The sequence below is a fragment of the Momordica charantia genome (genome assembly GCF_013281855.1).
Source record: "Momordica charantia cultivar OHB3-1 chromosome 4 unlocalized genomic scaffold, Mcharantia_2.0 BLBB01000004.1, whole genome shotgun sequence".
Taxonomy (NCBI): Eukaryota; Viridiplantae; Streptophyta; class Magnoliopsida; order Cucurbitales; family Cucurbitaceae; genus Momordica; species Momordica charantia.
In genome coordinates, this window is record NW_028275162.1 from 25,033,633 (window position 1) to 25,163,596 (window position 129,964).

Here is a 129,964-nt window from a genome sequence, read left to right on the forward strand (position 1 = left end):
AAATTAGTTTAAGAGAACCCAGTAAACCAGCAATCAACAAACCAATCACAAATGTAGAGACAGAGAGGAGATAGGTATTAGAACAATAAATGGAGAAAAAAATATTCATATAATTCTCATCTAAAACAAAAAAATACATATACAAGCCTTGAATAATAGTCATAACCAAATAAGAAACCGTTCTAACAAAAATAGATCCTCCTAATCAAATAACATTTAAACACAAATCTTCAGATAATACACAAATAGGAGCGGAACGAGGGAGGGATAGAGGGAGAGTGAGAGAGAGGTAGAAAGGGATGGTGCTGGGGAGAGAAAGTGAGGAAAAAAGAGAGGGATGGAGGCCGCCGAGAAAGAGAGAGACGAGATAGGGAAGAGGGAGGAACAAAACACATATATCAAAAACACTCAACTACAAAGAAGAAGCAGCAACAAGAAGCTAGAAGACTGTAGCTATATGAAGACCTTTCACACTCGCTATATAAGACCTTTCGCAACAAATGAAGAATAACAAAAACAAAATTTTCATTTACATAACAAAATTTTCTTAATAGGTATTTAAACTTTCATGTTTACTTGGGTTTTGTGATATAGATATTTCTAATAAATTCTGAATTTTTAAAAGCAAAATACTTAACTCCATTGAAGAACAGTCATATCCTCACAACAAGTTAAATGTTTGATAACTAAGAAAACTTATGTTATGTAAATGAATATATACTTAAATTAGTTCATCATTCGAAAAACTTTCCTTTATTCATTTACTATGTCTTCAAATTAACCGAGATTGATAAGCTAAAAATTCACCTCAGCCATCAATAGGATTATTTAGTCCCTATAATAATGTTGAAAGTAAAAGGGTTAATGACAAAAACCAAAAATATTTTTCTTCAAAATTCATGGCTGAAACTGAAACAAAAGTTTTGAAAGCTGGTTAGATTATAAAGAAATAAGCATGAATTTTTAATATTCAAAGTCGTATATGATTAAAAAAGTATATAAAAATACAATTTAACTTTCAAACTTCTTCTTCTTTTTTTTTAAATAATGCTTTTGAAAAGTATTTTCACTTTCAAACCTAAGGCAATATTCAAACAACAAACAACACGAAAGGGTAAGAGTAATAAAAATAAAATAACGAGAAGCGATAAATATTGACTCATTCTCTAACTATGTATTATATGGATGGTATTGGGCCCAATCCCTACAGGTACCCGACCTGATCAAATCGGAGGATCCCTAGTTTGACTGGGTATTGGTTCAAACCAGAGACTTTAATCAAAGATGGATCTCACGGCTTAAAATAGAGACACAATATCGACAAAGAGACCATAGAAACAGCCAGAACACGAGAGAAAGACAACAACAAACAAAACATGAACCCACAAACCTAAACAACGGAATTTTAACAAACATAACCACAAACATTCTCAAAAAAATTTCTCACTACAAGCTTCCACAGTTACTTTTACTAAGTGAGGGAGGGACAGGAAATGGAAACTAAGTGCTTCCTCCCCTCACACATTTTAACACAATAACATATTTTGCCAACAAAACAACGTCAAACTCCAACAATCTAGTTACCCTCCACATTAACAAAAACAGCTAGCAAGAACTAGGAAAATAAATGGAGGATAGTATTCTTTGTCCAAAACTAAAGAAGCTAACAACTAATATTATTTGCAAGGAGAGAGGAGAAAAAGGGAGGGAAAAGGGGGAGATATCCATGCTAAGGATAAAACAAAGATAAAAATGTCATGATAATATAATGACTATAAGCATTAAATCAAGTTTAGGCGTTTAGCCAAAAGTTGACGGGGAAAGAATTGATAATAATCTACAGATAAGTAACAATTTCATATAAATTAGCAATCAACAAAGAACCCACTAAAACAAGCCATCAACAAGCCACCCACAAATGTAGAGACAGAGAGGAGATAGGTATTTGAACAATAAATGGGGAGAAAAATATTCATATAATTCTCATCTAAAACAAAAAATACAAATACAAGCCTTGAATAATAATCATAACCAAATAAAAAACCATTCTAACAAAACAAATCCTCCTAAGCAAATAACATTGAAACACAAATTCTCAGATAATACACAAATGCTTCAATCCCTCAGATAATACACAAATTGGAGTGGAAGGAGAGAGGAAGAGGGAGAGAGTGAGACTGAGAGAAAAGCAGAAAGGGACAGTGCTGGGGAGAGAAAGTGAGGAAAAAAGAGAGGGATGGACAGCAACGAGAAAGAGAGAGATGAAATAGGGAAGAGGGAGGAACAAAAGACATAACAAAAACACTCAACTATAAAGAAGAAGCGGGAACAAAAAGCTAGAAGACCTTTCACACCTCACTATATGAAGACCTCTACATCGCAACAAATGAAGAATAACAAAAACAGTCAACGTCTGTAAAGAAGCAAGAAAAATAATTGTAGCTATGGACTACATGAAGACCTTTCACACTCACTCTGTAGACTAGAAGCTGCAACCTTCCCCCCATCCCCTCATCCCCCCAAAAAATAATAATTTAAAAGACGGGTAGACAAAAGGAGTGAGAGAAAGAGGAGATAAGGAAGGGAAGAGAAAGAGAAAGGGAGGAAAAGTGGACTCAATAGCTTGGTTGCTATTGGAAGAGATTTTGGCAGGACACCTCGACATAGAGAAACCACTAAACAAGCAATCAACAAACAAACCAACCACAATTAAAGATAGAGACCGAGAGAGGAGATAGGTATTAGAACAATAAATGGAAAGAAAAATATTCATATCATTCTCATCTAGTACCTAATATACGAGCCTTGAGTAATAACCATAACCAACAAAGGGACAATTCTAACCAAAAATCCTCCCAAATAACATTTAAACACAGTACTCCAATTAACACTCGAATAACAGGAATGGAAGGAGGAGAGGTAGAGTGAGAGGCAGAAAGAGAGGGAGAGGGAAATAAAGATGGGAGCAAGGGGGATAGAGAAAGGGAGGAAAAAACTGAGAGAGGGAGGACAAGGAGATAGGGAAGGAATGAGGAAGCTTACTGGTATTCCATGCATATATATAAATTATGTAAAATTTCCATGTTTACCAAATCAATTAGAAGTTTGAGAGCTCACCAAAGTCCGCAAAGGGGCCCCAATTAATCGTGAAAAACCACTGATCTGAGTAATTGAAGGAAATAGATCTTTGTGCCAAAGTATTATCACAGTCATAAGAACATAATCTTTCATGTTCCATGTTGTCCTTAGAAGTTGCATTCCTGAAAGAATAAGATGGAAATCATTAACATGCAGGAGTATGTGTTGCTTTAAAAATAATGGCTAGTTTGCTATGGATTTTCGTTGTCATTTATCTATTTTTGCCACTACGCTTTTGGGTTTCTTTATTAGTAAGAAACTGAGAAAACCCCTCCACAGTCAGTTCGTTAAACTCGATATACTCCAATTAGAAAAGAGAGTTTGATTAAATTGTGAAATAGTGATTATGCTCGAAAAAAAAATAATCATGTTTTGAAATAGGTAAGAAAAGATAATACTCAAAGCAAAAGTAATCATATAAACAATCATTATAAGAATTAAAAATCACAAATTACAATGCTTCAGAAGTAATATGGAATTGTATGGAAATAATTATACAAAAATATAAAACTAGTACAATGACTCTTTTAAGTTTATAAAAATTATTTTCCTTCTTGAATCGATGTTTGAAGAAATGGAACAAAAAAAAAGTGAAACATGCTTTCGACTCAGCAAATACTACTACTCCTAGAAAAGAAATGAAACATACTTTTCAAAAATGCATATGAGACTATTATAAAAGAGAGTTTGATTAAATTGTGTAATAGAAATCATACTCAAAACAAAACAAAAAATCATATTTTGAAATAGGAAAGAAAAAGATAACACTCAAAGCCAAAATAATCAGATAAGCAAACATTATAGGCAATTAAAAATAAAAAATACCATGCTTTCGAAGTAATATGAAATTGTATGGAAATAATATAGAAAAATAGAAAACTAATACAATGACGCTTTTAATTTCATAAAGTTATTTTTCCTTCTTTAATCAATGTTTTAAGAAATGAAAAAAAAGAAACATACTTTCAATACAGCTAATACTCCTATTCCTAGTGTCTCTGACAAGAAAGTTGGTTTCGAAAACGTAAATGCGATAAGAACAGTGTAATGCAAAAACTTTTTTTTCTTGGTAAAGGGCAAAAAAAAGTAACTTCAACACCTAAGTCAGTGCCAAACCTCTTGATAATATAATTGGAAAAGGCATCCAGGTAACATTTGCCAATCCTAGAAACAGTGGAGAAAGAAGAAGGAATGACATGATGGAATTCAAGGTAAAGTTGGTTCCCCAATCAAACAAAATTTAGAAAGAGAACTCATGGAAGGGTTGGATACTGATCCATATTTGCCTAATTGGCTCCTAGATATTTTGCAATTTTAATAAGATCTCGGCATGCCTTAAACACTAGGTTTTTTGTTCTTCCACCATCACATATCTGCCAGGAAAACAAAACTAATGATAAATTTTATGGCAAGAATTTAGAAATGTCATTAGTGGATGTGACTAGAAAAATAGCATACAAAGTGGATTTAAAAAATAAGCACAACGACTCTTTTAAATGACCGTTTTAAGTTTATAACATTATTAATCAATATTTGAAGAAAATAAAGCTAAGGATATACCATTCAACTCACTGCCAATACTCCTAGCATCTTTCATATCACTGTCATTGTCAAAGCAGTGCAGAATTCCCACGATAGCTGAGTTAGAAAAACATAAATGCAATAAGAACAGAGAGTATATCAAACTTTTTTTCTCTCGAGGTAGGAGCAAAAAGTAACTCCGATACCTGAGTTAGTGCCACACCACCTTATAATAAAGTTTGCAGGCAATGAAAACGATAAAAGAATACAGCAAACTAGGAAGAGTTGCATACTAATCCATATTTGCAATTCTAAGAAGCCCACAAACTACAACAGACCTTGAACAAAATATTCTTGTTCCCTGAACACGAAGCACCGGTAGGGTTGTTTATTCAACCATCATCCATCTGAAACACAATGTCAAACGCTGAGATGCATCATATAAAACTAAACTAATGGTAAATTTGAAAAAATAACCTCGTTCCCCGAACACAGTGCACCAGTAGGTTCATTTATTCAACCATCATCCATCTGAAACACAATGTTAAAAGCTAAGACGTATCATATAAAACTTACTAATGGTAAATTTGATTGCAAGAATGTATAAATCCCATTCTGTCGACATGGAAAATAAAAATTGAACTTTCAAAAAAAATTAGTGTAGGAAATAAAGTGAAAAAGGAAATTTTCTGGTCAATTAATTTTCCTAAACTCACCTCAAATCTACAACTCCAAAAACCATTTTAAAAATCACTGAGAAAAAATATTTGAAAGTACAATAAATTTAGAAAACAAGTTTTATTTTCAAAAATTGCTTTTCAAAAATCTTATAACAAAAAGGAGTAAGAGGAAAAATTCTTCAAAGGAACAGTTTAAGAAATGGACAAAATTTCAAAGGGAAAAAAGAGGCTGGAATGGCAAATTTAAGAGAGCGAAATAAAAATTTTGGAGAAAATATGTTTTGAGGGATGGAAAAAAATTCCAACGGCCACCGTCAATATCCCAACAACATGCAAAACAGAAAGCTCATAACATTATCTTTTTACCTCAGACGAAAATAATTAACCAAACGGAAGCAAATGCTACCTTGACTGGTTAGTAGCTTCGAAGCAAAAAATGAATACATAAATATCCCTTGTATTTATCCAATACAAATAAGACTCTAACCACACTTCCATTGGTAAATAAATTAGGAAGGAAGAAAAAAGTGCATCAGCTATTATTTCTTTTTATATCCGTGAGTGTCTGGGCCCAGCTTACACGCACCTCGACTAATCTCACGGGTCATCCACCTGACAGTGCATCTGCTATTATGAATATTGAGACATTGAAGAATATTGAAATCGAAACATATCTAATGGAAATATATCTTAGACACTATTTGAAGCATGAAAGAAAACACAAATTTGGGATAAGAAAAAAGTGTATTTGCTTATGCTATAAGAATACTAGGGAGATGATGAACATGGAAACTGAAACATACCAAAGAAAAATATACTTGTTGACGGGACAATGTAAGTAGGTTTTTACATGGATTCTGGTTTGCCTTTGAATGTTTCCAAAACATCTCTTATAGGCCTTAATACCAACCTAGTAGAGCAGTCTCCTTGGGCTAAAGAGGATCGGGTGTAAAGTGGAATCCTTCCTTTTAACTATTTGGAATTTCACCTCACTAGTAATAAAAGATTTCGGCCTCCTTCCCAAATGAGGAAGGTTAACCCTTGCGTAAGCAATTCTTAATTGTATTTCCCATCTAATTTTTCTCCCTGACAAAAGCCCCAGCTGAAGTGAAAGTGAACAAAATGATGCAAAATTTTATAACTAAGAAAAAGGTGAACAAACCCCGAAAATTAGGCAATAATTCATAATTCGATGACAAAACCGCGTCCAACCCAATGACACGAACTTCAAAAGGGTTTGAAGACAATGACCTCCAAATCTTTAAACCCTATAATAGATCCACTCTCTAGGAAATTCATACTATTTGGTTAAAGACAAATTTTCCATGGGTTAAATATTCCTAATGTAACCTATATGTGGATCTCAAATTGGGTGGATTTTTCTATGAATTGAAGATCATCTCCCGCTAATCTTCATACCCCACAAAAAATCCATCCAATAAGAGATCAACCTAGGGGTTACATTAGAAATCTTTAAGACAGAAATTTTAAGTCTCTCCAAAAAGTATAGATTTTGTAAAAAGAATTGAAGATTATCCCCCATTAACCTTCAAACTCTAGAAAGTCCACTCAATTAGTAGAAAGTTCACTCATTTAGTTGACAAACCCCTAAATATTAGGCGATAAATCATAAACGATGGCAAAACTACGTCCAACCCAATGACACGAACTTTCTAAGGAATTGAAAACTATAACCCACGGATCTTTAAACCCCATAAAAGATTCGCTCGCTAGGAAATTCAAACTATTTGGTTTAAGACAAATTTTCCATGGGTTGAAGATTCCTAATGTAACCTAGAGGTGGATCTCAAATTGGGTGGATTTTTTCTATGAATTGAAGATCATCTTCCGCTAATCTTCATACCCTACAAAAAATCCATTCAATATGAGATCAACCTAGGGGTTACGTTAGAAATCTTTAAGACACTAAAAATTTGACTCTCTCCAAAAAGTATGGATTCCATAAAGAGAATTGAAGATTATCTCCCACTCACCTTCAAACTCTAGAAAGTTCACTCATTTAGTTGACAAACCCCTAAATATTAGGCGATAAATCATAAACGATGGCAAAACTACGTCCAACCCAATGACACGAACTTCCTAAGGAATTGAAAACTATAACCCACGGATCTTTAAACCCCATAAAAGATCCGCTCGCTAGGAAATTCAAACTATTTGGTTTAAGACAAATTTTCCATGGGTTGAAGATTCCTAATGTAACCTAGAGGTGGATCTCAAATTGGGTGGATTTTTTCTATGAATTGAAGATCATCTTCCGCTAATCTTCATACCCTACAAAAAATCCATTCAATATGAGATCAACCTAGGGGTTACGTTAGAAATCTTTAAGACACTAAAAATTTGACTCTCTCCAAAAAGTATGGACTCCATAAAGAGAATTGAAGATTATCTCCCACTAACCTTCAAACTCTAGAAAGTTCACTGATGTAGTGTTTTAGTTGTTATTTTAAGGTTTTCCTTTAAGATCTAGCTTTCAAGCTTTGTTCTTTAGTTAGTTGTTAGTTACTACACAGTAACTAGTTTTTACCGTGTTATGAGTTGTTAGCCAAACTCTATAAATAGAGGCTGATCTCTTAATAAAAGATATCTTTCAATCTCTTCAAGAAACCATTGTGTTTGTGTACATCAAGTTGGTATCAGAGCACCCAAATTTCTGGGCACCAAATGGTAGGAAAGAAGTTGATCACCGGTGACTCTTCCCTCATCAACAAAGAAATTGAGCAGCCCTCCATTCTCTCGCCACGATCGTCAACCGAACGCTTGCTGTCGGTTGATTGAAGGGGAGGTGAAGGCCATTCAACAGGATGTTGGCGAGATTAAACACATCTTGGAGATTATACATGAGAAACTTGAAGCTTTAAGTGTGGAATGATCCCCGGTCCGACGCACCACAGGACAACAAGAAAGATTGGATCAAGAAGTACAGAGGGGGGATCGAAGAAATTTATTTCAGCAAGAACGGCAAGCAGATCCACTAAGAAGACCACAAACAATCCGTTTGGGTCCAAGAAACCTCCAAGAACCACGACATTTCAATCAAGAACTGAACCAGAATCCTTTGTTTCAGCGGCAGAATGAGTTCAATGCGGATTCTTCCAGCGAGGAGGAGGAAGAACTACTTGCCTTTGAAGGTGACAGGTTTGGTAGATATCCTAACCCACATAGAAACCAAGATAGTAATGAATACAAGATGAAAATTGATCTACCTACCTTTAATGGTAAAATGGATATTGAAGGGTTTCTTGATTGGGTAAAGAATGTCGAAAATTTTTTTGGTTACATGGGAACACTTGAACATAAGAAGGTAAGACTTGTAGCGTTAAAACTCAAAGGAGGAGCTTCGGCGTGGTGGGATCAGCTGGAAATCAATAGACATCGTTATGGTAAAAAACCCATTCGAAGTTGGGAACGCATGAAGAAATTCATGCGGGAACGCTTCCTTCCTGTTAATTTTGAACAAATTTTATATAATCAGTATCAAAATTGTAGACAGGGATCCCGATCTATTGCTGACTATTCTGAAGAATTTCACCGCTTGGGAGCTCGAACAAATCTATTGGAAGGACAACAACATCTTGTGGCAAGATTCATTGGGGGATTACGCTCGGATATTAAAGAACAGATCGCCCTCCAACCAATAGGTTATTTAAATGAGGTCATCTCTACGGCCACAACAATTGAGGAACAAGTTGGAAATCGATTCAAAAAACAGTACACCCGAAGGACCAATTGGGAACAAGGTGGAACCTCCAAGAAGCCTACTTCGACGAGTGACAACATTTCCTCTCCCAACCGTACCATTCCTACGACAAAAGGTAAAACTCTGGACACTGATTTAGTCAAATCTAACCACACTGATTTGGTGACAGGAAAGAAACAGGGCAATATATACCATCGCCCTACATTAGGGAAATGTTTTAGGTGTGGACAAACCGGTCATTTATCCAATGAATGTCCGCACCGTAAGATAATCAATATGGTCGAAGAGGATGTCCTACAAGAGGACAGCAGTGAGGAAATTGTTGATGATATTGATTATACGGTACCAGACGAAGGTGATATCGTTTCATGTGTTCTTCAACGAGTGCTGTTAACTCCTAAGTCCGATATTGCTTATCAACGACATGCTCTCTTTCGGACTAGGTGTACTATCAATGGCAAAATCTGTAATGTCATAATTGACAGTGGTAGCACTGAAAATATCATTGCTAGCAAGTTGGTTACCGCATTAAACTTGCCTCTATCACCTCACCCCGCTCCATATAAAGTTTCTTGGATTAAAAAAGGGGGCGAGGTACAAGTGACTCAAACGTGTGCGGTAGCTTTGTCCATTGGTGCTACCTATAAGGATCAAATTATATGTGATGTTCTCGACATAGATGTATGTCATGTGCTATTAGGACGTCCGTGGCAATATGATACTCAGGCTTTACATAAAGGGAGAGACAATACTTATGAATTTCAGTGGATGGGGAAAAAGGTGGTTCTCCTCCCTGTTAACACATCTAAATCTATCCCTCTAAAGGATAGTGATAAAGGAAAGGGGAGTTTATTCCTATTACATCAGCCAAGCAATTATTAATCTATCCTAAAGAACCTATCCTGGGATTGATAATAAAAGACTTCGCTACTCATACGTATGGTCCTATTTGTTCCTTTATAGTGCAGAAACTATTAAATGAGTTTCCCACTATTATGGAGCCACCACCCGGATTACCTCCCCTTCGGGACATTCAACATCATATCGATTTTTTCCCCGGAGCAACGCTCCCTAATTTAGCGCATTACCGCATGAGCCCATCGGAGTATAAGATACTACACGATCAAGTACACGAGTTGCTTAAAAAAGGGCATATAAAACCAAGCCTTAGCCCTTGTGCAGTCCCCGCCCTCCTTACCCCTAAAAAGGATGGTTCTTGGCGTATGTGCGTTGACAGTCGGGCAATAAACAAGATTACTATAAAATACCGGTTTCCTATTCCACGGATCAATGATCTATTGGACCAATTGGGTGGCGCTACAATTTTTTCTAAGATAGATCTTAAGAGTGGATACCACCAGATTCGCATTCGACCCGGGGATGAGTGGAAGACAGCTTTCAAAACAAACGAAGGTTTATTTGAATGGCTTGTGATGCCATTTGGATTATCAAATGCCCCAAGCACTTTCATGCGGCTCATGAACCAGGTATTACTCCCGTTCATTAACAAATTTATTGTTGTTTACTTTGATGACATCCTAGTGTATAGCCAAACTATGTCTCACCATATGGACCACCTTAGATCACTATTTTCTGCTCTTGCATCCAATAAATTGATCATAAACTTTAAAAAATGTCTTTTTGTAGCAAATGAAATTTCTTTCCTTGGCTTCATAATAGGACACAATCACGTAAAAATGGATCCCTCTAAAGTACAATCTATTTCCGAATGGGAGGAACCTAAAAACCGTGAAAGACGTACAGTGTTTTTTGGGACTTGCATCATTTTATACGAAATTTATTAGGAATTTTAGTTCTATTGTTTCCCCTCTGACAAATTGTTTAAAAAAGGGCAAATTCTCATGGGATACTCCACAAACTGAGAGCTTTCAACTTATAAAGAAAAAACTATGTCAAAGTCCAGTCCTTGCCCTCCCAAACTTTGACCTTCCTTTTGAAGTAGCTGTAGATGCCTCTGGGGTAGGAATAGGAACAGTGTTATCCCAAAATAACCATCCGCTAAAATACTTTAGTGAGAAACTTGGCCCGTCTCCCCAAAAATGGAACACATATGAACAAGAACTTTATGCTTTAGTTCGAGCATTGAAACAATGGGAGCATTACCTCTTAAGTAAGGAATTTGTTTTATTCACGGATCACTTCTCATTAAAATTTTTACACACTCAAAAAACCATTAGCCGCATGCATGCCCGTTGGTTGTCTTTTTTACAAAGGTTCGAGTTTGTTATCAAGCACAAGGCCGGACATACTAATAAGGCTGCTGATGCTCTAAGCCGGAAACATAGTCTTTTAACACTCCTTAAAGGAGAGATTATTGCATTTGATTACTTACCTGATCTCTATGAGAAAGACCAAGATTTCCAAGATATTTGGCATAAATGCATTAACCACTTGGCTATCGAAGATTTTCATATTGTGGAGGGATATCTCTTTAAAGGGAACACCTTTTGTGTCCCTCATACATCGCTTCGGGAAGCAATTCTACATGACGCTCATGCTGGAGGTCTCGCCAGACACCTAGGCCGTGATAAGACACTAGACATCATAACAACACGATTTTATTGGCCTCACATTCGAAAGGATGTGGCCAATTATGTTAAGAATTGCTTCACATGCCAATCATATAAGGGCACTACACAAAACACCGGTCTTTACACACCGTTACCTATACCAGAAAGTATCTGGGAAGATCTGTCAATGGATTTTATATTCGGACTTCCCCGAACACAACGAGGCTATGATTCGGTAATGGTGGTGGTGGACCGCTTTAGCAAAATGGCACACTTTGTGGCCTGCAAGAAAACATCAGATGCGGTAGCTATTGCTACCCTATTCTTTAAAGACATCGTACGGCTTCATGGTATTCCAAAATCAATAGTCTCGGATCGGGACGTTAAGTTTTTAAGCCACTTTTGGCGTACACTATGGAAAAAGTTTGATACATCCTTAAAATTCAGTACAACAAGCCATTCTCAGACAGATGGACAAACGGAAGTCACAAACCGGTCATTAGGCAACCTCATTCGGTGCATAAGTGGGGACCATCCTAAACAATGGGATATTTCTTTGGCTCAAGCCGAGTTCGCGTATAACCACATGAAGAATAGAACAACAGGGAAGTCCCCATTCGAGATTGTATATACTAAGCTTCCTAGGCTAACTTTAGATCTCACTAATCTGCCTACATCTGTTGATCTCAGTTTGGAGGCTGAAGAAACGGCTGACCGAATAATAGAGCTCCATCAGGAGGTTCGCAACCACATTGCCAGGACAACTGCCAAGTATAAAGAAGCAGCGGATAAAAAGAGGCGGCCAAAGGAATTTCAAGTCGGAGATTTGGTGATGATACACTTAAGGAAGAGTAGATTTCCTACGGGTACTTATGCTAAATTGAAGAAAAAAAAGCTCGGCCCTTTTCAAGTGCTTAAACGGTTCGGCCCTAATGCATACAAAATCCAGCTCCCAGCGACTTATAATGTCAGCCATGTTTTCAATGTGGATACCATCCGCCAGATTCTTTCGTCATCACATCTTAACTCGAGGACGAGTTCTTTTTGGGGTTGGGGAAAATTGATGTAGTGTTTTAGTTGTTATTTTAAGGTTTTCCTTTAAGATCTAGCTTTCAAGCTTTGTTCTTTAGTTAGTTGTTAGTTACTACACAGTAACTAGTTTTTACCGTGTTATGAGTTGTTAGCCAAACTCTATAAATAGAGGCTGAAGATATCTTTCAATCACTTCAAGAAACCATTGTGTTTGTGTACATCATTCACTCATTTAGATGACAAACCCCTAAAGATTAGGCGATAAATCATAATTCGATGGCAAAACCATGTCCAACCCAATGACACAAACTTCATAATGAATTGAGGACTATAACCCACGAATCTTTAAACCCCATAAAAGATCCACTCTCTAGGAATTTCAAACTATTTGGTTTAAGACAAATTTTCCATGGGTTGAAGATTCCTACTGTGACCAAGAGGTGGATCTTAAATTGGGTGGATTTTTTTCTATGAATTGAAGATCATCTCCTGCTAATCTTCATACCCTACAAAGAATCCATTCAATATGAGACCAAACTAGGGGTTACGTACAATGACTCTTCTAAAATACCATGCTGCAGAAGTAATATAAAATTGTATGGAAATAATTGTACAAAAATAGAAAACTAGTACAATTACTCTTCTAAGTTTATAAAATTACTTTCCTTCTTCAATCGACGTTTGAAGAAATGGAAAAAAATGAAGCATACTTTCAACTTAGCCAATACTACTACTCCTAGAAAAGAAATGAAACTTACTTTTCAACAATGCATATGAGACTATTATAAAAGAGAGTTTGATTAAATTGTATAATAGTAATTATATTCGAAACAAAACAAAAAAATCATATTTTGAAATACGAAAGAAAAAGATAATACTCAAAGCCAAAATAATCATATAAACAAACATTATAGGCAATTAAAAATAAAAAAAATACCATGCTTCAGAAGTAATATGAAATTGTATGGAAATTATTGTAGAAAAATAGAAAACTAGTATAATGACACTTTTAATTTCATAAAGTTATTTTCCTTCTTTAATCAATGTTTAAAGAAATGAAAAATACTCCTACTCCTAGTATCTCCCACCAGCAAGTTGGATTGGAAAACGTAGATGCGATGAGAATAGAGTAAATGCAAAAACTTTTTTAAAACGTCCCTTTTAAGTTTATAACATTCTTTAACAAATATTTGAAGAAAATAAAGCTAAGGATATACCCTTAAGCTCACTGCCAATATTCCTAGCATTTTTAGCTCACTTTCATTCTCAAAGCAGTGCAGAATTCCCCAGCAATCTGAGTTCAAACAACATAAATGCAATAAAAACAGAGAGTATAAAAACTTTTTTTCTCTGGAGGAAGGGGCAAAAAGTAACTTCGATACCTTATAATAAAATTCGCATGCAATGAAAACGATAAAATAATACAGCGAACTGGGAAGAGTTACATACTGATCCATTTGCCTAATTGACTCCCAATTATTTGCAATTTTAAGAAGCCCTCAAACTGCAACAGATCTCGAACATAATAATCTTGTTCCCCGAACATGAAGCACCAGTACGTTTGTTTATTCAACCATCATCCATCTGAAACACAATGTTAAAAGTTAAGACGTATCATATAAAACTAAACTAATGGTAAATTAGAAAAGAAATAACTTCGTTCCCCGAACATGAAGCACCGGCAAGTTCATTTATTCAACCATCATCCATCTGAAACACAACGTTAAAAGCTAAGACGTATCATATAAAACTAAACAAATAGTAAATCTGATTGCGAGAATGTAAAAATCTCATTTTGTCGACATGAAAAATAAAAATTAAAAAATAAAAAAGAATCTCCAAACACTCTTATATAAAACAAAAAGCTACTGGAAACAACCACTTCTAATTGCAGAAAAAGATCACAACCCAGTGCCACCAATGATAATGCTATAATAGAAAATACCCTTCTTCCTAAATATGTCCGTCTATGGGCTTTTGAACCTTCAATTGTAGAAATACTTGTAGGAGGTCAACAGAACTTTCTAGACCTGCACAAGAGAAGTTAATTCCTAATTAGGCTCATCCATGCCTATTCTACTAGATCGCCAACAACAATAATGCTCTGATGGAAAATATCTTTTCCTCCAAAATATGTTCATCCATGGGCTTTTGAACCCCCACAAGTTTTGGGAAAAAATAAGAGTGAAAAATTTTAGGGAAAGAGAGGTAAAAATGTTAATAGAGAGAAGAAAGGCTGAGACAGAGAAAAAAAAGTTAGAAAGATGGAGAGGATTAAAAAACAAAACTTTTGTAGAAAAATCATAGTTCTTAAAATATTTTTTAAATTGTAAGTATATTCATTAAAAAAAAGGAATTGGAAAGTTTGAGGAAATGAATTCAAAAAGAAAAGATGTTAGGAGATTGACAAATAAAGGAAAATTTTAACTTTCAAAAAAATTAACGTACGCAATAAGGTGAAATAGGAAAATTTCCGGTCAATTAATTTTCCTAAACTCACCTCACATCTACTATTCCAAAAATCATTTTGAAAATCGCTTTCAAATGTCAGAGATAAAAAATACTTGAAAGTACAATAAATTTAGAAATCAAGTATTATTTTCGAAAATTACTTTTCAAAATCTGAAGAGGAAAAATTCTTCAAGAGAACAGTTTAAGAAATGGACAAAATTTTAAAGGGAGAAAAGAGGCTGGAATGGTAAATTTAAGAGAGTGAAATAAAAATTTTGCAGAAAAAATGTTTTGAGGAATGGGCAAAAATTCCAACGGACACCATCAATATCCCAACAACCTGGAAAAGAGAAAATTGAAAACAGACGAAAAGATTTAACCAAATGAATAACATGCTACCTTGACTGAGTAACTTCGAAGTAGAAAATAAATATATAAATATCCCTCATATTTATCATATACAAATAAGACTGTAACTAAACTTCAATTGGTAAATAAATTTGGAAGGAAGAAAAAAAGTGCATCTGCTCATATGAATTTCAAGACATTGAAGAATATTGAAATGGACAAAATTTGAAACATAAGAGAGAACAGAGATTTGGGATAAGAAAAAAGTGCATTTGCTCATACGAATACAAGGGAGATGACGAACAAGGAAACTGAAACATACTAAAGGAAAGTATACTTGTTGACATGACAATGTAAGTAGGTTTTTGCATAGGTTCTGGTCTATTTTTGAATGTTTCCGAAACATCTCTTATAGAGGAGTCTTCTTGGGCTCAACAGGATCGGGTGTAAAGTGGAATCCTTCCATTTTAACTACTTGGGATTGCGCCTTGGTGGTAATAAAAAATTTAGGCCTCCTCCCCAAAGGAGGAAGGTTAACCCTCGTGCAAGCGATTCTTAATTGTATCTCTCATATATTTTTTCTCCCTAACGAAAGCCCCAGTTGAAGTAACTCAACAGGTCAACAAAATGATGAGGAATTTTATAACTAAGAAACAGGTGAACAAACCACTCTCTAGGAAATTCATACTATTTGATTAAAGACAAATTTTACATGGGTTAAAAAATTCCTAATGTAACCTATAGGTAGATCTCAAATTGGGTGAATTTTTTATATGAATGGAAGATCATCTTCCGCTAATCTTCATACTCTACAAAAAATCCATTCGATATGAGATCATCCTAGGGGTTACATTAGAAATCTTTAACACATGGAAAGTTTAACTCTAAAAAAAAAAATATATATATATATATATATGGATTCCATAAAGAGAATGGAATATTATCTCCCACTAACCTTCAAATTCTAAAAAGTTCACTCAATTAGATGACAAACTCCCGAAGAAGATTAGGCAATAAATCTTAAACTGATGGCAAAACTGTGTCCAACCCAATGACATGAACTTCATAATGAATTGAAGACTTCATAATGAATTTAAGACTATAACCAACAAATCTTTAAACCCTATAAAAGATCCACTCTCAAGAAAATTCATACTATTCGATTAAAGACAAATTTTCCACGGGTTAAAGATTCCTAATGTAACCTAAAGGTGGATCTCAAATTGGGTGGATTTTTTCTATGAATTGAAGATCATCTTCCGCTAATCTTCATACCCTACAAAAAATTCATTCAATATGAGATCAAACTAGGGGTTACGTTAGAAATCTTTAAGACACGGAAAATTTGACTCTCTCCAAAAAGTATGAATTCCATAAAGAGAATTGAAGATTATCTCTCACTAAACCTTCAAACTCTAGAAAGTTCACTCATTTAGATGACAAACCCTAGAAGATTAGGCAATAAATCCTAAACCGATGGCGCAAAACTACGTCCAATCCAATGACACGAACTTCATAAGGAATTGAAGACTATAACCCACGGATCCTTAAACCCCATAAAATATCCGCTCTCTAGGAAATTCATACTATTTGGTTTAAGACAAATTTTTCATGGGTTGAAGATTCCTACTGTAACCTAGAGGTGGATCTCAAATTGGGTGGATTTTTTCTATGAATTGAAGATCATCTTCCGCTAATCTTCATACCCTACAAAAAATCCATTCAATATGAGATCAACCTAGGGGTTACATTAGAAATCTTTAAGAACCCATTAAGATTAGGCAATAAATCATAATCCGATGGCAAAACTACGTCCAACCCAATGAGTCAAACTTCATAAGGAATTGAAGACTATAACCCACTGATCTTTAAACCCCATAAAATATCCGCTCTCTAGGAAATTCATACTATTTGGTTTAAGACAAATTTTTCATGGGTTGAAGATTCCTACTGTAACCTAGAGGTGAATCTCAAATTGGCTGGATTTTTTCTATGAATTGAAGATCATCTTCCGCTAATCTTCATATCCTACAAAAAATTCATTCAATATGAGATCAACCTAGGGGTTACAATAGAAATCTTTAAGAACCCATTAAGATTAGGCAATAAATCATAATCCGATGGCAAAACTACGTCCAACCCAATGACACAAACTTCATAAGGAATTGAAGACTATAACCCACTGATCTTTAAACCCCATAAAATATCCGCTCTCTAGAAAATTCATACTATTTGGTTTAAGACAAATTTTTCATGGGTTTAAAATTCCTACTGTAACCTAAAGGTGAATCTCAAATGGGCTGGATTTTTTCTATGAATTGAAGATCATCTTCCGCTAATCTTCATACCCTTCATACCCTACGAAAAAATTGACCCTCTCCAAAAAGTATGGATTCTATAAAGAGAATTGAAGATTATCTACCACTAACCTCCAAACTCTAGAAAGCTCGCTCATTTAGATGACAAACCCCTAAAGATTAGGCAATAAATCTTAAAGCAATGGCAAAACCGTGTCCAACCCAATAACATGAACTTCATAAGGAATTGAAGTTCTAAAATAATGATTATCCCATTTCAAAAGAACGAAAAATTTCAATGTTCTAATCTCCAATAATATTTAACTACCATCATATCTAATTGTGAACAGCATCTTTTCATCGGGATAGAGCTGCAAAAAATGTAAAATAATCACTAATAATAAGATAGCTAAAGATGGAAGCTTTCTACCAAGTTTATCAACAGAATATAGATGAAATCAGAACACGAAAAATTAAGGTAGCTCCATAAGAAAGTTATACTACAAAAAAATATCAATATCAATGATGTCTTATAAACAGTATTTGGATCACCATTCAATTTTAAAAATTGGACATGGATCATTCTGATTGTTGCCCAAAGAAATATTCAAACTATATTAAATATTACCGTAGAGCAAGCATATTTCTATAACTGTTACAGAGTTGTTAAAACTACAAATGGAAATATTGAGAAAAAAAATGCACTTAAAGAATACAAGATACAGTGAACGGCACAACAAAGAAACATTTCATAGCCTTTTCAGTTATCCAGATTTTGTCTAAAATCCTAAGAGGCGGACAAATGCATACCCAAATATCTTAGACAAACAAGAGACATGTTTCAAATACAGGAGGAAACAGTACAAAAAGATAATACCTTTGTGGTAGATACTTTCCCTGGCAACTTTTCACGTTCTTTGCTACAGATTGGAAAAGCACACATTCCATAAAATTTTCAAAAACCTGTAGTGGCGTAAACAATCAACAGAGAGAGAAAAAAAGCTACAAAAAAATCTTAAATTACATGTTTAAGGACACCATAAAGATCCCCCTTTCCAACCAACCGGCAACCAGTGATGTATCCGTTAAAAACATCATAATTCAAACAAACACTTCTACAGTTCTATATTAACTTTTTCATATAACGCAACCATTTAAATTATTCAACAAATTACTTGAGTTGCATATTCCATTTAATATTCAATATCACTGCAGTTCATGATTTAATATCCCTCGAGATAGAGAACTTATCTTTGTCAACGTGATAATTCCTCGTAATCAGAAAAAAAAATAATAATAAATAAAGTTAGCAATAGGAAAATTGTTAATGAAGTATCCAAAGTTAAACTATCATCTAAACAAGCATTACATGCAACCAAGAAAACAGGTTAACCAATGAAATATCTTCTATTTTCGTGATTCGTGAACCCAAAAATGATTTCTATAGTATGTTGAAAAAACAGGATTTTATTTGTCTAACTTCTCACTATATTTCAATGCAATTAGTAGAGTTAACTTGGATTCAAGATTACTGATCCCGAAAAGTTGGGGAAAACAAGAAAAACAAAAATAATTAAAACAGAACAAAAAGGAAGCTGAAATTGAAAACAAACCAGCACAGCAGCAGCAAGTCCGAAGCATATTTTCCGAGATCTCGAGGCAGGAAGGATCACTGTCCACAACCAGAACACGAAAAAACTATTTCATGTGGCTTCGATCCAATGTCCACTCACAAAACCCATCTGTGGCACCCAACAATAATCATAATGCGGTTGCCTCAGAGAAAATAAGAGAATAATCTAAGTGGAGCAACATACCGATTGAGAAATCCATAATCTTCGGTCTTTCTTAACTGGATTCGATTATGGGTCCTCTCTCTGAATAACTGGACTGTTAAAGTGTTTTGTCGTGCTAGGTCACTGATATATCCTTCATCTCAATCTACCAAAATAAATAATAATAATAATAAATAGAAAAGACATCGCCATGGACATGCAACCCTAAAATCAAACAATAATCTGAATCCTCTCAACTTGAAATCAAAGACAGAAACAAACCAAGAGAACGATCCCAAAATCTTAATCATTCGTCAGAAGCCGTCGAGGTAGGATCGAACACTTCCACTACGTCGACATCTCATCGTGGGTGATCGAGGGTCTGTCTCAATTGGATCTAACGAAGAGAACGATTTAGGGACTTGGTGGGATCTAACCAAGAGAACGATTTAAAGTTCCGGCAGGATCTGATCGAATTAGGGTCTGTCTCATCGGAAAGTGATCAAATGAACAATTTAGGGTTCCGGCAGGATCTGATCAACCGGAGGATTTAGGGCTTCGAAGACAGAGACGATGGAACTGGAAGGTGAACAGAGAAAAATAACCGATTATTTAATCAAGTACAAAGAGAAGAATGAAGAATTTCATCGGGACTAGATCAAAAGAACAAATTAGGGTTCCGGCGGAATACAACCTAGAGGACGACGATTTAGGGTTTGAAAATAAGAGAGAAAAATGGGAGCGTCGAAGAGGAAATTTTGGGAAAATGAGTTGAAACGTTGTTCATCATCGGAGAAAAGTTCCGAAGGAGCAACGGAAACAAAATAGCGGGAAGTTCAAATGAGAAGTTGCGTGCTCAAAACGATATCTATCTTTATTATTAATAATAAAAATATTAATAAAATAACTGTAGAAGCCTGAAGTGGCCCATTTCTTTATTTTGCAAAGGGCCGTGGCCCATTTCGCTGCATACAGGAGCTCAAGCCGACCGATTACGATTAAATTATTATTATAAAAAAAAAAAAAAAAGAATTCCATTGGGACGGAGGAAGTTACCGTTGGAAAGAGTATAGACAACTAATTTACAGCTAATTCGTTAAATCGTTTTATTTCTTCCCCAATTTTCGGGATTTTTTCAGTTCTACTAACCAACCTTAATTAAAATTTTAAAAACAGACCAAATAGGGTGCCGCGACTATTATATTTTTTCTGTGAGGATTATTTTCTCTCTCTTCTCGTTAAGATTGTAATAAGAGTGTATTATTAAAAAAGAAAAATAATAATAATAATAAATTATTTCATTCTACCCAACCAACTTGATGAAACTTAAAAATTCAACATTAAAATTTGATTTGATTTGAAATTTATGAGTCACACGTCGATTTTGTATATATCAATTTAACTTAATTTCCAGATATCTTCTATAACTACCGTTAATAAGACAGAACAATAATTTTTAAAAAAATAATAAATAAAAAAGGATGAGTTTTTCCCCCAAAAAATTAAGATTAAATTTTCTTTTGAAAGAAAGAAAAAAAAAAAGAAAAACATTATTTAAATTTAAGCATTCAATTAATTGAATTAAATCGAATTTTAAAATTAATTATTTAAGTTTATTATTCTTAAATTTATTTAATATCAAAACATAACTATTAACTACATATACATAATCGCTAAAAAGAAAAACTACATATACATAAAATTGAATTATAGTTCGTATAAATATATATTTTCAATAAAATAAAACTATAAATCTTCATGATTACAATTGAAACAATTATGTACATATCTATAAATTAAAAAATATATATATTCATATTATACGTTAGGAAACTTTAATATTCATAATCGAGAGAGGTGAAACTGAAGCAATTAATTTATTAAGAAATATTGAAGCAATTAAATCAGCATACAATATCAATGACATTAATCTTCTCAAAATCACCAATCACCAATACCTTTAAAATCATGCTCTGCTGTTGTTGTCTTTCTTTACTATCACAATTTGTGATAGTTCGACATTGAGCCTCACCGATCGAACTTTTAAAAAAATAAAAAGAAAATATTCAAATTCATACTGACCCTTTGCTTCGAACTTGAACCCACTTTTAATGTAGAGTAATAATGCTCGTATAATTCTAAGACCCAAAATGAAAAAAGAAATTGAAAATTTCCATAAACATCTTGTATTATGTCATAATCGCCTTCGAAAGAAGATATAAATCATCAAACAATTGGCTGAAACTTGTGATTTTTTTTCACTACATTAATTTGTTGTGATTTTTTTTCACTACATTAATTTGTTTACATTTACCAGTACTCACCGACGATGCATAACTCATGCATCATGCATTTACATCTATATTCAATTCAATATATTTTTTAATATTCGTGAGTATCCGGACCAACTTACGCGCATCTTTGACTAATCTCATGTTAGATAGATGTATGTAGAATTATCTTTGAGAAGGAAACTATTTAGCTCGAATTTTAGGATATGATTTTTTATGAAGAGAAAAATTGGAATTAGAGAACCCGTGAGTGGATTGAATTTCTCAATACAAGATTATTTTCAACGTTTTAAATAAGAGCTATTTCTTACATAACTCATGGCCAATCTATTTTTCGACATTTAAAATCACATCTCCCATACTCCCACAAGGTGACCTTGGTGGTAACGGTCTAGAGTCTCTTGGTCATACCAGGTCTCAAGTTCAAACATTCGAATAAGCTTAATATCAAAATCATCAATGTCTTCCACGTGACCAAGCTTTGACTCTCGATTATTAAAAAATAAAAAATAAATAAATAAATAAATCCCCCATCTATGCTACTCCCAAAATCACTTTTAGGCTGTTACCAAACATCCCGATGTGCCAATGCCTCATGACTTCCAACGTGACATTGAATGGGAAGAGGGTTCGGGACATAGTCTGATAGAAAAGGAGGGAGAGCTGTGTCTCTCAGAAAAACGCAGTCTTAGTCGAATGCCTCGATCAAAGAGACGTGTTTGAACAAACACAAAAATCTACCTTTTTCCCTAAATAATTTTGAAACTACCTATTTTCCTAGTTCTTTTAAAAAATAACTATACTTCTCCAAAAAAAGTCAAACGAGATACAAGAACATTTGTATAGGCTTCACAATAAGCAATTTTAATCGATAATCGAGATATAAGGGTCTCTTATCTCGCACAAAATTTTATTAGGAAAACGAAACAAAATAATAAAAGTGATTAATATCCATTTCCTACCAATTAAATACCCATAGCGATCTGGTACAACTATAAGAACTCAAAGAATTTTGAAGAAATGGTTAGTAGAATATTTGCGAAATAAAAACTTGCATTTCCAGCATCCATCAAGCATAATGGTAGGAGCTGTGAAGATATCAAAGCATTGAATCAGCTTACCTTCACATTATTTGACGAGTCATCCGAACGAGGCCAAAAGTTGACAAGGAAGGAGTCGATAATAATCTACCAAATAAGAATACTTTCATGTCAATTGAATTGGAAACGAAATTATGAGATACTTGAAGGGTTGAGTCTCTAAGAAACCTGGATTATATGTGCTGCAACGCAGGGAAGAACCAGCAAACCGGATTTGCCGAGTGCGCCACGAAGCTGTTCGACGACTGCCACCATTACAGGCAGAGTTTTCTGCAAAGTCTACACATGAGTGCCCAATTCAAAGTGTTTAACATATATCTAATAAGTCTCGGACTTGTATTTAATTAGTTGAACGAAGATAGTGTAATGTGTCCATTGTACTTTACAAGTCTTCGTCACATGTCCAACAAGTGTCCAAGTGTTATTGTATACAACGTGTTCATTGTCTATAACGTGTCGAACACGGGCACATTACCAAATCTAAAGTGTATGTGCTTTACAGAAAACCACAATCACACACACAAAAACGAACCTTTTTTTTCCCTTCTGTCCACACAGATATGTAAAAAGAATCAGGACTGATTTCTCATAACTTTGTCAGTAATGTGTTACATGATTACTCATTTTCAAAAGCACGATATAATGTACCTGACTTGCCACAAGCAAAACGGCACTGGCATTTCTTCTCCTTGAGAAAACAGATTGACTGCCACCAGAAACGGCTGCTAGGATTCGTATACCAAGAGCATTAAAGGCTAATAAGCTGAGATGCAAGAATCTGAAAAAATTAAAGCGTATCAGTTTTTTTACGTGGCATCAATCTGAAAACAAAAATATAGTGATTGACCAGTAAATTCAAGGCTTTTTGGTAACATACGTTCCCATTCCTATGGCTACGAGAAATGCTTCAGGCTTGACCATCAGAAGTAGTGACCTTGATTTGCTCACTTGCATCCATGGCACCTGATCTTAAAATGTTATAATCTGATTAACGGATTCCATCAAATAAAAAATTGAAGCTCTTCTATCGAACCACTTATCTAGTATAAGCTGAAAATTATTTATTAACAATATGTCTACCAGTATGTTGAGCAATTATTTTTACTTTCTGAAAAAGAATCAGAAATTACTATAGTGCACTTATATATACATATAGGCGAATATTATGGAGAAAACAATACTCCAGCAATCATGAAGTGGAGATGATGAAGACAATGAATTAGTGTCTCACAAGACTGAGAAGGATTGCATTAATCCTTGGAAAAAGCTTCCGATTTTCATCAACAAAGTCCGCCACTCCTAAGATCAAGATTAAAAAGAGAAATAGAAACAATGACTTGTAGGCACACAAAGGATAATTATCATAACAAAATTAAGAACAATCTACGGTTACGCACACTTCATGCAAGCTAGCCAAGAAGCAAACTTGAACTTAGGAAAGTGAATGATACCGACTATAAATCACCTTTGAATGATTCTCTCAAGATCTGTCCAAAAAAAAAGGACAAAATGGTAAATAAATAAATAAATTACTTGATAACAAAGGGAGAAAACCAGTGACACGGTCACATTTCAAAAACTAAGATACACGCAAGATCTATTTCATGGTATACCAAGAAATTTCTGCAACATGACAACTTAAAGTAAAGCATGCAGCAAAAAGAAACAAGAACCAGAGGGTAAGGAGAAAAGAAGAAACTGAGCTTTTTAATTTTCCTTTTCAGAATGCCTCTTTCACATTCAAAAGTAAATTGTAAATGACTCATCTAGTTTGCTGCAAACAATGCCCAAGTTGAGAAAACTAAAGTTTGTTTGTGTAATTGGAGGTTGAAGCCTCGTGCTATTACATTAGCCAAATATAAAAAGTTCCATGTCAGGAGGAATAAGCCACGGTAAATTATATATATATTCACCGTCAAAAAGCATGGTAAATTAGGTCAACTTTATCACAAGTTGCTACAGTACATGCATCCCTATCATACGTTTCTTAACAACAATAGCGTGGAACTGTAAAAAGTGAAATATAATAAGCTTTGAGATAAGTCTTTCATAATAGATTCTTCAAAGAAAAATCAGTTCACCTTCCCAAAAATGAGAGGAATTAGCAGCATAAGCACGAGACTTCTGAATAACTCCTTCGTTGGAACAGTGATACCAACTCCATCAGCTACAAATTTTGAGATGGAAAATGGAATCTAGAATGTCGAAACAATTAGCCAGTCAAAACTTTAACTTGATGATAACAATGCTACAATTAAGCAGATGAACAGATTATTTCAAGGAATGAAAGAGAAAGGCATGATAATTAGTAAATATGTGTCAACTCTAGCTGCTTCTGTGCCCCTTTCAAGAGTCGAGGCGAAGGACTGTACTGTGGATGGATGTCGTGAAAATAGCTTTAAGAAAATAATAAAAATAATAAGTAGCTGGAAAGTAATACTAGGCTTCACCGGGAAGGATTTTTTTTGGATGTTTGGGAGACTACCATCTTTCCTATCAGTACGTTTCTTATAAAATAATAATAAAAAGAATTGGCTCTTCTGATGGCTAGTGCCCTTAAAAGTTGGAGGGATTCAATGGATATTAAACATATGGCTAGTGATCTCTTTAAAAATGGTGATTTTGCTACCATCAACTACAAGGTCTATCTAATCTTGCCTCACCTTATAACCTCCCTGTGTGTACAGAAGCATGAGGAGCAATCTTCAAACATTCTAGAAAGGATTGTGAGAGACCTCAATTAGAGAAACAATACGATTTTAAACATCGTGTAAATGCATATTATACTTGAACCAAAAGATACCATATAGACAACCATTATTGGTGATTAAAGACCAAAAAGGACTGTGCTTGAGAATTAACGTGCAACTGTCTGGAAATGATTGAAGAAAAGTAGCATTGAAAGTGGTTTTATATATATATATATTTATTTATTTATTTATTTTTAATGAAAAGTCAAGGTTTCATTGTGAAGAATGAAAGAATAAAAAATCATATTTGGATAAACCTAAGGGTATATTTTCAACTCACAGCCAATATTCCCAGCATATTTGATATCACTGTCATTGCCAGAGCAAGTGCAGAATTCCCACCAGCAAGCTGGGTTTGAAAAACATAAATGCAATAAGAACAAAGTATTGAACATTTTTTTTTTCTAGGGAAGAGAGGAAAAGTAACTCTCATACCTGAGTCAGTGCCACACCACTTGATAATGTAGTAGGCATGCATGTAAATATTGCTAATCCTGTAAACAGTGGAGAAACAATGGGTTAGATGATGGATTCAAGGGAAAGTTAGTTCCTTATTCCAGATTTATGAAAATTGAGTTTCTTATCTAAACAAATATTTGCCTAATTGCCTCCTAGGTTTTTGCAATTTCGTGTCAGATCAAAGTCTGATTTCTTTAGAGTTCCACCACAAATAGGAGATATTAAACTTCTCACAGTACTCAAATCAGTTGAATTTGTAGTTTTGTACCTTGTTTTTCTTTGACCATTTTCCACTACAATAGCATCAACTTAAAGCAACATTTGACAGCATTACTGCCAGATAAAGGATAAGGTAGACACTCTCTAACCTAAGAGAAGATGACTTATCAACAACAGTGATTACAATGACTAAAAATAATTTGATTAAGAACAGCATTTTCAACGACAAAGAACAACTTTTTGAACGGTTTTTTGACACCATTGTTTTTTGGTTATATCTTGGTGTAAATGCTCTCCTCTCTTTCACAACTATAGCTTTTCAACTCTATTTTACAGTTGGAGAAGCACTCTATAGCCCTCACATGGGCCTCATTTGTAATCCCTCCTACGGGCCACTCTTGTAATTTCATACATCAATGAAATTGTTTCTTTTACAAACAAAAAAAATAATAATTTGATTAACAAACCTGTTACAAATTCTTGAGGATGGAGATGAATTTGTAATATCAGCCTGGAAAAGTATGGAGTAAGCAAAAGAATAGAAGCCTGACAATAAACGAGAGAGATAGAGAGAGAGAGAGAGAGAGTGAATACAAGCTTAACAAGTATACCCAAATTTACATAATAGAGCAAGTCAAACACATGAATTGAGTATACCATAGAACCTGTTACCCATTAACAAGCCAAGCACAAGGACCGTCAGGACTAAAAAAGCAATCATCAATCCTCACCCCCAACACAGATATTAAAAGAAGAAAAAAGAAAGTCCTCTGTAACTCTAACATCCAACGTCAGTGTAGAAAACCTCTTCAGACTAGTCTACTAAGTGCTCAAATTAAAAGTCTAGAATGATAAAAAGTGACATAATATGACTATTGGAATTGGTTCTGTATCAATGGAATCTCATCGTTCATATATAACGAATTGATGTGGTATATTGATTAATATCATAACATATGAACACTAAAAACTAGCATTCTTATTGAGACCGAACTAATAGAAATTATCACTGCACAGATGACAGAATGAATTTTAATGGGTCTGGGAAGTAACTTCACTAATAATAGAAAAGATGTACATGGCTTGGGCTTTCACGTACAAAAGTTAAACCACAGTTCTAACAAAAAACAAGAAAGGGAAAAAACATGATTATAAACTTACAAGCTAAAGCAAACATAATGGAAGATAATAAGTCAGGATCATACAAGCCCATAAACTGCAACAGGCCATGCCTCAACTGAAGCACTGATTTCTGCAGTACGCAATGTCAACCCTGCGTAGTCACCGCATAAATAAAATACCGAACTAGGGGACAAACTTCACAATTTATGTTGACAAGTGGTACAGTTCCTAACCTGAGACGACAAATATCCCAACTGTGCTAAACTTTGAGAGATAATACCTATCAGCAAGACAGCCAAGACTCGGATTTGCAAATCCTGCTGCTACAGCAGTGACAAGAGCTGCATATGGAATTGGGGTGAGGAGAGGAATACAAATATGACGAATGAATGTCATTTCAGTTCAAGTGAAATCATGAACAAAAAAATCTTACCTAGTGGAAGAAAGTTATCATCTACAAAATTCGACAAAGCCTTAAACCAAATAACCTCGTTTCCCGAACCCAAAACACCGGTAGGTTCGTTTATCCTTCCACCCTCGTCTTTCTGAAACACAATGATAAAATCTCTTCTCAAAAACCATGCAGTTTCGTGATCGATAAAACTTACGTTAAATTCAATCGAAAATGTACAAATTTCTTTTAATCGACATTAATTCCGGCGACTAGACCAAGCAAATGAAAAATTGCCAAATATCCGAACGGAGAGAAGAGAACGTAACCTTATCGGGCAATCCGCAGGCTCTGATGGGTCTGAAAATTTGGCGTTTATGATTCAAATCGATAGAACTGGTACGCAACAGTGAGCCATTGGAGGAGAGACGTGAAATTTGGAGCCGAAACGCCAATGGATTGCTCCGTGGAGAAGAGAAGAGGAAGCTGTGGAGGGATTGAGTTCCCGCCATCGCTATAGGATTGTGCAGGAGTGAGGTTTCTTCTTCAGTTATTGTATATCGCTTGTTTACAGTCAACGGTCAACCGTGGTAGAACGGATGGGAAAAATGTGGATAATTTTGCCCTAATTTTGACCTGTTGCCAGCTGTAAAACAGTTGTGTAATTGCAACTATGCTTGTATAGTTCCGAATATTGACGGCGGTAAATATGCTATAATTAATGGTTAAATTATTTGTTTTTCCTCTAAACTTTGTATAACTTTTAAGCCAAATATATGAAAGAGTGGTTTTTTTTATAGAAAATATATGAAAGGTGGTTAATTCAATATTTTGGTTTTCTTGAATTAATTAAATATTAAAATTAAGATAAGTTTTATATTTTTATTTTGTATTCTATTTTTAAATACCAAGTGGATTCGCAATTTATTCTTAGATTTTTAATTTTCTTTGAATGATGTTATTAAATTAATATTTTGTTGTTTTGTTAACATGCTACTTAAATAATAACCGACACATAAAACGTAAGCAACTTAAATAATAAATGACTCCTAAAACGCAGCTTGTCATCATCAAAATTAGACTGGTTCATAATAATTTCATATACATAATTTTTTAAATATCACAATGTTTCATCTTTTTCAAACGTGATATAAAGTTATTCATGTCTCATTTGAGTTTGAGTATTATTAATTAAATTATGATATCTTATAACATTAAAAGCTTATGGCATATTTGAAAATATGTATTTATTTTGTTTAATGATGTATTTATTATTTGTAATGCAATAAACCTTTTAAACAAATAATTTTGATAAATAATTTATCTTTTAAACAAATAAATAGATGAAAATAAAGTGTCGGACTTTTTTCCTTCAACTTTTTTCAAAAGGAAAATTAGTTTTTTAAGAGAAAATATAGTTTTATTAATTAAAATACACTTGAGGTACATATAAAGGGAAATATCCTTGAACAATGTTCGATAGCCACGAAGGAAGTTAATCTGATAAAAAAATAAAAATAACGTGGCAAATTAAGAAGCCTGTGTTGTGCAAACTAAGATGTGAGAATGAAATTGAAGAAAAATATAGGAAAAGGTTTTCCACTCCCGTCAACCAATCACCTAATGTTGATTTTGTCTCCTCTTGTAAGTTGAATTGTCGTGAGATATTAAGATTTCACTTTAAGACGAAGGTGATGCAAGAAAATATGTCATTGAGAGTCTTAAAGGAGAGGTCCATGCTAGCGAGATTATCGACAAATAACGTCCGCATTTAAGTTTATAGAGTCAAAGATGAGTATGATAATCCAGATTATGGCAAATATGGGGGAGTACGTATGAGAGTCAATTAGCTTTAAAACGTTATATGTCACTAAAAATTGTCAACGTGAAATCCAATCCAATCGCATTTGGAACCAGCTTTTGGGAGGTGATTACCATGGAAGGCATAATTTCGATCCGCCCAGATAGCCCATTTGTTAATTAATTTTATTATAATTTTATTGATAGGAGAAGGTGAACCCAGGTTGTAATAAATTATAGGTTTTGATTCGAGGGGAAAGGGGGCGAAAGAAATAGCGAAAGCCACGTTTTCCTTGCTCATTTACCAAAGAAAATTTAATGGGAGATTATTTACATATCGGTGTTACAACTATAGCAAAAAAGTGAGGCTTATAATCATCTTTTATGTGAGTTTGATGCCTCCCGCGCCTTTTTTTTTTTAGATTTTTTGTTGTGTCCCTCTCTTTAAAGGGCGATGGTGGCAGCCATTCAACCATTACAGCTGGCGTCGACCAACTTTGAGATACGAACGGACAGAAAACAGAATGCAGTGAAAATGTAAAAGAGAAGAGCAAATATTTTCAACCCAGAACAGGTTATCGACTAAACCACAAATATGTTGAATGAAGGTAGCTATGTAACCATTGATTGAATATGTTCATGAAGAACATATTTTTATTTTTTGATGGAACATAATTTTTAATAAATACAAAACTTATGCTTACATAAGCATAACTCAATTGGTTAAATATACCAATCTCGAGGTCGCGAGTTTGAATTTCTACCTCCCACTTGTTATATTAAAAAAATAAACCAAATACAAAACTTAGAATGATAAATCTATTAGTAGATTCGAGACCTGAATGAAAATAACGTTGTAGAAATTATTTTATTATTCTTATTTTATCTTGTATTTATTTGGAAAAGGTAGAACTTACTTTCTAATAATTCATCTTGAGTGAAGATACTTATTTGTTATTATTTTTTTAAAATAAACCGAGCTAAATTCCCGCAATTTATTGCCACTATTTATTAGTTGATTGATGACTTTTTTTGTTTTTACCATGACAGTTATTTATTAATAATTATTACAGTTTCCCAAACCGAACAAACCCTAGATCAAGTCGAACCGAAAAAACCATAGACCGGACAGGACCGAACAAGCCCTAGATCAAAACCGAACCGACGGTGCAACATATGCGTCACCACCACGCTTCCGCTAGGTATTTAAGAAGAAGAATTCTCCAACTTGCAAGAAAAGCGAGGGAAGAATGAGGGGCTTGGGAAGCTTAATTGTGCGAGTCCGAAGAATACCTAGAATGGATTCTCGCGGAGCTGGGAAGATCCGACGCATTTCCACCGCTACAACTTCTTCTCTATTTGGCGGTGAAGACGCTGCTTCGTGTTCTACGACGTCTAGGTCTTGCTCCAATTCTTACTTGCGCTCCTGGAAATGGAACCAATTCGGAGGTAAGTGGATTTTGATGAATGGAAAAGTTGCATATGTAGTGTATTTTTTGTATCATCTGTCGGGCGATCACCGATCGTGACTTATTTAGTTTATATTGCATTCAGGACAGAGGAGAACAATGTTTATCCAAACTCAATCGACACCCAATCCTTCGTCTCTCATGTTTCATCCTGGAAAGCCTGTTATGGAAGTCGGGAGTGCGGATTTTCCAAATGCGCGTTCTGCCATGAACTCCCCACTTGCAAAAGCCCTTTATGGTATTGATGGTACGTATTCTGGAATTATATTTCTTTTTGGATTCAATACAACGTTTTTCAATTTTATTTTTCACGGTATATTATAATTTCCGAGTGTGAATTCCTTTAATTACCATTTAATTTCCTAAATGTGATGACTGGGGTTCTGCAAACATGTTGATGTTCGCATATGATTATTTTCTAAACAGAAGTTTTTTTGTTTTTTTTTTTGTTGAGAAAGTCGAAAAAGAAGTTAGTAAGTCATTAACGTTGTCTTTTATCTGATTACATTGATTGATTTATGGACTTTGAATAAGTGAAACCAGCATTAAGTGTAAACATGGGTTACTGGTGTACTATGCTCGTGATGAATATTTATCATGTAGAAGGGTGGAGGGCTGGAGGCGTAGAGGCAGGACATTTTTTCTGATGGCTGTTCGAAGAGTGTAATTAGTTTCCCTATAGGTTCGATAATTTTGCTTTTCATTTTATAGTGCAGGAGATGAAAGTTAAACTGAGTCCTGGAACCATGCGAATAAGAATCTTTTGATCTAAGTGTTTGGAACTTGAATGGCTGCAGACACATTGCTGATTCACATTGATTTGATTTTTTTAGTCTTTACCTCTTTCAATTGAAAACTGAGCTTCGGAATATCTTTGCTTGTGAGTATAGATAAGCTGCGCAGTGTAATGAATAAGTGGTACTAATCCAGATATAGATCATGGATGGTTACCTTACCAAAAATAACCATGCAATTTTATCAACTCTAATGATAATTTTGTCACTTCTTGTTATCCCATATGTAACGTTGTTGAATGTTAGTTTCAATTTTAATTATTACAAGCTGTTGATTTAGTGATGGTTACAGGTATACTTACTAGTTGTATTGATGGTTGGTGTGGGGCTTACTTGATTGCTTCTGTAGGTGTTGTACGAGTCTTCTTTGGATCAGATTTTGTCACTGTAACAAAATCGGAAGATGCTACTTGGGATTTCCTAAAGCCCGAAATTTTTGCCGCAATCATGGACTTCTATTCTTCTGGGCAACCACTGTTTCTAGACTCTAAAACTGCTGCTGCCATGGACACAGCCATCAATGAGGTATGTCTTTTAACTGCAAATTAATGCACATTCCTGTTAGATTTTTACTCGCTAAGAAACAAATTCATTTTTTAGAGCACATGTTGTTCTATTTGCTCTGAACTAAAAGTTGATGTTCTTACATATTTTTTTTTTCCCTGGGGATGTTTATGATAGTTTTATATTAGATTGTGTTTTGATTGAAAATTATGAACTTCTGTTTTGTTCTCTTTCCTCACTTTATATACCCTATGCTAATGTAATAAAAGGTAGAATGAGAGTTCCTTGGTGCAACACCGCTAATGAAATACATAGATTTTTAACTGTGTCTTAAATATTTATATAGAAGTATGAACATTTAATGTCATCATACTTAAGATTAAAATTACCATAATGTGGTGCCTTGCAGTTCTTTCACGGTGATGTTACTTCTACTGAAGACTTGTGCACCATATTCTTATTGAACTTGCAATATTATAATCTTATTCTTTTTTGGATAAAACTTTGGCTAATTACTTGTTTTCTGATCCCCACATACATCTTTTTTATGAAATTCAATTTTTCTTAGTCAAATTAGTAAGCTTTTGTTTTACGTTTTTTTCCCCTTCCTTTTCTTTCTTGCCTTCCTTTCCAGCTTTTCCATTAATACAAAAGGAGGATGCATGCTATTGCGCCTCTTGGAGACCTAGAGAATTGAAAAGGATTTCGCATAAATTTACTTCAATTGTATTCTCTGTTTTCAATCAATGAAATTCTCTTGTTAGTTGTCATTACAATTAATATGTTTCTTCAATGAAGTAGAGTTACTTATCTAAAGAATGATTATGTCAATATCTTCTGTCTGATGTCAAAATTTCGTTTGTAATATTTAATTTTGAGGTTTAACTTTACGTCTGTTGTTTACATGCTGCAAATTTTGAAACTTTCCTAAAGAGGTATATTTGTCATGTTGGAATTGGAAACATCATATATTTTATTTTATTTTTTTAGTAGTTTTTTTTTTTTGGATACAGCTCAATTCTTAGTAGATCCGTTCACTTGTGCCTACTTTTTAGGATGATTCTGAAATTGTTGCAATGATCAAAGAGCTGCTTGAGACTCGTATTCGACCTGCAGTTCAAGATGATGGTGGAGATATTGAATACAGGGGATATAACGAGTAGGTTTAGCTGGATCCAGTTGAAGGTGTTTCTTAAAGCATTTGAGTTGTATGCATGATTGCTTATATCTATTGAAGTTTACGCTTCTGTCTTCTTCAGAGAAACTGGTATAGTCACACTGAGAATGCAAGGAGCATGCAGTGGCTGCCCAAGCTCATCTGTCACTCTAAAATCTGGCATTGAAAATATGTTGATGCATTATGTACCTGAGGTAAGATTGATATGATCTTGGTATTTTTGTAAGCTTATTTTTAATTAGAAGCATATCCAATTTGTCACTTGCACAATTAGGTGTGCCGTATGTCCTTGCAAGCATTTTTGGCATAGTTGCTCGCACATGTGGCTTTTGTTTCCTGATATTTTATATTAGCAGCATCTTTTATATGATACCTGAGGTGTCCTACAAGCATAGTTATTCTTCGCATTTGGTTGCATACTGGAAGTGGAAGTATTGAGTTTGACTACACAACAGCTGAAGTGGAAGGATTTTTTTTTCTAAGATAAAGAGGAGTTGAAGCCTGAAGGACATTGAATCTTATTGTTATGACTACGAACTGTTGGTTTTCAACTTTTTTATCCGTCCATGGTAGTCAACTTCGTATAGGGCACCTGATTAACAAAGGCTTGTTATATTCAAGATAATATGTTCATATTTTACCAAATATAATCTTATGGAATGCAACATGCTCTAGTTGGATAACAAGAATGCCGAGGGGCATGTCTGATAAGAAAAAAGGTATTGCATCCTAGAGAGCCAATCTAGAGAAATCACTTTAAATGTGAAATATAATGAATGATGTTTCAGGGTTGCGCAGCCCAATTCAAATATATAGATTTTTTCCTCATCTTTTGTTCTTATGCTTCTCTGAATTATATATTATATATTTTAAATTTATTATCTATGATTTGATAGTATATTCTCAATTTATAGGTGAAGGGCGTGGAACAAGAATTTGATGTTGAGGAAGAGGATGCAATATCGACCAGCTAGATGGAGTAAAAGATAGATAAGTTTGTCAATTCATTCTTTGTTAGGTTGAGCAACAACACTGATCTTGAGGAGGGTGACCAGGCGGGTGCTTGTTTTTACGCAGAAAATAAAAAGGCCGTTGAGGTTAAATTATTTCATGGTTTATAGAGTAAGAGTACCTTGTAATTTTATTGCTAGCTTAGCATTATTTTGTTGCATTTACTAAAATATTTTGGATATGAGGAACATATATGATAATGTAAGATAAATTTGATCGTTCGTCCAGTAATAATAATTTTTGTTCTAGTCTTGGGAATGGAATGTTCAGACGATTTCAAATTTCTTTAAGAAATGGAACTTCTGCTGCTGCTGGTAAAGATACCATCTAATAGGATTTGAAGTGTTAGTAGAAGCCATAGTTCTCTAAGGTTGAGATTTTAATTTTTGATTAAATTTAGTTGGAGCGACTGTATTAATGCAGAACTTTATTACCAAGTTGCTTAATCTTTTTGGCAATGCATGTCAAAAAGCATGGATGTTTCTATTTTATATCTGCGCATAATGATTTGTGATTATGACTTTGTAATGTTTAGATTTCCACATGACCTAATGATTCATGCTGAGTGTGAATATTTAAGGTAAAATTGGCATGCTGCAGCAACCAGCATGTTTCTACACGTTCCGGTGTGGCAATTCATGTGAGTGAGAGGCATAACGCAACAACTTCTAATGCCTTCAATTTGGTATAGGTTTTCTTTTCTGAATATTTAATGTTTAGGATAGATGTATAATGCATTGTACTTTGGATGATATGGACGACCTTGATTTGGGTTTTTTTTTTTTTTTGGTAATTTTGTCAATATCTTCTCTCTAAGATTTGTATATAATTTTTAGTTTGAATGTGGATTTGGTCATAATTTATTTTAACAAGTTTTCTATTTTGGTTTCTTTATTGCATATAGCGACGGGTGGCAAGGCCAATTCTTTGGATGCCCAGTAGGCACTTTAGTCACTTTCAAACCTCTCGTCGAAAGTTGCCGTGTTCAATTTTTCTTTTTTCAACACCTTTAACAAAGCAAGGTTACTTTTACGAGCACAAAACCCTCTTCAATATTGAACTAAGCTTATTTTTATTTGCATTTTCAGTTATTTTTAATCTTACTAAAACTCTTACCCATTATAATGTCCTACCAAATAGGCAATTAAAAAATAAAATTATTTTAAAACATTAATACCAACCACATTAATAGCAAATATGTGTTGTTACCTCTTTTGTAGGTCACTTGCGAATGGGGGAGTCGTGGATTTGGAAGCTTTCAACTTTCAAGTCTCTACCCAATAACAAAGACTATCAAAAGGAGGTAAAAACATGAGTTAAGTGAGAGTTATTTTATACAAGGTTTCTTCCAAATGAAACCAATTAGAGAGATGTCAGTTTAAACCTAGTTCGATAAAGATATATATATCATTGATCAAGTGGTAGAAAGTTATTTTATTTTCTGTTCAGATCAATGTCTTTTTTTAGTACAATATGTAGGGTGGGGGATCGAACTCACAATCTCATAGTTAAAGATATATGTCAATTATTGTGGAGCTATGCTCACTTTGGTATTAATGTACTAGGTAAAACAAAAAACTCTGTGATTAGGAAAATTTGGAATGAAAGTGGCCATCTACGCAATAAGAATAAAGGGATTTTTTATTTTTATTTATTATTATTATTATTTAAGAAATAAGAGAGGGAAATTTATTGTAGGGAACCTAAAAGAGCGAAGCCACAGGCCCCACAACACAAGGTAGAAGTAGAACTCAATCTTCCACGCGCACTTAAAGCAACGCCACAAGCCTTCCACGCGCCAACTCGTGCGCGCGCATGCCCCGCCCAGCCGCCACACAGCACATAACTTCCCTTTACGTCTCCAAAATCACATACACAACCTCTATTCAGTCTGATCACAGTTTTTAAATTCTTTTTTTTTCTCAATTCTTAATTTCAATTTTGTCTTTTACTAGAAAAAAAATCAATTTTGTTTAAATAATTTTAAAATTTTAATTATGTTCTTATGATCTAATAAAACTTCATAAATTGTTATTTATGTTACCGTATTTTAAATATATGATTCTTTTGACATCAAAATGAGATAATGTTTGTTATTTAGCTGATTATGGCTGGATAAAAAATATGAAAAAATAACCGAGTTTTTCAAGTAAGTAAAATATTGTTTATGATAGTTTGTGAGTTTAACCAATTTACAAAGATCAAATTGAAACTTTAAAAATTATGAGGACTAAATTGAACCAAGAAGAGACCCTAAAAGACTAAATTGAAAAGTGAAGTTACATTTTGTTCAAAATTTAATTACCAAATTTGTAATATCTCGTATTTCTTTGTGCAGCAGTATTCTTGTTCACAAATTACAGCGTGGAGACACGTGCCATCTTGAATTAAATTGAACCAATCAGCTTCCTCTATATCTCCCCCACCTTAAATTTAGCTGTGTCCTAAATTCAATCATAGAACCATTTGTCCATCTCTTTCCTCTTATCTGAAATCTTGGATTATCAGTTGGACTCATATCTCACAGACAACAGTGTCTTTGTCTACAAAAGCCCCAGAGGCCTCGTTTTGATTTGATTTGATTGTGTTCCAAAGACTGTGCTTGGGTTTGGGTGTGGAGATGCATTACTCGGCCTGGAAAAGTGGGATCGGAGAGCTGAGGCCTCTGGTTCACCTGCTGTTGCCACTATGTGTCCACTGGATTTCTGAAGAAATGACTGTCTCTGTTATTGTTGATGTGGTTTCTAATGCTCTTTGCCCTGCCAACCCCACTTGTCCTCAAGCCATTTACTTAAATGGGACTGAGCAAACGGTAAATTTTCCATCTCTTTTCATGCTCCCTCGCCTGTTTCTCTTTTTCTGCTGCTTCTGAATTTCACACACCATTTTCTGGATAGTAATGCTGCTGGGGGATCTTTGCTGTCCTTGATTCTTCAAGTTTGGATGGCAACTTGACTAAATTGTTCTTATAGATTATGCTACTCCCAGAATTTGAAAATTACAGTAATAATGGTTTCGATTTTAGTTTTCTGTTTCTGTACATTAGGCTTGTTTTCAGCTCCCAAGTCGGCAAAGACTTGAGTGCTCTTGATCATGTTGGTTCAGAGGTCTCAAGTTTGAAACTTCTGATTGCTTAATACCAAAAACATTCTCGATGTCTCCCAGGGGCCGAGCCTTGGATGAGCTCGGGTGCCCCTCGGTATAGAGGGGCAAAACACCGACTCCCAATTATATATAAAAAAAAATCTTGTTTCCTGTTGATTTCTTTGTATTGTTTTTTCACCTTTTTTTTTAAACACGTCTGAATTTTAAGAAACAAAATGGTTATCAATGTCTCTGTTTCTGCTACTCTGTTTATGTTTCTGATGTTTTTATTTTGTTTTCAGTGACCAATTTGCTACTATACAAATTTATGATCTTTTTTTTTTGGCAGCTAAACACACTATTTGCTTCCATTCTTACACAAATTTGTTTTCGGTGACCAATTTGCTACCATACAAATTTATGATCTTTTTCCCTCTTCTTCTTCTTTCTACTTTCTTTCTGAAAGGTAAGACTGCATGCATCTTTCCTTTCCTTAATTCTTCAAGTTGGGACTTCTCAGCTGCTGAGAACTTGACTAATTCCCCCAGAATTTTGAAATTTTCAACAGCCTTATCATTTCTATTTCCTTCCCAGAATTTATCATCACTCTTTATGGCTCGCCAAAGATTTCATACGATAAGAAGAACTTAACAAAATTTGTGGCGAATATATCTCCTCTTTCTTTAGTGGAAACTTTATCTGCATTGGCGGGGAATAAATCTACATTGGAAATAATATTCATTTGGAAACACTCTCAAATTCGTTAAATCTACATTCAACTGTTCACATTCTACATTTAGTGAATTTAACAATTTTTTGACAAGATTACCTTACTGATGCATGGAACTGGTAATGAGGGAAAATGATGAGGTTCTTGAGCTCTCTCTTTTGGGTTATAGGTCGTTGGAATTTTCAAGATGGTGGTTCTTCCACTGCTTGGTCAGCTTGCAGACGAGTATGGTCGAAAACCTTTACTACTTCTTACAATATCTACGAGCATATTTCCTTTTGGTATGTTTCCATTTCCATGTTCTTCATGTCCCAGTATTCATATTAACATATACTTTTTTTTATTTTTTTTATCAAATTCTACAGTCCTTTTTCTTATGTGCATTTTGGTTTCAGCCTTATTTGTGTGGGATCAATCCAAGGGTTATGTATATGCTTACTATGTGCTTCGTACAATATCAAAGATACTCAGTCAAGGCAGCATATTTTTCATTTCTGTTTCATACGCGGTAATGATTATGTTTTTAATTTTTTTAATTCTTTAGTTCTCCATTTAAGAAAAACAAGGTTAAATTACAAGTCTCCCTAAACTTTTGAGGTTACATTTAATAGGTTCGAAAAATTTCAATGTTGTGTCTAATAGGTATCCGAATTTCAAAAAATGTCTAGTAGGTTGCTCAACTTTCGTTGTGTCTAATAGATTCCTGACCCATTAGAGACATATTTTAAAATTTGGAGATTTAGATACAAGATTGAAAGTTCGAGAACCTATTCGACACAACTCTAAAAGTTTATGGGTATAATTTGTAATTTAACCAAAAAAACAAATTTGTTTTGTTTTGAAGGAAAAATTACGAATTAAGCAATCTATTTTGGCTTTTTATCATGTATTCATGTAGGCGGATATTGTACATGAAAGTAGGAGAGCTGCAGTATTTGGTTGGATCACTGGCCTTTGTTCTGCTTCCCATGTTGTAGGAAATTTGCTAGCACGGTTTCTTCCCGAAAAGTACATTTTTTCGGTATTAACTGCAGCCCTTTAGCCTCATGGATTCAAGTCTCATCATTTCATTTTCCATTTATCACATTGAGAATTTACTTCTTTGTTTCAGGTGTCCGTAGTTTTACTGATCTTTTGTCCGGTTTACATGTATTTCTTCCTGGTTGAGACCGTAGAACTAGTGCCAAAGGGTGATGGAGAACCCGGTTGCTTGTCGAAGACGATCAACGTTCTCAACAAACGATTCAGAACTATGAGAGATGCAGCATATATAGTCATCCACAGGTATTTTTTTATTAGCTTGTTTATTGTTTTTTCCTTTCATGGTGCAATGTTTCATCAAACTCTCTTCTGTTAAGAAGAAAGCCATCGTTGAATAGCTTTATTATGTTTTGCAGTCCAACGCTTAGGAGCATATCTTATGTTTCTTTCTTCCTAGAGTTGGGAATGTCTGGTATCACTAGTGTCTTAATGGTAAGTTTTGATGAATAAAATTTTATCATCCTTAGAAATATAAGATTCACTGAATTGCAAGAATAGAATGCTGAGCCAAAGTTCTTATATTAAGGGTTCCAAAAGTTCTTTGAGCCCATTAAGAGCACTTTTCAAAATTTTCATGATTTTGAAAGTCATAGAACACTCAAGAAACATTAAAATGCTATTGGAAGCTGTGTTTTTTTACTAAAAAGTATTTTTTTCCTATAGTCATCCCAAACTGATTGTAAAAGCATTCGATCAACGAAACCGTGACAAAGATAGGATCCAACAATGTACTCAAATAAGATTTTGATCTTTATCTATGAGACCATTAACTAATACTTTGAAGTTCTGCAGTTCTATTTGAAGGCAGCTTTTGGCTTTGATAAAAACCAAAACTCAGAAATCTTAATGCTGGTGGGAATAGGCTCAATTTTCAGTCAGGTATATTATTTTCCAACAAGATCCGGAAGGGAAGTCCTCTTCCACATAAAACTTTGTCATCATTACGAAAATCGTCACCCCCATATCAGTTAGATTAGGGAGTTCAATACTCAATGAAAGAAAATGTTTAAATTTGGTATCCATTTCACTCAATGTGTTGAGCTTGATAGCATGCTTCCAGATGTTGGTGCTTCCACTGATAAATCCACTGATCGGAGAGGAAGCTATATTATGTATGGCCATACTTGCATCGATAGCTTACGTAAGACATTTCGAATAGCATCCCTTTTATCTGTCAAATTTCTCCTCTTAGCTCCATACTCAAGACAATAGAGAAAAATAATACAGTCCTACGTAATAGTTTTTCCTTTTTTTTTTTGATGTACAGGCATTGTTCTATGGCTTCGCATGGGCAGCTTGGGTATGCTCCATATTTCTATTACATGAACTTTACAGCTCAAAACAAATTATTTTAAACCCTGTTTGATAACCATTAGTTTCAAGTGCTACTTACACTTCTGTTTCTAAGCTAAGTAGGTTTTGTTTTTAAATTAAGATACGGGATAAATTGTGGGAAAGTAGGCACAATTTTTTCAAAACAGAAAACTAAAAACAAAATCGTTGTCGAATGGGACCTTAAAATTTCGTTTTACTTGAGAAGTATGATACTTTCTAGTCTTTCAAATTGGTAATGGATGTCTGTCTCTGTACGCAGGTAGCATACTTGAGTGCCTCATTTAAAATAATTTATGTCCTAGCAAGACCTGCGGTAAGTATCAAGAGAAAATTCAAATATATGTATTCACATCATTAATCCATTCTTGATATTGATTCTGATTCATGATTAGGAGAATTTAATCTTTGCCATTTCATTATTGATTTAAATGATCATTTCCATTAATCTTTTGAATTCCAAACATACAGATTTATGCCATTGTCTCCAAAGCTTCGAGCTCAACCAATCAGGTTGGCAAAGTTCTTTCATTCTATTGTTTTTTTTCCCTTTTTTTATCTTTTACCGATAGGATACTGAGTAGTATATTGAGAGGGAAAAAAAAACTAATGAAAGACAGCTTTCCCATCTCGTATAAGAATCGTAAGACTGTAATTACAAAAAAAAAAAAAAACTTTGTGATTTAGCACTAAGCAGAGGCAGTAATTTGTATACAAGTACAAAAAGAATAGAAGGACCGCTGAATATGAAAAGAAAGAAAGAAGAAAATAGCGTGGAAGTTTCGAGCCCTCAAGGGGTAGCCCCATTGGCAAGGACTTGGGGTCTTGTGGTCATACTGGCTTAGACGTCTCAAGTTCGAATCTTCTAACGAGCTTAATATAAAAAATCCTTTATGTGATCTAGGTCCAGACTTTGGAGCGGGTAGGGAGGCCCGTGGGTATAGGGCAACAAAGCTCCGACTCCTAATTATAAAAAAAAAAAAAGTGTGGAGGTTTCGGGAATTGGGTTTATTCTGTTAACTGATACATTATTGATGGCAGGGAAAGGCCCGAGGATTTGTTGCTGGTGTGGAGTCAATAGCAAGTTTATTATCCCCACTTGTGATGAGTCCATTGACTTGTGAGTGGCTTTCCTCATTGCTTCTCCTTTCACTGGGCATTGCAACTAATTCAATTATATTTGCTTGCTGTTTTTTTTTTCTGGATATTTCAGCATGGTTCATTTCTGAGGATGCCCCTTTCAATTGCAAAGGCTTTAGCATTGTTTGTGCCTCACTATGCTTGGTAAAACACTACCCTCTCTCTATTCGGCACATTAAAATAACTCGATGAACCCAACCTAAATTGTGCACTATGTATAAATCAGGTTGAGTTCAGATTCGTTAATATTTTAAGAATTAGTGTGTCTAATAGGTATCTAACGTTAAAAAGTGTTTAGTAGACTTCTAAACTTTTAATAGGTCCTTGAGTTATAATTTTTTTACAATCCAGCGACCTAAAAGACCAAAAATTAAAGTCTGTGTAGATTTAGGAATTTATTAACCACGGTGAAAAGTGTAAGGACCTGTTAAACTCTTTTTATACTTTACAGACCTATTATTAGACAACTCTCAAAATTTATAGACTAAACTTGTAATTTAACCAAAAATTAGTTTGGATCGAGCTAAACTTACTTGAACTTATTTCAACAAGATAGTGGATAGGCTACAAGTTCGTTTTAATCATGTTGAGCTCAAATAAATCAATATTTAAAAGATTGGTTTACGAGTTTTTCTAAGATCTCTAAGATTAATATGAGTTGAACCAAATTAACCCAAACTTGTATAGCGGGAAGTGATATGGGTTTTATACTGCACAGGTGGTTTCTCTATGGCATGGCTGTTGCCTGGTGAAGGCCAGAGGCCATGGAAGCCATGGCAAGGAGGATGATGACCCGGAGACACCACTTTTGAGCAATGCATGAGATGGATAAAATAGCTTTGCGATAAATATTCAATATTAAATTTTGTCATATTTTTTTGAGTTGAACGATTTTATCCACATATATATATTATTTTTTTCCTCTCTTACTAGCCAGTTTTATTAATTTAATTATGCTCGGATTGACTGCTATGTGAACTTATTAGTGTGTAAATAATGTTAATATTCATAGCTTTTTTTTTAAATACGGATTTTGAATAATAATCGTTGATATCGGTTTAGGTCTTGAACGTAAAAAATTACTGGATGGTCTGTCTACTTTTGTTGAAGTAGTGATTTAGTTCTTCAACTTTAGATCGTAACGATTTTGTTTATTTTAAATTGGTAATAATTCAGTCATGGAAGTTTAATAGGTAACATTTAGTCTTTATAGTTTAATTAAGTTTCGATCCTTATTATTTAACAATTTAGTATTTGTATTTTGTAAGTATGTTAAATTTTATCATTCTAAGTCTATAAGAAACCATATCAAATCGTAATGATATATTTTTATAACAGAGATTAGATCGTTACACACCTTAAACAAAAGTAATATTTTTAACTAGTAGTAAAATTTCAAATTTGTTCCTAAGATCACATGGTATTAAATTTCTATCAATGTGTTGGTATTTCCACTAATATTTTTATATGTCTATGAGTTTAATATCAACATGAAGCATGAATGGATATTTTTATAGCATTACATAAAATTTTAATAAAATAAAAGCAAGCGTAATACTAATATTAATTATTTTAAACAATGTAAAATATTTGTTTGTTATTTTTTTAGAATTGAGGTGAAGAATCGAAGAGCTTTATTCCTTAAATTTATTATTAATATTTTTTTTTGTCAAAAGCTTTATTCGTTAATAACCATCATGGGATGGTTCAAGTGGTCAATGAAGGCCTTTGCAAATAGTAAAGGATTTAGAGGGAATGAGTTCATCGAGACGAATTAAAAAAAAAAAAAAGCTTTATTCGTTAATTTAAGCCTTGTTATGATTTTTTTTTAAATTTTTTTCCCGTAACTTTTAAAAAATATCAATCATGTATTTTTTAATTATCCCCTTCATTCTTCCAAGAATCCTGAATTCATTTGCAAGAAAATCGAGCGACACCACTGCAGAAGTAGAAGCCTGCTCGCAATTCCAGTTCCGATGGAGGTGCTCTCTCCATCAGCCACGGTTAGCACATCCCACCATTTCTCATTTCCGCCCCACAAACCCCACTTCAAATCCTCCGCCATAAACATCAAATTCCTTCCATCGCCAAGTAAGAACAACAAATTCTCACTTCCTTCTACTTCTCATCTATACTCCACTGCTTCGCCTCGCCGTTATGCTACAGTAAATTTAGCTTCGACATCCTCAACTTCTACTTCCACTGTCTGGTCTCCGGCCGCCGGCGAGAACCGCCATTGGATGGTGCTCATGGAGGCACCCCCGCGGGGGGTAACTTCAAAACCAGAAGTCGTTGATTACTACGTCAAAGCGTTGGAAAGAGTTTTGGGCAGGTGGGTGTTCCTCGTATTTTCCACTGTGATTGTTCTTCATCTTTTTTTTTTTTTTCTCTGAATGAATTTTGTTTCGACTTGACATTCTATGGCCAGCGAGAGGGATGCTCAGATGTGTATTTATGATGCTTCCTGGGATAGTGCCCAATTTGGGTTTTGCTGTTACATCGATGAGCAAACTTCCATTGAACTCGCCAGTGAGTTCTCCTTTCCAATTATGCGTCTTATTGCAGATTCTTTACTTATTTTACTTCTTTGATTGGTAAAAGTTGATTGTCTCCTAGACTTCCGCTCGTTTAAAGATTACGTGGCAGGTTGATTTTAGTCAATTTCTGGCATTTGGTGGCGAAGACGTTTAGTTTAGGGAACCTATTAGATAATTTTTTATACTGCGGGGACTAATTATACACAACACTGAAAGTTCATAGACTTATAATTTAACTTTGTTGTCGATGGGCTCTACTTTAGTTGATTCTTACTTGAGTGTGGTACAGGAGTTCCAGGGGTAATATCTATTAAGCCAGATCCAAATGTCAGCTCCATAGAGGATTATGGTTCTTCAACACCTCGGCCAAATCCGCAAAATGGCGGTAGGCTCTTGTTCCCTTCTGGGAGTACCAAGCATTGGCTTGTTAGAATAGACAAGCCAGGTATTGGGGTGGTCACCAAGGCACAAATGGTTGATTATTATGTTGAGATATTGACCAAAGTTCTGGGGAAGTAAGTGTAACATTGTCTGTAACAAAAGCAGTTGCTTCATTTTGTCTATGATATTTTCATTGTCCTCAAGAATGATGATGGCAACTACCTGCAGTGACAAGGATGCACAAATGTGTATATATCATGTTTCCTGGCAGTCTAGCCTTGGATTTTGTTGCGAATTGGATGAGGAATGTGCACGAGAACTAGCCGGTACTCTTCAGTTTCTTTCCTATGGCACTATTGTATATTCTTCTGCTCACGATTGTTCTATGGTGTTTGATGCTAATTCTTGGGAGCTGCAGGTATTCCTGGTGTTTTATCGGTTCAGCAAGACGAAAACTTTGAGGCAGAGAATAAGAAGTATGGAGGTTTAGTCTTCTGACCTTGAGTAAATCTTTCAATTCTAATGTTTAGTCGTGGTTATATTGATTGAGATGAACAATGGTTTTTCCCCTTTCTCTTCAACTTCAATGATTTGATTCCAGTCTCCATTGCTCCTACATTTCAAAATATATCCTTTTAGATATCTAGTGCTTGCTTCTTAGACAGATGGCTCGAAGTCGTCTGGTAAGATATGATTGTTGAGTAGGATAACGGTTAATCCTTGGTTGAATCGATTACCAAACTAATTTTTTTTTTTGGATATCTATAAGTGCCCGAGCTAGCTTACGCACTATTTGATTGATCTCATGAGACAACCACTAAAACTTACGATATTTAGTTGTCAAGAAACTAATCGAATTTATATATTTTAGAAAGTTTCCGCAACAAGGTTTGAATCTAATAGACAATATTATATCAAGAGATCATGCCATTGTTAAAAGGTTTGCCTGCACTAGCAAATGCTTTTTGGCGATCTCCATTCTCCCCCTTGTTATGGCTAATGGACTCTTTTGTAAAGACCTCTTTAGCTGTTATGGGGCAAGGCAATGAGGTGGATGCCTAAACACCATTTCCTTCTATTGCTGCCCGCTTTTTTCTTTAGAATGCAAGATTCAATCAAATTTCTTTTGAATGATCTTTTGTTTATCCCATGGTAGCCTGCTGCAGTTTCCTTACGAAACCTTCGGTCATTAGCTATCAAGTTATCTGAAATAACCATTACAATATTTGCTTTGTTGTTAAACATTATCGAGGACAGGTGACAGCATTTTTATACGAGCCCTTCTTATGCCAACAGTTTTTGTTACTTGGCAAGGATGAATGAAGGAATAAAAAAGGAAGTAGTTATGAAATTGGAGTGATATCAAGTTATTTAAACTGTACTGGACTTTGATTGTAATTGTAAATGGAAGTACAGGGACTGAGATGTTAAAATAACAACATACATTTACTAGAATTGTAATTTCTAATTTGATCTATTTGTTATTATTAAAATCTTTTTGAATCTTTGCATTAATAACTTGCATTTTTCAGGTGGTAATGCCAAGAATCCTTTGGATCTACCAGATTCTTCAGAAGATCAAAGAACTCCTGTGAAAACAAAGAAACTATTTATAACTGGTATTGTAAATTCAACATATGCTAAGATATTTTAGCTTTTGAATATGAAAATTTTCGTGAGCCAAATATCTTAGTTCTGTGTGATGTTCTTATAAAATGAATGTAATGGCTCTTTGGTAATTTCATCATGAAAAGGGGGTGGAAGTGGGATATCAGATAAGAGGATTACTCACTGTGAGCCAAATTACAACACAAGGATGTTTACCCTAAAAAATTCTTAAAATAAAATAGAAAATGTTGGATCAGTTTTGAAAAACATGCTTTTAAGTGATAACGCTTTCTCTGTTAGCACTTTTAGGAAAAGTGCCTAAAAACCCTGTAAGTATTTTTCTTTTTAATGTTTTTAGATTTCAAAATTCCTTTTGATTATCTATCCAAACATAAGAAAAATTTTGAAAAGCGATTTTAATCGCTAAATGTTTTCTATCATTCCAAAAATTGTCCCAAACTCACATTTTATCACTTAGTCATGTGTTGTGAAAATAATGTGGGTTGACATGGGACCAGATCGGGTCACCAACACTCGTCTTATTTAATAATGAATATTACTATTAATCACCTGGAGACAGGTCTTTCATTTTATACGTCGGAGAAAACTTTACGTGCAGCATTCGAAGGGTTTGGCGAGCTCGTGGAAGGTACGCTGCATTGAACCTGTCCTCTTAACATTCTAACTAGAATTTCTCATGAGGCAAAATAATGGTTACAGATTGCTTTTATGGACAGTTAAAATAATAATGGACAAGATTTCCAAAAGGTCCAAGGGATATGCCTTCATAGAGTATACAACAGTGGAGGCTGCTGGTGTTGCACTTAAAGAGATGAATGGCAAGGTGAATAAACATGAGCTCTCTCTCTCTCTCTCTCTCTCTCTCTCTCACTATCATCTAGTTCATTCTACATATATTTTCTGTTGTTGATGCAGATCATCAATGGTTGGATGATAGTTGTCGACGTTGCCAAGCCTAGCCCTCGGAGATACGGTGGGAACCATGCCAGATCATCGGTCTAGATCGAGCGCACGTTTGAATACTTTGACATAATTTTGAATGGTTAGTTATGGTTGAACCTAGAGGGCTAGTCAATCTGATGCATGAAAAATAGAAGTTGTCCTTTCTTAGTTCAACACGGCGGGTGAAGATTTGAATCTCTTTGAATCTCTGACCAATCAATGATGTATGAATTGAGTTATGCACAGGTTTAACATAAAATTTGTCCTAATAAACCAGCCACGAAAGAAGCACTTGTTCATTCTGGGCAACTGAAAACAGAAATTAAGCAACAGTTGAAGCCTCCCCACTGTTTGTGAAATGACAGTTTTGAATAACAACTCTCTCAGGAAGCTACAAAATTTATTATCCAATGTCCTTTTCTTGGATCATGTATTCATAATTCAACATAGTAGCTTCCATTGTTACAATTTGAGTAACCATAATTAGTAATTTATCTTTGTGGCCTTTACCTGTGGCATGCTTTCATGATTATAATTAGTAAATCAAAATGAGTGTTTTCTAACTTAGTTGAAAAATCTCACTAAACAATTTGAAAATACAACTTATGGCTGAGTTAAGATGAAGAAGAACTCGCTAATTCGAGATGACTTTTGAAAAAAGTCCTTTTCTTTTCCTAAAGAAAACTACCCTAAGAGTATTTATGGAATAATTACTAATTTAAAATGTGTTTACTATCCTATGTGATTTTAGATAACTAACTCCCTGTTCTTTATGAGGATTCTCAAATCATTTCTCTTTAGTTGGAATTAAATAAATAAAATTTGAAATCGTGTTTTTGGATAGAATTTTAATTGAAAGTTAATCACGTTACAATTTTATCCTTGCAATCAATTAAATGGAAGAAATCAAAGGAAGAAATAACAGAGAGAGAGATTTAGGAAAAGAAAATGTTTGAATTTTACGACTAATTTAAGCTTGAATTTAAATTTCTACAAGGACTATAAGAAAATGTCACGAATTTTTTATTTCCTCAACATTCAACAATATGCCGTGGAGTATGGATTATAAAATGTATCATAAATATGGGTTAAACCACGCTTTTTCTCATCTTCGACTTTATCAAAATATTTTGACTTCGGAAGGAATAAAATATTATTATTTTTTTAATCATATTCCAGCTGTCGTTCAACTACGTGGCCACGTCGGGACCTATTTTGGTAATTTCCTCCAAATTCGCGAACTCCAAAATATCAAACCCGCCCTTTATTTCCCACTCCTTGAAATTTGTAAAAAGAATTAAAAAAAAAAAGAAAAAAGAAAAAAGGAAAAGAAACCCTAGAAGCTGAAGCGGAAACGCCCCCTCCCTGTTTCTAAAATTTTCTCTTCGAACCTAGAAAGAATCTGACCGTCGATCTCTTTAACCAACGGCTCCCGTCAGTCGGCGACCGCTTTTTCCCCTTCTTTCCGCCCCCACTTTCAGTGGTTTTTATCATAAACCCTAGCCGTCTTCTCTCTCTCTTCTGCTCTGTCAGTTTGCATGAAACTCTCTCACTCGCAGCGATTCTCGATCATTCTTTCGGATCCAATCTCTGAAGTTTCTTTTTGGGTTCTCCATCGTTCTCTTTTTCTTACATCTTTTTTCGGGTTTTTCATGGCCTCCGTAAATGGATCTTTGAGGATTTTGTTTTTCCTTTTTTCTTGTGTTTTCGTCTAGATTATTGCGGCGAAAGTGTGCGATTCGCTGATGGTTTTTGTTTCTCTTACTGCTGCATGTCCCTGTTTGTTTCTGTTCTTTGATTTTAAGTTTTCCCCCTCGAATTCTTTGGCGCCAAGTTTCCGTTTCGAGTTCGGCTTAGATTGCGTTTGAAGATTCCGGGTCGTCGTGTAGACAGACACTGGTTTCTCACTTCCATCATTCCTGATTATGGATGCGTGTTGAGTTCTGGCGGTTCTACTCCAAGGCCGCCGGGTCCGATACCGGTCCGAGTTAGGTGCTGAGTCAATTCGGAGAGCGACTCGGTGAGTCGGGGACAGAAGGTCGAGTGTCGAGTGGTGCCAATTCTTCATAACCGTACGGCAATGCCGTCGGTGGGGATGAGAAGGACGAGAGTTTTCGGTGTGGTAAAGGGTGTAGATGGAGCTAGAGTTTTGAGGTCTGGAAGGCGTCTATGGCCCGAATCGGGTGAGGTGAAGCTTAAGAAATCCAAAGATGCCAGTGACTGGTACCCTGTTATTGAGAACAGAGGAAATGGGGGTGGAAGTGGCCAGGTTAGGCTCCATGGTAAGTGGACTCAAGTTCGTAATGTCAACCCGAAGCGGGTTGTCGTCGTTGACATTCATGAGGAGGATGATACTTGCGTAGCTGATGTGCCTAAACCTGTAAAAGTTGTTGCTAGGAATGGTGGTGATGGTGAGTCTGGGGTTGTGGATAGGATGTTTGGGAAAGTGTACAGAAGAAAGAGGAAGAGGGGTCTTTCAGAGAATCGCGTTATTTTCGATGAAACGGAGGGAGAGAATGGTTTGGCAGGAGATAGAATGTTTGGACTCCGTTTCATTAGAAGACAGAGAACGAGGAAGACTAACGATGGAAATTGGGAGCCTACTGCAGGTGGTCGTTTTAGAGTGCACTTTTCTAGGCAAAGTACTTTGCAGCTGACCCGGGATCGGGTTCTAACTATTTTTTCTGGGAGTAGTCATGATGGTGGCTGTTTCTCAGATTTTATGCTCTCGATTCTTAGACACCTGAAGAGTCCACTGCTGAGGGTGGCTAAGCTTTCTGAATTTTTGTTATCCGATCCAATCTGTGGAGTTTTTGCTTCAAAGGGAATTCGGTTCTTGCAGGTATTACCTTCTTACTGCCGTTTGTGTTCTGATGCAATTGTTGGGCTTTTTTTTCTTTTTTCTTTGGATGAAATGTTAGGCTTCAATATAATTGGGCAGCAATGAAGTTTTATATCATAAGGTTATCTTCTGGTGATTAAGTTATCTTGTTTCTTGATCCGAACAAATTCCGTCCTTTTTTGTTCCTGGGACCTTTTTTTTTTGTCTGTCTAAGCATTTCTCTGTTTTTATCTTACCCTCTGTCTTTCAGGGTTATCCTCCTACTGGAAGCTCTGGCATTTGTGTGATTTTTGGGGCCACGCAGTCTATGCCAATGTTCCATTTAGATTTTTCCGCCATTCCTCTCTATTTTATGTACTTGCATTCAAGGATGTTTCTTAGAGCAACTTGGATTCAGGCTCGTCTTGTATATAATAACAAGCAGTTAGATGTAGATATGAGTAGTGATAGTGAAGAAGACAGCATTGAAGAGCAACATGTTCCCAGTCCTCCTGGAAGAAGTTCTTTGGAGTGCAAAACCGTGACATTTGCAGTAGATCATCCTAAGAGCCGACCCATTTTACATCCATCTGTTAGAGCTTCAAGGTTAGGTGGTCGGAACATGCAATACAGAAACAGTTTCAGTTCTCGTGGTGTGCGTAAAAGGAGGAGTTCGCTGAGGATGAGGAGGCCTAGAAACTCTTCTCTTGCTGCTATGCAAAAAGCATCAGAATCAGTTCATGATACCAAACGCAGTGTATCCTTTTCTTCTGCAGCATCTTATAACAAGAACAAGTACTTAGCCCTGAGAGATTCTGCTGGGCGCATCAGAGAAGGGAGTTCTACTGCATTGAGATCAGCAATGGTTGTTGACCCATCATGCTGCAATGCAAATATATTAATTGTGGAATCTGATAAATGTTTGAGAGAAGAGGGAGCCAATATTGTGTTAGAGTTTTCTGCATCGTGTGAATGGCTTCTAGTGGTCAAGAAAGATGGTTCAGCTAGATACACCCACAAAGCAGAAAAAGTTATGAAGCCCTCTTCTTGCAATCGTTTTACGCATGCAATAATTTGGTCCACGGATAGTGGTTGGAAGCTAGAGTTTCCAAATCGAAGGGATTGGTTTATTTTCAAGGATCTCTACAAGAAATGTTCTGATCGCAATATCCCATGTTCTACTGCTAAAGCTATTCCTGTGCCCAGGGTGTGTGAAGTTCCAGGTTATGTGGATAGTAGTTGTGCTTCTTTTCAAAGGCCAGATATGTACATCTCTATACATGATGATGAGGTATTTAGAGCCTTGGCAAAGACAACCGCAAACTATGACATGGACTCTGACGACGAGGAATGGTTAAGCAAGTCTAACGACGAGCTTATTGTGACAGACAAGCATCAAGAATGTATTTCAGTGGATAACTTTGAGTTGATGATCGATGCCTTTGAGAAGGGACTTTATTGTAATCCTGATGCCTTCCCTGATGAGAAAGCTCCTGCTGAAATATGCACGCATCTTGGTAACCGTCAAATGGTTGAGTCTGTATTTACTTATTGGATGAAGAAACGAAGACAGAAGAAATCATCCTTGGTTAGGGTTTTCCAGGTACTATTTTTTGTTCTTCCTTAAAAACTTTATTTGGGTGTGAGTCAACTCTTAAGACTTGCATGTTTTTTGCATTCCAAGAGGATACTTACCTTTTTTTATATTCAAACTATTTTTTAGTGTTTACTGAAGAAGCATAATATTTAGCTCGACCTAAGTTAAGTTGTTGAGGGTGGCAGTTCATGTGAACCATTTGGATGATCTTTTTCTTCCAGGCTCATCAGGCTAAGAGGAAACCTCTGGTGGTCCCTAAACCTATCATGCGAAGAAGGAGATCATTCAAAAGAAAGCCTAGCCAAATTGGGAGAGCTACACACTCAAATCTTTTGGAAGGTATAACACTTTGGTAGCAAGTTTTTCTTTAAAAGAAAATGATAGATGGTTGTATGTACCTATGAAGTAGCTCAATAAGTGACATTTGATACATGATAGGTTATAGATTTGAATCTCCACTAGTTGTGATGTGATGTAAAATTCTGAGTTTTGTGCTGGTTGGAGTGTACAATCTCTAACGATTCTAAGTCGGGGTTGTGCAGCCATAGTTTTGAGGCGAGATGCTGAGGAGGACCAGAATGCCGTGGCAAAATACCAAGAAGCGAAGGCAACGGCGGAGAAAGCCTTTGAATGTGCTGTGGGGAAGCGGCAGAGGGCACAGTTGCTGTTGGAGAATGCAGATTTGGCAGCTTACAAAGCCATGATGGCACTGAGGATTGCCGAAGCAATTCAAGCATCAGAAATATTGCCGGATGCCGAAGCTGAATCTGAAGCTGCTGCTGCTGCATCTTTTTTTCTCGAGTGATTTTGTTTTCGGGAAGTGGCGGGATTCATTCACGGCTGTTTTCTTTTGAGAGTCCCCAATTGTTTTAATTATTATTGTATAGTATTTCATTAATGTGTACATTCTATTTTGTATGATTAGAATCTCTCACACCCATAATGTACAATGAGACGTCCTAATTCTTCCTAGGTTCAAAAATATACGACTTAAGTTAGTATATCAATATGCTTCCCTACTCCCTGTATTACCTTTTTTCATCCAAATCAAATCATAAATGATAAAATCAAGCATAATAACAAGAATTTGTGAGTAAAAAGAACTTCATTATTCCATGTCTGCTGTTAGCTTTGTAGAAAGAGCGTTTTACAACTCCAAAATTTCCTTTTTGCTCTTTATGGTACTTAACTTCCTTACATTGAATTCTACATCATCCAAATCCTCTGAAATTCCCAAGTATCCATAAAGCATTCTCTCTTCAGTCTTGTCTCCCTCCATTTCTGCTCCCCCATTTCTGCACTTTGCCACCTCGAAATTCACTCTTCCATGTCTCCTTTCAGAAAAGAATTTATGGAGTCTTTCTGCATCTGTCAAACCAGAAAACATGGCCAGGAACTTCAACACCATCACACTTTGATCTGCAGGACTCCCCAAAGTTATTTTCACTCTCCCCTTCAGCAAATTCTTACCTGTGAACAACAAAACGATTCGTACACCGCATGCAGGTTACTATAGCTAGAAACATTAGACATGCCATGAGATATTAGTGAACATTCGTCAGATCCTATTAAACATGATAATGTGAGAATAAAACTGTCACTTACTTCTTAAGAAAGTCTCGAGTGCTTCGATCGTTACAACTCTCCACCTATCGGGGTTGCTGTGCGACAGAGAGATGTTGCGGATGATAATAACTGGAGGCCAGATGATAAGATCTTCCTTCTGAACCACAGCTTCTTCCTTGGGCAACACCTCGGGAACCCATGTTACAGTGTCTTGGGGCATGGCACTATTCCACCCCATCAAAACGCATATGGCTTTGGCAAGACCTAAATGCTGAGCCCTCAACCCAGTCCTGTGGGACATGTAAGCATGCTTTACCAGGCGTTTAGTATCCAAAAATTCCTTTGAGGAGCTGCAATGGCAGGGATAGGCAATATAAAGCTAGAATTAGCGATTGAAAGTTAATAAAAACAACATTTCTCCTCGCGAACAGCACGTCTACAAAAGGTGCTAGAATTAAAACAAGACAATAAGCAAACAGCAACTGTGAATACCAATTCAAAGAACTATAAAAATCACCATCATAAAGAAAAAAAAATCATAATCACAAATTTAGCAAATTAACATTTAGAAGTCCCAGGAATCTCAAACTTGAAGAAGTAAACCCCGTGACTTCATATTCATAATAACAGAAATCCTCGACCTTTTGACATTTACCCATGGAGCCGATACTGGAGATCACAAGTTGTTCTTGCAACACTTGGTAGTCAACAAACTTCTGAGAAAATAAATACCAAGGGATGTGATCGATCTTAAGCTTTTGACCTATTTAGCTACATCCATGGACGCTTAACCACCATGTCTCTATAAAATATTGAGGCTTCAGTTTCTGGCATTATAATCATAGCTTTAGATTCACAACACTATCATGAAAGCTGGTAAAACTTTATTAACCTCGTTAGCTTTTCGAAGACCCCGCAGGGGATTTGTGAGTTCTTTTCATTTTTTGGACAAAAAACTGCTTCCATTGCAAAAATGAAAAGTACACAAGTGGGGTCAAAACAGAAGCCCTCTAGCCAAAAGTAACAAAATACTCTAATATAGGAAACAGAGGACGGACCACAGCAAGAAGTTCTCCTAATTATCCTCCCACCATTCAATACCATCAAATCTCTTCTTCAATGGTTCATCTTCATTTTGTACCGTCCATACACTTTAAAGTCCATACACTACAGGGAAATCTATTCATTAGATGACGTCTTATACTGGGTAACTTCTAAACCAATCGTTCAAATGGTCAATTCTACTTTTAAAGTTCCATCCTTGTTGACTAAAAGAAAAGTTGAACCATTGGAAAATAACTACCGAGTAATCCAATCATGCTGTTAATTAAGGATGGTCACTTTACAGCACAATTTTACCAATCTTCACTGACATACGTGATACTACTATATCAAATTAAATGCATGTCAATGAATGACCATAATATGTAAAGAAGCTACTGAAAAGCAGCAATGGAGATCATATGCGTCGCTGAAGGTCCAAGCCAATATATCTTCTCCTAAATTCTGCAACATGAGCTAGAAAATTAATAACATTTCTGAACGCGAAGTTCTGGCACAGTGATAAATATCAAAGAAAACCCAAATCTTCACGTGAAACTAAAGCTTGCTAAGGTGGAAAACTGGCCATAAATCTACTCGTGAGATTGGTTATATCATGAGACAAAAAGCAAACCAAACCCTCTAGACCGGATCTCTCTACAATGAGCTATACTGCTCTGATAATTCTAAAATGGTTGAGCATGGACAATGGGTAGTCCACCCACCAAGGTACCTTCCAGACCCCCAGTGATATCCTCTGATTATCTTTATAATGTCTGTCCAAAGAAATTCTCTACTATCCTGAAGTCCTCCACATTGACATGCACTTCATAGAATATGTTCACTAGTATAAAAGTGCACGAAGAAACTTGTAAAGCTTAATCAGAACACCCATATCTTTCTCCAGTAGTTTGCCGTTATTAACATAATTGTGCATTTCACAGGATACATTCACTACAATTGGAAAAGTGACCAACGTAAATACAATCTCAAAGCTTACTCCGAACAACTCCCAGTTTCTGAACTCCATTAAACTAGGTATATGGCCAGTCATCATTCTCAAACGACATCATTGAAGCCACTATCATGACTCCAGAGATTCACACCTTGCTGCAGTGAAAGGGAACCCTCTAAAGCTCCAAGATTATGTACCTCCCTCCATCCCCCCCTTCCCAACCCAAAAAGATAATAAATAAAATAATATGATGGTCCATACAAAATAATGGAAGCACGGCGACTATACAATGGGAATCTTATAATCCAAAGAAACCTACGGAAGAAAACCTAGAAGGTTTCTTATAATCTTACTTGAATACGTTGCACAATAGCAATTAGGAAACCCCTGAGTCAATTTATGAAACGAAGTCTCCACGATTAGGAAATAGGGAAGAAGACAGACCTTATGCCACATACGATGCAATATAAACTACCAGCATTTCCTTGCTCCTTGTACTTTTTCCTGACAGTAGGCTTCATATTCAGCTTTTTGGAGCACTTCAGAAATGCCTCATGAACCATTTGTTTGAACTCTTCAGAATCCTCAGGTGGTTCAGACTCTGTAGGTTTTATGAAATCATCTGACAGGCCATCGTCGTTTACATGAACATAATCGTTATCTTCTTCAGTATTTTTCCAAATTTTAAGCGGTCTATGAAGACTATTTCTGAGATCAACATTTTGTGACTTGATCCAGCTTGAAGGACCATGTCTTCTGTTGCCCTTCATATATTTAGGACCATTTTTGAATTTCTGTGCATGGTCTAAATACCTTTCACATGAAAATGAATCATCAGAAGCATGGAAATTATGACGATCGTATTTCTTATTCGACTTCCTGTATTTGCCATGGTCAAATCCTGCTTTCCTGGATGTATATCTGTGACTGGTATCATCATCCATCCACGCTTCACCACTATCATACATATCCACAACCTTGTCGGGTGTGTATTCACATGGCATACTTATTCTATGATCAAGTAAATTCATATCTTCCTCGAAATAATTTCTTTTTGGCATCTGATCCCTCAACTTATAAGCGGAAACACCCTCTGTCATTCTCTGCACTCTTTCAGAATTTCTATAAGTTTCTCCATCACACTTAGACATGGAAGATCTATGCAACCTCTCTTTCAAATAATGTGAACCTACTTCTCTTTCAGAGCCATAATCTGATCTTTCATGCAATTTTTTACTATACTCAGAAGGGTTGATGTCCGAAACTTCATAATCTTGAGTTACTCTCCTTCCCACTTCAACATGGATGGATCCAGTACTTGCATATTCACAGTCATGGTTTATTGTTTTTGAGGTTAGTCCTATATCAGGGTAATCTAAAACTCTCTGTTCTCTAAGACTATAACGGTTAAGTGCTATTCCAGTACTATGATTTGCAAACAAGTTCTCAGGATTTTGTAATTTCAGCGAACTGGAGTTTGCAACTTTTGGTCTTGAAAAGTCTCCAAGATCAGACACAATTGCTCTACCATAATCAATATAATCATGTGTTTGATTAATTTTCTGCATCACTCGAGATGGATCTTCATTTGAATCATTAACTGTTCCCTCAGGTTTAGAATAAAAATAGCTCATATGCTCCCTCATAGGACTATTAGTACTTTGTTGATGAGGAGTAAAATTCCTTTCTCCACCAACAAGATCAATGGCTGAATCTACAAGGGTCCTTTTCCCATATGACTTAAAGTCTAAACGGTCCATAAGGTCTCCATGGCTCCTTGTTGGAAAATCATCCGAAACCTCAAAGTACTGGCCATCCTGATAAGATTCCAAAGACTTGCTTGTAAATGGCCCTGACGAAGATCTTTCATATTCTTTGGAATAAAATCCCGAGCTTGCCAAATATCCAATATTCCTTGAACTAAACCTACGGCTTTCTTCAACTTCATGGGACTCTGTGACTTGTGATTTATCTGAAACTACATGACTTCGAAATTTAAGTCTTTCATCATCAAGACTTCGCACATCCAAACTCTGAGAAGATGGTAAGAAGTCTTTGTAAATTGACGTGGAACCCATATTCAAAGATGAACTATATGATCCCATTGCCGTGCTCTCTTCCATAGCCAAAAGTTTTTGATCCGTCATCCTTTGTCCACTGCCAACCGACCATCTCCCTTCAATAGTTTCTTTATCTTTCCTAATTCTCAAATCATCATGCCTATACCGAAGGTCATGCTCATAATCTAAAACTTCATCACCAGCATGAAATTTCCTTGGCTCAGGTACCACACGCGTCTGCTGCAAATCCGAAAGCTGCCTGTGATCATTCTGATGGTACAGTTCCTCAAAGTTAGGTTTTTTCCTCGCCTGGCCATAAGAATGTGACCTTGAGTCGACGTTATTGTTCCTTCCAGTTCTGAGATGCCAATCCTCGTCCCTCCTTTCAATGGTGTCGACCCTCTGACCCAAACCCACTTCGCGTCGGGAAGCACCAACTCTGTGAGGGCTCAAACTCCTCCTTAGACGCGGAGACCGATCCAGTGCCTCTCGACGGGTCTTCCCATATCGATCATGATCCAGATGAAGCCGATCCTGAGCGTGTAGTTTCATACTTTCCGACTCTCTAACATAGTAATCATCACGCCTTCGACATTGCATCTTTAACTAATTAGTTGAAATTATTACTAACAAAGTCTGGAATAATACCCTAAAATCCTCGAATCGATTCGCACTAAATCGTCCCAATAAACAGGCAGAAACTTTCAATCCCCATGACCTAAAAGTAAAACACCCAGTCGGAATATCGAACCAGAATATGGTATGGATTGCAATAAAAATCCAACGAAAATCCGAGACAAGGATTATCAAACTGGGAAATTTTTCAAACCTTCTGGGTCTCTGATCCTCCTTCGCTTAAGCCTGCCGGATGACCGGATTCTTGCATCCGTTACCGAAATTCACAAATCACGAGCAGAGAGTTTGTTCGCAACGGAGTTTTGTTTCAGTTCCGGCTTCTGAGAGAAAGTATAGAGCCGAAATCCGCACTGCAGACGACAAGAGCGAGAGAAACCGATTATTTATAGCGAATGCGAATGTTCGTCAAATTGTTTTTGGGGTTTTATTTGGTTAAATTATAATTTATAAACACAATCCCAGCATTTCTATTGGATAAGTTACCTCTTTTGCCCCTAATATTTGGACAATTAACATTCTATTATTATTATTTATTTTTATTTTTAGGACGACAATGGTAAATATTGGGATCAAATTTCCAACCTCAGATAAAAGAGTGTCGTGCGTAGCTCCGCACAACAAGCATAGTTAAGTGGCTAAAATACCTACCATATTTATCTTAAAGTTAAAAGTTTAATTCCCCATTAGTTAAATCTATAAATATTTGTATTTGTAGTTTTTTTTTTTAAACAAGTGTGAGGTAGATATTTGAATATTTGATGTCGAAGTATTTATTAGTTTTTTCTAATGAATTAGTCATAAAACTACATGAAAATAAAATAAAAAATGATTGCTCACGTGGAAAAAAAACAATTAGGAAATTGATTTGGTAAAGGTGATTTTTCAAATTTCATAGTTGTCACCTAACCTACTCGATAAAAATCTTAGTGCTAGTGCGACCCGAATAAGTAACGATAGTACATAAGATTCGATGTGTTTATGGTAGATTTTGATCTATCTTGAGAATGGTGTAGATTGGGTACGGTCGAGTTATCTGGAGCGAGATATGTAAGGAAAACCATGCATAAATAGAACAAACACTCCGACACTCAAGTCCATAAGATAACGATCCAAGGTCTAAAGACGAGGAATCAAGCTGCTTACCTAGATTCGGAATAATGTTCATTCCTATTTATACGATGTCAAATGGTAGCTAGATGATCCTACGTAACTGTTTTGTTAAGCTATTTGAGAGTTTATTACACATTTATAGGTAGTTTGGCGTCTTATCTTAAACTTTCCTTCAACCAACCATTGTCAAGTCATCATTAGTTGAGCTATATAAATCGATCCCATAATATTTCTGATATAAAAGTAGAAAATTAAGCTATCCGATATTTCATTAGCTTTCCACGTAACGTGTAATATTTTATCTTTCACTATGGAAGAAATAAAACAAATACAACAATAAAATAGATAAATAAATAGATGAAGTATGATCATGGTGGTACAATGTATTTTTATGAACAATTTTAGTGAAACTCTAGGAGTAAAAACGTAGCACTATGAAATTCAAAGATTAAATAGAGTTATTATCCAAAGAAAAAAAAAGGAAGAAAGAGTAATTATCCATGCGCATATATAATTTCATTCCCTTATTATTTTTTACAATAGGTTATTTAACATTTAAATAAACTTTTTTCTACACCAATTTCACCAGCTCTTCCACAACCACCTCCATTTCTTCATTGCCTTTTTTCTTCATCATCTTTGCAAGCTCCTTCGCTTTCTTCCTCATTCTCTCTCCACTTTTATCCACCACCACCTGTTAATTAATCATATAAATAAAATATTCAATTTATCATATAAATGTTACTTTGCTATTATGATATCACTAAAAGTTTGAAAAAAAAAATAGCTATTTTTCAATACAATTTAATCTCTCCATTTCTAGTTTGATTTTGATGTGATCTCTATGATTTTATGACTTTCGATTTTAATTTCATAATAGTTTAATTGAAAAGTAAATATGTGGATGTGTAAAAAAGAAAGGAAATAAGTAAATCTTTCACGTGGATAAAAAATAATTTAGGAACTATTTGGTAAAATTTAACCAAATAACTAAATTAAAATTAAACTTAAAATGTAGAAATTGAATTAGAACCTTTGGAACAGAAGATAATTTCAAACTATATAGGCCACAAACTATAAGAATCAAATTTGTAATTTAATTAATAAAAATTTAGTAATAATTTATACTTAATTACCAAAATATTCATTAACTTTGCTAAATTTAAAAAAATACTCTAAAAATTTCAATAGGACATATCTTTTATAAATGTTTAACGTAACAAATTATAGTGAACTTATATAAATTGTCTATATAATTTTTCCTTAAAAGTATTATTTTTCTAGAATTTGTTTATCTATTATCTACCCAATTTTATCATAATATCCTTGTTTCTTTAGCATCTCTTTTATTTTTATATTTAATATATGATATTTGTTTAAAGGATATTTTTAAAACGTTTACGAAAAGGTAACGGTAGTATTGAAACTTTTAAAATGGGAAAGGAAAAAAAAAAACAAACCTCTTTGATAGCTCTTGCCACCTCTCCGCGACGGAGGCTGCCACCATTGCTACCACCCCTTTCCACGATGATGCTGACATCAAGGCACTCGATCAGCCTCGCATTGAGCGGCTGGTCGAGGTGCATCGGGGCGGCGATGATTGGGACACCGAACTTAATGCTCTCGAGGACGGAGCTCCACCCGCAATGGCTGAGGAACCCGCCGGTGCTCCGGTGCCGCAAGATCTGAGTCTGCGGGGCCCACCCCTCCACCACCATTCCTCTGTCTTTGACTCTCTCTAGAAACCCTTTTGGGAGTTCTTCTTCCATGGCCTTCTTTCTCTCTCCTCCTCCAACCGCAAACCTCACCACCCATATGAAGTTCACATGGCTAAGCTCTAGCCCATACGCAATCTCTTCCATGTCTTGTTTTGATAGGTAGAACTCGCTGCCGAAGGACACGAGTATGGAAGATGATTCATCCTTTTTGTTCAACCATTCCTCGAAGGTTGATGATACGCCGTCGTCTTCTGGTTCTTCAACAAGTGGACCGACGGGAATTACCTTATCATTAAAGATTGACAATTAAAAAAAAAAAGAAAAAAGAAGTTATCTCTGTTAATTACGGTTCATCAAATATTCAATTTATTTTACAATGGATAAATTGGTGTCTAAAATACGTGTCATCCAACAATACTTGTCTATGTAAGAAAACAAATAATGCTTGAAAAATCAACAATACTTGTCATTTACGGGATTTTAATTCCCTTTGATAATATTTCCCACCCCTACGTACAATAATTATAATGCTATATTGCTTAAAAACAAAATATAATCATGATTTGAAATTTGAAAAATCAACCAAAATTAAATAAAAATAAATTTGACTTAAAAATATTCAATCAATATGAATGCTACAATTGAATCTAAACTCTTGAATAATGTAACTAATTACCTCAAAAAGAGCTATAAAATTTACCTTCTTGTGCAGCAAAGTAGAGAGAAAATCAATATATTTCCCTTCGATTTCTCTGAAAGATTTCACCAAAACGATGCCACAAGATCTCTCCCAACATCCCACAACTCTTTCCTTATCTTTCGCATCATTCACAGAAGATCCAAAGAAGTTCTTCAGCTGTCTAATCTCATATTCAGAGCAACGAATTTCAGGAAAAAGCGAGAAAAGTTCCGCGCTTTGAAACTCCAGTATGTGCAACACCGTGGCCGGCATGAGCGCACCTAGAGAATCATATAGCTAGAATGTTTGAGTAAAAGAAATATTAATGATGGATTAAAAAAAATTACTTGCATGACCAGCATTGAATATTTTTGACAAATATTAGATAAATATAAAAATAGATAATCTAAACAGTAAAACGATAGTGCGATGGTATCACATATATCATAAAGTTTGTATTCAAACCCTATACTAATCATTATATTGTTGAGTCCATAACAAGAGTTTCGGTTGTAGGAATTTATTATCGGATAAGCTCGACGTCAGTTTTGAGAAGTCAAAATTTTGACGTATTGATATAATTGTTTTCTAAAAATACCTAACATAAATTAATAAGATCTAGCTAGCTAGCAATCAGCCTTTTTTTCTTTCATCTTTCCTTCCTTATACGTACTTGTGTTGTTGAACATGACGGCCGGAATACCAGCTGCGGCAGCCTCCGCCGGCGCCCACGGCTGTAGAAAGTCGTAGATGAGCAAGTCCGGGGCGAGGCGGCGGAGGACGGCGGCGAAGGCGGGGGCGGCCGCGTCGAAGGCTCCCTTGAGCGAGAACATGAGATGCGGCGGGAGGCCGGCGGTGGTGTGGCGGTCCGGCGGGAGCTCTGGCGAGGCTGGTAAGCGGAGCTCCACCGTCTCGAGGTTCGGAGTGAGCTTCGGTTGGACGGAGCGGAGGTTTACGGCGGTGGAGCAGAAGAATACGTGGAAGTTTTTGGCGGCCAGCAATTTGGCGAGCTCAAAAAACGGTGATACGTGGCCGTGAGCCAGCCATGGGAGCATCAAAATGCTCATTCTTCTGCCATTTCTATGATCACCTAATTCCATCTTGATTTTCTTCTTTGATCTCAAAGCTGCAGATTTTTTGTTTGGAAATTATGAAATAAAATATTTAAGGATAAAGAAGGGGTGGGGGTTTATAAGGACAAAGGGGTTGGGATAATGCCTACCTTATCATAATTAGATTCGATAACAATTTCGTCGTTGTGAGGTGTCTCAAAATCCATGCTCCATATGTTCTCTATGTGTCTTTTATTCATAATCGCATATGTTCCATGTACCATGTGTTGAAACCCTAATGCCCCATGTGTCTCAATTTTAGACATTTTTAGTGTCATGTAAATCACACCACATGCTTATCCATGACCTATAAATAAGGTCAATGTGGTGCTCAGAGTTAGAATTTGTGAGAAATTAGTGGTGAGAATTTGTGAGAAATTAGTGGTCAGAATTTGTGAGAAATTAATGAGAAATTTGGCGGGAAATCAAGTTTGAAAATTGGTGGAAAATGCCATTTTGAATTTTGAATTTTCTTTATTATTTGAATTGTTTTGTTTATTTTATTTCTCCGACGTTGCCTCGTTTCGTTCCTCAATTTTACAACAAAATGTTATATATATATATGTAGTATTTATAATTTGATTTATCGATGCGACATAGATGATAGTCTATTGACTAATAACGAGAAAGAGAAGAGATCATATATTTTATTAACAGACAGTCATTTATATAATCGATATTGCGTTCCTGCCTCTAAACTCCTTCCTTGGGACACTGCTGCATTGCGTATGGGAAAGGGGACGGGTAGCCCCGACAACTCTCTCCTCAACCCACAACACAGAGTGAAATAAGGCTCGTTTCATATCGAGCACCATTTTTTTATCTCGAAAGTTGTTATGAATCTATTCGAACGTTTGGACCAATCACGATTCATCACCATCTTGTTTATGTGAAACGCACACAGATAAAAAAGATACGGAGAAGAAGCAGCCAAACTCATTCCCTTTGCTTCCTGGACCACAAGTAATGCAGTCTTTCCGATGATTCAAATAATAACATTTACCTTATAAATAAATAAGTCTAATCTTTAGAATAAGAAAGATTTTGTCTTTTTTAGTCATATAGTGTAATAATTTTAAAAGTTTATTTATTGTTTTTAATATGCTTGATTGATTTTGGTATACGGATAATATTTGAAATGTGGTAGAGATATGTTGTTGTGTCGAGTCTCACTATCTAAACCAAATATTAATTAAATTTTTTTTATAGTATTATATTTTAATTAATAAAATGAAATTATTTTTATATAGTTACTTAAATATAAAATTATAAGAACTATACCGCTTATAAAATGGAGCCAATCTCAACTTAAGATAATTTAAATTTTATCCAAAATACTGTCAAACTATATGAAATGCTAAAATTATGAAATTATTGTATATAATTAATTGTGTAATAAAATATTGCATGTATTTACACGTGCCATAGGCTACACATTACACGTGGACTGGAAGTACAGATCCACGTCCACTCCTCTCTTTCTATTTAGAGTTCAAAGTCATGTCAGTCTCGTTGAACGGATGACTTCTTCATTCAAAAAATAAAAAAAAAATTTTGTCTTCTTTGCAAAAATAAAAAATAAACCAAATTGTATTTGTTGATGTCTTAAATTTCAACTGACGATCTATATTTCTAACCATGAAAGATTCAGTGAATTAAAATGAGTAGTTTTGATGTATCTTCAATCTAAAAGATTTAAGTTAGATCGAAATTATCTCAAGATCTTCGTATGGGCGCACTTCAGGATGATTACTTTATTTCATGCAAATCGTTTACTTGTAACATATTGTTATTTGGGGTGGAATTTGTGGCATCAACTAGGGTTTGTTAATTTTTCTAATTTATTCCTTAGCAGAGTGCGAAAGATTACCTTTTGATTTATCAGAAGTAGAAGAAAAATTTAGTACGTTATCAAATCGAGTATTCAAGTACCAAATTTGGTTTATTTTATGTTGCTTCCTATCTAAATCTATTAGTTTCTTCGGTATTTGCAATAGTTCTTTATTTGGGTGGTTGGGATATCTCTATTCCATACATATTTGGTTATGAATTTTTTGAAATAAATAAAGTGTATCAAGTGATTGGAATGACAATTAGTATCTTTATTAGTACATTAGCTAAAACTTATTTGTTCTTGTTCATTTCTATAACAACAAGATGGACTTTATCCCGACTAATTAAGAATAGACCAATTATTAAATCTCGGATGGAAATTTCTTTTACCTATGTCTCTCGGTAATCTATTATTAACAACTTATTTTCAACTTTTTTTTACTGTAAAGGAATACCGATCAATTTCACTTGAATGTTCTTTGCATGCAACTCAAACAAATATGAAATTTCAAAGTTGAAGAAAATTTCATGGCTAAAGGAAAAGCTCGTGACTAAAATTCCATTAAAAACAATCTAATGACAAGGGATTTAGATAGCCTCTAATACCCATACTTAATAGGTCTAAAAAAGGGTAAAATTATTGAAAATAATAAAATTAAACCAAAAACTCTTCAATAATTTTTTTTTTATCATAATTTGAAATATTTGATTTAAAACATATCATGAAGTTTTAGGCCATTCATATCATAAACAAAACTTTAGAAAAAAAAAATACACATGAACATAATATTGATAACAAGATTTCTTTTTTATTATGAACAATTTTAAATATTTCTGATGAGTTTTGATTGATTTTATATATTTTTTCATACCTATCTCGATTAACACGACATAACTACAAAGAGATTTATTGAACATTCATCATCTTTTAGTTGGAATACATACTTTAATGAGAACTATGCTAGATTGACCTAATAAAATTATATTAAAATTGATATATCAATATAAATTGCTCTAAAAATTTGTCAAACATAAATTTAATAATTTATAACAAACAAAAAATATTATTATCAATAGTAAAATGTAAAAAAAATTCAGAACCGTTAATGACTTAAAATGTTTATCTTAGTTTCTAAATTTGAAAAAAAAAACCTAATTTGTTATTATTGTTATTTTATATCTAATATCCACTTACCTAATATTTTATTCAACCAGCTCGGAAACATTATAATGAAATATATGAGTTAATTAGTCTAGTTTTATTTAGTTACTTAATTTATTAATTTTAATGGACTAATTTGTCCATTATATATATTTTCTGATTTAGTTGCAATTTTCTAGAAAGAGACAAAATTTATTGGTGAACACTCGTCTTCATGGTGAAAGAGAAAAATACATATATTTTCATGAATTTCTCTCTCTCGTAAATAAAATATATTGGTGGTAGCAAAAGATAGTCAATATTTAAGAGTTTTTTTTTTTGCATAATAGGAGAAAGTTTAAGTTAAAATACAAATTCAAGAGTGAATATAGAACAGATATAAAAATTCCGAGATGAAAATGGGGATCAAAATAGAATAACAGAAAATTTTGAGGACCAAAATCAAATTACAGGATAGAATCTGAAAAATCATAACTAACTTGTCGTCGCGGGACTATAATCAATGCCACGACCGAAAATCTCGCCGGCGGGGATTGCATTTCCGCCGGAAATTGGGCCCTACCATATCCCGTTGACCAGGTCAAAGACTGAGGACTTGTATAAGTAGGCATCCCGTTCAGTTTTCTTCACCACTTCTCCCGCTCTTCTCAGTGCTCGGTGACCATGGCGGGGGAACGATTTCTTTTCTTCTTTCTGGTAAACTTCTTCTCCGCTGGTTTGTTTTTTTGGTGGCTTATTCTTCCTTTTTCTTCGCGTTTCTCTGCTGCGTAAGACGCAATCTCATTCGCATTTCGTTTTCTTCTTCTGTTTCTTGTGCAGCAAGTATTGGAGATCGAGAAATTTCTGCGAGAGTCTGGAGTTCGATTGCCGAAGGATGATAGATATGGCTAGGGTTTTTCGGAGACGGAGATTCGCGTAAGGCTTGAAGGCGAATTCCCGTCTCCATTGGATATCAGAGAGTTACGAGCATTGAACGAAGCAGAGGATAGGGCCGACTCATGACGATAAACTCCATGGCTACCATCATTCCCTAACAGTAATGCATTCCTCGCGAGGTCGATCTCCACAACGTCATTCGCTTTTTTTTGGCTCGAAATCCATAAATGTTGCCGAGCATTGCGTATAACGTTTGTTTTTTTTCACAGCTTTTAACGCTTCTTCGACAATCTCGGGCGAGTTCAGAGGTAGAAGTTGAGTATTGAACTCAGACACAGAGTGAGATGGTCGGAGTCGGATTGAGCAGCCCTTGTGGGAGGGGAATGTAGGTGTCTAATGGTAATTGGTTTGGTCGACCCGTCATTACGGCACTAAGCCCCATAATACACGATTCGAAGGATTTTACCATTTTATTCTAGCCATGGAGGAAATCGAATCAAAGAGCACTCGGTGACTATGGCGGCGGTGAGGCAATAACTCATTGTCTTCTTCTTTTTTTTTTTCTCTCTGTTTTGTTCTGTTTTACAGCCATTACTGTTTTTGACGGTGTATGTAGGTTGGGATAAGGGAAATTTTGTAAGAGTCGAGTTGGGCGCCGAAGGGAAATTCTCTAATTAGATCAGTAGAGTAGAGTTGAGTGCCATGGATGCATCGTTTTCTGACTATCTCCTACTGATCAAGACATACCAACTCTTAATTTCTATAAAACTCGCTAGAGAAGATGACTGACAGGTATTCTCCACTTGTTGTAGTCTCTTTTTTTTTTTCCTTCATTTTCTCTTCTATTTATTTTTTGGTTCAAACAGTAAATGTTGCAGCTAACTTTACAAGCCCGTTTGTCCAATTTGAACAAGGGAATGTACTAATTATTTTGGGTATAGACATTGACTTAATCGGCCTTTGTTTTTATTTAGGCCTAGGATATGGATATATTAGTTCTGGCATCAGCAGTATATAAACATATCTTTTTAGACTTATGAGTATGTAAGAGATTCGAAGCAGTATTTCATAATTTATTTTGTGACTCAATGACTGCTACCTCTTTAATTTTTCATGTTTATGCTTAATTTTTAGTTTAAAGGAGGAATTTGACTGAAACAAGATGTAGTAGAATGGGTTCTCAGGGTATCTTTGCAAAGCTGGTTTGGTTTATATGTTGCTTTTCATTATTAAGTTTCATCTTGCTGTCCTTTATATGGTGCTTTTCTTGTCTGCTTTTAGCACTTGGCATTTCTTCTTTGCTTAAGGACAGATCCATTCCTTCAATGCTTTTAGGTGTCGGGAATCTCTTTATAGGATACTTGTCCAAAGTGTGACCCGTTAGTCTAGCCCTAAGTCAGTGGCTGTTGCTCACTCGACACAATTGTACAAGGTCACCCATCAGGAGTGAACAAGAATTGGGGATAGGATGATGTTCAACTTTAATCCAATATGTGGACCACTCTGGTAGTTGGCTTGGGTTCTGGAAAGCAACTTTGGTAGTGATTTACTTCCAAGAGGATTCAGTGGTTACTTGCCTCTTCACCGGATAAGTAAGAGCTATTATTTATTTTCAGTGCTAGTATGCAAGATTTGTTAATACTTACGATGCTTATTGGAAATGGTAGAGATTGTTTGGTAATATACTTACAATGTTTCTTATTGGAAATTGTAGAGATTTGTTAATACTCTGGCTGGTAGTTGGCTTCAGTTCTGAGCTCATAAGGCAGAGGATGCTACGGTTTTGCAAGAGTATGACTATGGCTATGGTGAGTTCTTCATATTGTACCCTTTTATCTTTGTCTTGCCGTGATAATTGTTGGATTTATTTTTCTTACGAGCCCTAGATAATTGCCCTTAAAAGGTTAAACAAAAATGTTACCCATTAGGAAGCTCTTCACGATCTAATCTACTAGAGTCAATGTTTTGTAAGATTTTAAAACTGAAAATAATTTGATTTGATATTCAACATTATCTAGGTTGGCAATCACTTTGGATGGTTCTAAAAAGAAAGACTTCTAACCTAACAGACTAATTCGACATCCAGTTTTGACCTAAAATCAAGGTAAATTAGTCCATTCGAACCCAAATGTAAATGAACTAACGTCCTAGACCCAAATATAAAAATGACTATTTATATTCATTTGATTTTATGAGGACATATATTATATTAGGTCACATATATTATATGAGAGAGAGTGCAAAATAGGAGAGTTTTTTTTTCTAAATAATTTTTTAGTACAATAAATGTGAGGAGGAGGGATTTGAACATCCGATCGAAAAAAAGTAAGCTGTCTTAATCACTAAGTTAAGTTCATGTTGACAATATAGGAGTATTAATTATATAGATCTAAACAATGAAAGCAACATGTACTCTTAAGATGCCATATCATCGGGGCATTTGGAAAAATAAAATAGAAAGGGTATAAAAATAATACAATTTCTTATAACTTAAAAAGTTTGTAATAGATTTAGTTTGTATACTTAAAAAATATTCTCAAAAAGATTTTAATACACCCTTCAACTAATAGGCTCTTACACTGTATGTGTTGAATCAGAAGAGTTAACAAAGGCTAGATAAATACAAATTTAAAGTTTTGAAATTTTTTTTAAATACAGGGACAAAATAGTCACAAGTTAAACTTGTAATATAACCCAATAATAACTATTTCATTCCCATTTGCAATTGTGTTGAATTATAGGGGTTTTTTTTTCTTTCTATTTTTCATTTCTAAAAATTGAGAAGTATCCTGGATTTTTTCTTCATTTATTTCAAGAATCTCATCATGAATTAAATCCTAAAAGAATTTCACCCAAAAAAATATGTATAAATAAGAGAGAATATCCTGAACAAAATCCTATGTGCTTTTTTAGTTGATAAAAGAATAAACAAGTCATTTTCTGCCACTATTTCATGTGTCAAATGTTAGCCAATTACCATTATTCAATGGACAGTACCATTTAATTATAAACAAAGAATGCAATCCAAGAAATAATAATTTAACTGATTTTTTTAGTACAATAATTTAACTGATTACTTCAACAGACCTCCAGCAGTTTATAAATATAAATTTGAAAGGAAAAAAAAAACTAAAAACAATAAAAAATTTGATTAGGTCAAAACTACTGATGTGGAGCTTCTTATCGTGAAATTATATTAAAATGTGAAAATGAATGGGTTATTTATTTATAATCTTCCTATATTATGATTTGAGATATTTGGGGTTTTTAATGTTTTTAATTTAAATTTAGTAAAATTTAATCTTCCTATAAGTATAATCGTACTTTTTAAGTGTGTTACATTTTTTTTAAAAACTACGTTACATTCTTAAATTAATAGAAATAGTATATATTTTGAGTACATCATGTTAGGAAAGTGGATTCGAATTCTCAACTAATTATTGGTATAGAAATAACATATTAATACAACAAAAGACCAATAAATCTATTTTGAAATAGTTTGAAAATTTGAAATCAATATAAAGTAGTTTTAGAATACATGTCATCTGAGAGTTTTTTCTAAAAAAATTCTATATTAGTTTTTGAATATTTATGTTTATTTTTATTATTTACATTAATTTCTTTTTTCTAGTCCTGCAACTTGTAAATATTAATGACAAATTTAAAATTAGTTCTTAACTAAAAATTTAGATCAAACTTTTGTTTAGTTCAACATTATAGGGGTAGAAAATTTAATTTTCAACCCGACTATGGGTGTCTTACTAGGGAAGAAAACATAATTAAAACATTAGCACAAGAAAAAAAAAAACTAATACTTTTCTATTTTATTATATTTTTAGTCATAATTGATGTGAAAATGAGAGAGAATATAAATATCTTTTCTATTCCAAGTATATGGTTATCTGTATATTTTAATTGTGCAAGTGTCATTCTCACGTTAGTTGTCTTCTTACGTACGTTATTTTGTTTTCAACAATTTTGCAATTTATAATTCATTTGCATTTGCTTTTCATTCATAATATTTAAATAAAAAAATCCAGTGTCCCAAACGCAAACCCAGCCTTTTGCTTTTGATTTTCTCAGCTTCAACCTTTTTATTATTTTTATTTAAGTCATAATTATTTTATATGCTAAATGTATTGCCTAAATGTTATTGTGTTTCAACAAAAATATCCAAAGATTTTATTATACCAATGTAGGTTCGAGATCGAGAATTTTAGTTTATTAAATATTTCTTTTAAACCATATGCATTTGTTTGTCAATATTATGGGAATTTAGCTTGGTATAATTTTATTTGTTGTCAAAAAGAAAATACCAATGTTGTGTTTTGTATTTCTCATAATTTTGTATTTTTATTTTTTTTGAGTTCAACACGTGAGTTTGAAAATTCGAACATTTGATCTTTTTGTCAGAGCATATATACAGTTGAGTTATGCATAGATTGACACATATTTTTTTAATAGTATATTGAAATAGAAGAAAATAAATAATTTACTGTAATGAAAATCGACAAGATAAAGAATAAAATAAAGACTCTTTAACAAGTAGAAAGAGATCTCTGAAATAATGTAACTTTATTGTATTTTTATCCTTGGAACTTAGGTGGATTAGTCAATTTTAGCCTTTTGCAATTAAACCTCCTTAAAACTAAAATTTAAAATTGAACCAACCAACAAATCATAAAAAATTTAATTAAAAAAACTCAAAATCATGTAAAATAAATCCAATCATAGAAATATTTGAATCTAGCCACAAAATGGAATTGGTAATAAATGGTAAAACTTAGCCCAGAAAAGGAAAGAAAAAAAATGAAGGCGGCTCAAATTAAACTAATTAATTGCATCCAACACCTCTAAAAGTAGTATTAATGCTTATAAGAAAATAGAAAGTTACACGAGGATATTAATTGTATTATTTATTCAAGTATACAATTTAAATGGCACTATATAGGTCCCTTAATTTGATAAAAATGGCGGTCCCTGTAATTTGATAAACATATTGGGGCATAATTAGAAATTGTGAAAACTGTAGCGACTTTACTGCAACGGCATTAATATACTTCAATTGCCAGAGGCCATTGTCTTAATCGAATCGGACCCAAACATTCACGATTGCAGTTGATTTTTTGGTCCCATCTCTGTTCAAATGGTCGTGGAAAAGGAATTTCTCCATCATTCCCACGTCCCTCGCTCTCTTTCTTCCCTTCAGAGTGAAAGTAAAAGTCTCCGTTAGGGTTCATGGAAGCTTCCTTCTGAGGTCAGCATGGGTTTCTTTATCTTCATCTATTCTTCCAATTTCGTCAGAGTCTCTCATTTTGGTTCTGCTCAATTTTCCATTTTTGATGCTGAGTTCATAGTAATTCATCTTATTCTTCTCTTCCATCGACGTAGAAACTGGAAAGTTCGAGGTTGAAGTTGCTTTTATCAATTAAGATAATGGAGAATCCTGATCAGGATCAGCAAGATCCGAGGTACAACTCATCTGGGTATCTTTCATTTTAATCGCTCTCGTGGTTTTGGCTTTGCTTTTCAGTGTCTGAAGTGATCATTACTTTGTGGGTTTTCTTTTAGTGTTTCTCTACGTCTTGGTCTGAGTTTTTATCATTTGAGCTTGTGGAACCCCGTGATAGGCGGATTGGTCTGTAACAAAGTGCATATGGTTTACAAGATTTTATTTACTTGTTTCTATATGATTCTGGAATATGAATTACTTGTTTGCTATCCACCAGAGGTGAGTAATCAAATTTCATACTGTAAAAAATGGAAGGTGCAGGTGTCTGTGCGCAGGAAAAATTTAATGCTTTTGTTTTTGTTTATATTTGCTTAATATCAATAACTTGTCGGTTTATAATGTAGTCACTTATTTTTTATATGCTCCTTTCAGTTCCTTTTACATTTTAACCGAGGACTTCTTTTTGTTTCTTTATGTTTGTTTTCGTAAATGTACCATCTCGTTTCTTTTAGTGATACGATCAAAGACATTTTAGCTCCTTAAGGATGTAAATGGCTTTGTCTCTAAGCTAAAAAGATTATAAGAAATTTTATGGATAGACGAACACACCAGAGAAATGGAACTTAAGGTTTCTATTTTAGATTTAGATCAGATGCATCTTTCTTTAACTGTGCTCGTACTTTGGCAGTACTTTTAATTAGTTAAATGCTGAAGTGCCTGTTATTGAAGTTGAGCATTAAATTAGTTTACATTCTTTAATTGCTCCGTTTTTCATCTCCCTTCCTTGTTGACTCTCTCTCTCTTTTCTCTTACACTTTGGCTTGCGTGTGTTTTAATGATCATTGGCATATCAGGAGTGTACCTGGTGTGGAGGACACCACTGCAATGACTATTGAGTTTCTTCGTGCTCGACTTCTATCGGAAAGATCTGTTTCGAGAAGTGCAAAACAAAGAGCTGATGAACTAGCAAAAAGAGTAAAGTGTTTGGTTTATTTGTTTTGTTGGTTTTCTATGGCTTCTGTCTCATGTGTTTGAGCTGGGAATATTGTTTGTTTACACTACAGGTTGCAGAACTGGAGGAGCAGCTAAAGGTTGTGTCCCTTCAAAGAAAGATGGCTGAAAAGGCAACAGCAGATGTACTTTCCATTCTAGAAGATAATGGCGCTAGTGATATTTCTGAGACACTTGATTCAAACTCTGACCATGAAACACTATGTGAATCAAAAGTTGAGGATGACCCTGCAAGGGCAGATGTGAACTCCAATTCGACACGAAGGAGAAATGTACATGAAGAATATTCAGGTTCTGATATTGATACTTCTCCAGTGCTTGGTGGAAGCCTGTCTTGGAAGGGACGAAATGATTCACCACATACTCATGAAAAGTACAAAAAGATTTCCATAAGAAGTCGAAGCAGTTTTTCATCTATTGGTTCTTCTTCACCAAAACACCGCCTTGGTAGATCATGCCGCCAGATTAAGCGTAGAGATCCAAGGTATGCTCAAGATGCCTACCTTTTGTCCCTTGTTTTTGAAATTCCAGTTGACTTGGTGATAAAATAGCATCTTGGAGTGATATATTCCTAATTACTGACACCAAACTTTTCAAGAAATTTGTCTCACATGTTCCAAATCAAACTAGCTAGGTAACACCAACATGATACATAATCCAAGTTGTTTGATCTGCAACACCAGGAACCAAATTTACTGCTCCAACAATTGAGATTAAATTTAATCGCGAACAAGAAATGGCTACAATCTTGAAACTTCTCCTATTTTCTATAGCTAGGTACTCCCAATAATCATGATGATAGCCACTTGCCAAAGAATCCATCCACCATTAGAATGGAGGATTGATAAGCACTTCTTCAATGTCTCAACAATCTTTACACGAGCCAAACTGACACTAAACTTAAAAAAAAAAATTCTCACATTTCAAAAGAACAGTGACACCTCTTTCATGCATGATTCAAGTTTTTCGATCCCCTCTTGCACAAAACTCAGCACTAGGAATCCAAAATCGTAGATTATCTCTGGATAAAGTCCATGGTGTTACCCCTCCCCAAAGCAGCCAAGGAGGAGGATAAAAACATTTCTTCTTTGGCATTTCAGCTTTCAAATATGAGCAAAAGAGGGAAAACCCCAAGTGTGGGAGTTACAAAAAACATTTGAATGATATATCATGTTAGGCTTAGGCATGACTGAATATAATGAGAATAAAAAAGACAAAGAAACATTTATCCTTTAACCAAAATAATTGATTTCTATAAGTTGTTGGGAAAATTACAAAGTCCACCACCAAACTATTAGGGTAAGACTTTTAGTTGTTCAATCATGCCCTTAAACAATCAAGACTATTATAATGTCACTCCTGGCATTAAATCCATTACTTTTCCATTATATTTATTGAAGTGTTTCTTTTTTTCTGGTAAAAACTAGAAGTGGGGGAAAAAAAGAGAATTATTTCAAGTAAATCTTTGTATTTTTTGTGGTAAAAACTAGGAAGGGATAGAGAATCCCTCGTCTCATCTCGTTTCTCTTATTTTCATGGTGTTCTCTACTCCGCCATCTAACAAATTCTTAGTCTCTCTCTCTTAAGTCAATCCATATAGTTAATCTTAATATGTTCATATGTTGCCCCTTCTACAAGCGGTGGTGTTTAATTCTACAAACCTTCTGAATCTCCTAGCACTTTTCTACAAGTTTTCAATGACTCTTCTTTGTGGTCACCCTTCCAGAAAAAGGAAATCTACTTATCAATGTGACTAAAACTTTTTTCTGGATACTTGGATCAAAGACTCCTTTACAGAGAATGATTTTTTTTCTCTTTTTTGGGAATAATGTGAGAACTTTGACCTCTCTTTGGTGCTATTTGGGGAACAATTTATAACTGTTCCTCTTGTGATCTTTTCTGTTTGGAGTGATTTTTTATATGCTATATTCCTTGGCTGTTGGATAAGGTTGCTTGTGCCTTTTTTTTTTTTTTTTTTTTTGATAACTGAGAGTTGGAGCTTTGCTCCCCTATACCCAGGGGCATCCGTGCTCGCCCCAAGACCCAGACCTGAGAAACATCAAGGGTTTTTGGTATTAAGCTCACCGAAAGGTTCGAACTTGAGACCTCTAAGCCAGTATGACCGATCCTAAGCCTTTGTCAACCGAGCTTCCATTATGGGCCTGCTTGTGCCCTTCTTGTGTATTCTTTATTTGTTAATGGAAGTATTTTCTCCTATCTTAAAAAGGAAATTGAAACTTAAGTTGGATGTTAATATTGACTTGAAAAATATGTAGAATAAAACATGTGTACTAATCAATTCTTCTCAATTATAGTACTTGATGAAATCTACCAATTAAGAAATGCAGTACTTGTTAGTAATTCTATCAGGTGGCTTATCTCATAGGGGCAATAGATGATAGTTGGCTTCTTCTACTATGTCAGAGATCTTTAAAGTGTAGGTCAATCATTTGACACGTGTCAAAGAAAGATTGTAGAGCTTTGAACACCTTTTGAACTTTGTACTTGAAACTAATTATTATTTTTGTATATCAGACCACTAAACAGGGAGCAAGAGCTCAAATCTGAGGCACTCGTGGATAGTGCTCAAGAGATTGCACCATCTACATGTTCAGAAGACTCTCGAAATTGCTGCATAAATGGGCCTAAGATATTGAGGGATGGTCATGATCTTCATGAGGAGACACGCTCAGGTTCTTCACCAGATAATAGTTGTGTAGGAAATAAAGATAAAGATCATGATTTGGATGAGTACGAAAAGGTAAATGATATGGAGAAGGCATTGGAATGTCAAGCACAACTCATTGATCAATATGAAGCAATGGAAAAAGCTCAAAGAGAATGGGAAGAGAAGTTCAGAGAAAATAACAACAGTACTCCCGTATGTTCCATCAGAAACTGATTACTTGTCACAGTTGACTGTTCCTCTCTTTCAATACATCCACGATCTAATTGAGATTCCTATGAAAGTTCTACTTTGATGCTAGGATCATGCATTCTTTGTCATACTGTTCTTTTTCTGTAAACTTATGTAATGCCTCCCCTTTTCTTTTTGAAGCTAAGCTTGAGTTCATTAGCAAACACAAATCTTCACGTTATCATGAAAATAATTTTTAATCATCAGGACAGGAGTATGAATAAATAAATCTGTGGGATTACACAAGGTTTGTTTTCTTTGTTTTTTGTAATAATAAAGCGAACCATCATGTTTTAGATCACCACACCTTGAATGTTTGCACCCAATTACCGGCTTTAAGAGGATTGTGGCCATCCAAAGCATCTTTCTGCTTTACTAGACTGTGAATGTTAGAATATTCTGGAATAGTGGGTGGGGACAATATTTCCTTTTGGTTTTGAGCAAAGTTCATTGTTGTATGCACAGTGGCAGTTTCTTTAATAACTTATTCTTCTCTCTTGGTTCATTGCTTCTGTAGGATTCTTGTGACCCTGGAAACCATTCAGATATCACCGAGGAAAGGGATGAGATCAGGGCACAAGCTCCAAATCTGTCTGGTAATGCTTTCCTTGAAAATGAGGCTAAAGCACAGGTCGCAGTCGATTGCATCCCTAGAGATTCGTACCAAGCTCAAACCAATGGGCTTGGCCCCTCTTTGTGTGCTGATGTAGAAGAGTTGCAGGATCAGAATTCGAATAGCATTTCTACTTCACGGTCCCTTGAAGAATTTACGTTTCCTATGGCTAATGTGAAGCAGTGCCAAGAAAGCCAAGAAAATAGGGAACAAGAACCTTCTTGTACCTCCCAACTCAACTATGGACTCCCTGAGAGGCCATTGTCATCTCATGGTGGTATCAATTTCCATGAGAAAGAACCTCCGTGCAGCAAGAATGATCTATATGCATTGGTGCCACACGAACCGCCTGCGTTAAATGGTGTACTAGAAGCACTTAAACAAGCGAAGCTATCACTAGCAAAGAAAATCAACAAATTACCCTCAGTAGAAGGTGAATCAATTGGTAAATCCATTGGAACTCTTTCTGTTCCAAATGTCGGGGACAGGTTAGAAGTCCCTATCGGATGTGCTGGCCTCTTCAGACTTCCAACTGACTTTGCTGCTGAAGCTTCTAGTCAAGCAAGCTTCCTCAGTTCGAGTTCTCAGTCGAGATCAGCTACTCATTATCCAGGCGAGGGTGGTGCATTATCTGCAAATCCACAAATTTTCCCTAGTCATGAAAGGGAGGATAGATCAAGTTTTTTAAGAGACAATCGCTTACGGAACGGCCGTTACGGATTTCCAACCGACCATTTTCCTGAGAATGGATGGAACAATCCAGGCCAAGGCCAGAGGTATCGTTTTGATCGAAGCTTTGACGCAATTCAACCCTCTCCCCATGTAGTACACCAGTATCCACCACCTCCAGTATCCTCAAGCATACATCCTAACGAAAGTTTGTTAAGACCTTTTCCGAGCCGGAGTATAGAAATGTCTCCAGCCAACCAATATTCATATTATGATGACCAATATAGGCCAAATATGTATAGATAGGTGCATGTAGTTATAAGTATAGACATGTGATATATTCTTCAGGTTCCAGGAGAGCTGTTGTTCTTCTGCAACAATGGACTCGGGTGGTTCTGGAAGAAAATTGGCCTTCAAGAGGAGATTTGACCTTGTATCATACTGTAAGTTTGTAACATTACTATTGTTTTTCCTTTAATTTAAGGTTGTTCTGCTTAGACATGAGGCCATTTTCAACTTCCACGTAAAAAATAAAGTACTGGATGTTTTGAATCCTACACTTGTGTTGGACATTGTTTAAGATTTGTTTTTTCTGGGGTATTAAGGGCCGCACTTCTTGCATAATGCAAATAGTTTAAATGCTCGTGACCTATTCTTTCAAATTCTAGGCAGGCTTCACCCACTCAAAGGCATGAGACAAGGATTTTAAGTTATCATCTAACTTTTTAACTTTGCCATATTTCTCATTTTCCCGCCCTACGTCTAAGTCTCGATAGAAAAGGTTGGAGATAGTGACTTCTTGCTTCCGATTCATTTGTTGGCAGGGGAGTTGTACCCGTTCTACGTCCTTGCCACTAGAACCTCGAGTCATTACCATCACTAGTACAACAGACAAATATACAATTTCTTTTGAGAATAGTTCTAAACAAGCCATTACCATTAGATAACTTCCATGCAAATGAGAAAAAAGTGGCGTCAATCAAAAGTTAAAAACTTTAAACATTCTCATCGTTGCATCTCATAAATTTCTTTTGAGAATATAAACAAAGCACTAATTGAAATTCCAAGATATTTTGGACAATCAATTCGGTATTATGTCATATAATAGGATAACCCAACACGCTTTAAATATCTATTAATTTTCTACCTTGGCAAAGTTTTTTTTTTTTTTTTTTTTTTTTATAGAGCAGGAGGTAGAAGTAAAATATCATTTTTCTAATTGCCTCTCTCTTTCTATTTTTATTTTTTAATCGAAAGAAACAAATCATGTCTCTAACTTCGCTTTCATGAACATATTGCTTATAATGTTGTTGGAAATCTTTGATAAAATTAAATTAAAAATTGTAGTTTTACTGTAGTACAGTTTCTAAATCTATAGTTGTAAAATTCATGGTATGGATTATAGGTTCAAATATCTCAATTATTAATAATTATTATTTTATGATATTGACGTTGTCAACTTGGGGAAGCACTCATTTGTCAACAACTACACATTGTGGATTGGACCCAAATAAAGCTGTTACTTTTCCATCCACCAAAAGAATTATATATATAATTGAATTTTTAGTTATTTTTATTAGTAAAGTAGTCATTGAAGATAAAATAATACATAGGGAAATGATCTTTTGTAATTTTATCGATGACATGTGACCAAGACTTATTTTTATTTCTACTGCAAAATATATAAATAAATTAATAAAAATCCAAACAATTCTCACTTCACTAAAAAAAAAGAAAAAAAAAAGAGAGAGACAAATCACAAATAGATTTATTCAGGTGTTTTATTTTCACAAAATATTTATAAGTATATAGACTTTGCATTTAATTGATTTTTGTTCATTTAACCTTCTCTTTCCAAAGAAATTTTACTTTTAGATTGTTAAAAATAATTTAAGTTTATTATTCTACATTAATTTTATTTATCTCTATATTTATTATCTATCGTAGTGGTGATCGGTTAAATGGTCTTTTTTTTTTTTTGAGATAAACCAAGTTGAAAGTTGCTAGTGGGATAACATATGATGGCAAGAAATATATTAAAAATAAAAATAAAAAGGCGTATATTTGGTATTAAAATTGTATATCAATGGTATAAAGGAATAATAATTTAATTTAACCTTGCTCTATCTAGGATTCCCACAAATGTGATTAATTTATTTAATTAAGGGGCCCTAAATTAAAAGTCCTCACCATAATCAAGTGAATTTATAAAGCCCCACCTCCCATTTTGGGTAGGATGATACTTTTTTAATGAGAAAATGGGAAAGCTTTCTTTATTTTATTATTATTTTTTTTTTGTTGATATTTGATTAATTAGAACATCTAGTAGGGTCTTAATGAGGAGATTTTTGTGAATTTTTATTTATTGCATTTGAAAGTTTAAATCTTGAATAATGTTTATTTTTTAATTACTTATGTATTTAATACACCCTTTCTAATTTTTTGTGTCCTTACATCCATTTTAATGGAATAAATGACTACCAAGTCGTTTTTTTAAAATAAAGAATAGTTATTTATATGGTTCTAATACGTACAATAATACTAAATTTTGCAAATAAAAAATATTTTTAAAAATAATATCCAAATTGCAAAGTTTGCCATTTTTGGAGGGGGCAGTAGTACAAAAGCTTTGTACCTATAATTGCTTCCAAAAATTATAAAACCAAAGTTTCCACCAAAAAATTAATAAATAAAGTAGATGCCCCAAATTGGGTTGGATTGGGACACATGGATTGGTGGCTATTGAACTAAAATGAAGCAAAAAAAAAAATTGTAATTGCATCAATATGACAAAGATTGTATTTTGAGCTAAAGGATTGCATTTTGTCTCACCCTATCTCTCCCTCTACAAAAATTTATTAGCTTAAATTATCAGCTCAGTCCATAAAATTTTAAGGGTGCGTCTAATAGATCAATTTAATAGGTCTCCGTACTGTACTGGTAAGTTCTTGAAGTTTCTTGTGTTTGTTTCTCCTTTGTAATAAAGAAAAATAAAATTGCATGATCATCAACACCAATAAATTCAAGAAACTTGTTTGTTTGTTTCGATATTTCTATATAATCTTGAAAATGTTTCTAAAAAAAAAATTAAAAATAAGAAATATATATAGTTATCAAATACTTGGGTAAATTGGAAACAAAACATTATCAAATGGGTCATAAATCTTTGAACTGCGTCTACTAGAACATTTTATACGATTCATCAATTTATAAGACACAAAATTGTATAAGATATATATTTCAATTTTATGTTTAATAGGTTGGTGAATTAAAAAAATCGAATATGATAGGATCTATTAGACACATGATTGAAAATTTAGTGACACATCACACATTGTTTAAACTTTAGAACCTATCAGACATAAAATTGGAAGTTCGGAAACTTATTAGATATTTTAATGTTTACAGACCTATTAGACACAATCTTAAAACATGGACTATACTCTAAACATTTTAGTATCATAAATGACATTTCAAGTTTGAAAAGATTTAATAACCCTAACAAATAGGGTAGAAATTGTAATGGAAAAATAGTTTTGTCATAAATCGTAAATATAGCACAAGTATTAAGATCGTAAAAATATGACAATTTTGTAGGACAAACTATCAGGATCCGTTGAATGGAAGGTTTTTGAAAATTAATTCATTGAGCTGGGGCTAGATTTGGTACTGTTTTTGGTTATATTAATGCAATACTTTAATTTATTGCCTCAACTTATTTCTTACTTCACTCAAAAAGAAATCAAATATGAGGTGAACTCATCTTTTTTTGGATAAAGTTGAGTGAGTTTAAGAGGTCAAAACAGATATATTGTTTTTTTTACCTTAAAGAACAAGACATGACTTTGCATGTTCTAAGATATTTAATTTAAGATCAGAGTAACAAAACGGACACAATAAAAATATCAGCTCATTAATTTTCTTTTGAAGCAAATTGCAAGCTTTAATCATTTTTAAGTATGATTACCATTTTTAAAGGAAGAAAATTCAGGCAGACAACTTGGTATATAAAATGCAGGGAAGTAATTGAATTTGTTTTTTCCCCCATTTCTGTTCCTCAGTTAATAGCGATTTCTATCAAAGGCTGAACAGATTTGATTCTTCCTTTTTAAAAATATATATAAGAACCAAGAAGATTCCATTTCCTTTCCAAATTCCAACACTAGTTGAATTTTCCATTCCACTCTCTCAGTGATTCCAGTTTAAAACTGATATCATATAGTGGGGGTTTTTGGGTTTGTCTCTCAATCTCAATTCAGAGCCAAAATTCTCCAAATGGGTTCTCTCTTTTTCAGTTTCTGCCTCTGCCCAATTCCTCATCCATGGTTCCCACCTTTTTCTCTGGGGTTTTTGCACTCGATCCCACAATAAAACAGTCACTATCTGATATCGACACCCACTTCCGAGCAAATTATTTTCAAAGTTTTAATCTCTTTTTTCCCCCTTCCCCATTTGAGTTGGAGCGTTCTCTGGATATGATTTATCATGGGAATCGAATTCCGTTCTAGTTTCGGCGTGAATGGGATTGAAATTCCTTCCGAGGTTGGAGCAGCTGAAGTGAGCCCGATTCGAGCCGCCATTAGAAGACACTGTTGAATCGAAGGGGAACTGTTTCAACTGGGAAATTCGAGCTTTCGAGAAGTGTGGCAAGAGAAATTTGAGTCGAGGAGAGAAGGGTATTGGGAGTATGATGTCGTCCGGGATAAACTTGGTGATGACCGTGATTGGGTTCACGGTGAGCACTTTGTTCATCGTGTTCGTCTGCACAAGGCTAGTTTGTGCTCGGATTCATCTCAATGCTTCACGGCGATCCTTCGCAATCGCTTCTAGATCTGATTTCAATGGGGTGAGCTCGTTTTTCTCTATTGAATTTACTTCCAGATTTGATACATGTAGATTCATTTTGTACCGCATCGTTGATTTTCCATTTTGTTGGTCGCTGAGCTGAAGGGGAGCTATTTTTGTTAACTATGTTTCTGGGTTTAATTTTGTATGCTATATCTTTCACTGGAAAATGGATATGATTGCCTCTATGCATTGTAGTTATAGTGCCGCTTAGATACTTACCTTTCTGCCATTTTAGTTGTTAGGTTTCAGTATTCATTTCATACAGTGGTTTTACTCTATTGAATTTTTCCCCTTTTTCGCTCTCTCTCTTTTTGGTCCCGCTGGGGTCAACCTCATACATCTGGATATCATGAGTTGCTGGATTGTCCCTCTTTCATAGGTCTGCTAATGCATTTTCTTGATAGCCTTTTTGGATTGTCGCTTTTAGTCAATTACAAATGGACTGGGAGGTTAGACAGAAACAAAAAGGGTCTCTGAAACTCAATTCTTGTTTGTTCTTATAGGCAGTGGTTGTGCATTTCTATTTCACATTGGTATTCGTCTATTCCTTCTTTTTAAGATACGCTTTTAGATTTCTTTTCACACTTTACGTCGATTTGTTTGTGGACATCTCTTTATTTACGCGTTGAATTTCTTTGTTGCAGCTGGAACGGGGATTACACGGTCTTGAGGCGTTTGCTGTAGCCAACTTTCCAACTAAGAAGTACAGCGATGAATACTTCTCATCTATGAGAAATGCCCAGTACGTGCTCCTTCAATTCACAGCTTCTCACTGCACTGGTTATCATGATTTCTCAAGAAATTTCATTTTATCTGAAAATATACATATAATCAACCATAAATTGCCACCAGAGCATATTGTAATTGAATGGCAGTGAAAATACTTTAATGCTTGTTTCCTGTACAAAGCTAGATATTATTATGGTGTTTGTGAAATTTGAATGATGTATTAATATGATGAGCCTACAATGAATTGGTCTTGAAGTTGATTGGTTTGGCCCTAAGCATAATCATTATGAATATTGGGTGGTAGGATGAGATGTCACAAGCCAGATATTTATCCTTATCAAACTGTTCAGGTGGAAAAGAAAAAAGTAGGAATAAACAGTTTGAGTTGCTTCTGAATGTGATTGGTGGAATGGTTTACCTTTCAGTGATCTCTTGATAATATCTCCAACAAGTTGGTAGAATAATTATTTTTTGATGAGATATTTTGGTAAGTTGGCTTCAAATATGGGAGTAGATTCGGAGAAAAGGTTTACGGGTTAAAATCTTGTATGGTTTGGAACAACGATAATGTGGTAACCTAACGCCTTCTTTCTCTCTCTTAAATACACATCTGCCAAAGATTCGGGATGCGATAATTAGATCTCGGCATGAAGGTGGTGGTAACCCATATGTTCATGTTAGAGTGGACATTATTTGGTGATGTTCCATCACTTTCACTCTGCCTTGTGCCTTCCTTAGGATCAATAAAACTTCACCCATGTCTTCAGGATTAACTTATCTGGGCTAAGGGGGTATACTGGATAAGTTTTGGTTTTCACTTTCAAAACTGGAATTCAAATTTTATTTATCATAGGAAACTTTATAGATCTACTTTGCTTCTAAGAACTCAAGGACAAAGTTGTACAACCTATAGAACAGATGTGGTACTAGTGAAGGAAGGTCGGTATATCTACTCTGCTTCTAGCTCTCATGAAATAACCTTTCGTTGCTTTTATTTGGATTAACTCATTGATCTTGATGTCATCTTGTAAGAGCTACTAAAATTTATGACAAGGAAAAAACTTGATGTCAGGATTCATTTGTTTAAATTTCAAAATATGGGGATTTAGTTATTCTTTCATGATAAGAAGTTAGCTTGTAAATGTAATTTTTTGCTTCTATTCGAATAGTTTACCTTACCCATAAAATGGTTAAAGAAGTTTGAATTAAGAATCTGGATTATGAGCCAAAGCAAGTATAGCTTGGCGGTAATTGGCATATATCTCCAACTAATAGGTTGTGCGTTTGATCCCCACCCCCATATGTTGTACTTTTAAAAAAAATCTGGATTATGCTATAGTTCATTTACTATAGCATAATCTAAATTCTTAATTCAAATGAGATTCTGAAACATAGATTGAATGAGAAGAATGTTTGTGCAAAAACTATATAGAAAGAGAATTTGAATTATGCTATAATCCAAATTTGGATTATGAGAGAAGTCCATTCTCTTGCCTCATGTTTTCTACAGCACCATAGAGACTGTATAGAAGTAAAAATTTGAAACAGAGATTAAAGATGGTTGGTTTGGAATGAGATTCTGTTATCTACAATCATCCATCTTCCCTATAATTTAGCAAATTTGCTATACTATCCATTTCTTTCCTATGTATAAACCATGCACCTAGGCAGAAATTAAGGATCTCCCCCTGAAAGTGAAAAAATTTAAAAACAACAAAAAATCTTGAATGACAAGAATGTCTGTGCAAAAACTAGCTGCAATTGCACCTGTGATTTTTTAAATCAGTTTCTTGCATAGATTTTTTTTTTTAATGATATATAATGCTGCTAGGATTGTTGTTTATGAAGTTTTTGACAAATTTTCTACTTTCTTGAAACTTAGTTTATTCTCTTTCTATATTTTGGTGATGGCTTCCTCTAGTAACACTGCGGGATCGTTTTATCTACAGTACTGTTCTTTGTGATGTATTTTCGAATGATGAAACTGAATGATTAAGAAGTTTAGAGAGCGAGCTTAGTAATTTGTGGCAGAACAGTGAACTTTTGCTGGAATATGAATCTGTTTCAAATGTCAACTAAATTATAATATTTTCAAATGGCAGATGCACAGTTTGCTTGGCAGATTATCACTGTGAAGACATACTGCGCATTCTCCCCTACTGTGGACACTCCTTTCATGTGAACTGCATAGACATATGGCTGCATCAGCACTCGACGTGCCCGGTTTGTCGGGTATCCTTACGCGAGGCCCCAGACAAAAAACGACCGATGCAACCTTTGTTTAGTTCAGCAATTCGCTCTCATTACACCCTCAACTCAAATGTCTGCACTCATCCCTGCGACGGGTTCCCTTTAAGAGACCTTGAAAACAGTGGGCTGGAGCCAATCCAGGAGAACCACTGCTCACCGGGGGCCAATGGAGCAGATTCAACGGAGAACGCTTCCTCATTTGTTGAAGGTAACTCGATTAGTAAAGGCTCAAGAAACAAAAATGTAGAAACATCAAATGCTTGAGATTCTCTGTGGTTTAGCTTATGATAGGGAGTCTGGATTTGGTCAGAGATTGATATTGGGTGTGTCCTAAAAGTAGAGATGTCCTTAACTATCTGCTCAGAAAGTTTGACTGTGTTGTTATTTTACCATTGTATATAAGTGTTGTTGGTTAGAGAATTAGTCTCTGTTGCTGGTTTTGGGCAGTTTTGTTATTTTACCATCAACTTTGCTTTCCATAGTTTCTCTCTCTGTCATATTTATACCAATGCATGGCAGCAGCTGCAGCACAGGAGCTTTTAAGTGGTACAGTTAAAAATTATAGTGTCCGAATCTACAGAGTATGAATACCCATTTCATTCGAAGTCTCGGTCTCATATTATGATGTCTGTCAACAATAAAAAAATTATTTCTAAAAGCAAAATCATAGCATTAACAAAGGGAGCAGATACTTTTGGTGTATTGAAAATTTTCTTAGAAGAATCGCATTCTATCGCTCTAAGAATAATTCCGGTACTACGGGAGTATCATACCTCCTTTACTCACACTATGGTTTTGTCTTTATAAATACCTTTTTAATATTGGTGAACTCCACATCATTTTTAATACGATGGTGGCGTGGCAGACATAAAAGGAAGGAGTGTATACTCTCGTAGTATCATAAATTTTCCCGCAGCAGCGGCAGATGGGTGTTGTGTTTTTGGAGTTTTAAGTTACTTTCCTGTGGGCTATGGACTGCAACATTGACCAAAATTCTCTCTTTATTCACTTTCTGCTGTTACATTAAATATGGAACCACCTATGCCAGAATCTTGTGGATTACAGTTGAGTTGACCTTCTACTAGTGTCACATGGACTTATTATTTGCAGCTCCTCTGTTTCTCTGTGTATGACACTTGTCAATTTTATACCGTTGTTCTTCCGCCGAACTTAAGTGGTTCGATATTATTGCTCTCTGTATGGATAGTAGACTCTTTCGTATTTCATTGCTTTGTCTAATGGATAGTAGATTCAAATTTTCCTTTTTCTCGACTGAACTTAAGTGGTTAGATATTACTTTCTTCTATGAATTGTAGATTTGGATTGAAAAAAAAAAGTTTTTATTTGTGATGTTATATTTTAAAAACAAAGAGTAGTTTTTGAGGTTGCGAAAGGACAATAGTTACCGTAAATATCTCCACAATGGTATGATATTGTCCATTTTAGATATAGTTCTCACGATTTCGCTTTTGGTTTCTGTCGAATGACCTCGTACAAATAGAGTCTATGGATCATGCTCTTCTCTAACCAATATGGAACTTTATTCGCACATTTTACAAATCCAACAGAGATAATTAAGACGATAAAAAATGATTAAATATTTCTAAATATACAAGAAAGGAGAAGCTTTGACTCGTTTAGTCATATCCAGGAATGTTAATGCCTTGTTTTGTCTAAACACTTTTTAGTCAACTCCTTCAGCTTCCAACTACTCTCCCCTTTAAATACCTGCCTCCCTCTTAAATAAATATATATATATTATATATATGAACTTAATTTATTTTTAAAAAATCATTATCCATGATTATAAATCAAATTATTTACTTTAGTCTCTTATTTTGGTTCTATAGTTTTGTATACTTTTAATTTTTATAGTGCTTTATCCCTTGATTAAGATTTACCAAATGACACTATTAAAGACAATGCATTACTTAGATTTGTCATTTAACTTTATATTGTGATGTTTTGTTTTAAGATAAAATTGAGTTATGTTTTTAGATATTATTGTGATTAAAATTTTAGAAAGTGCTCTTTACTAATGGAAATAAAAAAGTAATATCTAATAAACTTAAATTAAAAGTAGCTACAACTTTTTTTTATAATAGGTCAAATACGAGGGTGGAGACTTGATGCCTGTGATGACCAAGTTGAAACTTAATTAAGACAAAAACATATGGACTAAAAATATAATTAAACCATTATTATATATGTGTTTATATTTATTCATAAAATTTGGATTATCTTTTTTAATAATGACTACCGAATTTAGTGAAGGAAGGTAAAGTTTAGAGTCTAAAAACAAATAGAAAATATTTGGTTACCCAATTTTATTCTCACTATCATTGAAAAATTGGTAGATCTATATTTTTACATCTTTCCCTTTTAATTGTCAAATATTTAATAGTGGGGGAGACCAACATTTAAAGCTACAAATATAAATAGTTTTATGTAAAATCTAAAAATTAAAACAAAAATTTTAGAACTTCTAAGAATTTATTTAAGTGAGTATTAGGGCATCAAAATTTGAATCTTCACCTCACAATTTTTTAATTAAACAAACATAATATTTATAAATCAGAGATTAAAACAGAATAACTAAAGCAAGTTAAAACAAAAAAAAAGGTATAATTTAATAATCTGCAAAAGAGGAAAACAAAACTCAAGAAAACATATTGGAAATTTCGTCTGCAAAAGCTGCAAAGAAATAAAAGCATTAGAACATATTCGATTTAAATTTCTTCTTCTTCTTCTTCTTCTTCTTCTTCTTCTTCTTCTTCTTCTTCTTGGATCTCGATCAAAGTCTGATTGTGGGCATGGCTCTGAGAGAATTCTTCATCACCACAGTAAATTCGTACTTCCTCGTGAAATCCAATTCAGCGTTCGGCGGATACGAACTCCATTCAAATTCCTGAACCAATCTCGCCAGCATCAGATGAACATGAATCGTCGCCATTCCCAATCCAGGGCAGATTCTCCTCCCCACTCCGAATGGAATCATCTTCACACTTTTCACTCCCGTGATATCTGAATCATCGTCGCCGCTCAAGAATCTTTCCGGCTCGAATTTCTCCGGATTCCTCCACACCTTCGGATCGTTGCTGATTCCGGCCAAGTAAACCTCCACGTTCGCGTCCACCGGAATGTCGTATCCGGCGAGTTTCGTCGCCTCGGTCGCCGAGTGCGTCAGGGTGAAGTACGTCGGCGGATGTCTTCTCAGCAATTCCTTCACTACCGCTTGAAGATACGGCAATTTCTCAATGTCTGATTCGTCCACTTTCCTATCGCCGACCAATTGTTTGATCTCGTCGTGTAGTTTGTTTTGGATTTTATGGTTTGCGATGAGCTCCGCGATTCCCCATTCGACGGCGGTGGCCGTCGTATCGGTGCCGCCGTTGAGGAATTCGGAACAGAGTGTGACTAATTCGGCGTCGGTCGGGGAAGGTTTCCGGCCGTCGACCTTGAGATCGAAGAGCGTGTCGAGGTACGAAAATGAAGTTGCGGTAATGTCTGAACCTGGATTTTGAAGTGCTTTTCTACGCCGATTGATGAACTGAACGACGAATTCGATTTGCTCTGTTCTCACTTCCATGGCGCGCTTCCGCTGCTTCGAGAAGAACGGCCGCAAAATGGGGAGAAAATCGTCGATTCTCGGATCGACAGTGATGAGAACGGTCTTCAGAACTTGATCCATTTTCTCCACCGATTCTTCCTCCATTTCTAAACCAAAGCACATCGCCAAGAGAATACAGAAAACAGCGAATCGAGCGTTTTTGAGGATCCAAACGGCGCCGTCGTTGGCCACGGCTTCCGCTCGAATGCGCTGGACGAGCTTATCCATGGCGTTTTTCCTCACGTCGCGAAACTCTTTCAACCGACTAGAACAGAGCATGTTCTCGACCATGTTCCGGCGGAGGGAGCGCCAGAGGGAGCCGTAGACGGCGGCGTTGACGGAGAATTTGTTGCTGCTGAAGACGATTCGCGTCGGATTCTCGGCGGGGCGGCTGGCGAAGGTGGCGCCGCGCTTGATTAGGGCTTCGTGGATGAGATCGGCGCCGCTGAGGACGATCGTGGTTCGAGAGCCCATCTTGAGAGTGAAGATTGGGCCGTAAACCTGGCGGATGTCCTCGACGTATTCGAAGAAATGCTTGCCGGAGCGAGCGACCTGGAAGAGGTTTCCGACGACCGGCCAGCCGCGGGGCCCCGGAGGAAGATTCAGGCGACGGTTAGAGGTGGATTTGCGTGTGATAAGGAAGATGAAGGCAGAGACTGCGAAAGCCAAAACGGAGGCGAAAACGATGGAGTCGTCGGAGGAAATGGAAGAGAGAAACGCCATTGTTGTCAAATGTAAAGAAGTGAGGATACATCCAACTACCAATTTGAGAGGGAAATTTATAGAACAATTTTGAAAACCTTTTTTTTCTTTTTAAATTTCTCTCTCTCTCTTAATCCGTTCACGTTATCAATACTTTGACGTATTTTGTTATTCAAAAAGAAAAAATTGACATATTTTTATTACATTTAATTGACGTGTGATTGCGCTAAAATTTTTTAGCTAATAAAAATACCTTACATCAAAAGGTATGTTAGTATAAATTCTTCGTGGCCGTACTTATTCGTGATCTTTGCATCAGAAAGATGTGTTAGTTACAGTTGTGATAAATTATATTTTTAAACAATGTTTTTCTGAAATACTAATCTAAATATTAAAAAATAATATTTTTGTCGTTTTGGTTCATTTTAGTTTTAAAAGTGACGGTAGTTTTTATATTTTTAAAATGTTCATTTTTTTTTATAATCGGGAGTCAGAGCTTTTCTCTCTTTTACCTGAGGCACCCATGCCCGTCTCAAGGTCCAAATTCAGGACACATTAAGAGTTTTTAGTATTAAGCTCATATGAAGGTTTGCGCTTGAGACCTCTAAGTTGGTATGATCAAAAGATCATATTTACAATATTTTTAATATTTTTTTTTACACAATGAAAACTCTTTAATGCAAATTATTTATGGCTACCCTTCAAAAAAATTATTGAGTTAAATGTCATGGTAAAATTATGATAGAAAGAACTAAAATAAAATAAAAAATATAAGGACCAAAATAATCATTTTTTAAAAAATACAATGATAAAAATGAACGAAACTAAAATAAAGGATTAAAATGAAAAAAAAATGGGAGCAGAGAAAAAAAATAGATATTAGTCGATTCCATTGGCTTAGAAAGTGAGTAGAAACTCCAAGGATGGCTGGATAGTCAGGTATTTTCTCAAATTATTTATAAAATAATGCACAATTACCAATTTTGACTCATTTGAGTAGAAATATTTAGGAAGTAGGATATGTATTTGGTGTCAAGAAGTAAATTACAATTACCAATCTTGTTTAAACTCTAACTTTTATATGTCCTAGTTTATTAATATCATAAAGTAAGCCATTTTTCTTTCCTCCTCCAAACTTATTATTACATTCTAGTTTTTAAAATTTTAAAATATCTATTTCAATCGTTCCATTCTAACGCATATAATTTAACGGTAAGAATTTTAAAATTTTGAAAACAAATATTTTGAATTGATAAAAATTTTACCAATAACGAACCCTCCTTGAAGCATTTCGTCGCTTACTACGCCCCGAGGGAAAATATGTGTCCAAAAAGGCTACGAAAGCAAATAACTTTTTTTCTTTAGGTTGAAGATTAAAATCTTTCATCCCCCATTTTATTTTTATTATACTTTATTGTACTAAAGTGTGTGTTATATACATCTATACATACAAAGAACCGGCCGATCATTCCGCTGGCATCTTGCATTCCAAGCAGTGGGAGGAGACCAGGACTCTGACCGCGTTCCTGGGATGAACGAGTATGCGAATAAATTCAAGTTGAGTGACATCTGAAAGTCTTCTTCGGATTCTGCTCTCGCAGTTCTCAAAGTAGCGAAGTGACCAGAGGGAGAAGCTCTGATTCCTCTTGTTGAATCGACTCTTGGTTAAATTACAAAAATACTCTTAGAACTTTATCATTTGTTTTCAAAAAAATACCAATATCTTTTCAAAAGTTTCAACATTATCCATAATTTTTCAAAAATACCATTTAAGCAAGCAATCTGATAATATTTTAAACAGAAAATGTGTCTTAATCTAAAAGGTAAATAATGGTAAATTTTGGTAGACGAGGGAGAAGCAAATTCTTTTTGACAATGAAGAAAGAGGACTTTTATGACAAAATTGGGACATTGAGTGCCACGTTAATTGTCACTTCATGTCAGATACTGTTCAAAATATTAATAGATGTTTGTTCAAATGACGTTTTAAAACTGTTTACTAAAGATCGAGCGTAGTATTGAAACTTTTGGATGGATAAAAATATTTCTAAAATTGGGGGTAATTTTTTTGTTATTTATCCTAAAAAGAAAGTAGTAAAAATTTTAGAATAAGGTTAGGGGGCATTGAATGTGTTTGAAGGAATGCATGCATTGGTGGAGAGTGGAATACAACTTGTAATATGTGTCCATATTAAAGTCCACCGTTTTCTATCTCATCATGTACCAATATTTTTATATTGATTAATCAGAAAAAAAAAATTTAAATAAACTTATCACGTTAATCAAATTAAAATTGGCAATAGTTTAAGTCGATGTTAGTTTTTTTTACAGAACATGCGAAAGTGAGAGTTCGAAAATACCAACTTTTTAGTTGTTCGTATATGTCTTAATCCGTCGAATTAAGTTCGAGTTGGCAATAAAATTTGGGCAAAAATTTTCTTTATTTTTATTCTTTTAATATAATAAATTGAGGATAGGCGACTCGACCTTCGACTTCAAGAGAAGGAGCGAATTTCTATTACTCCTAAGTTAGACCGGTGAATTAGGCCAACATGAGCTTAGAGATAATAAGGGAAAATAAATAAATAAAGATCGACAGAAAGTTTGGGATGTGGTTACAAATACTATAGCAAGCATTAAATATACAAAGGGCAAATTTGGAATCATAAGTTTCTATTGTTAGATTAAGGGTCAACCATAATTAATTGCAGGTGGTAGCTTTTTGAATTGTTTATATCAAAATTAGATTTTTTTTTTTATTAGTTCAACAAATCAAATATAGAGGGGAGGAGTTATATACTTTTATTGTCGAATTTATCTCAAAAGAAATTATTATTCGCTGAATTTTAACTAATTGATTTAAGAGGCATTTTCATAAATAAAATAAAAAATAAATATATTTTTCAATTATAGCAAAAATTTTATAAAAATAGCACAATTTAAATCACTCTTGATCTCAAATGTAATATAAAACACATCAAGAAAAGTTAGGATTACGCTGTTTGAGAAAAAAAAAATGTAATCATGTTAAATTTATACTATGAGATATAATTTCTCTTGATTTAATATATCTTCATACCATGTTCAATTACTCCACCCTAAATTTGTATTTCCAAAAATTAAAAATTAAAAATTAAACCATCAATAAGTTATTCACAAACATTTATATTGCATACAAATATTCATTTTAAATCTTAGACTTAAATTTTATTCAAGCTCCTAAATTCTCACATCTTATTCCATTTTGACTGTAATATTTTAAAATATTATGTTTTAACCCCTAAATTATAAACAAAAATACTTATGTTAATTAATCAAAATATTTGTAACAATGACTTAAAATGTAAATTGTGATGTCATGTAAAATTTTTGTTAAATGTAATAAGAAAATTTAGAAACTAAATAGAATATTTTTATAAAATAAAAAAAAAGAACAAAATTTTATTCAGAAATGAAGCTACAATTCACATGAGAGATGGAATAATTGAAGAGTGAAGTTCATTTAAGGAGGAGGTGGGGGGAAGTTGTGTTCATTAAATACTCCTCTTTATTTTAAACTATTTCTTTATTCCCTATTTCTTATTTAAAATTTTGAATTATAGATATCCTATAAGACACATTTTTTATTAATTGATAAATATTGTAGCCTAATTTTATGTATATTTAAATACTATTTTGTTCTCTATGTCATTTATTTTGGTCCATTTGGATTTATATAATTTCACAACATTCATGGTAGTCGGTCACTATATTCAAAGTGAAAACTTTTGTTCATTTTAGTTCATGTAATCTCAAAACGTTCATTTTAATCCCTATTGACAAAATTTTAACACAAATTTTGTTTAAAAAAAATTTATTGAATGAAGTACTATGATAAAATTGTGATCAAACTAAATCAGATAAGGAAAATAAATAAAAATTAAAAGTAAATAGACCAAAATAAACAAAACTTCAACTTGAGCGTATTTGAACCGTTAAGACATCTCTAGATTGAAAATTTTGAGGCTAAGTTTTTTTAAAATGTGATATAAATTTCCCATTTAAAATACACAAGGATTGCCGTTTAATTAAGAAGAAAATGAAAGATAAACTACAATCTAATTGGGAGGCTCTTAGCCCACTTTATTTATTGGTTGAAATCTTTGGGTCAACATTTTCATTTGTTCATTTTAACTCTGTATAAGTGGGGCATTACATACAACTTCTTGTATCGATCTTTAAAAAAAAGGTACTTTCAATATTTAATTCATCCATGTACTTGGTATGATATTGAAAAATAATACTCAATAATACATCCTTAACATGTAAAAGAAATTATTACGAATAGGATAAATGTTTAATGCTGATTTCTTAGTTTTATGGTTATTTTCAGCTATTTTTCATTATTAATATTCAAGCAACTAAACAATCCATTAAGACCACAATAAAGAAAAATAAAACTATCTGCATACGTACTGTTCAAATTTAAGGCATTAAGAACTAAATGGTCGAACCTGAAACATGAGATCCTATACATTTGTATCCGATATGTCGAACCAGATAGGCGCACGCCATCGGTACGACTTCAAAATTTACTATTCAGTTTCCAATCCCTGTGAGTCAGAATTGTGAGGCATAAAGCTTCAATATAGAAGGGAATTCATATTAAAGAATTTAAAGTATGTTTGACAAAACATTCCAAAGATCAAAATTTGGAGATTCAAGGATGGTAGGAAACAGCCCCTGCTTCACAATAAGAAACTGGAAACACACAATGGCCCGTGACTTTTCCCCGTCCTCCGTCTTCATCCTCTGGTGTGATAATATTATAGCTACTGAGAACTAAACGCTCATTCTAACCTTCATCAAACTTGATCTTCTTGGGAGCTGGTTGGACACTACCCACCTGCAAATTCTCTAGAGATCAGCAGAAGGCCTAATAGAAGGGGAGAAACCCCTGGCGGTAGTTTGGAATTCAAATCATGACGCCAAATCTCAAATTTAGAAAAGTTTCGGTTTGGATCTCATGAGGGCATATGTTGCTGAAGTTCTTATGCATGCAAGTACTCAAAGCAAAATAGGTTAGCAGTGTACTCTAATAAAACCAAGTTACTTTCAACTAAACAGTTCATTTCAAATTCATCTCAACATAAAGGATAAGCTAAATACCATCATCTCATAAAGTTGTCTATATAAGATCTCCATGTATTACTTGGAAAACAACGTAACAGTGGACACCAACTAAACAGTTCATTTCAACTCAAAAACCTATACAAATAGATAAAAGAATAAGCTAAATATCATCTCCCAAAGCTATCTATAAAAAATCTCCATTTATAGTAGAAGGCCATAATCCTTCACATGGAAATCAAGAAAGGGAGAAGTGGCTCGAAGTGGCCAAACAGTGAGAATACTGAAGGTCTTTGAAGTAAGCCCAGTCCATGTCTATGTCTCTCTTTGAGTGTATGTTAGACTTCATGTAATAATTCTCGTAAACCTTATTCATTGGAGCTCGTTTTCTTTTTGTTAGGTTTAGTTTTATTTGGCTCCTTTTTGGACTGCTGTTTTTGTAGGGTCCTTTGAATTTCATTTTCCACGATGAAAGTTCAGCTATTCAATTAAAAAAAAACAGTGAGGATACCACATTCAACACCTGACCCTACCCCTAATTGGAGTGGAGGCAACTTCTTTTTTTTAGAACAAGGAGTTGGAGCTTTGCTCCCCTAAACCCAAGGGCACCCATGCCCACCCCAAGGTTCAGACCCAAGAGACATCAACGATTTTTAGTATTAAACTCACTAGAAGATTCAAACTTCAGATCTAAGCTAGTATGACCAAAAAACCTCAAGTCCTTAATTGGGCTGCCCCTTGGAAGCTAATAGGTTTTTTTCTTTTTTTTTTTTTTTTTTTGATAAGAAACGGAAAAAATATGTATTAATCACAAAAGGACAGCCTAGGGGCGAGGAGTAGAGAGAACCCCTCCCCAAAGAAGCTATTACATGAAAGCCCTCCAATTATGGAGGATAGAGCTTAATGAGTAATTACAAAAGAATCCTTGGGGGCTAATTATAGGCAACCATATAAAAGAACCTTAGTTGTTATTTGCATGAGAATTAAGTTTGATCACAAGAACAGCAATCGGCTGGCTGAGGAATGAAGTAACTATATACTAATATAGTAATATTAAAACTCCAAGGATAATAAGAAAATTTTGGTTTGGTGAATAAACAGCTAGAATTTAATAAACTTTCAGAAAATAAATAAATTCTTACAATTTCTGGACACTCGTATTCAATCCCAGCAGCTCTTATCCTCTTCTGTCTAGCCTGATCCCGCTTCAAGATCCTCTCCACCAACTTCCTGTGTTCACTCAATGTCCTTTCCTGAAAAATATCATAAAACTAGTAAAAAGACATGTTTGTTTATGGTCTAAAAGATATTTTTCCAAGCTTATTACCTTGTTATGCTGTTTACGCTCAAGTTCGAACAAATTTAAAGGCTTGTAGCGATAGTTAAAACCTTTCCATCTGCAATATGACGACATTTGATTACTTGTAATATCGAACAACTACATCATCACATGGGATAATGCAGAAATCTAGAAGTAGAAATGTAATTGATTACTTACAGCTTTGGATGAACATGTTCGGGAGGAATTAGATGGACTTTCAGAATGTGTTCATACAACAGATAGTTATGCATAGAATCAGCTACAATTTTTGCCACCTGCGCTCACAGAATCCAAATTCAGGATAAAGTGAAAGAGATTAAAAAGAATAACTAAAATTTAGAAAATTACACACAGAAATGTCCATAGATATAACCTCCGGAGATTCAAATTCAATGTAGCCAAAGTGCCTTGACTTCCCAGTCTGCAAGTAAAAAAGATCATAACTTACAGCATGGATGAAGATAGTGGGAAAAAAAAGTTAGAAATTAAATGGAGAAATTACAATTATCAGTAAAATTTGACGATTTATTTGCAATGCAACATTCTGCTGCAAACATATTTTCTTTTGAAGAACGTTTTGCAGATATGAGTCTTACCTTTTTATTTCGTGCAATTCTTAATCTCTTGACTTTACCAAACTGTCCAAAAAACCCTGTCAAAAACTTTAACGTTAAGACCTAGCAAGCAAGAGAATGAGAAGCTTATACTTCGAATATTCACAAGACACACTTCCAATTTCATTCAACGTATAATGTCAGTGGCAAACCTTCCATCTCCTTCTCGAAGAAACCATGGGGTATGCGACCAATGTACAAAACAGTAGCAGTATTTTCCAGTGGCTTTTGTGCCGGTAACTTGCGGCCAGGGCCCCCAACCAACGGCTTGAAGAGAGAAAAATCAGAGATAAAAGTAAGAAACAATTACATAGAAATAACCAAAAATAGAATCAAAATCTGAGGCAGAGGTACAACGGTAAATACCAAGAAATCGGCAGATTCCTTCTTCTCAGACAATAAAGAAGTAGCCTTATTCAGTTTCTTCTTCATAGCTTTCTTCGCCTTAGCCCCCATTGAACTGAAACAAGCAAATAATCAAAAAGTTCAACAAAAAGAAGCGTACCCCCAAATTGCCAGCAAATTTTCGCGGCAAACTCAGCAAATTCAGAGCGGAAAAGAATTATATCTCAGAACTTCAAAATTAAAATAGAAAGGTAGAGAGATAGAGGATATGGATTGGAAGCGAAAATATTAGGGTTTAAGAGGGGAAGAAAAACGAACTATTAGGGTTTGGAGAGAACTGAGCTGCAAGAGAACTGGAGGCGGCGGAATCACAGAGAAGAGAAGGTCGAGGAATTGGGATTTTCGATTTCCCTAAAGATTAAACGCAGCGTTTCGTTTCGAGAGGTTGGACTTTTCCACAAATGCCCTTGTTCAGTATCTTTTTTTTTCTTTAAATAAATATTCGTGTAATTAAGAAGCCTGGGCTGGGATGGCCCAAGGGCTGGAGATCTATTTAGAAATCGGGTTGGTTTTTTTTTTTTTTTTTCATGGATTGGGTTGGATTAGGTCAGGTTTCTCAGGCCAACCAAAAATTCAGAGTTGAGAGATCCGAATTTAATGACCAACCCGGGGTTGGGTTGTCAGGTTGTTTTTTTTTCTCTTTTTACATAGGAATTCAACAAAAGAGTACTCGGCAGAAGACTCGCACACTCAAATTGCCCAAATAATTTCTCACATATACAAGAGGTCATTACTTTGTTGGAGTTGCGTTCCATGTGGCTTGAACCCAATACCTCAAATATATCCCTTGAGGTCCTAAGCCACCCAAATTATCCCTTGTTACGTTTCGTGTTGGGTCAGATTGACTCGACTTTTTTATGCTTGAACCCGCAAACTGAACTGACATACTCGATTCAGAAAAATAGCAACTTAACTCAAACCAAGCTTTTATCTAACCCAACTCAACCCTTATGATTTCAGTTGGGTTGCTCGGGTTCTTCAGCTTTGGTTGGATGCATGCACAAGGCGTTGAATTAACCATATAACAGAATATAAATCCAAATAGAATAACATGTTTACTGAAGTTGGTATTTCTCCTAGTAAATACCAACTTCTATGGCACATCAGAAACGAGGGAAAATGAAAAATCTATCTTTATTGATAACCATCAAGCTTATAAAATGAAACAAACAAAAGTATTGTACAAATTACAGGAGAGAGAGATTGAAAATTCTTGCTTGTTTCTTTTTTCATTACAATTCAAGTATACAGTATACTGCATAGAGCAGATTTTTGCAGTAATCTCTTATTGTTCTTCGTCTCTCTTTCATCCTCAACAATACAACACAACAGCTTTCAATGAACACTCTCCCAACTTTTTGAAGAAAAAAACCAACTTTTGGTCATACCAAACTAGAACAAGTACAGTTCTTTCCAAAAAATGGTATATAATAAGTTAAGAAAAGGAAAAACTTCCCCAAAGGATTCTTCTTCTTTCCACCCTTTTTTCTCTTATTGGGGCACAGGGAAGCAATGTGTGGTATAAATTATTGTGTGAGGTTGGGCAAATGATTCTGCTAAGAGTTGGGAACCAGAGTTCCGATGTAACCGACCCCGGCGATGAAGAAAGCGAACGATTGAAGGAAGAGGTAGATGAAGTATCGGTTCTTTCCGAAGTTGAGATCATAACAGCCGCAGAAGAAGAGGTAGGCGCCAACACAAAGCTCAAGCAAATGGAGTCTGTTCATCCACATTTAGAAAGAAGGTGTGAAGGTTACAAACTCAGAAAGTTGAAGCAACTATGATATTCTACTCACTAAAGTATATACATCAGTTACGTATCTCGACGTGCTTTAATTGTTCGGTTTCCATAGTTCTTATAGTAAGAACAGTGCAACGAGATTGAGAACTCCAGTTCAATCATCTATGCCCATAATTGGGTTAAATTTCAGTTTTCCAGTTGAAGCTTATGTATATACTATTGTCTATTGCAATTTTAAACACACACATGATGGGAAATTCATATGCATAAATCTTTACCTTTCCCCGATTCTAAAACGGGGTTTCCGGGGAATTTTGGAACCCGGTTTAGTCTTTAGCGCATCCCCCAACTTCTCTGTGACAACCCATTCATTTACTCTCCCTGCTTCCAACAAACCGATGAACGTTGCCATTGTTCGATGCAGTGACATGACGTTTTCGAAGAGGATCCAGAAAATAATCAGGTGAAAGGATCTGCAATGCAAGATTATCAACTCGAGGCGAAATGCTAGAATCAAAGTGCAAACTTCTACAGGGTCATCATAATGGTATACTCTTTTTCCTCTGGTTTTCCATTCATAAAAACTAGAGGAAAGCTTTGTGGTATGCAGACATCAAAAGAACAAAAAGGTAAGAGAAAAAACCTTGGAGTTCCAACTGCATTAAGGAGGGTGATCGTCGAAGGAATGTATATGGCACCCCATTTCGGTACCGTGACTTCGGGAACCAAGACCGTAGCAGGCAAAACAACACAGTAAAATACGAACGTAACGATATGAGCCACGATCTTCCGAACAAAGAAGAAGCTGTAGATCAGGTAAAGCTTCTTCCACAGGGAGACTTTCTGCAGCACATAGGAAGCTAAATGGTTATAAGCATGAAGAAAATCCAACCAATGGATGCAACATATCAGAGGACTAGTAAAACCATGCCTTGTTCCTCATGATTTCAACAACCATCTTTTTGAAGAGGTTCGCGGGGCCGCAAGACCACCGGTGCTGCTGATATCGGTACGCTTTGAAGGTACTCGGCAATTCATTTTTCACCTGAAACAACTCACTTACATTTACCATTGCTGAACAACTAAGAAAGCTAGTAAGATTATATTCCCATTTCCAACTTTGGCCCTTTATTTCTAAAAAATATGCCAAAAGAAGTTCTGAGAGCATTGTATGACCTTGTTCAACAAATCCAGAGACTGGCCTTCTACCCCTAAACCAAAACTTACCCAAAATAACTGTATGACCTCACAACTCACAAGATATACACTCGGACTTTCCCCTTACTACATGTCAGAGACGTTTTCACTCTCTTACCCCTCTTGATAAATTATTGGACGGCTGATAGGCTTATATTGTTGGATGTATGTGTGAGAAATTACACAATGTATTTTCAAATATGTATCAAATGGTTATTATGGAGTGTACCTACATGCTACATCTAAGGTTATTAGGAGGCAGTGAGCGGCTTCATTCAATAATTTGTTCTTCTATGTATAGACATTCTCAATCAAGGGCCAAACACAGTCTTAAATAGTGTTCAAACTCCTAGGTGTCGTTTGATAACCATTTCATTTTTAGTTTTATATTTTTATATTTATTAAGTTTTCACCTCTCGAAAACAAATTTGAATTTCTAATCAAATTTCAAAAACAAAAAATAAGTTTTGGAAAACTTTTTTTTTCTTTAACAAAGGAACACATTGGGGAAGTGATGCTTTTAAGCTTAATTTTTAAAAATTGATAACAACAAACGAAATGGTTATCAAACGGGACCTTAGTAATTTAAAAACTTTTCGCCCCTGAGCGAAGCCTCTCGAATAGAGGTGGGTTACGAGCATAATTGCAAGGAGTGGGGTGCTCAATATCCGTCATGAGAATGGAAAAATGAAGTAGAAATACCTTGAGGTCACCAACATAGACAAACTTCCATCCTTTGAGGCTAGCTCGTACAGCCAAATCCATATCCTCAACAGTGGTGCGGTCCTTCCATCCTCCAGCCTCGTTCAGTGCAGCAATTCTCCAAACACCTGCTGTGCCTAAACGAACTCCATAGTTTTTTGTTAGTTCCAACTTCCAGAGCTCTGAAACTTCCATGGATTAAAGCCATTGACATTATATATTTCAATCACAGCTTACCATTGAACCCAAAAAAGGCATGAGTTGCAGACCCAACTTCTTGCTCCACTGTGAAGTGGTAATCCAATGACATCTCTTGCATTCTCGTCATCAAACATTCATCCGAGTTCACTGATCATCGCAGAAACCAAAATTGCAGAAACCAGCTTCAAAAATCATCTAATCTTACCTCGTTTCTGAAGATTTACATGAAATCAAGAACAGAAGAAAGCTTACCGAACTTCCAGCGGGCTTGAACGAGAGCGATTTCAGGGTTGTTTGTGAGAAATGGAATGGTGCGCCAAAGAAAATCAGGGTCGGGCTGGAAATCGGCGTCGAAAATAGCGACGAAATCGCAGAGTTTAACGTAACTGTGCTTCATTCCCTCTTTCAGAGCCCCTGCCTTGTACCCATTTCTGTTGTCTCTGATCTCGTATTTTATGTTTATGCCTTTGCTCGCCCATCTTTTGCACTCTAATTCCACCAGATCCTGTTGGTTTTTCGTCCAAAATCACACGAACCCACATCAGAAATTCGAAAAAAAATGGTGGGTTTCGAACAAAATCTGTGTTGATAACTGATTTTGATGGGAAATTTTCCAACTGAGAGAAGAATTCAGAAGAGAGAACTTTATACGCAGATTTTCGATCAGGACGATCGCTTGGTTTCCTTACACTTCCAATTGTAAAAATTTGAATTGAGGAAGAAAAAGTGGAAGAAATCAAAACCATTTTGAGAAAGTTTACGTTATTGTACTAAAAAAATAATAACTTCAAAAAAGAAAAAAAATAAATAAAGAAGCTTGGTTTTTGTGAGTTTATTATACTGTTGTTCGTTCACTTTCATTGGTGTTCTAACTCATTCCTTGACTAACTAACTTGGAATTTAAATAGTAATAAAAGCAATTAAAAAAAGAGTTGGCTTTTCCAATAATGACTTTATATTAAATAATATTTGACTCTTAGGATAAGTCTAATCAACTAATTTTATAAACCAAACCATGCAATCTTTACTTTTTGGGGTTCTACTCTCATGATTAAAAATAATAAAAATCCCAATTAAAGTGTAAATTTTTCCTTTTAGTTTTTGCTCATTTTAAGTTATGTATTAGATTCACGACACGAGCTTAGCTCGTAGTGTTTTCATCTATCTTCAATCATTCAACTACGAGGTTGTGAATTTGAATTTCCATCATATTAATTGTATTAACAAAATCATGTATTAGATTCAACGTCAAATCCATTTTTCAACCCAGGATAGAAATTTGAATCATCTGTTTTTAGTAAACCATACATGGTTTACTCAATTGAATTTATTAGGAACACAGAAAAATAAATAAATTTAAAAATAGAGAATAAGATTATGGTTTGAGGATAAGAAGTTTGAAAAATGAAACCTTGATAGAAGGGTCAGTAGAATCATCAAGAACTTGAATTATAATCCTATCAGATGGCCATGAGAGCCCACATGCTGCTCCAATTGACAGTTGATAAACCTGATGCAAATTACACAACATAAACACAAAAAAGGAAGGAAAAAAAAAAAGTCCAAATTTTTTTAATATATTTTGAATACGGGAATGCTTTGATCTCTAACGAAGGAGTTAAGTTAAGCTCATGTTGGCATGAAACCGACAAGTAAAATAATACGAAATAGATATATAAAAATATTCAATCCTTTCAATATATTCTATGATTTTTATAGTAACACGGAACTAACCGTTCAAATAAAAAATAAAAACGAAAGAACTTAGGTAGATATTTCTAATATTTAAATATTTAAAAAGTTTCTATTTAATTCCTTATATTAAAGGTTTTGTAGGTGGGGATATGAGGATTCGAACTCAGAAATTCTGGGATAGAGTCATATATTTAATTACGGTCGGTTGAACTAAGTTCGTGTTGACTGTATCTAACATTTTTCAACTATTTACGTGAATCTTAAAGCTAACTAATAGTAATTAGTAAGTTTAAATGGCAGTAGAAATTTCAACAACGAATTAAGCCTCATAACTCTCTAAGAAATCGACACAAACTTGTGGCCTAACTTATCATCGGTCAGTTTTACCAGAGAATGTTAAAACACGAACTATTAAATTCAAAACTTTTTAAACGACGACTAATTCCGTTAGAACTAAAATGTAAATTTAGCGGAGAACTGACCTCCTTCTCATTGTACATGGGAATTTGGACCAAAACCATGGGGTAAGCGGAATGAGCAAGCTCAAGATCATCTTTAATGGGGTCCCAGTTGTAAGTTTTGTGGGGATTTTTCCTGGAGAGCTTGAGGAAGAGGATGACAATGGCCATATAAACTCTTTCAAAGAACAGCATTAGGGACATCCCCAAGCAGGCACCCACACAGAGCTTCAAAATTGGTGCAATGAGAGGGCCAGTGGCTTGCTCCCAAAACAGGCCCCCCATTTCCGCCATTGATGGACCTTCAAGCTCAAACACACAGGATTTTTTCAAGATTTAAAGAAGCCCAAATTTTGGAGTGATTTTTGCTTGTGGGATACGTTTGTGTGTCAGAGTTTGCTTTTGGTTGAAAACAGAGGAGCTTTTGAGATGAAGCCCAGATGGGCAAAAATGGCAGATCAAGTAGAAATCTCTTATTTCTCTCTCTGAAAAAATTATCTCTAGAGAGAGAGATTTGGGTTGAAATTGGAAATTTGGAAATGGGTTTTTTTTTTTTTTTTTTTTTTTTTTGGCTGCCATTTTTCAAACAGATTTCAAGTGTATTTATATGGAAGATAAATGATTATAAAAGTTGAGAAGGAAAGAGACATTAGGCCAAAATTTAGTGCCATTTTGAATGCAAACTCTGTTTTTGCCATTTTTTTTATTTGATATTTAATTGATTTGTTATTTGAACAAAAAATTGAAAAAAAAAAAAAAAAAAGTTTAGCCATCATTTTCTGATTAATTTTTATGGGGTAGATGGAAATATGGGAATTGTGTGCTTTATTGTTGTTGTAGGCTTTGTGGGTAGCTCAGCTTTGATTTTTAAGATATAAATAGCTAACAACCATTATAATAAATGAAAATATACTTTCTCACTGTTTCATAATGTTTACTAGAATTTGGAGTATCTTTTTCTAATAATAACACGAAAAATGTGGGGCGAAAATTTAAGGATTATGACGAAAGATTACTAATGCTTTACCCCTTAAGCAATGTGTTATACGTGAAATGTACTAAGTTTACTTGAAATGAGGCCAAAAAAGTGACATAAATCAGATTGTTTAGGTATATCTTCACAATCCTATTCTTTGTTACGTACACTCAACTAAACTTATTTTCTCACTTAGGTATTAGAGTATGTTGGGCTGAGCTTAGCACTGGTGTCTGGTAGTGCAGATCTCTTATGTGTGCAGATGTTTGTTCGTATGGTATCTCAAATCCAAATCTTAACCCAACAGTACAATTTGAAGACTATTTGTTAAGTTTGAGCATAACAAAGAATAGGGTCGTGAAGATATACTACACCGATGCACATATCTCTTGCGTGGAAAAGTGTTCGTTGAAGCCTCCAGCATTGCATCTCGAGTTTAAATCACACATCAACGCTCTACAATATTGGGAAAACGTGTTGAATTGTATATATATATATTATAAATAGCAATTTAGCAACAAACATTATTTTACATGCCAAAGTTGTGAGCTTTTGGAATCAAGAAAGTCTAGACAGATAATATAACATATTCCATGTTTATTTTTAAAGTAATTAAAGAAAATGATGCAGATGGGATGATTGGAAAAATTATCTTTTATTAATCATGATAGTATTACTATAGCGGTCAAATCGTTGTAAGGAAATCTCGTTAACGAAATGGCTATAGATATCAAAAGAGAGTAAGAGAGAAAAATGGGATGTATATATTTTTTTTATTCCAACTTTTTGATCTTTAGAAAGATAAGTAATCACGTCGATCATGTATATTATCTCTAATACGTACTGTATCTAAAAGCTAAATATCACTTCATGCATCAAGATTATGAACATATTGTGAAACGACGGATATGATATAAAAATCTCTTGCATCTATTATTTGTAACTCCCGAAAGAAACCATCCAATAAAAAAGAAAGATTCAAAAACAACAAATTTGTTCACTGTCATTAGCTACAAAGTCATTCAACAAAAGATAAATAAAATGTTAAAATATTATTTAAGTCCTTTTCAAAATATTTATTTTAGTCTACTTCCAAAATATTTTGATTCCCATACTTTTAAAAAAGGACCATTTTGACCCTTTAATTTTATTTTTAATCTCATTTTTTTTATATCACAATTGCAACACGACAATACATTCAATATATTTTTTGAAATGTATTCGTAACTTTATATTAAAGAGTTTCCGTTAGGTGTGAAATTTGTATTAAAATTTTATAAATACGGACCAAAATGATCACTTTTTAAAAGCAGGTAAACCAAAACGAATATTTTGAAAATATAAAAACTAAAATAAGTCAAAGTTAAAAATATAGGGACCAAAATAAACCAAAGTACAAAATAAGATTTTAACCCAAATAAAAATTCTTTACTGAAAATAAAGCTTATTGGATGATTTTCAATCATAAATTCACTTGAACGTCCAATTAGAACCTCAGCATTTTGGCATATCAAAATCAAGCAAAGTTTTTTTTTTTCTTGTATGTGAAATGTGAATGATTAAAGAATTTCACCTTCTTCAGATCCAGAAGAAAATGCATGATTCCTAACACATTACATTATTGGCAGTCAGTCAATGATTTCATAATTCCACCCTCCTTCCAACAATAACTGGAAAATCAAGTAATCTGTCCCTGTTTTGAATGAACAAAAAAAAAAAAAAATTGAAATTTATATGATTTTCCATTTTTCTTTTCTTTTTCTGGTTACCTGGAAAATCTCAAAAGTAGGTAAGGATATAAGACCATTACCAGCTGAGGTTTAGATCCATGGAAGCAAATCTGAAAATGTCTCAAAATGCATATAATTGAAAAGGACACAATTTATCTCTTTCTTACAGCTCTTGGAAACAATTTTGTTTGATAACAATTCTTCCCTTTTCCATTCAGTTAAAAAACACATTTGGTCCATGTACTTTCGTTGAAGCAACAATTTAGTGCATGTACTTTTAAATTGGTAACACTTTAGTCTCTGAACTTTAGTAGATAGCAGTTTAGTCCCTATAGTTTAAAATTTGTAACAATTTAGTCCCTACTGTGAAAAATCCCATCAAAATTAAGTGTCGTTTTTTATCAATTCAATCTTTGTAATTCATAAACACATATATAAGAAACCTTATTAAGTCTGGACAAAAATTTTCAACATGGTCTAAAATATTACATACTAAAATTCGACTAAATTTCTACCGGTTACCAGTATAGAAATCCAGTAACTAAATTGTTATAAACTAAAGTTTATGGATCAAACGTATTTTTTAACTTTCCATTTCTACTGTTTTTTCTGAACTTGACTAACCAAAAAAAAAAAAAATATATATATATATATATATATATCTAGTCTTCAATATCAATGAACAAATGTTTAGCTTAAAAGAAATTAAATACTCTCAAAGGTTACCTCATTGAAAAGTTTCTCCTTGGTCCATCTGATAAAAGTGCTTATGACTCTGCTTAAACAAGGAGTCAGTAAAAATTGCAGGGAAATTAAGCTTGTAGACAGCAGCAGTTGCCAAGTAATTATCTCAAATTTGCAAGCAGCCTGCAACACTGAAAATTTTCTCTCTCTAACTCTAGTTCTCACTCTAGATTTCCCTGCCATATTGAAGACTCTAGGCTGCAGAATGGACAACTCAACTCAACTATATGATCAGAAACAACTATCAAGAGTGAAAAATAAGAACATGCATTAATCTGTAAGCAACAGCATCTCCCAGACTACATGAACATTGTTCCACTTCCTATGTAATTTACCTAATTCTAATGAAGTGAGACTTCATGAGGTGTCCAATGAAACATCTAGCCAAAAAAGAGAGCTATTATTCCATCAAAATCATCCATCTAGAGAAACAAATCATTATGAACCAAAAATTCGAAAATATAAACCCAGATCATCTGTTTCTTTTTATTTGACATCCCTGAGTGTTGGAGCTAGTATTCTCACGAGCCAACCACTTGATTAAGCTACAATTAATTAACAAAGAAACTCATAGGATATCAAATCCTAGGGAAGTGGTCGTCATGGTTTGAACTCATTCTTTCTAAGCCTTTTACTATTTTACTTATTGATCACTGGGTCATCACATGTATATTGGCATTATGCGAAAAACTACCAAAGGAAACAAATGGAAAAAGTAACTGCGGTACAGTGTTCATAATCATATGTAGGTATTATATGAAAAAACTATCAAGGAAACGAATGAAAAAAGATTTTGTGCAAAGTTTCTTATATTAGAGATCTGTGGCCACTGTAACACAAGGCTTATACAGAGAACAAGTTTTGGGCAATCTTGAGAGCTATATTATTCAATCAGAATCATCCATCTCAAATCAAGCAATTATGAACTGTGAAATTCAGAAAACAAATATAGATTATCTACAGTATATATGGCGGGAAACAAGTCAAGGAAGCTAATGAAATCAATGAAAAAGACAGCAAGTTTCTTATATCAGAGATTTGCAGGGTGAGTCATGTGTGTGTGGGGGTTTGGTCAACCTTGGGAGTCAAGTTTACCGGAAGTGTTAGATGAAGAGGTGGAGTGTCCAGCTCAAAGCTAATTGTGAAGTAAGAAAGGAACTTCAAAGAGACTAAAGAAGCTATCTTGAATCACAAGCTTTAAAAGCAGCATCTCAACAAATTCATAATTTAAAGAGAGAGAGAGAGAGGAAAAGGGATTTGAGTGGATGGGAAATCATTTTTGATGTCTCTAGGCTTTTAGGCTGTGGACATCTGTGAGTTTCTCACCAACCACAGTGCTTCAGGACATACCGCACAAATATGGCTAATTTAAGATTACAGAAACATGAGTATAAACAATATAGTTGCCTATTATCTGATATAAAAATTAAAAAAACAAATACTAACAACTTAATTTCAAACTGACTATTTATGTTCCTCTAAACTTTTTTTCCCATCATTGTCTATTAAATAATTAAAAAGCCGGGTTATCTTTATTAAAAAAAATGTTAAGATTGGAGAGATGCTCTAGAATAATCAGCATAAAGTATTTTGTTGATTATTTTATATATATATATATATATATATATATATATATATGTAAAATCAATTGCATTGCTTGTGTATCTGTGTCTGTGTGCAAAGGATATTATATTTTTATCACCTAAATTATAACTTAATTTAAATTGAGCTTTAGAGATTTGATTAAAAAAAACTAATCTATATTCTATAAAGAATTGTTTTTTACAAATTAAATCTTTTATACTTCTTCCTTATAATAAATCATAGAAGGGGGCTGAAGCAAACTAAGTGAATGCATGTCTAAAATATGACTTCAAATACAATCAAATTATTATTATTTATAAAAATAAAATAAAAAGGTTCGTCCACTAATTCCACATAATCTGGATTCCAATTCTTCTCAAGATTACAGGCTTTTGCAGCACACAGAGAGTAATAAAAATCAATAAATTCACTTATGCATAACATCTCAACAAATGGATTGAATTGAAAAGAAGTTACTATTCTTTCAATAGCTTTGTGTTCACAAGCTTCCTATTCGTCATTAGACTGAATGAAGAATATTCGTAGCTAAGAAATAGATAAGGTGTAGAATTATCTGATGAAAAAGTAGAAACTAACCATTAGAAAATATTCAATGGTCAAAATTTTTTTATACAGACATGATGATGACAATCAGGAGGACAAGAGGTAATTAATGTTCAGGATTCAGATGTGCCTTGTGTGAGGCATAAGTATCTTACAGTTTCAGGGACAGCCTGCCCACATTGTTCAAGGATTTCAACTAATGAACCAGCAACCGATGCTTCTTCCTTGGTAATGAAGCTGTGCAACACACCATTAACAGAGTGCCGGGCCATTCCTGTTAGAATCTGAACGTACTTGTCTATTGGTGGAAAAGCATCGAGTATGAATATGGTCTCATAATTTCCGAGATCTATGGTATTAATTTGCTCTATGTCAATCTTGGCAACTACGGGCCTCAACCTGCTGTCTACCTCCAAACTGAACAAATGTGAAGAGTAAAAACGGATTTGATTTAGTAGATTGCAAATATGGTTCATGGGAAGCTCGTGTAGTGATAACAATACTAATGAGGAAATTTTTTGACAAAATATAATTGGAGGAAGAAACACATGCCAATCCTTTAAGTTCTAGGATGGAGGGCTAATAATAATTACAAGTTTCAAAGACACTCGGACATTTTTCTGGCACCCTCAGTTCTATTCCAATATTTACCAGATGAAATTCACATGCACCCTAACTTCTACAGAAAACCCATCAAAGCCTCAGAATTCCAGTAGGGAGACAAGGAATGAACTACCAATCAAGAAAGGGTACGTTGGTAAATAACTTAAATGCAGTGCCGCAGAAAATTTTCAAGAAAAATGATAAATGCACACGTGTTGGTTGTCAAACAAGGCCCAGACACAAAAACTTTACAATATCATAAACAAGCTACAGGCATGTGCATGCTTACTTGTTCTTAAATTCTGAGACACCAAATAATGCTCCAGCTAAGATATCATGGCCCTTGGATTTCAGAGCAGTGGCTAATTCGTGAACATTACACTCTTTCCCAAGAATAAAGAGCACCTTCAGTAGCTGTGGACGGTGCTGACTGCCATTGGCTTGATCCAGAGCTTTGATGACCTTCAAAGATCATTAATGATGACAATTAATAAAGTTCCATTGTAGTGTAAGAGAGTAAAATGAAAAGTCGATGATAATAGGAGAAGCTTCTTTTCTTAGTATTGGAATTGCTGCAAACTATGACTTTAGAAATAAGAATTACCAACTCAAAAGTGAAAACTCAAAAGTGATTGACCAAAATCAGAATATAGGGTCACGTCCACTATCAAAAGTTTCCTAGAAGCTTGGATAAGACATCTATCCATTTACATCATAACTTCGAAGTAACTGCTACTTCAAGGTTAGAGAAGTTAGGCTCACAATAACAACATCCAACTCATCATAAGGTTTTTTCCTTTCAGAAAAAGTATTGGAAGACTGAACAGAGATTTCCCGGTTACTAAAGTATGTAAAGTTTACCTTCGATCGTTTTTCCTCTTCAGAAGTATAGAAGTTTATCGACTGGATAGTGCAGGCACTTTGACTGGCAACAGAAGCATCAAGAGACAGTCGACGAATCGGGCCCCAGAGGAGGTCTTGCAGAACTGGAACATAGGCACAGCTGAAGCTATCACTGAAAACAATTGTATGCAGATTGCTCGATATAGACTTCCTGATGGATTGTGTCTTATTAAGATAACCACCTCTTGAAAGAGATTCCAGTCCATCAACAACCTAATACAATGTCAAGGAGGAGGAGGAGGAAAAGGAGAAAAAAAAAACCAATAGATTATAAATCTTAAAACAGAATGTCATAATACTGGCAATTGGCATTTAGTGAATACTGTATAATTCTAAAGTAAAAACGAGTCACTCGTTCATCTTCAGAGACCTGATTTGGAAAAAGATTTTTTTCTTTAGTTAGACATTGAAATGGAAGAATATAATTGTCATTACGTTGTAGGAGAGATATCCATAAAGCCTGAGAAGTGAATAACCAGATACGAAGTCTTATACAGTAAATAAGCACTTAAAGTCATCACAAGGAACAGTGGATAATAAAATACAAACTAATATGTCAAATAATAAACAAAGATCATCAAATTACCAGCAACGATACACCAGAAATATCAATAGCCTTCACTGCAACGAGCTCCAAGAGTCTCTCAGGTGTGGACACGAGAAATTCAGGTTCACAGCTCTTCAAACTATGGAAGAGGGATAATATCCAATTAGATATCAAATTATTAATAATAATAATTATAATTAAAAAAAAAACAGATAGAGTGCAGTTCACAGCGCTAAATATATATACATGTCAAGTAATCACTGCCAGATCCATTGTATGTGCACCAGCAGGTACCAGAAGAAAGATAAACAAAGAATTCATTAATCATACTCTAAAATCTTTACGAGCTCAAGCACAAACAAAAATCTGTTGCTATGTATCATGATACATAGGCAAGCTTACCCTTGAATTTGGTGATCTAGGGATGCCCCAGGATGTATGCTCACGGTATGTACTCCAAGAGCCTTCAATGGCTTGCACATGGAGCGAACTTGAGTAGCTTTCTCTTGGGTCGGAACAAGATATAAAAGATAAGGGCTACTAAAAGATAAGCCTTCTTTCTCTTTCCTAGCAATACTGTCAGCAGCCGAAGAAACCACCCATGCAATTTGCTCATCTGTAGAAGACAACCCACTGGTGTCCAGAATATCCTTCCCAGAAGAATAACATTTCCAGAATTCAATTCCCCAAGTATCAGCAAACAGAGGCTTTCCATTTCTGTTGATGGAATCATGATGTAGTGCATTCTCTATTGCATTTAAGCAGAGTATAAGAAACTTTGAGGGTGAAATACAACTTTCAGAATCTTCTCTTTGATTCTGAAAGCTCTGTACCCCACCTTTCACATTTGCATGAACTTTTGTTCTTTCAGGATCTGTCTTGCTTCTTTTAGCTATGTGGCCATTACTGAGGGTATCTCCAGACCCTTCTTTTGAAGGCTTACTTTTCTCACGGCCAACCTCTCGAACGGTTCCATTAGGTGATGAAGTACTCTTATCCTTTGAAAATGCTCTCTTGGAACCTTTTGAAGGCGTGGTCTTAGTTTCCCTCTTATTCAAATCTTTCTTGCCATTCCTGTCGTTGTATGGATCGTCAGGAGTAGGAAGGCTAAAGCACATTCCCTGTAATATAACAAATTTGAACTCCATATATGTACAACCACTAAGATTAACATAAATATCAAGTACACCCACGGGGAAAATAAATAGCAGGAAGTGTAAAATAATCAATCAACCGATACTACACTACTGACAAGAAAGGTAACACTTCGTCGGCTTCAGCTAACCAAAGCTCGTTTGGTAACGTTCTCGTTTCTAATTTTATTGAAAAATCTAAGCATTTAACAATTACTCATATTACTTGTTTCTCATAAACATTCTCAAGATTATGCAGAAATTTTGGAAACGACAAAAACAACTTTTTTTGTTTCTTCTTCCTCTTTCCAATTTATTCCAACACAATAAAGATCTTGTTTCATAATTCTTGACTCTGTACGGGGATTGGGAGCCATACAAATCTATTTTTCTTTATTAAAAAATAAGAAAATATTACCAAACCGTCCCTCGATGTGCCGAAAGTCAGCATTTTTCAGCAGCAAACTGCGTTTACGAGTTACAGTTTAAGTGTGATCTAATTAAAACAAAACAAGCTCGTAAATCATCTTTCCTAACAAGCTTTTGAACACTGTGCTGCCAATTGAACGACACTGATTTACAAGTTATGGAATCCCTGAAGTAAGATTAACTTCGCCTACCAAGTTACCAATAAGAAATCCAAACTGAATGATCCTCTTTTTATGAGTATTGACCCTCAAACAAAGGCCGCTACTCTAAAGCATATAATAGCTTCACAAATCCAAAAATATGATGGAACAAAATAAGAATGAACACGTCGGGAAGTTACCTGGCATTGTCTGCGTTTGCCGGACTTGCGGCGCTTCTTGGCGGCGATTATGGCAGCAACGCGCGCAGAAACCGACGAAGAAGAGGCACCGTCCTTGCTTCTGAGCTTCTTCCGGGCAGCTTTGTTCCTCTTCCGCATCGCCACATCGTCACCCTTCGCCATTGAAACTTAGAAGACGAAGGTTGCTGTGGAGCTGCTGCGACTTGCGAGAGTAGAGGCGCCCTCTATTCGCAATGCCACCATTTTGTGTAAAGTGGTCATTTCCTCGGTGAGGTGGGGCTACGTTGGTAATTTCCTTCATATTTTTAATAAATATGTTCCTTAGTAATTTTTTACCGGAAATTAATGGGAAAAAAACCCATAAACGTAGGTGATTTTTTTTTTAATGATCAATGCATTGTGTCGATTTGAATTCGATTCAATAAAATGATTTAGATGTTGTAATCGTTGAGTTGTGTTTTTTTCAAAATAATAATAATAATAAATAACCTTTAAATTATGTTTATTTTGGCATACCAATTATTACCTCATTGAAAAAACCCCTTAAAAATTCGTGACATATTCCTCCTCCTTTTTTTTTAATAAACTATAACCATATTAGTTGTCTGTCTGAAAAAAAAAAAAAAAAAAAGCCATATTAGTTGCAATGTAAAAACAAAAAGTCATAAAATATATTTTAATTATTAAAAATATAATATATATATATTGAGTGGTATGCATATTAATGTATAAGGAAAAATAATGCATGTAAATATTATTAGTAATAACATATTTGCCCTATACTAGTAATAACATATTTGCCCTAGTTAATATCATATTTGTCGTGTGATAACATATTCTATATTAATTATATAGACTGATGTAAATTATATTAGGTATTTTATAGATCCTACAAAATTATATATTAGTGATATACAAGAGAAAATATATCATATTTAAAAATTGTTTTTGCATGCAAAAAATTATAACCACTAGTCTTGTGGTCCATTATAATTTATTAAATATTAATTAAATTGCACATGTTAATTTCAATACATTCATATGTGTGAAATACACATTAATATTTGATTGGTTCAAAAGTATTTTGATCTACCTATTATCGTTGAAATAACGATTTAGTTCCTGAACTTTAATTTGTAACAACTTAATTTGTCAGATTGGTAATGATTTACATACTAAAATTTAAGACTAAATGATTACTAATTTAAAAATATAGGATCTAAATCATCATTGACAAAAATTTAAAGACTAAATCGTTACTATAAGTATAGATAAAAAAAAGGTGTCTTTTAACCTACTTTATTTTTTCCAAACTATTTATTAAGTTGCTATCTTAAAAGTACTGAAAAACAAAAAGCAAATCTTCAAAACAAGGTTTTGTTTTGATGGGCCCGAACAAGCTTTCTGGCCCAGAGAGCTAAACCCTAAACATAAACCCAATAATATAGGGCCCAAGGATAGTATAACTGGGCCGGCCCATTATTAATTGCCAGGCCCGCCGCCCTTATTTTCCTTTCCCTCGTCGCACGCCTCGCCTCTTCTTCAGTCGAGTTTGCTCTCTTCCATCTCTCTCGCTTCCGTGGTTTGCTCAGAGGTCGCCATTGCAGAGGATTTATAAGGTCGAAGGTAGCGTAGTTCCTATTTTCTCTTTATATTCTCCGTTACAAGTTTTTAGTCTCAGCCCGTTTTGAAACAGTTGGAACAAGTATATTTCTAGGCTTTTGGATTGGTATTGAAACGATGAAATTGATGGAATTGACGAAATTAGATCAAACCGGATGTCGGGGGACAAGCGGAACATTCTTGATCACTACCGCCGACAGCTCGCTGCGAAGTTTGAGTTGAAGCGGAAGCTTTACAAAGCCGTTTGCAATGATCCGAGTCTTCCCAATGATGTGCGAGAAGAGCAGCGTTATAAGCTGTCGAAGTTGCCCAGAAACAGTTCATTTACTCGACTGAGGAATCGCTGCATTTTCACCGGCCGGCCTAGGGCTGTCTACCAGCTTTTCCGTGTTTCTCGTATCGTTTTCCGTGATCTGGCGTCCAAAGGTCTTATAATGGGTGTCAAGAAATCCTCCTGGTAGATTTTGGTACGTCATTTTTTCTCAACTTGTACCGAGTTTTTGATAGTGAAGGCTGGGATAGGATATTCATGTATTAAGTTCCATTTTTTGAATCCTTGTATATGATAAATTGATTTCTTGGATGTTGAATAATTAAATCATTATCTTGGATTGGATGCGGTTTGACTTGAGTTATATGTTCGTTTGCCATGAATTCTTCTTGTCCTTCATGTACATGCCCTGCAAATGATTTTACTTCATCGCCAGTGAAATTGATTTTGATAGATATTGGTCCATCGTTATTTTTATATAACTCGAAATCAGAGCTTTGCCCCCCTATACCCAAGGTACCCGCATCCACCCCTAAGGCTCGGATCCGGGAGATATTAAGGATTTTTGGTATTAAACTCACAAGAAAGTTCAAACTTCAGACCTGTAAGCCATGTAAGCCAGTATGACCAAGAGACCCCAAACTCTTGTCAAGTGGTTGATAACCGAATATGTATGGAATAGAGATATCCCAACCACCCAAGTAAAGAACTGTTACAAATAATGAAGGAATTAATAGATCTAGATAGGAAGCAACATAAAATAAACCAAATTTGATACCCGAATACTCGGTTTGATAACCCGCCACTAATTCTTCTTCTGCTTCTGGTAAATCAAAAGGTAATCTCTCGCATTCTGCTAAGGAAGAAATTAGAAAAATAACAAACCCTATAGGTTGACGACACAAATTCCACCCCCAAAAACTGCCCCTTAGTTCATCATTGTAATATACAGAACATTATTATTGGAATCTGTAAGCTGTTCTTGATAGAAGCTGCGGTATTTTTCCATCAAAGATTAAGAGGCAGTTGCTGGGCTTTATTTATGTTTGCACTTAAAGTTTCAACTAGTCAGGTCCAGTTATAAGTATTAGAGTCATATTTGTAGTACTGTACTGGTTATTAGCATGGTGAAATTTTCTTAAAGATTTATTGACTATAAGATATATATGAACAAGCTAAGCTATTCAAGAATGCATATCTTGGTTCTGATAATCCTTATGATTCCCCCATTTTTTATAAGAAGATATTAGTATCTCATATTCTTTAATTTTTACTCTTCCTCCCAAGTCTTCACTCTTCTCTTCCATACTCTAGGCAAGAAAAAACATTCTGTTTAATTAACTTGGTTAAGAATATTCCATGTCCCATTTTGAGATAAGCAGCATTTTTTTTTTAATATTACATTTACCAGCTATCTCTTTCTTGAACAAGATACGAATACTAGCTCAACTATATCCTTTTTAAGTTTTAATTTATCTACTATGAATTCTACTCTTCATTTCCAGTGTTCCACTTCAGCACTACAAACCACGTAGATGCTGTAATCACTGAAGTATCAAGGTCATATTCTGTGTCCTTTTGGTTGGTTTTCTTCACGCTACTGACTGGTTTAATTGTGCATAATGTGCAGGTTGATGGTAGAAAAGGCTTTTGTTATTGGGGATCGATTAGCATTGTTGCGTTCTTATACTTCTACGTGATAATCTCTTTAATATCTGCAGAAATTAATTATAGACACTGAAAGAGAGATGTTAATTGTAAGTTCCTTTGACATGTGCATTCATGCCCATTTAAGTGCATGACCAAGTAAAGGCTTCATTTGTTATTCAATAAGCATTTTCGGTTGAGTTGGTTGCACTATCTCTGTTATTATCTTCCTCACTTGGATGATTTCTGAAGAAGTTTCATACCATCTCATTTATATGCTGTCGTTCATACACAAAGATTATGCTACCTTTTCATCGATATGGTAACTACTGAGATATTGAACCCTATTAATTCTACTTATGTCAGTGCAGAGATTTAAGTTGAAATTAGTAATCATTATGAATTTTTGTTTCAAGAGCTAACTTTATCGGTTGAGGCAGGCAGATTCAGCTGTGTGCATTTAACCTCAAGTATGACGACTCTTACTCTACTCCTTTCTTTTATCAATTTAAGATTTGAAATGTCGTTTATATTTCTTTACCTTCTCAGTCATATAGTCATAGTATATGAGTAACTTGGGGTAACTCGGTTGGCAAGGGTTTGGGATCTTTTGGTTATACTGGTTTAGAAATCAAGTTCTCACCTTCCAAGGTTTAGGCGTGGGTGCCCCTAGGTATAGGAGAGCAAAACTCGGACTCCCTGTTATAAAGAAAAAAGATATGGGGGATAAAATAGAAAAGCTCAGGAAATGATGTGTATGTGCGCATGTTTTTTTTACCAGTGTGGGAATTTTTGGACAACGCAGGATTATTTTAAGTCTCTATATTTGAATGCCTCTTTGGTACGTGAAAATTCATCCCACACCAATAAAATTCTACCACAAAATTCATATCTTCCAAATTTAAAATAATAATTTAACAACCCACTAGCTTTTTGTTAACAAAAAAATTATGTTTTTCTCCTTGCAACAAATAAAACTTGGTAATTTTTTCACAATCCAAATTACATATGGTAGAAAGTTGATCTTTAAAAAAAATAATTATCTTTTTGTTTATATTTTTTTTCCTTATGTTTTTAAATGCAAAAAATATATTAAATTAAAATAATAATAATAATAATAATAATAATAAGACAAATGAATAAGAGAAGTCTTTGCGATTTTGTGAAATGGAAATAAAAAACTTAAAAAAAGTGATAAAAAATGGTTGTCAGTGCTCCTAATTGTTCGAGACAAACTTACGATACATACTGTATTATCGCAAACGTGAACATAATTTATTCGAGCTTGTGATATTTGACCAAACCTTGACTCTAATGCATAAATTTTAGGATTTTTTTACCTAATAAAATTGGGTAGAAGAGTGGCTTAAATGCACCATTTAATTTGTTGGTGTTATCATTCATTGTCAATATCTTTCAATGGCCAAAACGAAATAATATATATAATTTGGTGGGTGTTGAATAATCAATTAATGGGATATATATATATATATATATATCGTTTTTGTGCGTTTGGAATTTAAGATGATGATTGACTTGCATGGTTTGCTATATAAATGAGATAGTGCCAATTTGGGGCAAATGTTGTGTTGGTATATCAATCATATACTTATACAATTAATTAATATTGCAATTACAAAACTTTATACAAATGGAAAAAAAATTCTATTGAACTTTGTTTTTTTCTTTACTTTTGTCATTAATAGTTGCAATGCTTCACAATCTTTAGTTAAAATTATATTATTTTTCACATATTTGTTAGGAAAAAAAAACTTATAGATATAAAGGAGATGGTAAGTAATTAGGAGATTTGAATCGATAATTTTTTTACAAAAATACAAAGAGTGATCGTGAAATAGTGTTTTAAGCCATCTCAACTTCATCAATTGAACCGTTACTAATAGACAATATATACATAAAGTTTGGATATAAAATTTTAACCTATGATTCGTATTTTAGATTAGTTAATTAGATTTTATCAGTTGAGCTGTGACAAACAACAATTTAAAAATATTGATTGAAAAGTTAAAATAGATCCGTTTTAAATTTTAAATAGTTTTGCATGGTTCTCTCCTATTTTTTCTATGTCGTAAGGTTAACATATTTTTTATGTATTATGAAATTGTAGTTTGTTTACATGTGTTTAATTAATCGAGCTATATCATTTCAGTCTTCTCTCTTGGTCTCTATCTTGCACCATTGCCACCTCCTCTTTCTTCTTAGTCTTTTTTTTTTAAAATCGAGTTGACAATATTCATCGTTCTAATTAAATTTTATATTTAGTTTCCATGGTGAAAAGTGGTAACTCTTAATATAACATATAAATAATAATGGTGTGGTATATCACGAGTCCTACCTAATCTAGAAATTAGTTGTTCTTTGGCAAAAATCAAATGGAGTTTAACAGAAGTTGACGAAAAAAAATCTAAAATCTAAAATGAAAAGTGATTAAAAGTTTAGGTACTAAAATGATCGAAATCGAAAATATAAAAGTTAAATTACAGAATTTGACTAAGAATTTTTTAACGTTGTATCTAGTAGGTCTTTTAACTTAAAACGTAACTAGTAGATCTTATAATATATCAATTTACATTTTGTCGGGAAAGAGGTCTTTTCCCGACAACTATTTTTGGCGTTGGGAAAAAAAATACGTCGGTAAAGCTTATAATTCTTATAGTGATTAGATATTTTTCTAAGTTCAAATACCTATTAGATACAGAAATCTAAGAGTTCAAAGAATAATTAAACACAAACTTTTTGTCGATGTCGAATTCATAGTTCATAAACATATAGAAATTTCAATGAAAATGTAATACCTGCTTCAACATATCGACCTAGTCTCTAACCTTTAAGATTGATGTATTTTGATCTATTGAATTTTAAAATGACCCATTTTTTTTTATGAATTTTAAATTAATAATTATCATTCTCTATCCATGTTACTTAATCATTAATTTATAAATGGATAAGGTTGCTTATTTTAATGTAATATTATATTTCCATTTGGTGGTAGTTGCGATCGTGACATAATTTTGTAATTTACATAATACTTGTAAATATGGTAATTTAAGATTCGTAGTTAATCAATATATAGATCTAAGATTCTAGTTATTCAATATATTGATTTTATAGTACTATTCAATAATATAGAATCATAACTTTTTGGTTAGGAAAAAGTGTTAATTATCGAGAGTTAAAGCTCGTGTTGGACTATTCAATTTATTGATCGATCATTAATAAAAAAAATTATCATGTAAAATAGATTGAAACATAGGAATTAATATTATTTAAATTATTCGATTTTTTACCATTTTCTAAAATTTATGAAATTTGTATTTTCTTTCTTAAATATGTATTTACAATTGCTTTTAGAAAAACACAATTGACAATATTTACAAATATTTTAAAGAATATGTCTTAAAATCTTTCTTGTTATTGTTAATATATTATAGCAGATCTATACTTCTTCTCTTGAGAGGTGAGGTTTCGACCTCCATACTTAATATTTATTGTACTAAAAAAATATATTATTATATTGTATATCTAGTGCGAATCAGAATTAACCGTTTTCTTTTTCTTTTTGGATTGGAAAGTTTGCCAAAGTTTGATTTGACTAACTAAGGGCCTACGTTATTCCATGAAATTAAATTAAATTAAAGAAAAACATTAATTCATTGTTTGGCAATCACACACCAAAATTAGTGGGGGAAATGGGTCACCACCACACCATGGCTAAAGTCATTCTAATTATGTTGAGAGAAATTCAAAAGTTTTTTATTTTTTTATTTTGCTTCCAAAGAAAAAGATATCATTAATTGCAAGAAAAAAGAAAAAGGTCAATAGAAATGAAGGATACATAGTGGGTAATGAATGCCAGCCAATATTAAAGGACCAACTTCTTCATTGCTCATCATGCCACTCAAAGTTAAATCCCATAAGAATGTTCTTCAAATATTGTTGCCTTTTTTTAACAAAAAATAAAATTTTTAACTACTTTTTGTTCTTCGTTCTCTCAAAATTTTAAATTAAAAAAATAAAATTTTTATGTGGAAAATGAGATTTTGAATTGAATATTCAATTTTGTTATGTTATATTCAATATTTTTTTTTTTAATTGTGCATTATATAAGTAAAAAAATGATAAAATAACACCTTTATGCGGGTGAAAAAATGGAAATCATAAACAATAAATAAGAAAATTGATTTTGTTGTTTTCAAAGTTTATACATAATTTTAATAACATGAACAATTATCAGACGCTTATGCTTCTAAAATTAGAAAATAAGGAAAAAAAAAACGAGAGCGTTAATAAATGAGTCCCAAGTGACTCAATAAATAAAAGTATCTAATATCTCATTCAATTTTCATAAAATTTACCAAAAAATAAAAACTTTATTTCTTTTAAAAGACTTGATTTTCTCTACAAATTAATTGCAACTCATAAAGTAAATTTGTCATTAAAAAAATTTAACATTCACCAATAAAATTAGTATAATTGAAAAATGTTAAGCATGAGAGATTAACTTGGAACTTTCAATTAATAGAAACCAAGTTGAAAAATAATACTCCCAACTAAAATGTATATTTAACCTATTTTTTACCATATTTAAAATTACTTTTCCGAGTCATAATTAAAATGTATATTTAACCTATATTTATATTTAACGAGGAAAGCTTATGTGGATAGGAAACGTGTGTAACAAGTATTCCATTAAACTTAAAAGAGTCAAATATTTGTACTAAAAAAAAAAAGAGTCAAATATTTGAACTCAAAAAGAAAAAAAAAAAGAAAAAAGAAAAAAAGGTCAAATATTTAGCCTTGTGGCTTTTACGTGTTGAATATCTCTACGAAATTATCACTTGACTCATTTACACGTTTCAAATGTCACATTCATTCAAAATTCCTTTTTTTTTCTCTCTCTTTTTCTATTTGAAAAAATCACAACTTTTATTTTAATAGTGGAAAATACGTTCTTTGCTATTTCAATTAAAGTCTAGATGTCAATGAAAATACTGATAAAATATCATTATCGATAGATACAAAAATTATAAAAGTAAAAAATTCGTAAAAAAGTATTTAAATAACAATAAGTATTTCATCATTTATAAATAAGTTAAAATAATTAATATTAATATTGTATCTATATTAGTGACATTTTGTTGATATTTTTTTATATTTTGCGATTCTTTTTAAATATTATAGAAACGTCGATTTACCGTTCATATCGATGTCAGATCTATAGATACATGGAAATGTCGATGGAAATGTTAATACCATGATTTCAACACAAAGCCTTAAATATTAATATCGATAGAAATGTCGAGGTTTCAATTTCGATAAAATGTCGATATCATTATTAATATTAAGAAATACACATTTTAGCCATTTTAAAATCAATTTGAAAATCCTATTATTAATATTATGTCTATATTAATACTAGTACATTGTTTTTTACATATATATTTTGTCCATCTTTTCGTTGTACTGTAAAAATATTAATTCATCCATTTTGTTGATGTCGAACTCAAGCAAAAAATAATTGAGAAATTTAAAGAAAATAATAAAATAAAGAAATACAAGAATTAACCTGGAAAAACTCAAAACCAGAGAAAAAACCACCAATCCACAAAAAGATATCGCTCAGTTAACTAGCTTAAATATTTTAATTGGGATGACTAAAACTAAAGTCATGAGCTCAGTTTATATTGTAGTTGAAACACACCTCCTCTTCGGATGTGGGACAACTTCGAACACATGGAGACCATCCCTTGTATTATTCCAACGTGGGACAACTTCAATTCTAATATTTTGCCAAAATCCAACCATTACTTCACATATGTATATTAATATGTTATTGTTGGCATGTGGTATAAAGTTACCGTTAAGGTGAACATATATTAAGTTGCAAAATGAAAATTTTAAAAAAGTTTAGTGACTAAATATATATATGCTGTGATTTATAAACTTAAATAATTATTTTCTAAAAGTTACAAATTAAAATAATTGATTGATATTGAGAATTTATATTACCTATTGAGAATTTAATTGATTAAATTCAAGTAATTTAGGATAACGATTTTGTTAATGGTTTTATTTTATTAATGATTATGTTGATAAAATAGCAATTGTATGAGTCTTTTAATCTAACTCCCAAAGACATTTTTTTAATTTTAACTAAAATTATTTTGAAGGGTTTTAAAAAGTGGGCTTCGTATTTTTAACTCCTTTTTTTTCTTTTTTAAATAACTCATATTTTAAATTTTAGTCGAGACTTCAAACATGTTTTAGAGTTCGTGACAAATCAAGGATTTTAATTAAAATGTTGGTATGAGTAGAAATACCGATGTTCAATTTTTTAAGAAAAATGTATTTTAAAAATAACATCGATAAAAATATTCGATGGAAATACTAATTAAACAATATTTAACCAATTAAAGAAATTTATTTTTAAAATTTTAAATTAAAATGTTGGTACGAGTACAAATACCGATGTTTCAAATTTTTAAGAAAAATGTATTTTAAAAATAACATCAATAAAAATATTCGATGGAAATACTAATTAAACAATATCTAACGAGTAAAATAAATTTATTTTTAATTCACAAAAAATGCTCTTAATTTTAAATTTTAAACTTGACATTGTTAATCAATAAGCACTTATTGATTTCAATAAAAATCAACATACAGAATTAATCTGGAGTAAAACAACAATCTGATTGTCAAAGCGAGCATAGCTCAGCAGTAATTGGCATATACCTCCAACCAAGTGGTTGTAAGTTTGAATCCCCTCCCCAACATGTTGTATTAAAAAAAAAAACAATCTCATTGAATGTTAAGTGAAGCTAGAGGGACTTGCAAATTAAAAAAGGAAAAAAAAAAGACTATAGAACCTTTTTATGATCAAATGTTGCTATGTTAGTTGTTGCAGTTTTCCGTAGCATATTAATAATTTAAAGTCACGCAGATTTTACCAATCTACGACTATCTTTATTGAGCGATACTTTACTGATATCCACCATCCTTGACCAAAATGCAAGACGTTCACACTACAACGACCGTCATATATACATTATTTAGTGCTAAAATGTGAACTCTATCTATCCCTTTGTAATGAAATGACTCATTAATAATCTGAAGTGACGGACTCATTTCGATAATGACTTTGCTATAGAATTGAGAAGGATAATTGTTATATTCAACAATTGTTATAGAGTTATCGTGTAATGTATATATACATGTTTCATGAACAAGCATTAATTCAACGACTTTTGTGGCGATATAGACATCTTCAGATGGACGAAGTTTACGAAGGTAGAGATTGATGTCTCTTTTAGATCAATTATGAGAGTTACCCAACGCCTCTTCTCATTGAGTTTTACATCAATATACATTTTATGGTTATATTAACCATGTAAGAGACATACAAATTTATTTGGCTACTCTAAAATATTTGACAATTAAAACAGATAAATATAATAGAAGAATGAGTTATCGGTGGTAAATCTTCATCAGTCGGGAACTAAGTATTTTTTTAACTCGAGTGGAGAGTAAAAATTGCAATATTTATAAAAGTTTGGGGTAAAAATTGAAAATTAGTGAAAATAAGGTCCCATTTATTTACCCGCAATCGTAATCATAATGAAAACTTTGATTCTGATGGTGTTTACAAACGTGTAGGAATGTAATGAAATGGTGGGACCTACTTTGTAGTGTGATCCTCACACTTCTACAACCCCTCAATCCCATTTCTGGACCCCAAATATATATTATAATTAATGTATCACTTTTACCATTTCTCTCTTATCTATGAATTATATCCATATAATTTTTAATTAAATTTTTTATACTTTTATAATTTATTCTTTATTTTTTATTAGTTGATGTGATTTTATTATATAATATGATAAATTAATATTAATTAATATCAATAAATTTTAAATAGATATTATTACTTTTAAATATTAGGATAATAAAATTTAATAATATATTATATTAAAATTTGGTTCTTACAATAAAAAATATTTTATTTGATGTAGTTTTATTTTAATTATCCGTTAGGTATTAATATTAAATAAATTATTATAACAAAAAATATTTACTATTAATAATATAGTAATAAATTAAATTAAAATTTATTATCATTATAATTTTAAAAAATTAACTAGCTAAAGATGATAAATAGGTATATTATACGTCCAATTTCAATTTCGATTCCAAACAGTTTACTAACTAGGATAGCATTACGATTTGATTTCATTATCATTAATTTTCAATTAATTTCCGCGACGAGAAGTAAAAGCGGCAGAAAATGAGGGTGTGAAAATAAAAAAGTTGTAAAAAAATAAATATACAGCGACACTTTAATTCCACTCGTTTTCGCTCATTATTTTTTATATTTCTCCTTCTTCCATGTGGTCCAGTCCAAGTCCTTACTGCAGCAGCTTCGTCGCTTCTTCCCTCTCTCTCTCTCTCTCTCTCTCTCTCTCTCTAAACTGTTCTTCTTCGTCACCGATGGAAGACTTCTGGTTGGGCTTTTCCGTCTGCATGTGACCGGTTAGTCCTTTGTTTTTTTCTTCTTTTTCTTGTTGAACAAATCTTCTATTTAAGGATAGTAATCATTAATTTCTCAAGTTTCTGAATCTGCTATTCGGGAGCTCAGTAGCGTTTCAAGTTCTAAGCTGGCAAATCGTTGTTCAGAAGATTGAAGGTTGGAGGATTTGGGAATATTTGTCGTGTTGCTGATAGGATACTGAGTGAAGGTGGTGAAATTTGGGTGTTTGGATCCTGTTTTTTTTAGCGTAGGAGCTTGTGAATCCCTCGTTTTTTTTATGTTGGGATTCGATTCCGGTTTGGTGGCTTAGGAAATCTGGTAAAGATCCAATCGAAATTGGCATATTTCGGCTGCTTCTTTTTTCTTTTCTTGCTTTCCCTTTTCTTGAGTGAAGCTAAAAGGGGGAGGAAAGCTAAGAGAATTTTGATTTGATCGGTGTGTTAGTGGAACGAACCTTTTCAGGACATGGAAGGTTAATTTGATTTGTCATTTGATTTGTCGATCTTGCAATTTTGTGCTTGCTTGTAACTTTGAACATAATTGTAATTGTTTGTAGTTTTAGTATCTTGGTCTAACAGGCTTTTGCACATATTTATGTGCCTTATATCTTATGAATTGGTGATGGATGGAAGTTCTTAGCTTCCTTAAGTTGATGGATGTTTCTCTCGTCTTGTTACAGAAATTTTCCTATTATGAACTTATATTAAGTTAATTAAAGTTTATGATTTTCCTTTTTGGTACAGAATTAGGGATGTGGTTGTGAGTATCTTAAATATCTTAATCTTCGAGTTGGGAAGAAATGGTTTCAGAATCTTGGTTTCGCAGTCTGTGGAAGCCTCCAAGGAAGCGTGAGTCTAGCACGCAGAAGGTCGTAATTGGAGTATTGGCATTTGAAATTGCTACCTTGATGTCCAAGTTGGTTCACCTATGGCAGTCCTTGAGCGATAAGCAAGTCAGGAGGCTGAGAGAAGAGATAAACAGTTCATTGGGCATAAAGAAGCTTGTGTCAGATAACGACGAGCATATAGTTCGTTTGATATATGCAGAGATGACCGAGAGTTTAGCTCATGTGGCTAAATCTGTTGCCAGACTGGGAAAGAAATGCAGTGATCCTAGTTTAAAAAACTTCGAGCATATTTTTGATGATTTAATTCAAATTGGAGCCGATCCCTATGGTTGGATATACTCATGGAAGAAGATGGAAAATAAGGTGAAGAAGATGGAGACATTTATTTCTGTCAATGCAAATTTGTATCAAGAGATGGAGATGCTTGCAGATCTTGAGCAAACGTTGAGGAGAATGAAGGTTAATGAGGAATCGGATGTAATCAATCTAGTCGAGTTTCAAAAGAAGGTTGCATGGAAACAGCAGGAGGTGAAAAATTTGCGAGAGATGTCACTTTGGAAAAGGACCTATGATTACTCAATTCTTCTGCTAGCTAGATCCCTAGCCACAATATTCAGTAGGATCAAACATGTATTTGGAATTGAGCAGAGTGAAGATAATGGTGAAATGAATGATTCACGAGATATGAATTCTGACTATATTGCACGTAGTCAATCAGTTTCTTCATTAATGCAATCCATGGTTCATCCTTCAGAGCACAACGGTCTTACTAAATTTGCTTCGGGTCCCCTGAAGAGGTTTACAACTAAATCAGGGCCAATTTCAAAAACTGCTAAAGCCAATAATTTCTATTCAGGTCCTCTTGGTAGCTCTATTACAAAATCAGGTCCTATTTCAGGTCCTGTTTCTGGAACCAACAGAAACTTCAACTCTTATTCAGGTCCTCTCACAAGTTCAACGATGAGATCAGGTCCAATTTCTGGAGTACACAACAAAACCAATCAGAAGAATTGGCTTGTCGGTGGCTACTCTTCCATATTTAATGGGAAGAAATCTCATCAGAAACCAAACAGACTAACTCAAGTTGGACCTTTTAAAGGATGCATGATATCTGGCACTAGTTCTCCAGTAGCGAATTGCCACATCAGTTCAAATGGGATTCATACAGAGCTTCTCAATGGAACCAAAGATGCTGGAAAGATTGTTGATCCTTGCAACAAAACCATTCCTTGCAAACAGTTGCTCGGTGCCAAGCGCCGATTATTGGATGCCCCACCCGAGACTCTAGGTGCTGCTGCTTTGGCACTGCACTATGCAAATGTCATTATTGTAATTGAGAAGCTTGCTGCATCTCCTCATTTGATTGGCCTGGATGCTAGAGATGATCTCTACAATATGCTGCCCGCCAAAGTTCGAGCTAGCCTTAGGGCATCCCTAAAGCCATATGCCAAGAGCTTGTCTTCATCTGCTTATGACACAGGTCTTGCAGGAGAGTGGAGTGAGGCAATAACTGGGATACTAGAATGGCTTGCTCCACTGGCTCACAACATGGTTAGATGGCAATCTGAACGTAGTTTTGAACAACAGAATTTTGTTTCCAGGACTAATATGCTTCTTGTACAAACCCTTTTCTTTGCAAATCAAGAAAAGACTGAAGCAATCATCACCGAACTTCTTGTTGGCCTGAATTACCTATGGAGGTTTGGTAGGGAACTCAATGCAAAAGCTCTCAATGAGTGTGCCAGCAGTAGAATACATGATGAATATTTGGATATCGTTGGGTAACATTCTTTTCCATATTATTGGTATTGCCAACTCTGAATTGCAGCGCAATCGTTCAACAACATGAGGCCTCCTCAGTTCTATACGACGGATCTCGACCACTGCAAGCGGCACAAGAGAGGGAGAGAGAGCCCTGGCTACACAGTTGACGCCAATCGTCATTATTGATGAGCTAGGTTTGAGCTTTTTAACATTCTTTTACTTTTATAGAGTTATTCAGCTGGTGCAAATGGGGTCTATCCCCATCTTCGCACAAGTATGGTTTGCCACTATTAAGTTGTCAATGTCATTACTCGAAAGTTGTATATGTATCAGTAATACGTTCTCCAGATATGTAAAATATCTTCTATATATATAGGTTTTCCTTTACATACAGAATCAGGACCGGGTTTGTTGCATCTGCGTAAATTTCTTTGCAAATAGCTACTATCCTTTCCATTTCCTGTTCAATATATTGCTTGTAAGATTTTATGATTGCCTTGGCTTTTATCAGGTTGGCCAGAAATGAGCTCTGGTTCTTGCCGCGGCCACCCTTCATGGATTTCACTATATGTTTGGCTGCCATTGAATTGACTTCTTGGTATATTTCAATTTATTGGATCCTTCTGCCACTGCTCGCTTTAATTCTCATCCTTATCCACATGTATTCTTTGAGTTTTCTTTGGGAGCGGAGGTTTTCAGCGCCTTAATCAGTCGAGTTAAGTTTAAGTTAGCATCTTCAATGTGGAAGGTATGGGTGGTTTGACTTGGTCGACTTTTCTTTTTTCTTTTTCCTTCTCTCTCCCTCTCCATTTGACTGATAATTTTCTCCTAGCTAGAAGCTTATTTTAGGATCAGTCCTTTTTTTTTACCTCTTTTTTTGAATAACACCACCACAATCTGAATGCTGGGCTCTGTGGTCCTTTTCACCCATGGAAAATAGGCCATCACAAGTCTCAATCTTGAGACTTGCCTTCCACTTGTGGTGTGAGTGGTGAAATGAATCAGCACCCTTTAAGATGGAACAATAGAAGGAAAGATATGGATCTTGGGATTTTTCATCATTGCACCACCACAATTATCCACCATTTGGAAGACAATAAAAGTATTAGAACCTCCTCTTTGAACTAGTTGAATTTTTTGTGGGTTGTTTATATCCTTCAAATTGACGAGTGCTTTTTGGGTTGGTGACTTCATTGTTACTTATAATTAGGGGTGACATAGAAGGCCGGAAAATCGATCCGACTGATCAAAATTGACTGTTGGAGTCGGTTAAAAAAGAAAAAAGAGAGAAAAATAAGGTTCATGATCGGTCGGTTTGATCGGGAAAATGATTTTTTGCCGATCGACCACTTATTTTTATTAAAATAAAAAAAAAACTAATGCGGTCTGCTGTGTTGTTGCTTAGGCTTTTTATTTTCTAAATTATCTTTTTTTCTTTATTTATTTTCTTACTTTTATTTATCTTTTTTGTCCCACTCCCCAGTGGCGGCGTAGGCCACCCTACGACGACCCTCTTCTTCTTCATCTTCTCGCTTTCCATCTCATCCTTATTGTCGTCATCTTCTTCGTTTCGCAGCGCCACAGTCCCACGACTCGTGCCCCCTCCAATCTTTTTCTTTTTTAATATCTTTGTGTTAATTTTCTGATAGACCGATTGATCGAACCCATTGGCTGGTGCAAAGTTGCTTAGAAAACCTGGAAATCGACTAGGTCGATTTTCGATGTCGAGGTTGGCTAAAAATCTACTCCAACTGATCGATGTTCATCCCTACTTCAGGTCAATTTGTGCATAGTTCAACAAAATTTGAAGTTGGAATTTTCATCTTGACAATAGGTGGATGAACTCAAATATAGTTTACATTATAAAAAATTGTTAAAAGAGAAAAAACAAAAATTAGTCTTAACATATTTAACAGTGTAAGTTGTACTTTTGTTCTCCACTTTTGGGTTATGATTCCCAAACTCTATTTTGTTTCTATATTTAAAAAAATGGATTAAGGTTTAAGAAATGTTTCTAAATGGTTGTGGTAATTTTACTAGGTTACCATTAATATGATGTACCATACAGATTCTTCCTGTTTTTTTAAGTACTGTTTATTAAGATTTGAAAAATGAAGGTTACCAGGAGAAATAAAAGTAAATAAAAAAGGGAGGTTTTGTTTATTTAACATCATTAAAGGTTCTAGGTTGTATCTCTTTAATCAAACTTTCAAGTTTGTGTTTAATAGGTCTTATGTTAAATTCACCTGTTTTACCTTTGTGCCGTGTAAGTTTGAACTTTAAATAATATACCGGTCATATAATTATTAACAATTCAGTCAACTAAATTGATGGAGTTATAAAGTACACGAGATAAACATTACTATTTAAGTAACATATGATAAACTGATTTCTTCTTAAAGCACATTTAGCTTGTCGAAATGAACATAATTTAGTGAATAAACATTAATTACAAAGTCGAATGTTCAATTTTTCCCTCATTTATTGAAATGAGAAACAAAATACAGTACATAGAATTAGACTTGAGAGGATAGGATTTTGCGCATCCAAATGGTAGTCAGATTGGCAAATATTTGAGATCTCTTGGTCGTAATTGCTCAGAGGTCTCAAGTTCATATATTTCAATGAATTTAATATAAAAAATCTTTGATGTCTTTTTTATCCGAGCCATGAGACAGGTGCCCTTAGATATAGGAGAGGAAAGCTCTGATTCCTAATTATAAAAAAATGAATAAGATTTTACAAATATGATAATTTTTTAGGGGAGACATCAACATCGTGCTATAATTTATAAATTCTTGTGGAGAATATGAGCTCATGATATCTACTTTTGGATAGAGATTTAAATTCCCATACCTCATATTGGTCGTAAAAAGAAACTATATAAATTTGCTATTATTT

General features: G+C 34.2%; 15 protein-coding genes and 1 long non-coding RNA gene across 33 annotated transcripts; 8 read left to right on the forward strand and 8 right to left on the reverse strand.

Moving 5' to 3' along the window:
- Positions 1-3,029: 3,029 nt before the first annotated feature.
- On the reverse strand, positions 3,030-20,330 carry LOC111006545 (uncharacterized). 5 transcript variants are annotated; one of them, XR_015790102.1, is made up of 12 exons: positions 19,777-20,330; positions 19,537-19,660; positions 19,333-19,391; positions 18,597-18,682; positions 14,569-14,653; positions 14,280-14,333; positions 14,073-14,207; positions 13,841-13,917; positions 5,137-5,190; positions 4,998-5,066; positions 4,699-4,776; positions 3,030-3,260 (listed from the first exon to the last, which is right to left on the reverse strand). It is a non-coding gene; the product is annotated as an uncharacterized LOC111006545 (long non-coding RNA). The 5 variants fall into 5 exon arrangements; XR_015790101.1 differs by having other exon boundaries at positions 18,597-18,639; positions 19,333-19,461; XR_015790100.1 differs by having other exon boundaries at positions 14,294-14,333; positions 19,333-19,461.
- Positions 20,331-22,717: 2,387 nt separating this feature from the next.
- LOC111006618 (Sodium Bile acid symporter family) lies at positions 22,718-28,379 on the reverse strand. The gene is made up of 14 exons (XM_022278641.2): positions 28,156-28,379; positions 27,869-27,980; positions 27,669-27,776; positions 27,519-27,586; positions 26,781-26,859; positions 26,071-26,129; positions 25,916-25,984; positions 24,967-25,080; positions 24,351-24,372; positions 24,117-24,184; positions 23,763-23,848; positions 23,534-23,663; positions 23,054-23,155; positions 22,718-22,972 (listed from the first exon to the last, which is right to left on the reverse strand). Exons 1-14 carry the CDS (start codon positions 28,336-28,338, stop codon positions 22,898-22,900), a joined length of 1,275 nt encoding a protein of 424 aa, XP_022134333.1. The 5' UTR covers positions 28,339-28,379; the 3' UTR covers positions 22,718-22,897.
- Positions 28,380-30,842: 2,463 nt separating this feature from the next.
- NFU4 (NFU domain protein 4) lies at positions 30,843-34,839 on the forward strand. Of its 2 annotated transcripts, none has more exons than XM_088122716.1 (6): positions 30,843-31,075; positions 31,165-31,342; positions 32,239-32,414; positions 33,449-33,552; positions 33,653-33,764; positions 34,485-34,839. In XM_088122716.1, exons 2-6 carry the CDS (start codon positions 31,195-31,197, stop codon positions 34,542-34,544), a joined length of 600 nt encoding a protein of 199 aa, XP_087978842.1. In that variant the 5' UTR covers positions 30,843-31,075; positions 31,165-31,194; the 3' UTR covers positions 34,545-34,839. The 2 variants fall into 2 exon arrangements, with proteins under 2 accessions (XP_087978842.1, XP_022133710.1); XM_022278018.2 differs by having other exon boundaries at positions 31,181-31,342.
- A 140-nt stretch (positions 34,840-34,979) lies between these two features.
- LOC111006226 (uncharacterized) lies at positions 34,980-42,837 on the forward strand. Its single transcript, XM_022278017.2, has 18 exons — positions 34,980-35,266; positions 35,486-35,603; positions 35,802-35,884; positions 36,280-36,319; positions 36,920-37,393; positions 38,565-38,676; positions 38,791-38,903; positions 39,294-39,416; positions 39,507-39,679; positions 39,793-39,868; positions 40,229-40,315; positions 40,497-40,577; positions 40,704-40,736; positions 41,031-41,084; positions 41,240-41,281; positions 41,810-41,888; positions 41,982-42,052; positions 42,627-42,837. Exons 5-18 carry the CDS (start codon positions 37,202-37,204, stop codon positions 42,729-42,731), a joined length of 1,341 nt encoding a protein of 446 aa, XP_022133709.1. The 5' UTR covers positions 34,980-35,266; positions 35,486-35,603; positions 35,802-35,884; positions 36,280-36,319; positions 36,920-37,201; the 3' UTR covers positions 42,732-42,837.
- A 954-nt stretch (positions 42,838-43,791) lies between these two features.
- Positions 43,792-47,906, forward strand: LOC111006714 (RNA-binding (RRM/RBD/RNP motifs) family protein). Its single transcript, XM_022278785.2, has 9 exons — positions 43,792-44,240; positions 44,337-44,437; positions 44,735-44,960; positions 45,055-45,152; positions 45,245-45,310; positions 46,359-46,445; positions 47,015-47,083; positions 47,172-47,278; positions 47,371-47,906. Exons 1-9 carry the CDS (start codon positions 43,885-43,887, stop codon positions 47,455-47,457), a joined length of 1,197 nt encoding a protein of 398 aa, XP_022134477.1. The 5' UTR covers positions 43,792-43,884; the 3' UTR covers positions 47,458-47,906.
- Positions 47,907-48,698: 792 nt separating this feature from the next.
- On the forward strand, positions 48,699-52,822 carry LOC111006281 (Enhancer of polycomb-like transcription factor protein). Its single transcript, XM_022278119.2, has 4 exons — positions 48,699-50,239; positions 50,490-51,821; positions 52,037-52,154; positions 52,358-52,822. Exons 1-4 carry the CDS (start codon positions 49,478-49,480, stop codon positions 52,618-52,620), a joined length of 2,475 nt encoding a protein of 824 aa, XP_022133811.1. The 5' UTR covers positions 48,699-49,477; the 3' UTR covers positions 52,621-52,822.
- A 79-nt stretch (positions 52,823-52,901) lies between these two features.
- On the reverse strand, positions 52,902-58,504 carry LOC111006280 (uncharacterized). Of its 3 annotated transcripts, XM_022278117.2 has the most exons (4): positions 58,267-58,504; positions 55,822-58,155; positions 53,421-53,731; positions 52,902-53,285 (listed from the first exon to the last, which is right to left on the reverse strand). In XM_022278117.2, the coding sequence occupies exons 2-4, from the start codon at positions 58,035-58,037 to the stop codon at positions 52,963-52,965; spliced, it is 2,850 nt and encodes a 949-aa protein (XP_022133809.1). In that variant the 5' UTR covers positions 58,038-58,155; positions 58,267-58,504; the 3' UTR covers positions 52,902-52,962. The 3 variants fall into 3 exon arrangements, with proteins under 3 accessions (XP_022133809.1, XP_087978620.1, XP_087978621.1); XM_088122494.1 differs by lacking the exon at positions 58,267-58,504 and having other exon boundaries at positions 55,822-58,260; XM_088122495.1 differs by lacking the exon at positions 58,267-58,504 and having other exon boundaries at positions 53,081-53,331; positions 55,822-58,260.
- Positions 58,505-59,602: 1,098 nt separating this feature from the next.
- LOC111006190 (mogroside IIIx synthase-like) lies at positions 59,603-62,754 on the reverse strand. Its single transcript, XM_022277967.1, has 4 exons — positions 62,254-62,754; positions 61,602-61,861; positions 60,644-61,186; positions 59,603-59,877 (listed from the first exon to the last, which is right to left on the reverse strand). Exons 1-4 carry the CDS (start codon positions 62,678-62,680, stop codon positions 59,755-59,757), a joined length of 1,353 nt encoding a protein of 450 aa, XP_022133659.1. The 5' UTR covers positions 62,681-62,754; the 3' UTR covers positions 59,603-59,754.
- Positions 62,755-71,635: 8,881 nt separating this feature from the next.
- Positions 71,636-77,782, forward strand: LOC111006434 (transcriptional regulator ATRX). Of its 4 annotated transcripts, none has more exons than XM_088122751.1 (6): positions 71,636-71,820; positions 71,955-72,049; positions 72,870-72,990; positions 73,080-73,510; positions 75,562-75,907; positions 76,461-77,782. In XM_088122751.1, exons 2-6 carry the CDS (start codon positions 72,000-72,002, stop codon positions 77,529-77,531), a joined length of 2,019 nt encoding a protein of 672 aa, XP_087978877.1. In that variant the 5' UTR covers positions 71,636-71,820; positions 71,955-71,999; the 3' UTR covers positions 77,532-77,782. The 4 variants fall into 4 exon arrangements, with proteins under 4 accessions (XP_087978877.1, XP_022134072.1, XP_087978878.1 ...); XM_022278380.2 differs by having other exon boundaries at positions 71,637-71,820; positions 71,955-72,034; XM_088122752.1 differs by lacking the exon at positions 71,636-71,820 and having other exon boundaries at positions 71,839-72,049.
- Positions 77,783-81,290: 3,508 nt separating this feature from the next.
- LOC111006678 (RING-H2 finger protein ATL38) lies at positions 81,291-85,529 on the forward strand. 2 transcript variants are annotated; one of them, XM_088123119.1, is made up of 4 exons: positions 81,291-82,071; positions 82,577-82,606; positions 82,718-82,815; positions 84,905-85,529. In XM_088123119.1, the coding sequence occupies exons 1-4, from the start codon at positions 81,913-81,915 to the stop codon at positions 85,314-85,316; spliced, it is 699 nt and encodes a 232-aa protein (XP_087979245.1). In that variant the 5' UTR covers positions 81,291-81,912; the 3' UTR covers positions 85,317-85,529. The 2 variants fall into 2 exon arrangements, with proteins under 2 accessions (XP_087979245.1, XP_022134427.1); XM_022278735.2 differs by lacking the exon at positions 82,577-82,606 and having other exon boundaries at positions 81,302-82,071.
- A 2,128-nt stretch (positions 85,530-87,657) lies between these two features.
- On the reverse strand, positions 87,658-89,420 carry LOC148212060 (cytochrome P450 77A3-like). The gene has a single exon (XM_088123118.1). The coding sequence runs from the start codon at positions 89,383-89,385 to the stop codon at positions 87,847-87,849; it is 1,539 nt and encodes a 512-aa protein (XP_087979244.1). The 5' UTR covers positions 89,386-89,420; the 3' UTR covers positions 87,658-87,846.
- A 4,368-nt stretch (positions 89,421-93,788) lies between these two features.
- On the reverse strand, positions 93,789-97,225 carry LOC111006666 (RNA-binding (RRM/RBD/RNP motifs) family protein). 2 transcript variants are annotated; one of them, XM_088122298.1, is made up of 9 exons: positions 97,072-97,225; positions 96,775-96,868; positions 96,561-96,675; positions 96,391-96,446; positions 96,147-96,215; positions 95,972-96,069; positions 95,801-95,870; positions 95,616-95,726; positions 93,789-94,249 (listed from the first exon to the last, which is right to left on the reverse strand). In XM_088122298.1, the coding sequence occupies exons 2-9, from the start codon at positions 96,862-96,864 to the stop codon at positions 94,199-94,201; spliced, it is 660 nt and encodes a 219-aa protein (XP_087978424.1). In that variant the 5' UTR covers positions 96,865-96,868; positions 97,072-97,225; the 3' UTR covers positions 93,789-94,198. The 2 variants fall into 2 exon arrangements, with proteins under 2 accessions (XP_087978424.1, XP_022134394.1); XM_022278702.2 differs by having other exon boundaries at positions 96,168-96,215; positions 97,072-97,224.
- Positions 97,226-97,925: 700 nt separating this feature from the next.
- Positions 97,926-103,375, reverse strand: LOC111006631 (glucomannan 4-beta-mannosyltransferase 9). The gene is made up of 9 exons (XM_022278658.2): positions 102,832-103,375; positions 102,066-102,164; positions 100,907-101,159; positions 100,691-100,801; positions 100,454-100,590; positions 99,486-99,599; positions 99,198-99,397; positions 98,833-99,027; positions 97,926-98,532 (listed from the first exon to the last, which is right to left on the reverse strand). Exons 1-9 carry the CDS (start codon positions 103,099-103,101, stop codon positions 98,370-98,372), a joined length of 1,542 nt encoding a protein of 513 aa, XP_022134350.1. The 5' UTR covers positions 103,102-103,375; the 3' UTR covers positions 97,926-98,369.
- Positions 103,376-108,298: 4,923 nt separating this feature from the next.
- LOC111006731 (P-loop containing nucleoside triphosphate hydrolases superfamily protein) lies at positions 108,299-112,595 on the reverse strand. Its single transcript, XM_022278813.2, has 6 exons — positions 112,361-112,595; positions 110,861-111,579; positions 110,498-110,597; positions 109,870-110,124; positions 109,298-109,470; positions 108,299-108,822 (listed from the first exon to the last, which is right to left on the reverse strand). The coding sequence occupies exons 1-6, from the start codon at positions 112,520-112,522 to the stop codon at positions 108,519-108,521; spliced, it is 1,713 nt and encodes a 570-aa protein (XP_022134505.1). The 5' UTR covers positions 112,523-112,595; the 3' UTR covers positions 108,299-108,518.
- A 1,267-nt stretch (positions 112,596-113,862) lies between these two features.
- RPS14 (mitochondrial ribosomal protein S14) lies at positions 113,863-116,101 on the forward strand. 3 transcript variants are annotated; one of them, XR_015790135.1, is made up of 4 exons: positions 113,863-113,986; positions 114,129-114,450; positions 115,760-115,814; positions 115,885-116,101. XR_015790135.1 is itself a non-coding variant. In XM_022278815.2 (3 exons), the coding sequence occupies exon 2, from the start codon at positions 114,139-114,141 to the stop codon at positions 114,442-114,444; it is 306 nt and encodes a 101-aa protein (XP_022134507.1). In that variant the 5' UTR covers positions 113,863-113,986; positions 114,129-114,138; the 3' UTR covers positions 114,445-114,450; positions 115,885-116,101. The 3 variants fall into 3 exon arrangements, 2 of the variants coding, with proteins under 2 accessions (XP_022134507.1, XP_022134508.1); XM_022278815.2 differs by lacking the exon at positions 115,760-115,814; XM_022278816.2 differs by lacking the exon at positions 115,760-115,814 and having other exon boundaries at positions 113,894-113,979.
- Positions 116,102-124,289: 8,188 nt separating this feature from the next.
- On the forward strand, positions 124,290-127,459 carry LOC111006336 (type-1 restriction enzyme mjaxp r protein (DUF668)). 4 transcript variants are annotated; one of them, XM_022278212.2, is made up of 2 exons: positions 124,290-124,454; positions 125,196-127,459. In XM_022278212.2, exon 2 carries the CDS (start codon positions 125,252-125,254, stop codon positions 127,082-127,084), a length of 1,833 nt encoding a protein of 610 aa, XP_022133904.1. In that variant the 5' UTR covers positions 124,290-124,454; positions 125,196-125,251; the 3' UTR covers positions 127,085-127,459. The 4 variants fall into 4 exon arrangements, with proteins under 4 accessions (XP_022133904.1, XP_022133905.1, XP_087978730.1 ...); XM_022278213.2 differs by lacking the exon at positions 124,290-124,454 and adding an exon at positions 124,489-124,770; XM_088122604.1 differs by lacking the exon at positions 124,290-124,454 and adding an exon at positions 124,489-124,660.
- Positions 127,460-129,964: the final 2,505 nt, after the last annotated feature.

Coding starts and splice junctions, on each gene's coding strand:
- LOC111006226 (XM_022278017.2), top strand. CDS start 37,202: ATGCATTACTCGGCCTGGAAAAGTGGGATCGGAGAGCTGAGGCCTCTG. Junction 37,394..38,564: donor TAAATGGGACTGAGCAAACG/GTAAATTTTCCA, acceptor TTTGGGTTATAG/GTCGTTGGAATTTTCAAGAT. Junction 40,737..41,030: donor GCTTCGCATGGGCAGCTTGG/GTATGCTCCATA, acceptor CTCTGTACGCAG/GTAGCATACTTGAGTGCCTC.
- LOC111006714 (XM_022278785.2), top strand. CDS start 43,885: ATGGAGGTGCTCTCTCCATCAGCCACGGTTAGCACATCCCACCATTTC. Junction 45,311..46,358: donor AGAGAATAAGAAGTATGGAG/GTTTAGTCTTCT, acceptor TGCATTTTTCAG/GTGGTAATGCCAAGAATCCT. Junction 46,446..47,014: donor AAAGAAACTATTTATAACTG/GTATTGTAAATT, acceptor ACCTGGAGACAG/GTCTTTCATTTTATACGTCG.
- LOC111006631 (XM_022278658.2), bottom strand. CDS start 103,101: ATGGCGGAAATGGGGGGCCTGTTTTGGGAGCAAGCCACTGGCCCTCTC. Junction 100,591..100,690: donor TGCCTTTTTTGGGTTCAATG/GTAAGCTGTGAT, acceptor GAGTTCGTTTAG/GCACAGCAGGTGTTTGGAGA. Junction 98,533..98,832: donor CGTTTTAGAATCGGGGAAAG/GTAAAGATTTAT, acceptor GTGGATGAACAG/ACTCCATTTGCTTGAGCTTT.
- NFU4 (XM_022278018.2), top strand. CDS start 30,877: ATGAGGGGCTTGGGAAGCTTAATTGTGCGAGTCCGAAGAATACCTAGA. Junction 31,076..31,180: donor GAAATGGAACCAATTCGGAG/GTAAGTGGATTT, acceptor TATTGCATTCAG/GACAGAGGAGAACAATGTTT. Junction 31,343..32,238: donor AGCCCTTTATGGTATTGATG/GTACGTATTCTG, acceptor TTGCTTCTGTAG/GTGTTGTACGAGTCTTCTTT.
- RPS14 (XM_022278815.2), top strand. CDS start 114,139: ATGTCGGGGGACAAGCGGAACATTCTTGATCACTACCGCCGACAGCTC.
- LOC111006618 (XM_022278641.2), bottom strand. CDS start 28,338: ATGGCGGGAACTCAATCCCTCCACAGCTTCCTCTTCTCTTCTCCACGG. Junction 27,981..28,155: donor CCTGCGGATTGCCCGATAAG/GTTACGTTCTCT, acceptor ATTGTGTTTCAG/AAAGACGAGGGTGGAAGGAT. Junction 27,587..27,668: donor TGGGATATTTGTCGTCTCAG/GTTAGGAACTGT, acceptor GTGACTACGCAG/GGTTGACATTGCGTACTGCA.
- LOC111006281 (XM_022278119.2), top strand. CDS start 49,478: ATGCCGTCGGTGGGGATGAGAAGGACGAGAGTTTTCGGTGTGGTAAAG. Junction 50,240..50,489: donor AGGGAATTCGGTTCTTGCAG/GTATTACCTTCT, acceptor TCTGTCTTTCAG/GGTTATCCTCCTACTGGAAG. Junction 52,155..52,357: donor ACACTCAAATCTTTTGGAAG/GTATAACACTTT, acceptor GGGGTTGTGCAG/CCATAGTTTTGAGGCGAGAT.
- LOC111006666 (XM_088122298.1), bottom strand. CDS start 96,864: ATGGGGGCTAAGGCGAAGAAAGCTATGAAGAAGAAACTGAATAAGGCT. Junction 95,727..95,800: donor AGCGTAAACAGCATAACAAG/GTAATAAGCTTG, acceptor GATATTTTTCAG/GAAAGGACATTGAGTGAACA. Junction 94,250..95,615: donor AATACGAGTGTCCAGAAATT/GTAAGAATTTAT, acceptor GAGAATTTGCAG/GTGGGTAGTGTCCAACCAGC.
- LOC111006731 (XM_022278813.2), bottom strand. CDS start 112,522: ATGGCGAAGGGTGACGATGTGGCGATGCGGAAGAGGAACAAAGCTGCC. Junction 110,598..110,860: donor CTAGATCACCAAATTCAAGG/GTAAGCTTGCCT, acceptor CCTCTTCCATAG/TTTGAAGAGCTGTGAACCTG. Junction 110,125..110,497: donor TTTCTGGTGTATCGTTGCTG/GTAATTTGATGA, acceptor ACATTGTATTAG/GTTGTTGATGGACTGGAATC.
- LOC148212060 (XM_088123118.1), bottom strand. CDS start 89,385: ATGGCGTTTCTCTCTTCCATTTCCTCCGACGACTCCATCGTTTTCGCC.
- LOC111006336 (XM_022278212.2), top strand. CDS start 125,252: ATGGTTTCAGAATCTTGGTTTCGCAGTCTGTGGAAGCCTCCAAGGAAG.
- LOC111006280 (XM_022278117.2), bottom strand. CDS start 58,037: ATGCAATGTCGAAGGCGTGATGATTACTATGTTAGAGAGTCGGAAAGT. Junction 53,732..55,821: donor TGCATCGTATGTGGCATAAG/GTCTGTCTTCTT, acceptor CTGCCATTGCAG/CTCCTCAAAGGAATTTTTGG. Junction 53,286..53,420: donor ACTCGAGACTTTCTTAAGAA/GTAAGTGACAGT, acceptor TGTTGTTCACAG/GTAAGAATTTGCTGAAGGGG.
- LOC111006434 (XM_088122751.1), top strand. CDS start 72,000: ATGGAGAATCCTGATCAGGATCAGCAAGATCCGAGGTACAACTCATCT. Junction 72,050..72,869: donor CCGAGGTACAACTCATCTGG/GTATCTTTCATT, acceptor TTGGCATATCAG/GAGTGTACCTGGTGTGGAGG. Junction 75,908..76,460: donor AAAATAACAACAGTACTCCC/GTATGTTCCATC, acceptor TTGCTTCTGTAG/GATTCTTGTGACCCTGGAAA.
- LOC111006190 (XM_022277967.1), bottom strand. CDS start 62,680: ATGGAATTAGGTGATCATAGAAATGGCAGAAGAATGAGCATTTTGATG. Junction 61,187..61,601: donor CTACTTTGCTGCACAAGAAG/GTAAATTTTATA, acceptor TTTAATGATAAG/GTAATTCCCGTCGGTCCACT. Junction 59,878..60,643: donor TGGCAAGAGCTATCAAAGAG/GTTTGTTTTTTT, acceptor ATTAATTAACAG/GTGGTGGTGGATAAAAGTGG.
- LOC111006678 (XM_088123119.1), top strand. CDS start 81,913: ATGATGTCGTCCGGGATAAACTTGGTGATGACCGTGATTGGGTTCACG. Junction 82,607..82,717: donor TGCATTTCTATTTCACATTG/GTATTCGTCTAT, acceptor TCTTTGTTGCAG/CTGGAACGGGGATTACACGG. Junction 82,816..84,904: donor TCATCTATGAGAAATGCCCA/GTACGTGCTCCT, acceptor TTCAAATGGCAG/ATGCACAGTTTGCTTGGCAG.